Genomic DNA, 125,966 nt, shown 5'->3' with positions numbered 1-125,966 from the left:
TATTCTATATTTTGTTTCTTCTTCCCTTGGACAAAGAATGTCTGCAACAGAAGAAAATGGCTATTGTTTTGTTCTTTAGGATTTTGCATTTCTTTAATCTTTAGTGGTAGTAAGTAATGTATACAAGGCCTCAATATCTTTCCATCTTTACCAAATTTGGTACTGTGGAGCAATGAGTATGTCACTTGATCTGCATATCGATCATTGGAGGGATGGCATGGAATGTGGGGAATGTTCTAAAGCAACTTTGAAGTTTATTTTTTTATTTTTTGGGTTCATCTAAGCTGGTGGCTTTTGAAACAATGGTCGGTGTCTCAATTTCTAGACATTGGATGTTCTTTGGATTCAAGCAAGGAATTCAATCACCACTAATGTTAGATGAATTAGTTTGGGTTTTTTTGCATTAGGAGCTTTGACAGTACTTGACGTTTTTTTTTTGGCTCGAGGATAATACTTGGTCACACAAAGCATGCTGCCGCGCCTCCTGCCGCCCACGCTGGCTCCTTCTCCTCCTCCTACTCCTTGGCTCCCTAATAAACAACCATATTAAGACATGAAAAGCTTGTGGGTTAAGGTCCCCAAGCTTTGAAGGCTGAATTGACCAGTTTTTAAATACATAAATAGATGACCATGAATCCAAGTGGAGTGGACGTCTGTTTATATTTGGAGTCTTGCTAGTCCTCATGATTGTTGTGCCTTTCAAGCCATCGATTGGGGCAAACTTTTTATATGTTTAATGAAAGACAAGAAATATATATATATATTGAGCTGACGGCGGTGCAGTCCAAGTTGGGGTACCACAATCCACAAAACAAAACAAAAGGCGTTTAATCAAAATATTCACATTATAAATGGAAATCCTTCACACCTTCATTTATCAGACCCCACTAACCAAGTCTACATTCTAAGTGGGGCAGTGTTTAGAGAGAGAGAGAGAGATGGTCCCAGTTAGAGATGATTGAGGTTTTGCTTATAGCTCTTTTGATTTCTGCTAGTAATGATTATTTCAAAAAAAGAAAAAAGAGAAAATCCAAGTGTCCATTATAATATGGTGTCTGGTTTTCTTTTCCCTTTTGACTAAGAAGCCATATATGAGCTAAAATTCCCTAGAATTCAGCTCCTAGCTGGCTCTTGGAAAACGCCACCATGTGGACGTCCCATATACCACATATACATATACATTAGGTTAAGATTTGGAGAATAAGATGAAAAATTTTAGTTATATTATATTTTAAATTTTTAAAAAATTAAATTATTTATTATATTTTATATAAAAATTTAAAAAAATTATAATAACGAAATAAAATGAAAATTGTGTGTTTGAACTTAGTTACCAAACCTAACCAGACGAGTTTTAATAATAAGAGATCGTTTGGACACTTATAATATCTTGAACTATTTACAAATAATAGTAAAATAATTTGAATCTTAGATATGTTGTATATATATGCACCTGTATATTGGCATGTTCTCATGGGAATTGGGGGCTTGGTGAACGCTAGAGGATAAAGGCTAAGAATACCGGAGACCGATTCAAATGCTTTTACCCTTGTCATATTTTCTGTACATGCACAGTGAGTGGACTTCCCATCTTGTTCATATCAAGCCTATCAAATCAGCATCAAATGATTTGCTTCATGAAAATTTTAGGTGACAATATGCTTTAATTTCCTTTTGGATGAGTTTAATAACAACATGGTCACGTTTTTGCTTCATCTAATGTGGGTCTTTGGGATGAATAATTTCAAGCAATAAGGAGAAAAAAAGTGAAGGATTGTACCAAAAACTAAAGAGCATTAATGGGCCATTATCGGTATATTTGCACATCTAAAGAGCACAAACATTGGCCCTACAACTTGAAATATACTTTCTTTTCTTCCCCCTCCTTTCACAACCAGCTTGATGCATCATTTCATGGATGATATATTTGGGGGAACAAGTTTGTTTGGATTCAAATGATAAAATGATGAAAAAATAAGTTTGGATGCTCATTTTTCGATGAGTTATTCTATTATCAAACCATTATATATAACATATCATCTGTATCACTTAAATGATAAGATTTAATTTGTAAAATTCAAATTTTAAAAATTTATCTTCCAATCAAATCATATCATACATACAATTTATTGGGTGTGTTGTATACTCAGATTTAAAAATACAATTTTTCTTTCTCGAAACATGATTATAGATTCAAAAATTCGTAATGTAGTTATTTTTTTGTACTCTTTTGTACACTCTATTAATGTAATTGATTACACATCAGTAAAGTAAACAAAAAGTACATAAAAATAATTATATATAACAGAACTCATTAAAATCTAAGATATAATTAATTTTTTTAAATATATATTATTGAATTATAAAGGCAATTAAATTCTTGTGGAGAAGGGGAAGTTCTTGCAAAATCAAAGGATATTGATGGGTCCATAGAACAGTACTGCTAGTTGTCCAATCTCAAAGTGGGTATCAAAGGGAACACCGGAATCATGTATTCAACGAATACATAATTAAGTTTGGAATGACACTATTTTAACGTAAGAGAGATAAATAAATAGGCCATGTATCCAAATCTAGTACCGATCATCCTTGTCTTGCTAGTTGCCTATGAGGCTGCACTCAATTAATGAAAAATCAGGATCATATCTTTTTAGGATTTTCTTTAAAATCTTAATTCCGACGTCTTGGATTAGGAGATATAGGGCCAATAGCATTTATTAAGAGAAGCAGAATTAGATACAGTCTCGTGATGTCTAAGTAGCAGCCATCTAAAAAAAAATCTATTTTTTCGTTGCAGATAGGGTAGAATATATATATATATATATATATATATATATATATATATATAAAGATCCAAAACGGCTGTAACGTTCAAGGATTGAGAGGCAGCTTAAGGTAAAGGAGGATCTGGCAGAGAAGATAAGAAGATACATGACATTGATTGAGAGAAGGTGAAGAACATAAAAAGAACTCCCAGGAAGATTTGGTTGCTGCTTTTACTTTTTGTTCCCCAAAACAGCCTCCTTTGGCTGAATCTAACTGCGCGCATTGGCTAAGCTAAACCAGTTTTACGAGGCAGTCAAAGGGAACATCAAGCATTCTTTCTTTCTTTCTGGCTTTCAGAGAGACCCCATATTGTTTCTTTTTCTTTACCGAAGTTTGTTTTTCTTTTTGTTTTTTTTAAAACCCATTTCAAAGGCATGGTTTTTGGGGGGTCCTTTGGGTTTCAAAATGCGACAAAGCTTTCCTCACTTGTCACTGTCTTTAGCACCTACCTCATGAGTAAAGTAGATTATATATATCATATATCATATATATGTAATGTAAATCTTGTATTGATGTAGACCTATCTCCCTGCATCTACAAATACATCTGCTTATCATATCTTCCCATATTGAAGGGATTATGTCTTATTCTTTTGTATTTATTTATCCATTTTTCGTCTTTTGTTTTTGTTTTTCCTCTTCTTCTCTTGCCGTAAACCCTAAACTGAGACACCACATAATAATTTTTTTATGTGGATTTTAGATTTGTCTATTTTTTTCAAAATGAAGTGTACTGATCTTGCATACCTTGTGACTGTAAATATCATTTATCTATATAAATAAATATACATTATATCATTTTTCACCGTTTTATCATGGGTCCCAATGCAACCTACCAAAGAGCAAGTCACAGAAATTACAAAGGGTAGACATGCATGCTTGTGTGTGATGATGACAATATATGTAGGTAAATTTCCATGATGATGAATTTGTAATTGAGCCCACCTTAGGGATCTCCAAGCCCAAAGATGAAAAAGGTGGCTATAATTAGCAAAAATATATCGTAATAATTGATGTTGTTTTCATGCTTGCTCCTAAATGAAAAAAAAAAATACAAGGGAATTCTCATGATCATAGATGTCCCATTTTTATCTCCTCAGCATGAGCTATCATTGTAAATAATACCATGATCATGTTGGACCATTTGATGTCATTTTAAACCCATATTTTCTCTCAAAAGAGTTTAACAATATGACATTTATCATTAAAGTACTTATTGAGGAGTCGTAGCACTCACATTCTACAACATATATAATATTATTAAAAATTAATTTTTTATTGAAAGTTTATAATATGATAAGAGTATCACGCCATCTACACTGCAAAAATACCTCATAATTGTTCTTTTCATTGTCCATTATTTTTTTCCATGTGTGATCTAGCAACTAATTACAAGATTTAAGGTCAATCACATCATGGGAATCAGCATAATAACTTGAGAATTTGATTTGCAAGGACCACACTTTTTTATTTGGAATGGAAGAAAATAAGGTTTTGACCCTAATATGCCTTTTTTTTTTCTTTTTTAAATTTGAGAAATGAATTTCATGAAAAATGAATTTTCAAGACAAAAACAAAAAAAAAAAAGGGGGAAAATGTTAAATGTACTTAAGAAAAACTTACAAAAAAACTTACTTCTGCACGTGTCTATTATTGATATGTTAAAAATCATGAAATTTAAAAATTCAAAATTTGAGTTTCAAAAGAAAATTAACAAAATGAGTATTATAAATAAAACTGTAAGTATATATCGTACTACTAAAAAAAATAGTCTAAACAAAGCAGTATGACTTAGCGCCTAATTTTCAAGTTACGTTTGGATGTTAAGATGAATTCAGTTGAATTGTAAATATTAATATTTTATGAATCCTATTGAGATGCGTTTAATTTTTAAGATTGAGATGGATTTAATTTTTGAAATTGAGATTAATTTAACTTTTTAAATTAAAATATATGAAATAGATTGAAATAAGTTTAACTTTTTTATAAAAAAATTTAAAAAATAATGAATCTCATCTATTATTGATTTTAAATAAATTAAGATGAATTTAATTTAATTCGATAACCCAACACAACCTCAATCTCTCTGTCTGTACATAAATCAAGAGCACAACAAAAGCTTGTTATCCAACAATAATGGTTGACTTCCTGTTTGAATAGCTCATGAAAGTCGATGGAACTCTAATTATTAATCTAATAAAAAAAGAATTTTTTTTTTTTTTTAAATATCAAATATATGGTTTCTTTTATGCGGTGATTAAATGCTGGATGGCGATCAAACAAAGGCCACTACCCACCATTCATTTCCAAGAGATTTTAATGGAGGCATGATATCAGCTTCCATAATATTGCCCTTTTTTTTTTCAAATAATGAGGCGTATTATCTGTTTCAGTGTCTTGTCCTCCATGAAAGCTCCAGCTTTGCTTTGGCATTAAAGTATGAGTGGCCGGCATACGGTAAAGATAAACATGGAGGTTTTACTATTTGTGACGCTCCAATAAAAGAATAATGATATAATTAAAATTTTATTAAAATTTATTTCTAAAATAATGTGGGATCCTATATACTACTTACTCTTATTCTTATCATATCGGCTATTGCAATCCATTGTAATTTTTGAGGCTGAATTGGTGTCACAATCACACACTGCTGGCTCATAGAATTTGGCTTGTCCTAGCAGAAAATGTGCATTAATGTGCAGGAGACTTTGATAAAACACAAAACTGAAATGAGTTTACACTGAAATGATAAAATTAGAACCATTTATTTATTTAAAATTTTAATTAAATAATTTTAAATATAAATCCATTGTAAAGGTACCCAGGCCGCCTTCTATATTGGACCATGTTGTTACAGTGGTTTTCAATTTTAGTGGGCTGGGCTCGACTGGGGTTTCTCTCCTTTGCTTCCTAAACGACTTGTCGAACAGTTCTTCCCGGTTTCGACCAGACCACCCACCCTCCTTCGCCAAGGCCGGTGAACTCGAGTGAGTTGCCCGGTTTCGACTTTGGAGGACCACCGTATCTTTGAAAGAATTACGTTTTATTATGATAAAATGATAAAATTATATTTTTTTATGTTACAATATTTTAAATTGAGAATATTTTTATAAAATTGTTAATCTCTTGTTTAAGATAAGATTGTGAAAACGGTTGTATGTGTATCAATTTTATGAGAATATTAGTAGAATTCTAATAATTAAGAGTAATATGTTTTAGGATGTCTAAGTCACGTGTTTTTATTTTAAAAAAAAAAAAATGTTCATCTTTATTTTTCTAATTTTTTTATTTTTATGTGGATATTCACTTTTTCAACAGTCTTGCATACTTTAAAACTGTACAAGTCATTTTTCTATAATTATTTTTGCATATTTTTGTTCAAATTCAATACCTTATACTAAGTTATTAACAGACATTTCTGGCATTGAGTCCTTTAGAATTTCACTCAGGCAATTAACAAAAGTTCTGTAAAATTCTTATTTGAGAAAATTCAAGATTTTGTCAAAAAATTTATTAATTCAGTTAAATATCATAGTCAATGTTAATCAGAAAAAAATTCAAAGATATGTGTTTTTGTCACTTTATACTGGAAAAAATATTTTGGAGATGCACTGTTCATTTTTAAAATTAATAATTTTGTTTTTTCAAAATATTATACCTAACTACTCCATAACATTTTTTATATTTTTTTTTTATCTTTAAAAGTGATATATTCAAAAGTAATATTTATTCCAAAATATCATACCCCCGGTTCTCACAATAATTTAAGTAAAAATTAAATTATTAATTAATATATGTTTAGTGTAGTTGTAAAATCTGAAATAAAAATAAAAATAAAATTATTATTGTTAAAAAATAATATTATATTATTATTTTTACTAATATGAGATTATCGTTTGAATAATTTTAAATTCATGAAAAATATATATTTTAACTAAATTTTAGAGATGATTTTGATGAAATCAATGAAATGGTGTTAGGGACTTGACTGGCCAGTTGGGGGCAAACTGCACCAGTTCTATATATGGTCTAAGCTTCCATAACAGTCACAGCCATCTCTCCCCCAGTATCGTCATGTGCCTCCTACATCGTTAAATTGACAAAGTCTGCTAACGCAAAAACTTGAGAAAAAGTTCACCCATCCGAGAAAAATCAATTTCCTGTTCAAAGGCAAGTCTCTCTCTGTCTCAATTTTCCTTCTTTAATACTTTGCTTTCCGTTTGTTAAAGTTATAACCGGGTCTTCGTCGAATTGTCCATTTATTGTTCTCTTGTGCCTTCTTTTCTCGAAATTTAGATCAAGACCCAACAATGGAGAATGGGGGGTCGGGGTGGGGGTTAGCTTGTTGCATTATGGAGAAAGGTATAAATTTTTAGTGGGAACAATGGTTCTGTGGTAGCTTTGTTTTTCTCATTGATCAAATGGTTTTCTTTTGTGCATTATAGATAGTTTTATATAGTCATGCAAACTAGCAAGGCAAATGGGTCGTTGGATTTTCCAGTCACCTAGAGAGAAAGGGGGGAGAATACATTTAATTAAGTAAAAAAGCTGTTTATTTGCTCAGATTTGGAAGATAGACCTGCCTCGAAGATATGGTAGTAGTAGAGCCTATTGTCAACGGTATTTTTGGCAGTAGACATCAGTAAGATCCCAGCTTTATTGTCAACGGTATGCACAATAAAGTTTAATTTAGAGTACTTGGGTTTTGTCCATTTCCATTGGTTTGTTTGTGTGCAATTTTTTTTTTCTTATAAATAATTTTGTGTTCAGTTACTTGCCGTTACCCTTTCGTTTCGTTGTCCCGAGTCATTTTTTGAAGGTTATATAATGGCTTGTATAAGAGGTTTATCTTGGGCTTAGTTTTAGCCATCACAAGATAAAATCAACGATAAAAGTGTCTAAAACATCATTTTTAAGACGTGTATGGAAATAACTGCAGTAACGAAGCAAACAGAAAATTGTTCAGCATGGCAAAAACATGAAGTTTTTCATTTATAAAAAAACATTATTTGGATCTGAACACAAAGCATTGGCATGCACCTGAACTAATGGAACAGCTAATATATCTAAATCTACTTTTAGCGAAAGTAATACATGGTGGTGTGAATGCCTCTAAAAGCATTCACAGGCTTTGATTTCTTTCCCATTTTCTAATTTCATTGGGCCAAAGTTTCATGCATGCAGTTACTTATCTTCTTACTAAATTGCACATTTCTGTGTTTTTTTTCTTTTTTTCGCCTGCTCCTGAGTATACACATATTGCTCTAAATGAAGTTACTTTGATCCTTCTAGGAGCGTGGAACTCTTTTGCTTATTCTGTTTAAGCTTTCCGCAGTTTATGTTGATTTCGATGTAAAGTTGATCATTTTTCTTCTTCAGGATAAATTCTATCTACCATGAAGAGGGCAATGTCATGGAATGAGCAGATTGATGTTATATCGTCAGATGATTCTTCTTCCTCAGACTCAGAGATAGAAGTCAATGATGGGTGTGATCAAAAGCTTCCAGACAACCAGTGGTGCGATGGCAAGCAGCCAGACAATAATGAGAGTGATGGCAAGCAGCCGATGAATAATGTGGCATTAGATCAACTTGCCAAAGAAATAACACCTGAAGGTATTGACTCACTTGGGTTTAGGGCCTTGTCTTACTTTTTTTATTAAAAAAAAAAAAAGAAATAGAAAAAGAAGTCCATGTGGCACTGCTTTGCCTTTACTCTATAGGATTGTCCTTATCCATCTATGCTTAAATGTCAGCAGTTATGATCACACAATGCAGTGTGTTCCATAATGTGCTGGACGAGCAGTTTCAGCATGACTGCCTCAATTGATTAATATTAATTACTAACAAGTTTGATTGTCCATCAATGGCACAAGAGTATGAAAATCTAATCTAGCTCTCAACTCTGTAATATATGACGTCACTTGATTTGGGACATATATGTAGATTTTAACTTTGCCAACATTATCTCTAAATTTCCCACTCCCACAACATTCAGATGTTGCTTTCCTTGTGAAAAAGCTGATTCTCCTCCTTCCCTTCATCATGTTGGATGCATAAGGTGTTCACTTCTAGATCATTTTGATATTCTGCAAGTTGCATCAAGCAAAAGAAAAATATTTTATACTAGATTCTTCTATGTCGACTAAGATGAAAAGAATCGTGTTTGTTTGAGTTTTGCTTGCACTTTGCTGACAGTCATGCTAATATGGGTCTCAGCAGGTAGGAACCTCTCTGGCTCGTAAGTTAATGTGGATCCCATTTTTGACATTGTCATTTGAATTAATTCTTACAGCTTTCTATTTTATTCTACCTTTGGTAGCCTTATTAATTCTTAATGTTGATCTCATTTTCAAAAATGCCTTTTCTTTTATGGGCATACCTTTTATGCTGCAGATGCATTAGTCAGAAGGGCAGAAATGTATCAGGTATACATGAAGCAAATTCCAATTCCAACGCACCGTGGTTCTGTCATTCCATTTAACACATGGATGGGATTAGGCAAATCCATTAAGCAGTTATATGGTCAGCCCTTGCACTACCTCACCAATAGTCTCCTACGACAGTGGGACCAACTGAGGATTGGCAGTGAGGATGAAAATAAGCCTTTGGATACCATAATTCACCCTTGTAAAGCTGAGGCCACCATCTGGCTTATGGAAGAAGTCCATCGGCACACCTCTTCACATCTTCATCTAGCCAAAATCTGGCATTTTGACCCGATGCACCATACTTTTGTTGATAACATTTTCCCACAATTATGAACCACATTTTGGAAGGCCAGGGCCTTGAGTTTTTACCTGCCATGTGCTGGTTCTGTAAAATGTCATTTAGGTTCCTCAGATTTGTTCAGGATCTGTATCTCAGTAGTATGAAGAAAACATTCTCCCTTCCTTTCCAGTGCATGTAATCTTTTACTCTTGGCAAAACTGTCATTGGAAAGAATCAAGAATGAATTATATCGCTTTTGGTCTTGGGGCGTTTATCTTATATCAAATTATTTTCTCTTGGATTTGAAGCCTTAAATACAAGTGCTCATTCTTCGTGCAATATGGTAATCAAATTGACATATAGAGTTTGATGATAAAAATCTACATAAGCAGCGGGTTTCCGACTAAGGGGGAAGTGGACAATTTGGGGAAACATTGAACATATAGGACCAGTTTTTTACCCTAGCCTTTTTGGAGAATTTGAGGGTAAGAGAGAATCTCAAATGTAACGGATTGCCCAAGTTTTCTCATTATTTCTTCAGTAGCATAATACAAGGAAAGTAGCAAGTCAAAAAATCCCATTCCTAGCTTCTCATTCTTGATACAATCCCAACCTTCGAAGTTTGGGGTCATGTAAGTCTGATGCGCCAGCTCAGCGTTGAACTACTTTTGCCGGTCAAGGGGTGGAGCATTGGATTTCCTTCCAGTTTTCTAGTCAAGACATGGTTCCTTGCAGTCTACTTTATTGCAGGAGGAAACTGGAAGGAAGCCTGGTGGTATGATTTCAGACCATACTGCATTAGTTTTTATCAGAGAGAGCCTGGGATATGGCTCTAATGGTTTTCGGGGTGGTTCTGCAACACCCACCAAAGAGAGAAGCCCCGGCCTCCTGCCACTTAACTATGTATGCCACAAAATCTTCATCTATGTCCCCACCTGATTCCTGCGAAAAGAGAACATAAAAATCCAGATCTTTGAGGGAATACTAAACGTTGTCAGAACCTACCATCTACGGAACTCAAGGTGAGTTTTGGACGAATGTAGCAGGCAGAGAATGATGTCCATGAAGGACTGGCATGAACTAATTATTTCAAACTATATGAACTGGATCCTTGCAGCACAGAGCCTTATTGTAAAGCAGGAAACTCACCACCCATTGCTTGTTCTGAGCATCGTACATCTCACCACTGTTGGGATATACCAGTACTGGTTTACTTGTTATCTGCCAATTGAAAACATCAATTCAAAATTTTCTAATTTTAAGCAAGGTAAGTGCGAAATGCATCAGTAGCATCCTTCTACCTCATTTGACAGCTCATTTGAAGAGGAATTATATTAGCCGTGATGCATATGCTAAAGAATGATTGGTCCAACTATGTAATACATTTCATAAATTCACTGGACAACGAGGTGAGGATTTCCGGGATATACGATGTACTGCACCTATCCAATTATATTACAAGTCACAGGACATAATGGTTCCTTGCGGTCTAGGACAATGACAAAGAAATAAAACAATCTCAGGCGAGCACAGCACCTGAAGTTTTAAAGCACAGCACCTGAAGTTTTAAAGCCGCAGCTATAGAATCTTTCTTAAGAGATGTGTAACAGGGCGAATTACGAAAACTTGAAATCACATGAATTCAACATACGGAATGTTGATAGTGAATTGTTAGGGGCACCTAACCAAACTCCTCCACTAGTTCGTGAGAAAATATTCAGATTTAGAACCTATATTAGTATTTAATCTTATAAATAAGCATCACCCCAGAAAAATATACCTTCCGTACAGATGCAACTAGTCCATGGATGAATCTAGGAGGGGTACAGTTGACTCCAACAGCAACAACTTTCTTGCATGAATCTGCAATGGAGGCACACTCTGCAATAGGATCTCCGCTAACGACATTAATTCCATCCTTGGAATTAAAAGAGAACCATGCTGGAATTTCTATGCCTTCTTCCTCAAGAAGCGCAGCATATGCCTGCATTAAATAAGAGAAAATCAACGAATATGGCTCAGCCACAGCCAGAGGCCACACTGAAAGTGGTGTCATCAAATATCAGAAGGCATAGTACCAAACCAACAAGATAAATTTTTCCATATTAAATGAGCAAAAATATATTTAATGTACACTATGGTTCTGGCTTCTGACCATTGCCCAGATCTTTTTTTCTGGATTGACAAGTTTTGATACCAAATGAGATGACACTAGCTGAACCCCCGAAGGGAATTGAGACATAAGGTGGAAATTTATTTTTATTGGCACTAGGTGTCCAGGAATGTCCCGACTAATCCCGAGGGTGCACAGGCCCTCAGCAAGGAGTTTCTCGCAAGTGCACATCAAGTGGAACAATTCAAGATGCCTGTGGGCTGTGTACCATGTTTTACACTTAAAGGTCACTTAAAAACCCACTTTTCACGTTGTTTTTACAGAAAACTAGGTATGCCTTGCACATGATACAGTTCAATAATTAACCTGACATGTTTCTAATTATCACTCGAGTATGTAGGCACTTTGTTAAATAATTAGAGAAACAAAACTAAGCTGCATGAATTAAAGATGTAAAATAAATTTGGAATTAAAAATGGAAGAATGTAACCAGGTTACCTTTAGCGTCTCCTGATATTCACTTAAGAGCACAACTAAATACATATCTCCTTTTAGGTTAACATAATAACAACTAAATGACTTGATAAGGAGCTAGATAACTAATTAATGGATGTTGACGAGATGGCACTTGCATGAGAACCTCCTGTGGAACTACAAGATAAATAAGATAGTGCTAAGACGTGCCAGAAAGTATAGTTGTATATTGTCAGCATTGATACCTTCGCTTCTAGCTTATTTGGAATCGTTTCAAATGCAATTAAATCAGCCCCTGAGTTGGCTAGAATCTGAACCCTTCTCCTGTGAAAATCCTTTAACGTTTCTAAAGTAATTGTATCACCATAGATTCCACTGTGAAGAGGAAAAAAAAACATAAAAAGGCATGTTGATAAATCATAATAAAAAATCATAATATCTAAGCCAAACTGGCAAAAAAAAGGGAAAAAAAAAAAAAGACCACAATCCAATGCCAAAAAGCCTGGCCATGCTAGACATTATAGTTTCATTGAGAACAAACTCTCCCCAAAATTAAGACAGGCATAACCATGTCCAATTGACCACTTTGCCAAAGATAAATGTCCAATTTTCCATGGTGTCTCACATATGTAGGTTTCACAACGATCTTAAATTCAATCCTATACTTCAAGCCAAGCATTCAAATAACAAATGGCACACATGCAACAGTCAAGTACAAAGTATAATATGCATGCATCCATAAGCCGCATGCTTTGACAAGCAATGAAGAATTAGAGAGAAAAGTAAAAATATCAATACCAATGAAAACCAGGTTTAGAAATTATTCCGTGGACGCCATGTTCACACACCTGTACTCAGAACCATCAGCTAAATAAGCTCCATAGCTTCCCACGGAAGCTCCAACTAAAATTGGACGTCTTGAATTCTTTACATTTTCCATGAGGTCCCAAGATTCCTTTGCGCACTGATCATAGTACATTTCCCGTGCCTCACATGCAATCTCTACACTTTTCCTAAGCAAAGCTTCTGCTGCTTCTCTAGAAAAGCCTTTAGCCTCAAATCCCTGAATGGTGGCCTGTGTCAAATAGAAGCAAGTAAATTCAATTAACAGTTAAAAGTTCCAAAGGTGTAAACAGAGGAGGATAATAGGTGGGTATCAAAAACTACCTGATAAGATGCTGTTAATATAATGTTTGCACCAGCATCAAGGTAATCTAGGTGAACCTATCCAACGAAGCAAGAATATTCAAAAGAAATGTCATAGTCGGTTGTTTTTTTTTTTTCCTTTAGTTTAAATTGTAAAATAATAGAGACATTAAGGCTTGTGATGGTGGAAAAAGGCAATCTAAGAAGTAAGAACAAATATATGACAATAATAATGTTTTCCAATGGCCCAATTCTAGCACAAGAGCTTTTTTTTTTTAATTGATTAACAAAAAATTTCACAAGGAGCACAAGAGCATTTTAGATCAGTTATTTAACAATTAGTCCAATAATCGATCAGAACACACAGTTACTTTGGCACTTTAGCCTTTCTCGTTGAAGGGTTATTTTGCCAATAAGACAACAACCTTACAAGAGTCAGGTGAAAGAAGTTGCAAAAGAGGCAAGAATCTAAATTTCAACTATCTATCAAACCAATTCGAATGATTGCAATTAGATTTTCCAATGGCCTGATGCGTGATTAATTTAGAATAACTTGACATCGACATCTCTAAAACTATCCGTTTGTATGCAACAGACCACCTTGTGCCAAGCCCCGGTTTTTTATTTTAAAATGACATATATTGCATGCAAGAGACTTGTGAGAATCCAACAAGGGACCACGAATACCCACTCGTGGACAGAAAACCTTTATTACATATGTATGTATATGTATTTGTTTTCCACTGGGAATATGCTTGATTGTCCTATTAATATGAGATACGTCTGACACCGCTCTACATTCTTCACTGAAGAACAGTGTCTTCATAAGGCTTTAGCTGTGAAGATACTCTTCACTAGGGAGAGCTCACGCGGATGATTCTAGATTTGTGTGAATCCCATTAAAATTTGAGGGTCAAATACAGTTTCACTATTTAAATTATCAAGCTGTTTCTAAACTATCAAAATTGATATACTACACCCACGAATTTTAAAAACATGATAAATAGCATCATGTTCAAACATGACCGTTAAGATAGATTTACAATGGAGAAAGCTCATTGCAATCAAAACAACAACAAAAATACAGTGGAGGAAAATCTCACATATTAAAGGGATTTACTTTGAAATTTTGAATTTCGCAAAATGAGAAGCAAAACTTATAAATGCTATAAAACCATTTGCTCCAACCAAAAATAGAGTTATAAAAAAGCACTCTTTTTCTTCTGATAGGTGAAGGGATATTATGACTTTGCTCACGTTTTCTTAAAAAAATTTATATGGAGTTGTCATTTCTATATGTTTTTAGTATCTAATACAGGAAATCATTTCATGGTAGCTCCTGTCCCTTCATTTTTTATTCGTATTTTGTTGACTCAAAACGAAAAACAAAGACAGAGATATAAAGAGATTACCCTTCTGACAAGGTGAGGAGAATCGATAAGGCATTTGGCGCTCCAGAGAGGATCGTTAAGGTCGGCCCCGTGTCGTTCGAGTTCCGTAGCAAAGCCTCCATCAATGACAACGTATCCACCGCACTCGCGAATGAAACCGGGCATAAACGAAGATGTCTCCTCCGCACATCCTAAATCCATGTTTTCTAACCCAAAAAGGGTTCCGCTAGATCTCACGGGGGCAGAAGGCGGTGAGTTTCGAGGCGACTGGCGACGAGTTCACTTCCTACGATTCTTTAAAAGTTAAAAAAACAAATGGTAGTTCTACGCAACCTCCTACAGTCAATAGAGGGAAGGCAATATTTTTGTTTCTGTCTATTTTTCATAATTATATATATAAAAAAAAAAAAGATAAATAAACAGAAAATAATTCGAAAAGTAAAAAACTGTTGAAATTTCTCATGAACCTGACAATTATAGCGTCCACGTTCATCTTTTTTTCTTTTTTTTCTTTTTTTTCCACCAAAAGAGTTTTCTTTTCCATTTTTTTTTCTTTTTCTTTTTGACCTTTTGTTTAATTTGTTGTCTTATGTGCCGTTTGAATAATAAAATGAAATAAAAATTAAAAAATTAAATAAAATATTATCAAAATATTATTTTAAAATATTATTATTATTTTAAAATTAAAAAAATTAAATTATTTTTTATTTTTTATATAAAAATTTTAAAAAAATTTAATGAAGAGATGAAGTATTTCTTGTATGTAAACAGAGCTGCATCATTAAAATTTCCTTGATTTTTTTTTCTCGAGTTTTATGATCTAAATTTATTTACATTCTTTCAAATAAATCTTTACAAATAATAATAATAGATATTTTTTAATCTACTTTAGGTATAATTAATCATTCTAAAAATACATATGTTTTCACGAAGAAAACACATTATACCAAACATAAAAAATTTACTATTCATATAATTTCTTCTTTGGATATCTATCTCTAATTCATGTGCTCTCAAGTTCAGAGCTATAGATGAGGAAGTAGATATATATATATAGAGAGAGAGAGAGTAAATCAGGGATTTAGGTGAATTTGTTCAAGGTCAAGATAATAAAATGAGAAAATATGATTTGCTGCTGATGATGGTGACCATGGATAAGAAAAAATGGAAATACAATAAGGTTGGGTTGCCAGCTGGCTGTCACTACAATTATATCAACGATAAGATTGAAACAGACAAAAGTGCCATCACTTCATGCACCTCACCACTTATTTCATAGCAATTAATAAAAAAATAATAATAATTGATTTATGTTTAAAGAATGTTATCTAGGTTTGCAAGAAAGGGTAGGATTTATTTATAGAAAAACATATGGACAAGTTAACCCATATTTAAAATTTTGAGTAAATAAAAAATTTATATTTAAATTTTTAAAAAAATTTATTCATCATCTTTATTTTTTCATTCTCTCGTCAGTTTATAATATTTAAAACTCGGGATATTACAAATATGGTTAAAGATTGCATGGGGCATGACCCGATATCATGTACTGCACATTCCCGGCCACTACTGACAACAAAAATTGGGATGTCTCTCACTTTCTTCCTACTAAAATAAATGGTCCGACTAGAAATCCACTTTTTGGAGATATTTAGAGAAACTTATGTAGCAAAAGACAAGAGAAAGCAACATGCGATCTAATTAAAAGCTTATCTTGTTGAGGATTTGCGTGGAGACTGGAGAGTTTGGTGCCATTAGGGACAGATCGTGGCATCCACTTAGATTATCCTCCTACGTGAACTTTGAGTAGGAGCATCCCACTCAAATGCAATTCCATGTCACCGTTATTTTAATTTGCAGAGATCATGATGATACTTTTACTTGGTTTCATATACTAAAAAGATTTAGCTTCATGCCCTACTAAACCTGCATGATCATCCACCTATATGTATGAGTGACTCTATATAGTATGATTTCATTGCCAATAGCAAATATATGTCATATACACGATTCGAGTTGGGTTTCAATTTGATAAACCTAGCTCATGTGCACACATACATGTAGTACCAATTTACTATCTTTTCCTAGTACTATTAATGCAACAATGCATGCAAATGGAGGATTCCAATGACTAGCTTGTCGATCATTGGCAAATACACGAGTCAAGATGGGTTTCAATTTGAAATCCTAAGCCACCTGCCAATGTGGAAATAGTGAAGTCTGGAGCAGCTCAATGAAAATCAACGTTATTAATCATTGCAGCAATGCCAGTAGATTAAACATGACAAGTTGAAGAATGGGAATTTTTACTTTTGTAACGTAATTAGGATGATCAAGTACTTGTGCCAAACAGCAACTTCTTGCTGAAATGATGTCCTCGGGGCAGCAGTTTCAGCAGATGCAGCAACACCCTCCTCCCCCCATTAATCCAATAGCTTCACTATGATATCAAAGACAGCAGTGCCGTGAGAATTTGATATGAACATGAATCAAGTGTTCTGTGGCTAATGAAAACACGCATAGCCTTATTAATTAATTAGAAATCAATATTCTTAAGTGTTCCTCCAAATTAATCATGACGATGATATTTGCCCCATGCACCATATATGTCTATTGTTTTAATAATTGAAAACTGCATCCTGAATTACACACTAGCTAATTATTGTATTAACATCCTAATGTCATAACAAAGATTATTCGGCACCTGAAAAATGTCACAGATATTGCAATTGACTCAAGTTAAGAGATTTTGATGTAAAATGCAGAGAAAATCGTCTGAGAGTACAGTTTAATGTTCATGCAGTGCCAAAAAAGAATAATTCCCAAAAGGCTGTCATTGAAGTCTGATTTGGTAGACATTACATATGGTTTCTTCACTGAGAGTTTGACAAACTAAATTCTCCCCAATTATGTGTGATCATGAGAGCTAGGAAATTAAGCACTAGCATGCACACACATTATCTTACAAAGTGGAGAAAATCCAATTTTGAGAGAGGACCATACAAATTGATAGAAAGTTACTGGGCTAAAAACAGCTTTTAACAGAAATCAGATTAAAAAAATTGGGCCAAATTAGTCTGGGATGCAACCTTGTACTGGACAATTGAACCCAAGTAGGATGTCCTTTGCAAAAGCCATGTATCGCATCAGTTTATGGACATGGATTTTGATATTTGCCTGGAGGGTCCAATATTGGACTGGCCCAAATCGAGGCCCAAAGGCCGTAGTCTCTACCCTTGAAAGATAGACATTCGAAGAGGCGACTTGGCTATCTTGGTTATTAGGAGGGATAAGTCTTTCCTAATAAATATCCACAATATGGCAGTCGGATAACTCCGGTAATTTATGATAAGCCTCATAGCTAAGTATAATGTTAAGCTAATTTATTTACAGTATTGATCTAGTGGACCTTTACATCTATATATATATATATATATGAATAACAAGTAACTCTCGATCATCTGATTAAATTCTTGAATTATTATATATAATTTGTTATTGACTTAGATATCAGAGTTGTCATTGGCACCCTGTGCCACCCTCATAACGATTTGCTGATTAACGATCATGTTCGGTAGTGAGACACGTCATTTACATTTGCAAGTATACATCTGCCAAATAAATTAATTAGATATGGAATTTAGCCCCCTGCCCCCACTTGATCTTTTTCAATTCTCCAATTAAACTTACAAGACAATAATGCAACCTTTAATCAATTATACCACTCTCAAAAACAGAACCCAAACTTGTACAATTAACATCATTACTCCTATTTTCATCAACTTTAAACTGACCAATCCAGACGGTAAGACCATCTTTATCAACAAAATATTCCTGTACAAACAGTTTTTCAAAATAGATTGGGAAACATACCATGAATTATGTCAAACAACAAGCACTCTTAAGCTGACTAAGTTCAGTTGTTCATGTAATCGAGTTTTTCCCTACAGATTCGATCTTGAAATTTATAGTCTTCTCATTAGAGGAAAAACTTTTTAAAAATGGAGATGATTCAAATGCTTATAGATTTTCTTCTCACTTTTCTTTGTAAAAACTCATTTCAATACCAGAGGAAGCTGATAGAAACCCGAAGGTGAAGGGCTAACTCTCAGAGCAGAAATTATTATGTCACATCCATTAACTTTGCAATAACCTAAAGGATTACGAAGAGGATGTGACCTGAGAATTGGCCGGTACTCGTGTGTATAGCCAGAACATGATGACTGTGAAGTATATGCCAATAGGAAATCATAGCAAGATGTTGAACCTGCAAGACGATACAATGATTCTAATTGGTCAAGAGGTATAAACAAAAGAGAAGAAAAGAAAACAGATAGATCACCTGAGACATCTTGGCTATTGTAAGTACCCATGTATACAGTGCCACGGGCCCCTTGATCTCTAGTTTCTAAACGTGCTTCCAGTGAACATGATTATGTAAGATTGATGAACATATATTTCATGAAAGCTCTATTCTCATCGGATTATGATGGCAGTATTTATTGATTTTGTAGGTATCACGACTTGTTAGAAATAATGTCAGGTTTTCATTAATCATTCTTTTGAGACTACTCGTACGGTAGGTAAATTCAAACCAGCCTCCTTCGGAGGATGGGGCGATGGGAGTGGGATACCCTCTCCTCTTTTGAAAGTTGAGGGATAGTTGTTATCTCAGACAAATTGAGATGGATATATATGTTTTTACATAATCTCATATATCAGAAGATTTTGTCAGTAGAGAGTTTATAGAAGTTAAGATAATGTCCGTCATAAATAAATTTATATGCGGGAAAACCCCTCACAAATAAGTAGTTTGGCTTATAATCTAGATATTTTCCTGTATTTATCAGTCACATATGTAATTTCGGGTTTCATGAATGAAATGAAGTCTACTTCTTAAAAAAAAAAAAAAAATCAAACCAGCCTCATATGAAATAAAAAATAAATAGAGCTTTTTTGGGAAATAGATAAATATATGAAGTGTAACGCTCTAATGGAAGACCTAAACCAAAGGACCTATATTCCAAAAGAACTAGTCAATAATATAATTAGAGTTCCATTGAAACCTTATAAAAAACAAGAACTTCTTATTCTCAAACAATGTGAGATCCCATATATCATCTATCCTTATGTTTATCATATGGAATATCACATGAAGTATGTATAAAAAATATACACATACAGTAAAATATTTCATAACATACTTCATAAAATGTATATACAGATAATAATAAATATTGTATGATACATTTCATATTTTTATTTGAATATCACATAAGATTCTTAAATTCAAACAAAAATTTAAATGAATATTTATTAATTACTAAATTAAGCATACCTCAAATTACAACTACATGACCAGATTAATCATGGTGCAAAAGTTATCTGGCCCTGACTAGGGGTGTAATCGGTCTGGTCCGATCCCGTTTTGGATAAAATTTAGGACCGAATCGGTGTATACCGGTTTTGTATTTTCTAAAACCAATTACGCACCGGTTACCTTCCTAAACCGGTACTCTGGTTTTACCAGTTTTAATATAGTACTAAGTGGGAGTAACGTACAAAGCACGTTTGTCTAATTTTATGAAATGATTATTTGTAAAAAATAATATATATTTTATAAAAATTATTGATGTCACTTAATAATTTAAGGCATATTAGAGAAAATAAAAAAATTAGTTCAAAGTATCATATAATCCAATATATGTTTATAACATCTATAATTTTAGCAAAGATGTATACGAAAAATTTAATAAAAGTCTAACACAAACGGTAGTTCAAAATATGTGTCGTTTGATGTTTGTATTATAATTCATCAATTTATGTCATCCTGTAGACAATCAATAGAGATAACATTAAAATTCTTATTTTGCTGTTGTTTGAGTCGATCAGGGACAACATAAAGTTAAAACATTATCTTTTTATAAAATTTGTGGTATAATATTTTCTATATATAGCATATATATAAATCATAAAATATATTTTGAAATTGTTGGTCGAATTTACTCTTTCTTGATTAGCTCAAGGATCACGGCCTTTGTCACGAGCCTATCATAGCAAGCCCATTTATGAAATATGACTTAGCGGAAGCTACGTCCTACTACCATGGAGAAAAAAAAATACTTTGATCAAACATACTTGTATTATATATTATATGAGATTTTTAAATTTGGAATACTCAATAATCTGAGTTAATGAAACGTATAATACACGTATATTATACTTAGGGATTCACGTCTTATGCACCTAATTCACGTGTATATGTTAAGGAGAAAGAGAAAAATATAATAACTAATCTTTAATTATTTATTATTATATAAACTATTAAGTATTATAATTATTGAGATTAATAAATTATATAACAACATTGAATGCTATCTCTCTCAACATTTATGTCTTCATTTTATGTGCCAAACCGTTAAAACAAACGGTGTTAACTTTAACGGAAAAACAAGAAAAATCGTTAAAACAAGATTTTCCGTTTCATACACACTTTTTATATATAGAAGAAAGATATTATATACTATATAATATATATAATATAGTATATAATACTATAGTGATAATATATTGTAGTATATTATAATATATATTATAATTGTATTATAGAATATAAAGATATATTATAATATATAATATATTGATGTATTATAGTATATTATAATATATAGTGATATAGTTTTAGTATAAATGTTAATACAATAAACAAAATGATATAAAATTTTAAAATTTAGAATTATATTAATTAGTAATTTATCATATAATACAAAACTACTTAATATATAATTATATATTATATGTACAAATTATATACAATATAAAAAATTAAAAAATATATATATGAACTGATTCGGTTCGGTCCGATCTGGTTTTAGAAAAATAAAAATAAAAACTAAATCGATTTTAACCGATTTTAAGAAAAATAAAATCGGTATCCGACGGAAGCAAACTCGAAATCGGACCAATTCCATTGATTTGATTCGATCTGATCCGATTTATCGAATTTTTTTTACACCCGTAGCCCTGACCCCTCGTCGCAATAGGAGTTAAAAATGATAATAAATTTTGAAAATGTCATCGTTTCCTTTTAACAGAAATAGACTCCCAATTGATGCATATTTTGGGACTCGAATACCTACCCTTTGTGATTATAAAAAAAGAAGACAGACAGCAAAACATTTTTATTTCTTTCAATAAAGACCCATTGAGAAACATAACACACAGAAAAATAAAAGAATTTTGCTATATACAAACACAGTCGCGTACTAATCTGTGTACCAATACTGATTTATTCATATTTAAAATTTAAATTAACATTGTTTTCAATAAAATCTACTTTTTAACTAATCATATCACATTGGTACACAAATTAGTACACAATTGTACTTGTAACTATATTTTTCCAAAACAAAAACCTTAGCAAACCTCGTAAGAAAGAGCATTAATTACCAAGCCTGAACAAAAAAAAACCCGGAAGAAACGTTTCTAACACCGACTAGGGCTTGTTTGGAAATAAATATATGGCATTCCAAAATTCTCTTTTCATCTCATTTTCAAACATAATTCAAATACAAAATTTTCAAACTAATCATTATAAAGTTTCTATACTTTTAAATAAAAAATAAAAAAATAATTCAACTTTTTCAATTTTTAAAACAAAAATAATATTATAAAACTATATTCTAACAATATTTTTTAACTTTTATAATATTTTATATTCAACATTTTCTCTATCATTTTCTAAAAACCTAAAAAATACACAACTCAAACAATCTCATTATTATTAACAAAATATCATACTATTATTTATAAAATTCACATCTCATCTCATTTCCCAAACGAGCTCGCAAAAAAAATAAAGGTCGTCTATCAATTCAGTATCTACAGTCTACATGTCATATGGTTGGCCTTTTCTCTAGAGAGAGATTATCTTCCTTCTCTCTAGAAAACTCTATTTCACCCTCCTCTGATTCTCATTTCTATTTTCGCACTGTATTTACACTTTCAATGTAGTGTTTTTTCCCTTCTCCCTCAAACAATTTGGTTTTGGTCAGATCTGCTACTCTCCAGCCACCATCTGCATACACGCGCTATACCACCCATTCCTACAGCCGCCCAATCTATTAGGATGGTGCGGAGCCACGCCAAAATGCTTGTCGCTTTGTCCTTACATGCCTTGATTCTGCAAGTGGTCTTCACACGCCACCATGCTTTGATGGCCCACACGCGTTGTACCAGCAACTTCGTCTCACCAAGATCTTCCAGATCTGGGCCACACTGCCTCCTTCCCACCAACGTGTGGCTGCCTCACACTATCACAGGTGCCAGGATCACAAATTATCACTGGCCGCAGATCAGTCCACCCGATGCCATACTTTCTACTATATTTTTGCTTTTTCTAATCAGTGATCTCGAAGATAGGATTGCGAATCTCTCTAAAAATTACTTCAAGATAACAAACAACAGTGCACCCGCCACTCTCACTGCTTCTAGCGGAGCTGTTCACAACTTTTTACGAATGTCTTATTATTGTCTTTTAAGACAATGTCCTCTTGGTAGGACTTGGGTGAAGACCAAGAAGTTGGTTGCTAAAACCCTTTTCTTTTTTTTTTTCTTTTTTTTTTTTTAAATTTTTTTATCCACTTCTTTACACTATTGTTATTATTCTGGGACGTTTATTGGAGAACCCCACCCCCTTCTCATGTATCATATTTTTTTTTTATTTTTTTAATGAAGTTTACTCGCTTGCTTAGTACAATCTACATACTGCTCTCTCTTTCATTACTTTAGTTCTGGACTTTCTTTTGGTCACTTTCAAGTTGTAAGAGAATTCTAAATTAAGAACTACCTCTCAATTATTTTAAAAAAGTTGAATTATTTTTTAGATGTATTTTTTAAATTTGGAATAGTTGTAATAATTAAATAAAAAATTTATATTTAAATGATATTTGAAAAAAAAATTGAGATTAAAAGAGATATCTCCCAAACAACTAGCCCTAACCCTCAACTTCTCCTCGATGAATTATTTTCTTTTAAGATCTTTTCAACTCATTGCTCGAATTAGATGGTCCGATCCAATGTAGAAAAAAGAATATACAATATAAAATGTTCATATATTATTCATATTATCTAAATATCTTGTATAATTTATATTAAATATATTATAGAATATATATATCTTTGTTTTCCGTTTATCTTTGTATTTTCTTGTGTTTTTAGTTTTTTGTTAGCATCATTCATCTTTGTCAATCTATTGCTTTCCGGCGACCTAGGGTAGACATGCGCCCCTTTTTCAGCTTCTCCAAGTGCCGATCGTCGAACTAGCAGAAGAAATCTACCTATCCATGCAACGCGTTTGCCTCATGTGCTACTGCAGCACGCTTTGCCACCACTTGCAGCTATTTCAGGATCTATGGCTTCGGATCTTTTAAATCCGACTGTTCTCTTCACTCTAGTTGTGACACATGACCTGCACGCATTGTCATCGCCAGTAACCTCCTTCCCTGGCGATTAGTCACAGTTTTCGATTGCTATACTATGTTCCCATTTTCCTTAATTAAAGATCGAGTGAAAGTAGATGTGACAGTTCCTTTCAGCCAATCCAGACCAATACTTATAGTCTATTCATCAGACTACTTAAAAATTATCATCAAGAGGTCTCTGCTTGTGAGAATTGGGTGGGATCGTGATAGCTAATTTTTTAGCTCTGATCACCTCTTTTATTTTTTATTTTTTATTTTATTTTTGTGTTGTAATTTATGTTAGCTTTAGGAAGACTATAGAAAATTTTTACTCTACTTAACTTATATTTTATATCTATTAATTTATCTATAAATATCTTGTTTGTCTAGGAAAAAAAAAACAATAGCTGCAAGAGAGGTGTGAGGTCGGTGTGTCACGTGACACTTGCCTTTGCTCTCTATGGGACCACTACAGCCGATTGGCCGGCCCAGTCCATGGTACTATATACAAATCTGGAAGAGTGGGAAACTTCAATGGTACAGCATGCAGCGGTTGTTAGAGCCAACCCATTAACATCTTGATATTTCTGTACCAAACAAGCGAGGGGGGACATAAATACTCGTCCAAAAAATGATGTGCCTGCATCATAACACTACACGTGTCCTGATGACTCGTTAATGATGTTGATCCCTAGGTGCGTTCTAGCTGAGGAGATTGGTAACTTTTTTTTCTTGGCAGGGAATTGATAACTTTGATGTGAAGGGTACAATTAAATTAAAAGAAAACAAACAATCTTTGATGTGATTGGCCAACGAAACATGTCTACACCAATGATAGGTTGTGTCTGAGAAAATGGAAATAAAATCTGATCACGTGAGTTAAGAATTGAGTGATGTGGTTCACTGGTTTTAGCCAATCATAGGTGATAGCATGGTAGTACCCATTGCCATTGATGGACCTCAAACGTAGCTTATATAACCTTCTTTTCAAAAGCGTCGCGCGCCAAAACCACATGGTTTTTTTAAGGTACCGCACACCTAGTTAACTTTGTCATTATGTCACTCACATGAAAAATGTAACGTTAGGTGCTATTTAATACATTGGGATAAAATTCATTACTGCCTGTAAAGTATTGCACGAGATATTGTCCACATTGCCCTTGCAACACAAATTTGGGAGAGAGAATATTTATGCTACCTTAGGTTAAAAATGGCCAAAAAATTAAGTTAAAAAATAAAATCAAAGTAATCATTAGAGTATTTTAACGATTTATGATCGACGATCTTTCTTATATTCCGATGACATCTGTCTCTCCCTAGTTAAAGATGTTCAAAGATAAAGAGTTTTTATGGCCGTAATCATAGGCATGCTTTGCCTCATTAGTCATTGCCAAAATCTAGGATTCAACACTTTGGTAACGGTTTTGGATAATAGAAAGCTGCTATTTGATTGTATTTGTTGTTTCAAAACTTCACTTTGTAATATTTGGTTTCGTAATTATCATTTTTGGAAGTTGATTATTGGGTATCAAATTCATTACACGTTACTGGCCAGCTATGAAAGCTAAGAAATTTCCAATATTAGCAACTGGTTTAAGACGCAATCTTAGAAAATTAATAAAGATTCAATTTAATGGTCCAAGATCAGCTGCAAACGGTGGATTTAGCCAATGACATACCCATTAAAGCTCCAAGATATCAACTTTTCATGCAGTGTGAGAATTTCATTGTTGCCTAATTTAGATTTGGAAGTCTCAACACTACCGGATTATCTATACAGTTGGCTAGAGGCTGACGAACGGAAATAAAAATGAAGAAAAGATAGTTTTTTTATTTTTTAGTAGCCGAATGGGGATGTTTGGGAGAAGGAAGAAGTGTCGAGATTCAGACCAGACAGAGGGAAGACAGGGGGTCAACACTGTAGGTTACTTTCGTAAAAGACTATAAAACTAATATGAACTATAGGCTACACAAAAAGACATACCGAGCTGTGGGAGTGTGTTGTGTGTTTGTGTGGGGAGTGGGGAATTTCGCGGTGGTAGGGTCGGGGTTATCCCCACAAGAAAATGTACCCCCACTCCCGCCTTCCCGCTTCTTCTTGAATCTCGTCTGCTAAAAAGTCAGAGAGATAGAGAGAGAAAGAAAGAAGTGAAAGAAAGTAGAGAGAGAGAGAGGGGGGGAGAGAGAGAGAGAGGCATCCGAAAGAGCTTCTTCTCCGGACATGGACACCCCAGAGAAGAACCAGATCGGGACACCCATCTCTAAATTCGAGGTGAGATGCAGTGACCCATTTGGTTAATGTTTCTGGTTATTTGAATGGTTGGTGTAATTGGGTTTTATTTTTTTCATGGTGATGACAAGCTCGTGCATTTTCGAGAAGGTAGATTTGGTTCGTCTGATTTGGTTGGTCTTTGATTTTGCTGGTGGGGTTAGAAATTTTGTTTGTTGAATTGGGTGTTTTTCTTTTACTTTGCAGTTGATGAATTAGATGTTGTTGTTGTTTCGACAGATAATTATTTACCCTTTTTTTAGAATATGGTTTTTGGACAAATTTGTTTTAAATTTTGTTTCACGCTGCTTAGATCTCCAAGTTCAGTTCAGTTTCTGCAATTCCAGTGGTTATTTGCCTGATTTCTGGTTTCTGGGTTATTTTATGCTTTTGAAGTTATATATATATATATATATACACACACTAACCAAAAAAAAAAAGAGTTTTTTGCATATACAGTGACCTGCATTGTGCTATAATTGATGCAGTCTTCTTCTGCAAGTTTCTTGAAAGATGATTTACTTGTTATTAACAACCGCTGTTTGATATAGTTACCTATAACAATCTCATTCAAATTTCTACGCATCCACATGGAGAAGCATGTACTATCTTAACTATGCCAAGGGTCATCGAAGAACCAACCTTTCCCTTGCCCGGGTCAAAGAAAATAAAATATGTAACGTAACGGCAATGACAGCTAAAATAGCAACATGAGAGAGGAAAGAGCTGACCCGGAAACGGCATAGGAAAGATGTGATCCGGTAATTTGTGTAAAAGAAAGATGATCAGGCGGGTAGCCTAGCTAACACAGCTATGGAAGTTCGATTCTTCCTTGATTGATGTTTTTTTCTGGTTCTCTTTTTTAATTCTCTATCTCCCCAAAAAAATAAAAAATCTTTTGATGCTCTCTGCAGTTCTGGTTAAGCTATCGACAGAACTTCCACGTTTTTTCGTTGCAGAATTCATGGAAACTCCTGTAATTTGGATTAAATCTTGATCTTTATGACCCCGATTTATTGTTAGCATTAATTTTCCTTAATAGTTGACTAATCGCTGGTTTTGTACAATATTTTGATCCCCATTGGCTAGCTTTGTTTGATATAGAAAGTTGATGTATTCGTTTCTTTTTCTGATTCTTCTTTTACCTTCAGATGGGACAGTTTCTGATGTTTGAACGAAGTTTGACTTGCATAAAAAAAAAATTTTGTAGTAATAATAATGGACGGTTGAGGATGTTTGAATGTCTGTTTAAAAATGTAATTGATTGTCTTTCTATGCTGACCTCGTTTTCATGCTCTAAGAAGTTTTCTTTTTCACTGCATTAGGATTCCCCGGTCTTCAACTATATCAACAGTCTTTCTCCTATCAAGCCAGTGAAGTCCATTCATGTTACTCAAACGTTCAACCCACTTAATTTTGCATCTCTTCCATCTGTTTTCACTTCACCCCATGTCAATTCTCACAAGGAATCTAGGTTCCTGAAAAGGTAAGAGTTTTTCTTACATTTTTAGCATTCCATCTGAAGTTGCACTTTATTCAGCCATTTCTTTATTTTAATTTTTTTTTTCCTCAGGAAAACCTATTTAGATGGATCTAAACCTGAGTTTTCTTCTGGAATTGGGAATAAAATCTGTACAAATGAAGGAATCGGTATGGATGGTGCTCAGTTGTTTGTTAACTCGGCTGAGCTACAGGAAACCTTTGATCCAGAGGTTTCACTTGGAGAAGCTTCTGTTCAGGCATCTACTGAACATTCAAAGTTTGTGATTGAGCTTCCATGTACCTTAAAGTATGATTGTGGTAGTCCTGACTGTGACCCACCACCTCTTTGTGGCACTGAGACAGGTTATGTGTCGGATTTGGTTGGCAAGTCGGCATTACTAGTTCAAAATGATCAAGAGGCCTCCAAAAAGGGTTCATCTGAAGATGAAATGCATCTATCTGAGATGTGCCAAACTGGCCAAAAGATAGAAGGGATGGAAAGTGGTTGGGAGAGTTTGATTTCTGATGTCAGTGATCTATTGATCTTTACTTCTCCTACTAACTCGGAAGCTTTTAAGGAGCTGATTGAGAAATCAATGGATCCCATGACAAGATTTTCCACTTCTCTTATGTCACAACTCCAGCAAATTGACATCAATGATGTGCAGACAATGCAAATTGTTGATCCCACTGGTTCTAGTGAACAGCATGAAATCAACAATCCTTCTGCTGCAACTGGAGAAGCCAGTGAGCTTCAGGAAATAGAGCAGACTAAGGATAACACTGCTGATAATTTGAATAAGGGTATGTCTAGCAATACAAGTGAGCAAATGAATAGTGGGGTGGCAACATTCATTCCATATGCTTCTAAGGTAAATGACACGAGTAGTATCAATTGCCAACTTCTGCAGCATTAGTTGCATGGCTGCAAAACTTATTTGTAACCTAAATTTGGATGTAAATATGTGTATGCATTATTTCCTCAACTTTACCTTCCATGCCAAAAAAGTACAGTTTTTTTAGCATAAATGATATACACATCGTATTTAGTTTACAAAACAATAATTTATGTGGTTTACTTAACCATCTGCCCACACATAGTTCTCCAGAGTGGTAAATTCATGATTAGCTTGAAATTTTGAATTTTGTATGCTATAGCTTTCAAGATTTTGACTTTCTTATACTATAAGCTTACAAGAGGAGGTTTTTTCTTTGCTTTTATTTTCATTTTTATTTGGATATGTACAATTACATAACTTCCATGCATTAAATCTACAGTTTTTGCTGCACATGCAATTATTAAGTGCTGTGCTAAATTGGTAACCTGTTTACATAAATGTGAATTAGGTTTCTCCACATTTTGATCCCTTTGTAATTCTATACATTAATTTTCATAACATAAATATTTGTTGTCTTTGTATAGGCTGTCTCTAATTTGTACCGTGGTATGCGAAGGCGCTGCCTTGATTTTGAGATGGTGGGAGCTCGTAGGAAGAACTTAGGTGATGCTTCAGATCTTAGTTCTTCTACGCTAGATGAGAAGATTGCCTGTTATGATAAGCGGCTGGTCCCAATTAAACCCAGTGGAGATTCCTCTCGGTGCATTCTACCTGGAATTGGTTTGCACTTAAATGCTCTTGCAACAAATTCAAAGGATCACAAAAATGTAAAGCATGAAAGTTTGTCCTCTGGACAACAATTGTATCTGCCCAGCTCAACTGCTTCCGTTAACTCACCTACAAACAGTCAAGAACCTCTTCGTATATCCTTGACTTCAGTCTCTTCTTCTGAGAGAGACACAGAACTTGCTGAAAATGGGATTTCTCACGTAGAAGATGCGTCTCAGGGATCAGCATATTTAGTTAGTGATGAGTTTAATCAGAATAGCCCCAAAAAGAAGAGGTATGCCCAACTATTTACATATTATTCATTCTCTTTTCATATTTTCATAGATTTTTTTCTTACTTTTTTGGTTTCTTTGTCACCTCACAATTTTGAATTGGATTTGCAGGCGCAGGTTGGAACATGCTGGAGAAAGTGAGTCCTGCAAGCGTTGCAACTGTAAGAAATCAAAGTGTTTGAAACTGTAAGTTTTAACATTTCTTTCGTACATAAGTCAAATCTGGAGCCAGGATTTACTGTGCCTGATGATCAGTTTTTAACTGAAGTAGATTTTCATTTTTAAGCCCAGGTTTGTGTTAGGTTGACTAAGCTTGTTTGTTCTATGAGTGTCAAGGTGAGAGTTATTGTGTAAAATTATCTTCTTTTTTTGTTGTCTTAAATTACCATATTTCAACATAGACAAGCCCTTGATGTTGGCATGATTTACACTTAAAACCTAAAACGCGGTATACCTGGACCTTTGAGGGTCTTCAAGTAATGGCCTTAACATATTCTCATATGGCCAGCTTCAAAATTGGCCTACAAAGGCCACAGGTGATCAACAGAAGGGCATGCTATTGTTACAAGAGCTTGACAGAGGGTTTAGTGGGGGTAAAATCGATAGAAAAGAAGTATTGCTTCTATTTTTCTATTATCAATAAATTTCCATTTACCTAAAAAATAAAAGATAGAAAAGAAAGGGGTTGAGTATGAGGCCAACTGATGGAGACAAAGGATTATTTTTCAATTATGATGCGAGTATTTCCCAACTGACCAACATGTCATGGGAGTATTTACTTGTAACTGTGTCCATAAATTTTCCAAAAAAAAAAAAAAAAAAACAAGAAAGTGCCTCCATGAAAGTATCTGGGGGATCAAAGGAGCCAGTTAGTTTGTGGACCAAAAAGGTTTTTCTCATTCTTGCCTTTATTTGGGCGGGGAGGAGGGGGCAGTGGAAGAGGGCGAATTATGGGGAAGCTGATGGCCAACCCTCTTGCCCATGAAGCAAGCCTTCAAAAACTAGAGCTGTTCACCATTTGCATATTTTTTTTCTTCACCGTATTTCAAGATACTGTGCTATCGTTTCCTCTCGCTTTTTTGTTCCCGTTTCCAGCGCAATACGTATATATTGACTTAGTGGTAATGGATGTGTCATTAAGGTTTGGGTTGTAACTTAAAGTGGCCTTTTCATTTTAGTACTTTCAGGCTTATTATTTTGCTCTTCATACTTTTTCCATTCAGTTATTGTGAATGCTTTGCTGCTGGTGTTTACTGCATAGAGCCATGTTCATGTCAAGAATGCTTCAACAAGCCTATTCATGAAGACACTGTTCTTGCAACTCGTAAACAGATCGAGTCCCGCAACCCTCTTGCATTTGCTCCAAAAGTGATTAGGAGCTCTGAATCTGTAACTGAAATTGGGGTTAGATAATAAGACTGGCTTTACTATTTACTTGACAAGAAAGTTGGAGTGCAATTAAACCTGATTTGTTTATTTTCTTGCAGGATGAATCCAGCAAAACCCCTGCTTCGGCAAGACATAAAAGGGGATGCAACTGCAAGAAATCAAATTGCCTTAAGAAATACTGTGAATGCTATCAGGTTTTCCCCTCGGCAGAGTCTCTGTGCTTATACTTTCCTATATAGTCTAATTCAGAAATGTTGGTGTTCTTTTGAAGGGTGGAGTTGGATGCTCCATTGGCTGCAGATGTGAAGGGTGCAAGAATGCGTTTGGTAGAAAGGATGGTGAGTCTGTACCCTGAATCCTGGTGCATATTACTGCTGCAAGCATCAAGTTATCCCTTTTCCTTCAATTTTTTTTATTTTATTTTATCTTTTTCTATCAGTGTTCCATAAAAATGCTGTAATTGTCTTGCTGATGTTGTCTGAACTTTATATGTCAATGTTCTTGGTGCTTGTTTTTTATTTATTTATTTTTATGCAGAGGCTGCTCCAATGGGTATAGAAGCTGACCAAGAAGAAGAAACAGATGCATGTGAAAATAGCGTCATGGACAAGGATTTACAGAAATCAGACAATCAGAACAGTGAAGAGCAGAATCCAACTTCTACTCTTCCTACAACTCCATTACGGCTTAGCAGGTTCAATTTCCAAGCTGTTTTTTGTTGGCTAATGATGTTCCACATGCAATTTAATGGAATTTTAAATAATAATTTTATGTGCCAGACCCGCGCTTCCACTTCCGTTTTCTTCAAATTGCAAACCGCCAAGATCTTCATTTCTTACTGTGGGGTCTTCTTCTGGATTATATACCAGCCAAAAATTTGGAAAGCCAAATATTATCCGATCCCTACCCAAGATTGAGAGGCATTCCCAAACGGTCCCTGAGGATGAAATGCCAGAGATTCTGCGTGGCAACACCTCTCCTAATACTGGCATCAAGTCTGCTTCTCCCAATAGAAAGAGAGTCTCTCCTCCACACAGTGGTTTTGGGTCATCTCCTAGTCACCGGAGTGGCCGGAAGCTAATATTACAATCAATTCCTTCGTTTCCTTCTCTCACTCCCAAGCATTAAATTGTTTTAATTCCGTATAAAATTCAAATTATATTGTTCCAATCTTTTTTTCTGTTGAAATATATCTTGTCATGAAGTTCATGCCATCTTAGCCTGCCCCGCCTTGCGTACCTGTGTAATAATGTAATCTTGCCCTCATAACGCATACTATTGTAAAATATGTTATTGTAGTTCATTGCATTTCTTTATTGAAGTTTAGTCCCGTAGATTCTGTAAAAATTAATACTACACACTGCACTCTCATTCCATTATGCAAAATGTGACACTTCTATCATTCTTGGATCATATTTATTTTTCTAAAAGAAAGTTTCAAAAGTTGGGAGTATGCTATATAAAAATTTCCTTCTATAAATGCCTGCCTCTATCCCCATCTTTATGAGATCTTATGAGCATTGCTTGATTTGGAATTGGGTATGCCTGTTTAAAAATTTCCTTCTATAAAGTTGGGAGTTGCTCATACTGGAATTGCCCTTCAAGTCTTGTAGTGGATGGCGTGGATTAGTGGAGCATGTTGGAGGGCATCTTTACATATGATACGGGTTTGAAGGAATACGAACTGGACTTTAGCTGGTTTCCGTGAGGTCTCGGATCTACTGACTCTTGTAAGGACTTGAAAAAAAAGCCGACTAAGCTAATCCCCAAAACATAGTAAACTAAAACGAGACGAAGTGAGGTAAGAGCCAAAAAAACATAACAAGAGAGGGAAATCAAAACTCGGAAGTGTGAGCATAAAACCAAGAGAGGATAATGTTGTTGAAAATATGTTTAGTTTAGAGACTTTAGATATGTCTTGTTCGCTTGTTCTAAATGCCGTTCTTTAGCAAAGTCTATGACTTTGAAGCCTATGAAAGCTTAAAGTCGATCATAGATCCACCCATTGCTTAATACGTCTCATTAAACTAGGCATTCTCAAGTCTCAACCTCATTAATTTTCATGCAAATTTTTGAAAAATTCTCGCAAGTTATGTACTTTTGCCGAAACCTCGCACAATTAATCCCTGCTATGAATGTGAAATAAAGTTACTAAACAACCTGTACATGATGTGGGCGTGAGATATGGAGAGCCATGCCCTTTTCTTTTCAGCTTGGCAGTTTATGGGGCAAAACATATTACCATTTTAATTCTTCACTTTTTAACTTTGTGGCAGAAAACCCAGCAAAATCTATGATTGTGTTATTAACTTTTCAATACCTTTCACCGGAACAAGGTGGAGGCATAGCTGGCAAAGACATTAAAACCAAAATACAATGTGAATTCTGTCTCTTGGGTCGAATCCATGCTCTCTCTCTCTCTCTCTCTCTCTCTCTCTCTCTCTCTCTCTCTCTCTCTCTCTCTCTCTCTCTCTCCACTTTACTTTTTGTAATTTGAAGATAAATCATGGTTGTTGGGAGGTAGACATAATTAGTTTCCGAATAAGTGTGAATTAAGGGAGGTAGATATGGGGCTAGCTAAGGTCTTATACCACATTCACTCACATATGGCTCTCATCCATCAATCTCTTCCCATTCAATTACTTTATAAAGATGCCACCCAAAAAAAAAAAAAAAAAAAAACTTTATGAAGTGAGAGTGAGAGTGATCAGAGAGAGAGAGAGAGGGAGGGAGGGAGAGCGCACATCATATGGGTTCGTGATTTACAGCTCTAGTGTCTTCAAAGCAATAAGGTTTTGGTGGGTAGTATATATCATCAAATCATCCGAAGTGCTTGTAATAAAAGACAAAAAAAAGGTCGATAAAATTAACCACAAAGCTAGGGTTTTGCTTTGTCGGTTTAGTGAGTGAGTATTCTTTTGGTGCCAGCAGGCAGCATCTTAGCTAGCTAGTGAAGTTAGGTTCTCTGTCTTTGATATGGAGGGTTAAGGGAATTCAAACCATTAGCAATACTGTTTCTGTAATGCAAAACCAGCTTACATGAGGGTGATCAATAGGTGGATTGCCTTCTAGGAATCAAGTTTTCACAAGTTATTGTTCGAACTTAAGAGTATATATCAATCGAGACAGAGATAGATAAATACATGAAATAGATCTTACAATATTTATTATTCATTTAATATTACTTGAAATATTTATGTAGAAAACAATAAATGTTGTAGAGTCTATATATTTATCGCTTTCATTTGAGATCCTCAAATCTTAAGTTCGAATAAGAATTTGAAATAATCTTCATTTACATCTTAATCGAGTTCTTCCATAATTCCATTGAGTTAACATTTTTAATGATAATAAGCGTGTTGTGGATTTACATTAAATTTAGGATGAAAACTATTTGAAAGCAATGATTAATATACCTAAACAATTACTGAAGAAAAACACATAATTCCTTGTTACCCTAGCAACTGAGTAGGCCAGGAAGCAACTATAATACAACCCTGATCTTGGTCACCTTTCAGCCTTTGTTAATACAACCTAACCCACCAAATGATGCTATAGATGCTTCTCACACTGCTCATGATTAACAAAATAAAAAAAGGGGGCCGGGACTTCTCATCCCATTTCTTCTCAAGATAACAACATGATCTCTATGATTATTATCTACAGTTCTCTCGACTGATCGTCTCCACTTTTAGTTTCATACATTCCCCCTTGACAAAAGCTGCTTACCACACTAATAAGAAAAGAAAAGAAAAGAAAACGATACATACCCACAAAATCTGAATGTAGCTAGGAATGGGATATCGATGATACCTTTTTCAGGTGAGGAAAAAACAAATGATCAGTGCTAGATTTCCCTCTCACTCCCCACCAATCCACCATTTTATTTTTCTCCTACAAAATTTAAACGTGGGATACAATTTTCCTCCAGCAAATTCAATTGCATACTTAATCATGATTTTTAGACCATATAATTACAGGTCATGTATATAGCTCAAGCCTCAAAATCCAAAGTGTTAATCTTTTTCCAACATATTATAAAAAAAATTCAGAGTAAATCAAGGCTTTAATTCAGATCACCTATTCTAATACTGTAACTAATATATATATATATATATATATATATATTCCACAAGATTTAAAAAGCTACAAAATCTTAGGTTGAGCCATGGTGATCCATGACCGGCTGGCATATATGCAAGGACACCATTATTTATATATATATTTTTAAGAAGTGTTATGATGAATATTATTTAATGATTATAAAAAAATTGCAGATATATCATTATCGTATTAAGTGCATTGGGACCTGTAATGCTTTTACTTTCTAAAAAAGACTCGATGTGCGCACAGATCATAATTAAGCAGCGACCAGTACCACCAGGATGATGTGATGTTTTAAACAGAGCCTCAATATTGCTCACTTACTCATCTAAAGTCCTGAAAAATAAAAAGAGAGAAATCATATGATCATCGTTAAAAGATTTAATTTAAAAGTATTAATAGGACAATAATTATCATTAAATTGTTTTATGAATGAATTATCGCTAAAGGTACTTTACAATGATGATTTTTCTGTAGCCTCTAAATGGTGGTCACAAACCTAAAAGGCTGACTCATACAACATTATTCCACTCTTTCATGGACATAATATATATATATATATATAACATTATTCCACTCTTTCATAAACATAATATATATATATATATAAAATAAATTCTATTTATAATCTTTATCAATTTTTATTTTTTAAAGAAATTATGAGAGCTTGTCCACTCACGTAGTGACTACACAAATCATTTTTCATATCATATATATTTTAGACCACTTGTCCCTTTTAAGTCTCATTTATTTTCACAATTCTTTTCAATTCAACTCATTTCGTTTTATTTAATAATTATAATTTTTTTAAAATTTTTATATAAAATAAAATAAAAAATTTAATTTTTTTAAATATTAAAATAAAAATAATATTAAAAAAATATATTTTAATAATATTTTATTTAATTTTTAACTTTAATCTTAATTTTTCTTATCTCATATTTTCTACAAAAATAAAGGTAGAACCACTACGTCAAGACTTGAGAGATATAGTGCAGAAGTTACGTGACCGCAAAATAACAAACCATTATCGGAGGAGGAATATTGACAAAATTTGAAGAAAATACAGTAAATATATGATTTATGAGAGTTTGAATAGAAATTTTATTTATTGGTTAATCCAATTAGATGCTGTAATTATAAAAAGAGATAAACATTTTATATGAACAATTTCTAGTGACCAAATTTTACACTTTTTCTTTTTAAAATCACCAAAATCTACGCTCGAGTAACGACAAGAAGACAGCAAAGCACCTAAAGAATATGACAGTTTATTAAATAAATCCCATGTAGTTAGAAGGAATCACTCAACCTGATATCAACAGCAAAGGAAGTATTTTTCTTTAAGATTTAGATTAGCATACGCATTCTCAAAATACATATAATTGTGTCCTCTATTGTCTATTCTAAATTTCGAAAAAAGAGTAAATAAATATTTTGTCGTACTTTTTTGATCAGTCCCTGTCCTCCCTTACAGCTGATGAGGCGTTAAACAGTGAGTGCCAAATCTCTTAAATATAATGCGAAGGACCCGTTGGGGAGAGAGAGAGAGAGAGAGAGAGAGAGAGAGAGTGGGGTCAGAAGAATAATAGGCAGCAGGAGTTCTGGCATTTCAGCTGCTGGCCAAAAGCCCATCATCAGTTTCCATTCTTCTCGTGTGTACTGGATCGAAATGGGTTCATAAATAATCATTTTTTTCACAGAGTTGGTTGCTACCCTCTTTTTGAAGTTTGTGATATGGTGTTCCTTGGGATGGTAGCTATGCTTGCTGCAGCCGATACTCATAACCCATCACTGGATTTCATACATTTGGTAAGTTGTTGATGATACTATCACACTAAAGTTCATAAAGGTTCAGTTTGTGGTTAGTTTTTTTGTTTGCAGTTTTGAAACCCATCTGTTCATAATTACTACCCTTACGTTCTTTTGAATGGTAGTTTCGCTTGCTGGCCATGCATATATTATGACTAGAAAGCATTGGAAAGGCGTAATTACATCTTTATCGAAAACCGTTTGTATGTATGTGCTTCTTTTAAGTTCTGGATTCACTTGGTCACGAGTTTTCCCCCTCTCTCTCTCTCTCTCTGTACTTTTATATGAGTGTGCTTGCTGATTTTGGTGATGCTTTTAACTGAGTTGTGGCGGATAGTGTCATGCATTCCTGGTGTTCGTGTTTTTGGTCCCATCATTTCCGTGATAATTTACTTAATTACTTCATGATGTTCTAAAATTTATTTTATCTTTTTCCCTCGTGGTCCTGTCCTGTGGATCGGTTAATTTGGCAGTTTGAAGGCTATTGAAGCAAGGAGTAGCACGTACTTAAGTGAAGATGTATTTTTCTAAGGAGTTTTAATCGTTTATATTGAAGATGCTTATGTGAACTTTCTAGGATTTTGAAGATCAAACTCCAATTTACTTACATTGATATTTTCCATTGTTGATCTTGGTGTTTAGGTGCTACCAGTGAGAAATATAGAGCCGTAAACCGTCATCTGGAATATAATTGGGCGGTGCGATATATTAATTTGATATTCTAGCCTGGATCCGTTACCTGGTTTTTTAATACTGGTATAAGCGCCAGGCTTTTTCCAAGTCAAAATCAGTTGTGCTGTTGTTCCTTGTTGGTGTCATGGCAACCTTATTACATTCTGAGTCCAGACGCTTATACTCTTGGTGGTGGGACAGCCACATTAGCCCGAAGAATTCCAAATGGCTTCAAGAAAATCTTACAGGTGTTAATTTTTCTCGGAGAATTAATTTCCTATCACTGTGTTCTCACAATTTTGTTTCTTGCTCATGTATGCTCTTTTACATGTATCATTGATGGCTTTTGATTCCTATTAATTACTACTGGTTACTGCTCTAGGGCCTGAAATCAACTTAAAGAGGGCCTATTAGACTAGTAAATATAAGGACCTCACTTTAGTCTGGAGTCTTTCAACTGAGTGTGTCCCCAAACTGAAACCATATGATGAGGGATCCTTGTTGAACAATTCTTTATGAGAACATACTGCCTTCAATTTGTTGCAATTTTGACAAGAAATTTTACTTCTGTTGGTACGTTCTTATATATTGGTATTTCATTTTTGTTACTTTCCTTATAAACTCGTCACCAGTTGAAACCAACTCAGATGGCTGTGTGTCTATTTTCCTGAACTTTCCATTTACTTCACCTCTTGTATATTCATTTGATTAGTCTCGTATTGGTATTTTTGAGAGACTGTAATATACCACATCTTGCTATTCCATTGCCACATGATTGCACCTGTTATATTTGCAAAATAGATTTGAATAACCCAATAAATAATCACCTTTGTTGTAAACGATAGAAATAGTAGGCAGTAAATCCACTTTTATAGTTTAAAGATGTAGTTATGATGATTCTCCATGGGTCATGACCTAGGAAGGTTGGATGGCATTATTGACCACTACATTAAGACGGGATAACAACTGGATGTGCTGCTCTATACCTGTTTGTGAACATTCTTGTACCTGTTTGTAACGTGCACATGTCGTCTTCATGCTACTTCATATGACATTCTCAACTGACCCCGAATCTGTTGCTATAGAGATGGATGCCAAAGTCAAAGCAATGATCAAGCTCATTGAAGAAGATGCAGATTCGTTTGCAAGGAGGGCAGAAATGTACTACAAGAAACGCCCAGAGCTTATGAAACTGGTGGAGGAGTTCTACCGAGCTTACCGTGCATTAGCTGAGAGGTACAATAATGCAACAGTGGAGCTTTGCCAGGCCCATCAAACCATGGAAGAAGCATTTCCCAACCACATGCCTTATGTGCTGGCTGATGATTCAAGCTCAGGTTCTTCAGGTCCTGAGGCTGAACCTCATGCATCAGAAATGTTGCATCCAATTCGTGCGTTAGTAGACCCAGATGACTTGCTCAAGGATGCACTAGGGTTCTCTTCAACCATCTTACATAAAACAGGTGGAGTGAATTCAGAAGAATGTGATGCTATAATAAGCAAAAGGGATCTTAAACAGCTCAATGAGATGTTTGGGTCTAGAGAAGTGATGCCCCAAAACTCAAATGTTACAGAAGGAAGGATAAGAAAAAGCCTGAATGTCTATGAAGCAGAAGAGAGCGAACAAGATTTGCAAGACGGGTTCTCTCATATATCATGTGAAAACCAGAAACTCAAGTGCCAGGTCCTTTCCGATTCTCAGCATTCAGGGAAAGCTGAAACTGAAGTTCAGACATTAAAGAAAGCCCTAGCAGAGATACAAGTTGAAAAAAAAGTTGTTCTTCTTCGATACAGGCAGAGTTTGGAGAAGCTATCTTATCTGGAGAGGGAGCTTGATCTTGCACAAAAGGATGCTGTTCGCCTTGATGAACGAGCAAGCAAAGCCGAAATTGAAATTAACATACTGAAAGAAGCCCTAATTGAGTTAGAAGCTGAGAGGGATGCTGGTCTTCTTCAATACAATCAGTGTTTGGAAAGGATATCTTGCCTGGAGAAAATGTTATTTGTTGCCCAAGAGGATGCAAAAGGGCTTGATGAGCAAGCTATTAAAGCAGAAAATGAAAACCAAAATCTCAAGCAAGAAATTTCTAGATTAGAGGCTGAAAAGGAGGTGGGCCATCTCCAGTACAAGCAATATGTTGAGAAGATATCTGTTTTGGAGACTAAAATCTCACTTGCTGAGGAAAATGCTCGAATTTTGAATGAGCAAATTGAAGGAACAGAAACTGAAGTTAAAACACTGAAGCAAGCTCTTATGGAACTAAACGAAAAGAAAGAAGCTGCAGCACTTCAGTACAAGCAGTGCTTGGAGATAATAGCTAAGATGGAAATTGAACTGTTTAATGCCGAAGAAGATGCCAAACGTATGAGTAGCGAAATTCTGTTGGGAGCTGTAAAATTGAAGACTGCAGAAGAACAGTGTCTTCTACTGGAGAGATCAAATCAATCTCTGCAATTAGAAGCTAGCAATCTGGTACAGAAGATTGCGGTGAAGGATCAAGAACTTTCAGAAAAGCATTATGAGTTGGAAAAATTACAAAATCTAATGCAAGAGGAGCACTCACGGTTTGAGCAAGTTGAAGCCACTCTCCAGGCTTTGAAGAAGTCACACTCTCAATCTCAAGAGGAGCAGAGAGCTCTGACATTGGAGCTCAAAAATGGGCTTCAGATGTTGAAAGACTTGGAGATCTGCAAACATGGAATGGAAGAAAAACTTCTAAGGGTTAAGGAAGAAAACGGGAGCCTGGATGAACTGAAGTTTTCTTCAGCTATTTCAATAAACAATATACAAAATGAAGTCTTTAGCTTGAAGGTGATGAAAGAGAAACTTGAAGGTGAGGTTGCACTAAAATCAGACAAGAGCAATACCCTTCAGCAGGAGGTTTACCATTTGAAGGAGGAAATCAAGGGCTTGAAAGGAAGATACCAGGCCATTATGGAGCAAGTGGAGGCAGTAGGTCTGAATCCTGAATTCCTTGAGTCACAAGTGGAGGACTTGCGAAATGAGAACACAATGCTGAAAGAGGTATGCAAAAGGGAAAGAGATGAGAGAGAAGCTCTTCATGCGAAGTTGAAGCCTATGGATGAACTTTTGAAAGACAATGCTGTTCTGGAGAATTCCTTGACAGGATTAAATCATGAGTTGGAAGGACTGAGAGAGAAAGTCATGAGTTTGCAGCAGTCCTGTCAGTTTCTCCATGGAGATAAATCCACGCTTGTTGCTGAAAAAGCCACTCTGCTTTCACAGTTGCAAATTATCACCGAGAACATGCAGAAGCTCTGGGAGAAGAACACCATGCTAGAGAATTCTCTCTGTGGTGCAAATATGGAGCTTCAAGGTTTGAGGGAAAAATCTAAGAGCTTAGAAGAATTATGCCAGTTGCTCAGTGATGAAAAGTCAAGTCTTCTAAATGAGAGACTAGCCCTTGTATCTCAGTTGGAAAATGTTGAACAGAGACTTGGGAACCTGGAAAAGAGGTTTACAAAACTGGAAGAAAAATATTCAGATCTTGAGAAGGAGAAAGAATTGACCCTTTGCCAATTAGTAGAATTTCAGGGTTCGTTCTTTTTGGAAAAACAAGAGCGTGTTAGTTTTGTGCAGTCAAGTCAGGCTCAATTGGCAGGTTTGGAAAACCAAGTCCTTACCGTGCAAGAAGAAAGTAGGTTGGGGAAGAAGGGATTTGAAGAAGAGATAGATAGAGCAGTTGTTGCCCAGGTTGATATTTTCATCCTGCAGAAGTTTATAGAAGATTTAGAAGAAAAGAATGCAGCTCAATTGATTGAATGTCAAAAACATATTGAAGCATCCAAATTTTCTGATAAACTGATTACAGAGTTGGAGTGTGAGAATCTTGAGCAACAAGTAGAAGCAGAGTTCTTATTAGACCAAATCCAAAAGTTGAGGATGGTAATTCATCAGGTGTTCAGGGCTATTCAAATTGATCCACATCATAGGCATGTTGATAAGATTTCTCCGGAGCATATACCTGTGTCAGATGTTTTGGATAGTATTGAAGATTTAAAATGTTCTCTGTTGAGAATTGGGGATGAGAAGCAGGAGCTGCTGGTTGAGAATTCAGTGCTCTTAACTTTACTTGGGCAACTGAGACTAGAGAGTGGAGAGCTTGAGTCGGAGAAAAATTTCATTGAACATGAGTTTGAGGTCATGACCGAGCAGAGTGCTATGCTGCAAAATAACAAGCAGGAGCTTCTAGAGATGAACACGCAGTTGAGATTGGAAATTGGCAAGAGCAGACATCAGGAGGATGCTTTAAAGGTTGAATTGGAAACCCAACATGTGAAGCTGAAAATTTTGGACGGTGCTTACGCGGTATTGCAGGAAGAGAATTCCCTGTTGCTTGAAGAGAAGAAATCTTTGCTCTGGAAAATCTCAGACCTAAGTGAGGAAAAAAGCATCCTTGAAGAGGAAAACAGTTTTATTCTCCATGAAACAGTAGCTCTAAGCAACCTCTCTTTGGTTTTTGAGAGCTTTGCTACTGAGAATTTTGTGAAACTAAAAGCACTTACTGAAAATATCAGCAGTCTCCATGTGGTCAACAGTGATCTAAAGGAGGAGGTTGGAATGTTCGGGAAGAAGCTGGGAATGAAAGAAGCAGAAAATCAATATTTGAACGAGTCAGTAGAAAATCTGGCAAGGGAGCTGAATGAAGCCAAAGACTTGAATGACCAACTATGCAATCAAATTTTTATTGGTGAGGAATTTCTGAGACAGAAGTCAACAGAACTCTCAGAAGCAGAACAGAAGCTAAAGGCTACAGAGGAGTCAAACGTTGAATTGTGCAGGACTGTTGAGAAATTGAAGATGGAATGTGAGGAATCAAAACTAATCAAAGAAAATCTAGAGAAACAGATTATTGAAGTGTTTGAAGATAGCAAAATACAGGAAAAAGATATTAAACACCTCCGTGAAGTGAATGCAAATATGGATTCTGAATTAGAAATACTACGTGCAAAAATTGAAGAACACAGAATTAGAGAAGAGAATTTGAGTTTGGCGATGCAAGAGAAGAGAGATGAATTTGAACTTTGGGAGGCTGAGGCTACTTCGTTTTGTTTTGATCTCCAGATTTCTGCCATTTGTGAAGTCTTACTTGAAAATAAGGTTCAAGAGCTTGTTGGAGTTTGTGAGGTTCTTGAAGATGAAACTGCTGCAAAAAGTATGGAGATTGAAAGGATGAAGAAAAGAGTAAACTTCTTAGAACGTGAACTTGGGGGAGTGAAGGCTCAGTTGTCTGCATATGTTCCTGCCATAGCTTCATTGGGAAATGACATAGCCTCTCTTGAGCATAACGCCCTCATTCACTATAAGCCTTTCACAGCAGGAAATCAAGAAAAGGTAGTATTCATTCCTCTTTCTGAAAACATCTAGTATGAACTACATTCCGTCATAGTTAAAAACATATGGTTGCTGTGCATAACAATATTTGTTTTTTGAATTCTTCCCTCCCAAAATTAAAAAATAAAAACGGCCAGCAAAGTTTATGGCTTATATTACTCGGTTGTTTTTCATTGAAGCTATTGATTTTTGTCAAAGACCCAACCATTGATCTAGTATTGTTGGATACTGGTTTGGTTAAAACCTTTAACCCTCAAGATCATAACAATTTTAGACAGCATAAAAGTTGTTGTTTCATTTGATTAGATTTAAAATTTACATTTTATGTTAATAATTTTATTACTTTTAATTAACTCTGAGTTCATTGGTATTTGAAAACCCTTAGGGGTTGGCTCAAGTGGTAAAGGCCTTCATGGTATGCTCCCTCCAGGTCTAAGGTTCGAATCCTTCTGAGTGCAAACAATTGGTATTGATGAATTTTATCTATATCTATTCCATGTGTGTATTAATATAGGACATTCTCAAGTAAGTGTCTCAAGATATTTAAGATGCAAAAGTTTAAATTTATTACAAGTTAATTGTTTTAAATATAATAAAATTAGAATAAGTTTGTAATGTTCATGCCAGTGGACTGAAAGTACTGCAGTAGTGCAGAATCCCAATATACTCAAAAGTGTTTGTTGAGTTATCTCTTTATGATATTTTCAGACTGATTTGAGCATCACATTCTTTGCAGTAAGAATTTAATTTTGACTACAAGATGTTCAGGTTGAAAGATTGATATAAATTTAAAGTCATTTTAATCTTTTTTAATATAGGTGATAGATTTGTTGTTTCTTTCTATAATCTTGAGCCTTCAACATCTCTATCTTGATATTGTCTGTATAAATGACTTTAAATCCCATAGTTTTTTTTTTTCCAAAACCTAATCTTGTACTCTTATCTGACATGCATGCGTCTCAGGACAAAGAAGTGGCAATTCATCTTCATGAAAAGAGCTGTCAAGAGATTAAAGAAGATCAAAGTGTTGTGATACATGACGGAATCTCAGATTTGCAGGAGATGCAGGCTAAGATTAAAGCAGTAGAAAAGGCAGTGGTGGAAGAAATGGAAAAGCTTGCAACACAAGAAAGCATAAATTCCGTCATCAAAGTTGAAGATGTAGTGAAAGACACTAAAGAGTTGGAATCAAAAGACACATTACATCAAGAGAAAGACATAAGAAAGAAAGAGATGGAACTTGGGAATTATCTCACCAGTGACCTGGAATCACAGAAGACTAAACCTGAAAATGGGAGTTTGATGAAAGATATTCTGCTTGATCAAGTCTCAGATGGTTCATTATATGAGAGAAGCAGGAGAGATAATGGTGGAGCTGATGATCAGATGCTTGAGTTATGGGAAACTGCAGAGCAGGAGTGCGGCCATGTTCCAATGGTCTATGAGACACAAAATCAGGCATCTGCACCAGTGGAAGACGTTATTGCATGCCACAAGTTTGCAGATGAGGAAGGGAAGAATCAGGATCTCTCTTCAGAATTACAGATCGAAAAGGAGTTAAGCGTTGACAAGGTAGAGGTATCAACCAGTGCTAGAGAGCCAAATCAAGATGGCACCAAGAGGAAGATCCCAGAGAGTCTTGCTTCCGATGCCCAGAAATTGACGAGCTTTCAGATGACTTTGCAAAGTCTGAAAAAGAGGATGGAAATGAACAAGAGCACCAAGAAGGCCAATGACACTGAACGTGAAGCAGTCCAAAGACGTTTAGAAGAAGTTGAGAAGGCTGTTTTGCAGCTAGTGGATACCAATGATAAACTGACTAAGGAGGTTGAAGATGGCCCCTCATCTGTGGGTGGGAGAACTTCAGAAGAGTTGGAGGCTGGAAATGTCTCCAAAAAGGAAGAAACGGAACAGGCACAAAAAGGGTCCAAAAATATTGGACATTTGCAGTTGGAGTTACAGAACATCGAATATATTCTGCTGAAATTGGAGGATGAAAATAAAAGCAAAGGAAAATATAGATTTCAAAAAAACAGAACAGGCATTCTTCTTGGAGACTTCATATACAGCAATGGGAGTAGTAGTGCAAGCAAGAAGAAGGCTTGTTTTTGTTGCTGTACTAGACCTTCAACTAATGGAGACTGAAGCGATCATGTAGAGGAAAGCATGTTTTCGTTGGCCAAATGTTCCACTCCTTGAGATGTTCCTAATATTATGTTTTTGGGGGCATCGTTTCTTGGATTAATCAGTGAACATCTAGCACTTTCTGCTCACAGAAACTGTGGGAACTTGGGGCTGATCTAATTATCATAGGCTGCTTCTTCGAGCATTTTTCAGTGTTTTAATTTCGTAAGACTATCAATATTGTTAAGCATGCACTCTTATTCATACCTTGTTATTAGCCAACATCTTGATGAAAATATTTTAGCTCATAAAAGTAATCTTGACTTGATATAATATATTAGATTATAAAACTACTTTTATTTTAAAGGAAATCACAATATGAAATCTTATGAGTTTGTAGACTTACTTTTCTGAAATCTTTTTGTAGCCGTAGTGCTACTCAATTCTGATCGCTTGATCCTCTACATTTTCTTATCCATCTAGCATACATTTAAGGGATTGGAAAACATTGGCCTTCCATTACACCAAACTGAAAATAGTGTTTGTAAAAACATTGCCCGATGGCCTTATCGTCTTCCGAAACATCCCTGCATAATAATTTTAACAAGCTATGGACGGGAGTCTAACCAACAATTTTATTCGTAACTCGTCATTATCAAAACGGTGAATTATGGAAAACCCAAGAAAAATAGATACATATCGAGATATAGAGTACATATCATGTAGATCAATTCATACATTTTTAAATAACAAATCAAGGATTAATAAATATTGACAAATCATCGTATAAGAGTGAGATCAAAGGTGTAATATATAGCATCTTTCTTAAAACAAACATTTCGGATGAAAACAAGAAGTTGTCCACTTTGATTGAACAGACCAAAATTGTTTGTTAACGACAAATTCGCAAAACTGCGTTCATAATAAAAAGAATCGAGCAACACAATTCTCATGCCAAAAAAAAGAAATAGCATAAGCTAAAAGGCAACTTCATAATCCTACATTCAGGCTCCAACTGGTTCAGCAGGCACCTCCACCATAGTCTCATCAGCGGGCCTCTCCACCTTGACACCAACATCATCTGAATAGTCACCATGAACCTACACATACGATTATAACAGGCAAGTTAACAAGCTAGTTTCCATATGTAGGATTCGGAGCTCAAAAGTTTCGGAAAAACACGTTAACAAATAATTGTAACCTTTCTGAAGTTACCTTTATGAACTCTTTGATAATCTCTATTGTGCGCATACAACAACAAATAGCTAGATAGATAGACTCACCTCCATCAACTTTCCAAGATCAAATTTTGGAGCCTTCAAAATCTTGACTTTCCGAATAAACACATTTTGTAGAGGGTAGATGCCCGAGGTTGCCTTCTCGATCTCTTTGCCAATTGACTCGGGGATGAATTTGCGAACCAACTCCTTCAGATCGCAAGACGATGCCTGGTTGATCATGATCTCCCTCATCTTACGACGGATCTAACATGACCAAACAAAAACATTATATGTACCACTCGGATAGAATAAAGACCTAAATATCACATTCAGTAGACAAAACAATCAAAATAACCACCACAAGGATGGAGTTAACAACCAATCTTAATCAATAGAAATAGACATCAGGAAAAGGATTAGTTGGGATATAAGAAAGTGTATCTAGTACTGATGATAAATAGTTATACAGGTATCTAGTTAACCAGATAATCTAGTTAGTATCACCTGTCTAATTTGGCTGGACTGGGCATAACAGGTCCTCTTGACTTGGTTTTGCCGCCTCTTAGTAAATCCAATGCAGAACATCCTCAAACTGTAATTGTCAGTAGTCTTCACATCCACATGAGCCTCGATCATTGTCTGCCATTTCCTTACCAAAGACCTCAACTTGTCTGTGGTAAAATCCATTCCCTGAAATGTTTGAAAACAATTTAAAAGAACACGTAAGTTTGTTTTTTCATTAGAAAATAGCATTAACAATGTTGGACGCAGATGAAACTATATTACATAAGCATACCCAGAAATTGGTCAGGACATTCTTCCCTTGAACATCCTCAGCTCTCAATCTGATCTTTCTGTATGCATGATCCTCATCATCCTGAAGATCAGCCATTGATACCTCAAAGACTCTATGTTTGAGCCCTTCAGAGGCAATCTGTGAAAGAGACAATAGAGGCATAAGTAGGGACACAGATAACATATATTGGCAATTGGCAAATTCTAAGCAAGTTGAAAACTTAATGGTTGTGGAAGATAAAAAGAATGCTCATCATCAACAAACACAGTAAAGATAACAAAAGAATCACATAAAAGTCACATTAGGGAGGAAAAGCACATAAAGGCAAGGATACCACAACCAGAATCAGAGACATAAACTGAAAACTTTTATGTTCTACGGCGTAAAAAGAACAACAACATACAAGGTGATAAAAAACAAAGTGGAAAGGAAAACAATTTTCTTAAAAAAAAAAAAAAAAGCAGGACATCGATACTTCCATAATTTTACAAATATCATAATTTCTTACTTAATAAACAAAAAAAGAGGTATAATAATTTCTAAACGGACAGAGGATGGTGCATAAAAACTTGAAACCTTAATTCAGATTTAAATAGCTAAAGAAAAAATCTAGCTGTTAACCTACTTAAAATATAACTCAGTACAAGGACTCGCACGAGAAATGCACGTCCAAAACTACTTAATATAACAACTACGAGGACCCTAGGTTGTAAAAAAAACAGCTAAAGTTGTCTTATGAAGTTACTATAAAAGTCTCATTCTAGAAGCAAAGAAATCAAACGCCTCCGTTGAGAAAATATACAAATTTGGTAACGGGACAGCAAGTAGAATTAGAAACCTGGTTTTCTCCATAACCAAACAATATGTTCCAGAGACTTTGATAAGAAAGCGAATAACTGCCTTAAATAGAATATACCACCATTAAATCACATCAGGCCATATATCAATGAAAAAGGGTTGCTTAACCATCAACCCAATTCGCCAACTAGTAAAGCTAAAAAACGCATATAAATTGATTGGACAAGCCACAGCCAAAAAAATCAAAAGAAATATTGCATCTTTACAGCAGATGTAGCCTACGATATAAAGTGGAGAACTCAGAAATCCAAGCATTTTAACTCAACTTCTTATCCAATATTTTCTCGCCAACCAAACAGCACAAAACGAATGGAGAAATTAGATGGCTAAAAAAGATACCTTGGTACCCTGAGTGCGAGTAACAAGGGTTTTGCCCACATTTTTTACTGCGAACACTGAAGGTGCTTTGATATCGTACCAATCCTTCTTCGCAAACGGATCGGCCCTAATCATATATACAACTATATTTCACAACAATGCTCGAGAAAGAAAAGAAAAGCGAAAAAAAAAATAAAAGAGTTAACATCAAATAGGAAGATAACACTCACGCCTTCTTCTTGCCTCCCTTCTTCCCCTTGGAAATCCTCTTATTCTTTCTGTTCCATACAAACACCAAAACTATTAGTGCCTAACAAAACCAAGGATCTTATTTCACATGGAGAGAGAATGACAGAAACATTGAGAGCAAAGTACCCGACGGCCATATTAGGAGAGGGGATGAGCTTAGTGGGGAGGCAAGCAGCGACGACGGCTACGCAGCGAACACGGAGACACAAAACCCTAATCTTGTACGTGAGAATTATATAGGTCGAGTTTGCACTTAGAGGGTGGGTAAGTCATTTTGGTGGGAATGAAAGATAGGAGGATAATTTAGACATTTCGTCAACAAACAAAAGTATGCGACGTCGTTCTCTTCGTTTTGATTTTATTTTATTTTTTCTTTTAATTACCACAGAGCGCCTTGCATAGGAATTAATGAATTATTGGGTTATTGTATTCCCAAGTAAATATATTATTTACGTTAATTCAAATTTAAAATTTTAATCAATTTATCTTTTAAATTAAATTATATAACGTAAGCAATATATGATACAAACGTCTTAAAATAACAATACTCTTATAAAATCTCTAGAACTTAGAAGTAGAATGGTAATTTTGTATGTGGAATGGTAATTTTGGATTTGAATATTATAGTTTTTTTTTTCTGCTATTAGTTTTTTAAAATAGTACCATTTACAAATTGGTGAGTAAAACTTATTAATTGTGTATGAGGTATCAACAAACAAACTCATAAATAATTTTTATTTTTTAATAAATAATTAAATGAAAGATTTATTTTGAACTCGGCACTCTAAAATTTGTATGGAATACAAATCTTTTATTGAAAAGTTTAATTTCAATACAAGCCAAGTCTGTTTTATAGAGATTCTTATTTGAAGGATTAAGCATTTACGGCCTTCATTGGTTGTTGTATTTTTTTTTTTTTTTCTTGTTCTAAAATAATGGGTTCATATAATATAGACAAAAAGAGTTTATTTTATTTATTCTTCTCGTGGCATTAAGCTAAATAAGAAGAAAAATAACAATTTATAACTCTTTTACAATTATTTATAATTCTTAATAAAATTGTTTGGTCATGCAATTCAGTTGAAATCAGATGTGATATTTTATTGAAAATTGAATAAAATATTATTATGATATAATTTTTTAATATTAATTTTATTTTAAAATTTGAAAAAGTTAAATTGTTTATTATATTTTATGTAAAAATTTTAAAAAAATTATAATAATTACATATTATGAGAATCTTAAATTATAAGTAAGCATTAAAATTGAGTTTCTCTTTTGTTTTGAGCGACTCTGTTGTCAATATTTTTGAATGAGTGAAAACAAGTCTTCTATGAAAGTTGTATTTGGGATGTAATTATAATTGTTCTGTTCTAAGACTAAGTTAGATACTAACTATATTGGTGAAGCAACCTTACCGGCATGTAAACTTCGCCAATGGTGTATGTTGTAAAGCCACCAACCCACTTTGGTCATGGTCATTTCAAATAATCCCGTGGCATTTCATTAGTTCTTCCTTACACAGAAACCATCAATCAAAAAATGGAGAGCCAAGCAACTCTGTTATCTTCCTTGTCCCTCCAGGTCCTTTGGTTTCTCCATTTTACACCAGGTAAATTGTCATTCCATGTGTACCAACCTTAACTTCAAATAGAAGATATGTACCAAACTTTGTTGATCTCAACCGTGATTCGCCCTAAAAGAATATAAACCTTAAAACAAGCATTTCTCATTAAAACAAGATGTCCACTTTGATTGAACAGAACAAAATTGTTACTTATCGACATTACTGCGTTCATATAAACCTTAAAACAACCATTTCTGATGAAAACTGAGCATCACAATTCTCATGCCTAAAAAGGAAAAAATTGAAAGTTAAAAAGGAACTTCATAATCCTACATTCATGCTCCGACTGGTTCCGCAGGCACCTCCACCATAGCCTCATCAGCAGGCCTCTCCACCTTGACACCGACATCATCTGAATAGTCCCCGTGAACCTACACAGAAGATCATATCGGACAAGTTATCGCACAAGCTTCCATATGTAGGATTCCGAGCTCAAAAGTTTCAGAAAAACACATTAACAGACAAGGGTAACCTTTACAAAGTTATTGATTGGAAAGTGTGACCTTTATGAACTCTTAAATCAACTCTATTGTGCTCATGCTACAATAGATAGATAGATTGACAGATAGATAATTTGACTCACCTCCATCAATTTTCCAAGATCAAATTTTGGAGCCTTCAGGATCTTGACTTTTCGAATAAACACATTTTGTAGAGGATAGATGCCTGAGGTTGCCTTCTCGATCTCTTTGCCAATTGACTCGGGGATGAATTTGCGAACCAACTCCTTTAGATCACAAGACGATGCCTGGTTGATCATGATCTCCCTCATCTTACGACGGATCTAACATGACCAAAGCAAAAACATTATATGTACCGCTCGGATAAAATAAACACGTAAATATCGCATTCAGTAGACAAAACAATCAAAATAACCACCACACAGATGGAGTTAACAACCAATCTTAATCAATAGAAATAGACATCAGGAAAAGGATTAGCTGGGATATAAGATAGTGTACTTTATCTTTTATATTATCTGTTATTGCATTTATCAAGCACTTCACCAACGAATCAAATCATTTAAGCCAGTAAGTAAGAGAATCCTTTATAAGAGAATCCTTTATCAGAAAATTATGCAAAACACAAAAACAATACAGAATAAATCAGTATAAGTCTTCCAAGGTGCAATTTTTGCACTTTGTTTGATGATAAATAGTTATATAGGTATCTAATTAACTATCATGATAACCTAGTTAATATCACCTGTCTAATTTGGCTGGACTGGGCATAACATGTCCTCTTAACTTGGTTTTGCCGCCTCTTAGTAAATCCAATGCAGAACATCCTCAAACTGTAATTGTCAGTAGTTTTCACATCCACATGAGCCTCGATCATTGTCTGCCATTTCCTTACCAAAGACCTCAACTTGTCTGTGGTAAAATCCATTCCCTGAAATGTTTGAAAACAATTAAAAAAAAAAACGTGTTTGTTTTTTTATTATAAAATAGCATTAACAATGTTGCGTGCAGATGAAACTATATTACATAAACATACCCAGAAATTGGTCAGGACATTCTTCCCTTGAACATCCTCAGCTCTCAATCTGATCTTTCTGTATGCATGATCCTCATCATCCTGAAGATCAGCCATTGATACCTCAAAGACTCTATGTTTGAGCCCTTCAGAAGCAATCTGTAAAAGAGACAGCAGAGGCATAAGTAGGTGTACAGATGACATATAGTGGCAAATTCTAAGCACGTTAAAAACCATTAACTTAATGGTTGTGGAAGATAAAAAGTATGCTCATCATCAACAAACACAGTAAAGATAACAAAAGAATCACATCAAATTCACATTAGGGAGGAAAAGCAACAAATATCATAATTTCTTACTTAATAAACAAAAAAAGAGGTATTATAATTTCTAAAAGGACAGAGGAAGGTGCATAAAAACTTGAAACCTTAATTCAGATTTAAATAGCTAAAGAAAAAAATCTAGCTGTTACCTTGCTTAAAATATAACTCAGTACAAGGACTCGCACGACAATTGGACGTCCAAAACTACATAATATAAACTATGAGGACCCTAGGTTGTTAAAAAAACAGGTAAAGTTGTCTTATGAAGTTCATATAACAGTCTCATTCTAGAATCAAAGAAATGATTCGCCTCCATTGAGCAAATCTACGAAATTGACAACCGGACAGCAAGTAGAATTAGAAACCTGGTTTTCTCCATAACAAAACAATATGTTCCAGAGACTTTAATAAGAAAGCGAACAACTGACATAAATAGAATATAGCACCATTAAATCACATCAAATCATATATCAATGAGAAAGGGTTGCTTAACCATCAACCCAATTCGCCAACTAGTTAAGCTAAAAAACGCCTATAAAATGATTGGATAAGCCACAGCCAAACATTAAAGGAAATATTGCATCTTTACAGCAGATGTAGCCTACGATATAAAGTGGAGAACTCAGAAATCCAGGCCAAAATTTTAACTCAATTTCTTATCCAATATTTTCTCGCCAACCAGACAGCACAAAACGAATGGAGAAATTAAATAACTAAAAAAGATACCTTGGTACCCTGAGTGCGAGTAACAAGGGTTTTGCCCACATTTTTTACTGCGAACACTGAAGGTGCCTTGATATCGTACCAATCCTTCTTCGCAAATGGATCGGCCCTAATCATATATACAACTATATATCACAACAATGCTCGAGAAAGAAAAGAAAAGCAAAAAATAAAAAAGAGTTAACATCAAATAGGAAGATGACACTCACGCCTTCTTCTTGCCTCCCTTCTTCCCCTTGGAAATCCTCTTATTCTTTCTGTTCCATACAAACACCAAAACTATTAGTGTCTAAAAAATCCAAGGATCTTATTTCACACGGAGAGAGAATGACAGAAACATTGAGAAAGTACAGTACCCGACGGCCATATTAGGAGAGGGGATGAGCTTAGTGGGGAAGCGAGCAAGAGCAAGCGACGACGGCTTCGCAGCGAACACGGAGACACAAAACCCTAATCTTGTATGTGAGAATTATATAGGTCGAGTTTGCACTTAGAGGGTGGGTATGTCATTTTGGTGGGAATGAAAGATAGGAGGATAATTTAGACATTTCGTCACAGAACAAAAGTATGCGACGTCGTTCTCTTCGTTTTGATTTTGTTTTTTTCTTTTGCATAGGAGTAATTGTATTCTCAAGCAAATACACTATTTATGTTATTTAAATTATAAAAAGTTGGGTGCATATAGAAGTACAAATCGTTTTCGATAATGAATTAAGATGATTTAGTCTGTAAATAGTAATAAAATAATTTATAAATAATATTAAAATCATTTAAATTAAGTTGTTTAAGGAGTTTTAAAAAATGAGTGAGAAAAAATTAAATAAAAATATTATAAAATTAAAATAGTGTTATAATATTATTTTTTTTTGTGATTTGAAAAGATTGAATTGTTTTTTATGTTTTATTTAAAAATTGAAAAATTTTATAATGATTAGATGAAAAAGTTAAAAATTTGTAATTGAAAAGTGGTTAAATTTGTGGTGTTCGGATATTGAAATAGGATGAGATGAGAGATTCTTGCTATCCAAACCACTAGGCCTTAAAATTTAAGGACAAAGTGTAGATTAGTTTTTGACTATTATCATGAATAAGATCAGATAATAAGAATTCATTTAAAGGAACATATCATTTTCGACAAATACCTTTTGTTTCTAGTTAATGGCACTGGCCCTATTGACTGGAGGTTTGTAGGTAGAGATGAGGATTTTGAATTTGAGATAAAAGTTTAAAATATTATTTTTTAGTATTATTATTGTTTTGAGATTTGAAAAAATTATATTGAGATTTTAAAAAGTTGAATTGTTTATTATATTTTATGTGAAAATTTAGAAAAGTTGTAATGATGATATGGAAATTTTGATTTTGAGTTGTAATCCAGGTTGGGTCTCACCTGTTTTTAGTTCTTTAATTCCCTAGCTAGCTTGTATCTCAATGGCTATTTGTGCTTCTATATGCACCTACTGTAATGCCTTGATTGACATGTTAATGTAGTGCTACTTTTCTATCAAAAGCTGAATATATATATAACTCATATTATCAGTGTTGATATGCATCAGCACATACGACACATGTTTGCAGACGTGTGGCCAACAATTGAAACTTCGATTATATATATTTATATATGTATATATATTGTTGGCAGGAGAGGAGAGATTACATTTATATATATTGATGGAGAAACTGAGAAATCACAAATTGAGACCCCCAATCAGACCATGCATGCACTTGCCTGACCAGGAATTTTATTCACATTACATTTTGACTTAGAATACACACGAGATTTATAAGAACCCAAAAATAATCCTCTGTTGACTTAGGTAATATGCTTCCTCATTAGCGGATAACTTGGCCTATTAAATTATTAATTATTTTTTAGTAATGCCATACACAACATGACTCACATCCCAATTTTATTTTATTACGTAAAATATGGTACATTTATTATCATTCATTACTTATATATGGCTGCATCCACTAATTACGTATTAACATGATTTTTGATCAATTATAAGTTGATCATGATGATGGCCGGCCAGCCGGGGCTTGCTTAGACATTGTTCTCCGGCACGGCCTCGACATCGGCCGGATTTGGCTTGCACGTATGTAACATGAAATTACATGCCGCCACAGCCTCTCTCACTGTTAGATAAATCCGCTCTTGACCAATGTTTTCGATGAATTTGGACTTGTCTAGCTTCTTAATCACCTCGCTTCTTGGGTTGGCAAGCAAGAGCTAAATTGAAAACAACATAACGCAATAATAATTAATAACCAAATAATTAAATATTATTTTCGGACTATGATAGCAATTTAATATAAAGTATGAAATACAAAAAATATATATATATAATATAATAATGCCAAAAAAGTTTAGCATCTCTACCTCAAGTTCCTTTCTATCGGCAATCTTCTTGATCTCTTCTAGCATGCTGATCCCACTCGTATCAATGCTGCCCACAGCTGTGATATTATGAAGGCATATTATAATTTCTTGATCAGCAATCGGGATTTTAATCTTATCTTCATTAATTAGTTTAAGACTGACAATTTAATTTCGATTTAATTACTTACCGCTAAGGTCCAATATGACATAATGTAAGCTGGTTTCAACTGAAGATTTTATTCTGTCTTCCTCTTCGTAGATCCGCCTTGAAATCCTGATTATCAGAATCCAGTTTTGCAATCAAGATAAGTATCTTGTCATGCATGCATGCAGCATGTTCACCATTTACATCTGAATTGTGTGTGTGTGTATATATATATGGATGTGTCTACGTACCTTTCTCTCAAGTAATTTGCATTGGCAAAGTATATTGGCGCGTCAATTTGGAGAATGAGAACTCCAGGAACATTGTTAGCGATTGGGTATTGATCAGTACTTCTGTAAACCATGGAGTACTTGGGAATATTGCCTAAGACAGAAGTCCGTGGCCTTGCTACAAATAGTAGAACCCTTAGCAAAGATAGGGTAACCTGTAATTAATATTTGCACATTAAAAATTAAAACCAACAACTTTAGGCAAGAAAAACAAAAACTTCTTTGTATTCTAGGATACGTACGGATCGATATATATATATATATATATTCTAGCTCCTAAAGAATCCACGTACACATACCGCGATGACTAAGCCAATCTCAACACTGCCAAAGATCACGCCAAGATAAGCTCCCATGCACACCGTGAAATCAAATTTGTCGATCTTCCAGAGGTGGATGGCAGCTTCATAGTCAATAAGGCCAAGCATGGCAGAGATGATTATGGAGGAGAGAACAACAAGAGGTGTATAGTAGAACAACGGTGTCAGGAATAGCAACGTGATCATCACAGCTGTTGCCATGACTATGTTCGACACTGCTGTCTTGCATCCTGCATTGAAATTCACTGCAGTTCTCGAAAATGGTCCTGCGATCACATTGCATATGTGCATGTGTATATTAGCAGCTGATGAAAATACTGCGCGCTAGCCAAACTGGTGAGATGCAACGACCCAGGCTTAGGTTTGGACTTTGGGAATTAGATCAGGTACGTACCTGCTGTCAAGTAACATGAAGTGCAAGAGCCAGCAATATTCATCATCCCAAAAGCGATCATCTCTTTGTTTCCATCGATATGGTAGTTCTTGAAAATGGCGAAGCTTCTACCAACTGCTACTCCTTCCTGTTTCACAGTCACCAGTAAAGTATTAGCGTCGTTCTTCGGAAATATTCACAGATTAATATAACCTACATGCAGCAGGTTTTAGTAAGGCAGTCCTATAATACTACTTTTATTCGGATAGTACCGTTATTGAGATATAGTTACAGGTTTTTTTTAATGTTTTTTTGCCATTTTTTAGCGGTTTCAGTTGCACCGAAATTCCCTAATTGTAAATATGATATTCTTTTACCAAAACGATCGAGTGTTATTAATAAAAATATTACTGCTGTATTCTACTCTACTTTCCCTCGAATCATATTCATAGAATTAACAACTGATTTATTTCTTATAAACATAAGATGGTAGGAAAGGTACGTACTGTACTCATATTTGCACTAATTTTCAGATATATTAGAATATGATCAATCCCACCATCCTATGGAAAATCTGACGTCCGTGTTCACAATTAAAGAGCAATTCAAGCACCAGAAGTTGTACTAGCTGTATTTCGTTTGTCCTGTGTGATGGATGACGAGAGGAATGAGGTAGCTAGGGCGGAGGACTTACAGCAAGGCCTATGATGCCAGTGATTATCCCAGTTTTGATGGCTGTCGAGAGATAAGGCGACCCAAAAGCCAACTCAGATACGGAAAGTGGATTCAAGCCTTTCTCCAGATGCCCAATCTGGAAGAACAAACAATTTAAAGACGTCATGATCACAAATATCATATATATATATGGATATTGCTACTAGCTACGTACATCCAGTACTCAAATATATCCCTCTCAACAGTATTACTCAAAAACATGTATGTACTAATTAATATACAGCTGCATGGAATTAATCATGTTTTGATTTGTGTAGAGTGTCCAATAATATCTCTACGTATGCAGATTCTTACGTTTAGCTAGGCACGTAGAATTAATCATATTTTGCGACGAATTAGGAGATGCATGTCAGAATATTTTGTGCGTTATTCAGAGCTACTTTTATTATGCAGTATGAGGTTTACCGTTTACTTTGCCGGCCAGCGCATACTAGTGCGGGTAGCAGTGAAGAGAGAGAGGGAGAGAGAGAGAGAGCTTACCACTTGGATACCGTGGTTTTCAGCGTGGGTCAGAAAGGCGATGATGCTTCCCAAGATGACAGACGTCAGAGGTGCCATTGCATTTATCCAAAAGAAGATTGGCCTTTTCTTGCTCTAGTGCATGACGATCAATGACATAAAAGGAGAAAGATAAGTAAATCGATGTAGCAAACATAAATTTGATCTCAATAGAGGAAAGAGATGCATGAGACAACGTCATACAAAGAAGTCGACGAAAATGGGATTTTTGTTTTTATATAGTTATTCTTTTAGAGGTTTCTTACCATACATTTATACTCATCAAAACAAGCTAATCACTGCAAGAGAAATGAGCTTCTGTGACTAAATTTTTGTGACTAAAAGGACTATTTTCTATGAAAATTGTGGGAAATAATTATTTTGATCATTAAATTTTAGTCACAAAAGCCCACTTCTCTTGTAGTGAATTAATTATCAATTGCCTAATTTTCTTAGTCAAAATAATTCATTGATTGCAGTTTTGACAAATTGTATCGGCCCATAATTTTTGCACTTATAGAGAACAACCAGGCCTTCAGTGCTTGCTATTATTTTAAAAAAGTACTGTTACAGTCATTAATACAATCTTATTAAAATAAACACACAAAGATAGATGCATGATGGGTTCTGTTATATATTATTATTTTTATATATTTTTTATACATTTTATTGATGTGATTGATTGAAATAATTATTTTATATATAAAAAAAAATAATGCAGCCAATCATATTAATAAAATATATAAAAAATACATAAAATTAACTATAGATAAAATTTTTGATAAGTGACATATATATGGTGTACGCATTTAGTTTGGGTAGGTTCAGACAGTTCTAGTAAAGAAAATCCTTTTTCATCAGTTGCCTAATTATTGTTGTTGGCGGTGTTATATGTTGAGGTGGGTACGTAACTGACCACATGCATGAAAACAGAAAAAAGGCTTTCCTTACAAGTAATATGTTCAATTCTTCCTCACAACACTTCGAGTAATCACGGTATTAAAAGCTTCAAAAAGAACGTACATGAGCTTAAAGTGAGACTAGCTAGCTAGGAATACTCACAAAGTATCTTGTGAGCAGAAGGTAGAATAGAAAACAGCAACCCAGTGCACCACTTTCCCATCTCCACTGCAATTATAATCACCAGCATAAAGTTAATTTCAACAGAAGAAAACTGGAAATATATATTAGCTTGGTATATATATTGTGAAAAAGAAAGTTAATAATTATATACCTGGTGTGTTTGGGAAAATACAGAGCGCACGACCGATACAAGATCAGTTTCCCGAGTGAAGTGAATCAGCCCAAGAATCCCCTTAAGTTGCTGAAGACAAACAACCGTGGCTGCTCCACTCATGAACCCCACTATCGTTGAATGTGACAGAAAGTCCACGATAAATCCAAGTCTGCAGTTTAAATGAACATTTTAAAAAGAACAACAAAAAAAATCTAGTCTTTAGTTATGCCCTAAAACCGGAACGCAACAAACAGACCAGGAAATCCTAGTGATCAGATCAGCATGCAGCAGATCACCTTAAGAATCCGAGAGAAGCCTGAAAGACCCCAGCAAAGAACGTTGCAGTGAGAACCAGCTGAATATAAAGTTTTGGGTTATGCTGATGGTTAACTTCCTTATCCAGCATGGAAGCTATGAGAAGAGACCCAACAGCCACAGTGCCCACGGCCAAATCTCTTGAACTCCCCAACATGGCATACACCAATGGCGGGACAAAGCTGGAATCTGCAATTTTCAGTGGAGATTTTCTCATTTCTGTCGAAATATATTCGTAACATGCATATATATGCGTTTTTATATAAAAATCCTAGATACTTACATAACCCGTAAATCGGTGGTACGTTGGCCAAACTTGCATAGCTTATGCCTTGAGGCACCGCTAGACTGGCAATAGTGATTCCAGCAATAACATCGGATTTGAAGAAGTCAAACGTGTATTTAGGAGCCCATTCGAGGATTGGTATCAAGTATTGCAGGCCAAGTACAAGCTTCCGAGAAAGAGGCTGGTTCTTGAACTGCCGGAAGGGATCATCAGGAAAGAAAGTCTCTTTAATAGACGATTGTAAGGACTTGGATAGCGGTTTGGATGGAGGAATTGCAACAGGGTGTGGGTATTGATAGTCGCCGTTACCCATTGAAAATCCTATATCAGATTCGGAGACACTGCTGCAGAGTATGTAGAAATTTATAAGAATGTTTTAGCTAGCTAGCAAGGCTGGCCTTATATGATCTCTCGTACTATGCTCTATATATATAACCGGTGCAATGACGGTACGTGGCCTTGACTGCAGTAAACAACAATGAGGCTATGTTTCTTCGAGGGAAAGGCTGCTAGTTGGCTAGGCTTGGTGACATTTGAGAGAGAGAGAGAGAGAGAGAGAGAGAGAGAGATCAGGGAGAGATTGCTAAATCTTGGTTGGATGCAATTAAGAGGTAAGCTGCTAGGTGTGCAATGACAACAATGAGGAGAGGATGGGAGTTATTTAAAGTTGGCGATGAGAGCGTAGTGGATCTGGATCATCTTCGAGTAGTGCTCTAGGGCCCCCACAAATGGGATTAACACGAGGCAAGTCGTCAAACTTTGACCTCCGACCTTGCAGTAGTACTGTTTAATTTGCAACGCGACGGGCGGCCGACAAGTTGGGTGAGCAAAGTTAGGTTCGTGATAATATTATCTCCCCAATAATGATGATAGAGAGATATTTTTTTACATAGTTTTATAGAAATTTTAACTAATTTTTATATAATTATTAAAAAAATGTTAAAAGTACAAAGAAATTATATAAATTGATATAACATAAAGCCAGCTCCGTTTCACTTTTATAAAAATTTTTATCCCATCTCATTTAATTTAATTATTATAATTTTTTCAAATTTTCATATAAAATAAAATAAATAATTTAATTTTTTTAAAATTTTAATACAAAAATAATATTAAAACAATATACTCTAATAATATTTTATTAAACTTTTAATTTTAATCTAACTCATCTCGTTTCTTTTAAAACAAACAAGACCATGCATGATAAAGGGGTTACTCTTTTTCTCCCTTCCTTTCCCAAACCTCGACAACCCGAGCCCTCCAAACCCCCATCCGTGTAACCTAATGTTGCTGCTACTTCCTGTTGACACTGACGTCGCCATATGTACCGCTAACCATCTATCAAACCGCTAGGTATCTCTCCATCTATCTCCCTCCACTTTCAACCTACTTGTGCATTTATTCTTTTGAATTGTTCTGGGACTTAGGTTTATTTATTTATTTTTTGGATTGACTTAGTCGTGAGGTTGGCACTGAGAAATTAATGGGAATGGTAGTGATGATGGAGGGGACAAGAACAGCGGAGGTGACATCACCCACAAACTCACTGGCTTTGACAGGAATGCAGGGGAACACGGGTTGGGGATGAGGAGGCTTCTACAAGGGGAGTTTGTGGGTGAAGAGGGAGAGCGAGATATGGGGCTGGCAGTGAGGCATGGGAACGGCGGCAAGAATGTGGGAGCAAGCGGTGAGGGACAGGAATGCGCGACGGAGATGATAGGGGACGAAAACGGTGGCAGCATCTGTTGACAGTGATGCAGAAAGCGAAAAATAGAGCTGAGTACGTATGAAGACGACGAGAGTAACAGAAAGCTGGAAAAGGCACTAACTGAATTTGTATAAAAATGATTCTTGCACTGTACACAGTCTTTGTGTGTCTATTTATAGATTACAGTGATAAAAACAAATAAAAGAATATTGACAGCTCATAATGCATGCATAACAGAATTCTTCGTGTAACAGCTGCATCCTTATCAGGTGAAACCACTACAAGAAAATTGGCCTTTTACGGTTAATTTATAGCGGCAAAAAAATTATTAGCAACCAATTTGTGAACTGTGGCTATTGCAGATCCCATTGCATCTTTTAATTTCAACAACATCACCTACAAACTCACGATGGCTCCGAAGGAATGCAAGGGACGGGGAAGGAGACCACACCTTTATACAAGTGACGTATTAGGCCCGACCAATTAAGATGGGCAGGGATTGGCATTTGGATAATCGGAAGATATCCCCGGCCGGCCAGTTAATTTGCAATAATTGTTGTATTAATTATCACTTTATACATAGGCGTTATTGATTTTAATTTAAATATCACAACAAGCGGCAAACTCAAAAATGGTTCTTTAATACGTTTAATTCATTTTTTATACGCAAACTTTTTGCCAAACGACACACCTACCGATCGATGTTGATATTTCGTGTGACGATTGTGACAGTGCACGGGAATTCTTCACTATATATTAATACTCCTCCTAGGTCCTACCAATATCTATGGGTATTAATTATTAATTTAGTTAAATATATTTTATTTTTTGTGTGTTAGCTAGAGGGGAGCTCTAAGAAAGGAAGTTGGAGATCTTGTTTATTAACTTCATTGTAAATAGAATATAAAATAATAAGAAATCCATTAATTTAAACGAAAACGACACCCTTACAAACCATTTTTTATAATATAATTTATACAATCATGCGTTTTAGACGAGAGATATATTATTAGAAAATAACTTATAAAAGTAATATCATTTTATACAAATACCTTCATTTTAACACGTGATTGTATAAAAATTATAAAAGAAAATTATACTGTATCATTACTCTAATCTGAATGGAAAGGTGATCACGAATATTAAGTTAGATCAAAGGAAGTTGAAGATCATGTTTAAGCTTTGACCAATATTGTTGACACTGCATCATGTACTGGCCTACTATTTTTTTTTTCTGCTATTTATTAGAAGTTTACGTAATATTTTGAATTAAAAGGTTGTGAACGGAACGGAGATTGAACATGTCGAGGATAAAGAACGGGACGGACCTCGGCAACATAAGAAACACCCTTATAGTCATGGCCTCCACTTCTGATCTTCATTCAATCATTTGCAGGTTGTGCCTGTGAGCACAAACCACGGCTGCTTGAATTTGGGACTCATGCAAAGCAGTGAGAATGAGATAAGGTTTACGGGTTGTGGACGTGTTGAATCGGATGTTTCGGATGTAGGATTGCAGAACAGAAGAGTAGGAGCCGGCATTGCTGGGAGTATGGATAGCTGCGGAGATTGGATGAGAGGGCTGAGAAAGGTTCAAAAGGCAGTGAATAAATGAGACAGAGGTGGCTGAAACGGAAGAGATCTATGGGATGGAGAGTAGGAGAAGTGGGAGCCATGAAAGCATTGCTGCAGGCAGTAGTACTGAAGTTCTCATTTTGGTAATCTTTGGTTCTCCATTAGTAATTATAAGCTGAAGGGTTGGGTTTGTCCGTCGAATCCTTGGATTGGCAATATATGTACGTAGGATGATCATGTGCGGCAAAGAAACTCGTTAAAAAAAATAGATAAGAAGATCATGCGCAAGGAACATCGAAATATTTGACCTAGAAAATTCAAAGATGAGTAATGCTACATACAGTCACTTTTGCGTACTCCCTGCGCACTCCACTGATATGATTGGTTGTATTAATTTTTTTTAAATACACAACCAATCATATTATTGGAGTGCATAAAGGAGTCCACAAAAGTAACTGCACATAATATTTTTGTTGCAAATATAATATCAGAAATACTATTTCCCGAATGTGTGTCCCCAAAATTCTTTCTTTTTCCCTTTACTTATTGATTAAGAAAAAATTTTAAATAATGTTGTATTTTTTTAAAAAAATGTGTATGATGATTAAAAATATATATAAAAAAAGAAAAATTAAAATTAAAATGCGCACATGCTTCGGGATTTATTTTCAGGAGATGTTTTCGGTAACTGTAACACCGCTCATATAATATATTCAAAGAGTTTTGCTAAGTACAAGTAAAGTCGCGTACTAATCTACGTATTAATACTAATTTTTTCATATTCAAAATTTAAATTAACATTATTTTTAGTAAAATCAAATTTTTAATTAATCACATTAGCTAGGCGCACATATTAATGTGCCAATATACTTGCAACTAAATTTTTTCATATTCAAAACTATAATGTCATGTACACGTCATCATGTGAGCGAGAATGGTGCACGTAATGGGCAATATATATTATTTACTTAATTTTCATTTTATATTATTCACCAAAATCCACTTACAAGTTACAATTGGCTGCATTAATAATGCCGTAAATTTACAACTAACTAATACAACACTACTAGAAAATCTCTCATAATTAATTAAAAAAAAAGTACTGGCGGGTAATTAATTATTCATGAGATATTTACATGATCAATAACATGAAGATTCTAAATTGGTCATCATGAGGTCGAACACTTAATGATCAAGCCCCTCATGAGTACTTAAAAAAAAAAGAAAAAAAAAAGAAAAAAGAAAAAAAGCCCCTCATGAGTAGTATCAATTAATGATGGCCACTAAAATCGAAAGGAAAACACTATAATAACAAAGGGATCTCACATATTAACGTGGCATACTCGTTTTCTCATATTTTTTTTCCTCTTCCTTTTTCCCTCTCCTCTAATTTTTTTTTCTTCCCCTCCCCTTGTGCCCTATCTCCTGCGTCGACCATGAAGGTCACCATTGCCCGCCGTACACCATGTTCAGAAGCATTGCTCTAGGAACATAAAACACCATATACTGGGCCAAGGACTTAACAACCACTACTATGCCCATGCAGCATCCTGTGGCCAAGCGGCCAGGCAGTCGAGAACCATCTCCGCTATGGCCAGGCAATTTTGCTGTCACATGCTCACCGTCGCACACTCCACAGCTCCATCGTGCCCTACTTTACCACCTCTCTCCAATCTCTCTTTCTCTCTCATCAGTCTCTCTCACTCCCATGCTCAGTTGCTTAGATTGGTAGTAGTGTCGTCGCACCACTGCAATCCACTGTCGCACGCTCGCCATCGCTAATCTATAGCTTCATCGTGTCCTGCTCTGCTGTAGGGTCTCTGTTTTGAGTGGGGGCCAGTGGAGAGAGAGAGAGAGAGAGAGAGAGAGAGAGAGAGAGAGAGAGAGAGAGGGGGGGGGGAAACGTGGTAAATTGCTAGTTTGTCACATCAGTATATGGAATCCATTTGTATCTCTAGCAGCTCCAAAATCAAAATGTGAGCAAACAACACACATGCACATGATTGTACACGTTTATGGACATCAATATATGGATTTGTGAAACGGGAAGCAGCTTCCATATTCCATCGATGTGACAATATTCCATGGAATCTGAAAATGTTGCTTTATGTGTTTCACGCGGTGGCTAGGATTGAAGTATGATCCATTTGACTTCACGACTAATTCATGGAAGGAGGGTGGCCAGCCGGGGATCATCACATGCATTTCCTTTCTTTAATTTGCTAATTTCTTTCCCTCTATAATTATAAATACTAGTGTGCTACACCAAAGTATCATGATAGTGATAGCCATGATTTCCTCCTTCTAGAGCACTGCTGATCATGATCATCGCGTTTTCTACCTGCTAGAAATTCAACCCCACGATCAATATAGGTAACACACTGATTTTTATTAATTATTTAATTAAGTTTCTGGGACTCAACTTGCTCTAGATCATGGCACGATATTCTTAAATCATTTCTTTCCCATTATAAGAACGTACAAGAATATTGTAAAAAATAATATTAAAATAAAGAGATTTTTGAGATATTATTTCTAGTTCTGGCTAGCTAGCCACACGGTCTAGCTTGCTCTTAATAATCGGTTGAACCAGTATGTGATAATTAATTAAGAGAGATGATATTTATAGTTGTGGTTGTGCAAATGCCACGCAATTTCTTTGAAAAAATTGAATTAATACGAGACTCATATGAAAAAAAACTAACTTTTTAATTGTGGACCCTATTCTTTTTCAAAATGATTGCGTGACGTTCACATACTCTACGATTATATATAACATTACTCATTAATTAATTATAATCGACATGCTGCGTGTTGCATGTGGGAGTATTGGAGACCAAAAGTTCATGATAACCATTGTATAAGTTAATTATAAATAGTATCACTTTAATAATATTAATGTAAAAGTGGCTTGACCAAACTCATGTTACACCTCCAAATTGGGGGCGTGACGTACAGGAAATTATTGGAATGATCATACCATTTAGGGCTTAGGGGACGATATGGCCGTGTCATCTTAATTCTTTAAGCATATAATTAAGGAAGACTACTAAACTTAATATTTATTCATAATGATAGGATTTGTTAAGATCTACCTAATTTTTCTATCATTGACAATTGATGATTTTACATGGTATTAGAACAGATGTCCTGAGTTCGAATATTGACTCTACAGTACTTTACCCCACTAAAGTATATATTCCACATCATATTGGCCAGCCCACTTATTGAGGGTGAGTCTAGCCTATACTTGGGGGGAGTTTTAAGATATATATATAAATGATTATCTCTACCTCTTCCAATCAGTTTAAACTTTTGAAATAAGTGGTGATTTCATAAGATTTAGATTTCTTCAATTGTTATTTGAACTTAAGAGTCTTTAACAAATAGAAAAATAGTCACATTAAGTGAGCATTACAACAATATTATTGTTGATATAAATTAGGATCCATTCCATATATCTATCACTCTCCTTTTTAAAACTCTCAAGTCTTAATAGGATCTCTAAAAAAGATCTCGATATATGGTTGCGGCATTGATTCCGTTGATAGATAAAATTGTGATCATAAAATCGTTGAATTGGTCACATAAAAAACCAACGAGAAAAAGAATTATAACAGCAAAGACAATTACCAGGATGAAGTCGAGGGCTGCATCCTATCCTTAAGTACGGCATCCATATTCTGAAATATTCCTCTCTATCTCATGATTTGGATTCAAACAACAAAATAAGGGCTCTTTCATATTTCATAAGATAATCTGATCACATGATATGGACGACAATTCATGTTCATTAAGTCGATCAAACCTGCATGTGTCATGTTTTATGACAGTCTTTTCTAATGCCTGAAGTTGCAGCATCTAAATTTGTAATTAATGACACTACAACAAATGGTGACTTTTGCCACCAATTTTTTTTCCGCAGCATAATTTCGTGGGAAAAAATAACCTGCATGAAGTCAGTGAATTGCAGCGTTGTTGATCAAGACATGCTCATGACTTGCTTGAAATGTATGAGCTTTAAAGTAAGATGCTGGAATTGGAAAATTAGTAGATGGCAATGATGAAAGTTATCCAGAAAAATGTGGCTTCCTGCATGCTGAGCCCTAACAGTCAGACCGGCCAGTTAATAACCTCCTAATAATATTTCCGCTGATCTATGATATGATTGCTGTACTCTTTTCAAGGATTGAGAAGTTTCTCCATGCACAACCATTTTGACGTACTGGATCTGATTTATTTATTACCTGCTGCATGCATCTTCCGATACTTCAACTAGAAAACCGGCCGGAAAACTAAGTTATATAATTAGGAGTCCAATAGTGACCAGTCTTTAATTCTGAGGTACACCAAAATCCTTTGGATCAATTAGCAACACCTTGGTTTTCACTAAGAGAATCAAGGATGGAATCCTCCTCCTCATGTATAAAAAAATCTAAATTCTGAGGTACATATCGCAAATGTGGAGATCTATATATATATATATATATATACTTCCCAGTTAGTTAGTGGGTTGCATGTGATGGCTAGCGTGCATTTGCATTTGATTGGGAAGCACTGTTATGGGCATCGATCACCACGATATTATTCGATTATAAGATGATAACCAGGGACCTGGCCTGTAACATTATGAGCCTTTGAAACCTGTTGTCTAAAGGAATTCTCTATCTGTCCTAGTATTGATCATCGATCATGCGCGCCTTTGATCGATTTAGAACCCTGAATTAAAGAGAGCCATCCATGGGCATGATTGAGGTGGCCGTGATCGATTTATTGACTTGTTTGGTATATAACGACATATATATAGACTTAGAGAAAGACCGAAATATTAATGTCATGAGATGAGAGTACTCTACAGTATTTCTCACAAGTACTATAATTCACAATCTTTGATCCCAAATCTAGTTAGTAGAATTCGAACATGAAATTCAAGAAATTCCGATCGAATATGGTATGCTAAATGCTTCGACTTCGAAGAAAAGAGTAATAAACAGGTCTCCTTCAAAGGGACTCAAATAATAATTAAAAGGTTGAATTATGATCTGTAGGACTGAACTCATATATACGAGGCGTTTCGGCTTGATTTGCATCCTTGCATGTGTGATACCAAGAAAGAAATTAATTGGTTGCCCGTGGCCTCAGGTACGTAGTGTGTTAATTTATATGTATATATATAAATTGAGTATTAAATGATACTTGTAGCTGGTTGTAGCACTACAACAAAATTGAGATTTAGTGACGTTTTAGAATTAGTGACAGTCCTCAAACTGTCACAAAAAATCAGTTTTTGTGATGGTTTATACAAACTGTCACTAAATTTAGATGAGAATTCGTCTAACATTCGAATATAGGAAAATTTGCGTTCGAACGTTACATGAACATTCGAACATTAAAGATTTTTACGTGCAAACGTAATATTTTTTGGCGCCAACGTTCGAATGTTAATCAGTGACGTTCAAACGTTTATCATGACGTTCGAATGTTAATCAGTAATGTTCAAACGTTAATCAGTGACGTTCGAACGTTAGTCAGTGACGTTCAAATGTTAGTGGGTGAAGTTCGAACGTTAGATAGAGTATTTCGTAAATATGACTATAATTTAAATTTTATGTAGTTTTTAAATAAAATAATGCATCATTTGTGAACAATTATTACAAATTTAAAGAGATTGAAATTTTAAGTGCAATGATTTAATATTAAAATTGGATAAGTTAACTGTAGTATATTATAGACTATATATATAATATATAATATATATTATATATATAGTCATTACATATAATATATTATATAGTTAATATATTAATATTATATAGTTAATATATATAGTATATATTATAATATATAGTTAATATATTATATATATTATTTATAATAATAGAGTATATTTCTTTCATATAAGTTTGAACGTTAAATTTTAACGTTTAAAAGTTACTTTTTTCACGTTTAAACGTATATGCAGATATATTCGAATATTAAAAAATGCGAAAAATTTCTCACTCATTTTTAAATAACATTTGAACGTTAAATTTTAACGTTCGAACGTTACTTTTTAAACATTCGAACGTATATGCATATATGTTCGAACGTGAAAAAATACGAGAAATTTTCTACTCATTTTTAAATAATGTTTGAACATTAAAATTTAACATTCGAGCGTTACTTTTTAAATGTTCGAACGTACATGCATATACGTTCGAACGTGAAAAAATGCAAAAAATTTTCCACTCATTTTTAAATAACGAGGGAGATGAGAGTCCAGATAGGGCGTGTTATGTCACTACAGTAGAATCGCGATGGGCGAAGAAAGAAGAAGAAATAAAATCAATTCAGTTTTCTCATTGTATAGAACTTTTAATATCTAATTTTACAACTATATAAAATATTGTTAGTTGTTAATTTAACGATGTAATATGATGATAACATTTGTATATTTTTTAATTTTATGAAAATAGTATTTTTGATCTATACGTTCGAATGTATATAACAAACGTTCGAATGTTGGTTCACGTTAGAACTAACGTTCGAATGTAATTACACAAAATTACAAAATAACGTTCGAATGTACAACCCAACATTTGAACATATTCACTCTCAAAATGAACACAACGTTCGAATGTTTAAAGGATTTACGTTCGAATGTTTTGTTTGACGTTCCAACGTAAATATGATACGTTCAAACTATAACCAACGAATATCAAATTTTCTCATTCGAATGTCAATCAGTTGGGTTAACGTTCGAACGCTCTATTGGACGTTCGAACGTTACATTTTGTGACAGATTTCAACTGTCACAAAAAATTCCACGTTCGAATGTGACATCAAACGGAAGACCTCCAACCGTCACTAAAAATATTTTTTGTGACGGTTGAATAGTAAATTGTCACCAATTATTTTCTGTTACGCACATTAGGTGACGGTACTCGTGACGGTTTCGAACCGTCACCAAATGTCTTTAGTGACATTTTAGTCATTTTTTGTGACGTTTTCCTCTGTCACAAAAGACCAATTGTGTTGTAGTGTAGTCAACCTAGCTAGCTAGCTAGAGATCACTATAAATTTGAAACAACATTAACAGAAATAATGATCGTGTAAATTTGAGTAAAGCCTCCACACTCCAGACTCCGTAGCCTCATCAGCTAGCTGTAGTGACGTTAATTATAAACTTAATATTCCATGCATGCATGCAATCAATAAGTGCAAAATCTCCCATGCATGCATCAGTATTAGCAAGAAAAATAAGTATTTGTGATGAGTTAGTTGTATCAAGAATGAACTTATTCTAGTAGGAAATGATATTTTCGTAACAAATAATTGATCACAATTGATCATTATAAGCGCATTTTGATACGTTCTTGCTATATATTCTTGTTTCCATTTGATATATATGCTGGGACTTGGGGGAGCTGCTTTTTAATTAAACTCTACATATAATTTCTTTGTCGCGCTAGCTGATCCTATTATATATATGAGTAATGTTACATACAGTCACTTTTGTGTACTCCCTGCGTACTCCACTGATATGATTGGTTGGATTAATTTTTTTTAATACACAACCAATCATATAATTGGAGTGCATAAAGGAGTCCACAAAAGTGACTGCACATAAAATTTTTGTATATATATATATATATTTGAAAAGAATATCATGTGTAGGCAAACAAAGTCATAAAAGCGCAAAAGCATTGCTAAAGAAAAGGGAAGACAAAATAATTGAAGTGAAGGACAGCAATCGAGCAGGCCAATATAATCACATGCATGCATGCTACTGCAAATGCAATATATACCTTCCAGTTCCTGATCATCTCATCATTGTCAACGTACTGTGACTGCTGACCATGCATCCACTACTCAACTCTTCACTTGCCTAGCTAATTTACTGTCTTACACTTCGAAGTAAGCACTACTAGGATCGATGCTAACTTTACCTCGCAAGTCAGCACCCCCATGTGTAAGATTCCCTTCAATCGCCAGAAAGCAGTGATCTTGAAAAATTAAAGCTACTTCACTTTTTAAAATGGGGGTATAGATCAGATATCGATCGTAATCATGACCATCCTAGCTTGACCGCATGCTACTGCAATATTGGTGATATTTTCCTAGCTAGTTCCTTTTTTTTCTTCTTTTGAGAAAGAGATCTTCTATTGTTAGAAATTAAAAGAACACTAAAATCGGATATTAATCTTCGTCCTGCACCTTTTGTTTATGACCCTAACTTCTAACATTATATCTCTGCAAGTATGCATGCAGGATGCAGACCATTATTAATATTAAAAATGCAAGCAGTAGATCAACGTCATAGTCGCTATATATATATATATATCATGTATACCTCTTAATTAACTCTTTAGTATTCCGTTCCTGTCAAACCCTAATCGTGATCTACGTACGTATACTTTATCACTCTTCATAAATAATAGAATGCTGTTATCCTCATCCGTGGATATAGACAATATTCTGGCTGAAGTTTGTACACGCGCGTTCATGTCCTTATCTGATCTTGTGTTAATAATTTTTTTGTACGTATCGCTCTTTTGCATTGATTGTCATCATGTCCATGAGACGTTCATCGTCTTGATGAATCCATGACCATTGGTTTTGTCAACCTTTTCAGCCTCTATATCAATGAACTTGATATATAATAAAAATAACGCGCGTTACCCTTCAGCCCGATGTATGGAACCGTTCAGTACTGATCTACGTATACGTGTGTGTCTACACACAAGAAATGCATGGTATATACAAGAAGAATAAGGCTTGTTTGGATAGGGGTTGTTTGGGAATATAGATAGTTTCATTTCATTGTAAAACTTTTCATCTCATTTCTTTTCCAAATATAATTTAAATACAAAGAATACTTTCAATTTCAAATCTTTAACATTTTTATCTAATCATTACTTAATTATTACAACTTTTCCAAACTTCTAAACAAAATACAAAAAATAATTCAACATTTTCAAATCTAAAAACAAAAATTATATTCTAACAATATTTTTAACTTTATAATATTTTATTTAATTTTTTTCTCTCATTTTTTGAAACTTAATAAAATATCTTAACTCAAATAATTTCACTATTATTCATAAATTATGTCATTAGTATTTACATATGTATCGTCTCATCTCATTTCCCAATTAAGCATATTACAGAATATCAAAATATATATATGTGATGTTTGAGAATGAAATATTTGAGAATATCTGAAAATATATGTAAATACATTATGTGTTCCCAAACACACCCTAAATCTATTTGCAAGTTTTTTTTTTTATTGGCACACCAATCCACGACCACCGATACTCACGTGGAATTCTATCACATCAACTAATCTAATATACATTTTACACTCAAATTTATAGATATTACAAGAAAAATAGATTTTTGCGATCAAAATTCAACCTAAATAACTATTTCCACGAAAACGAGTACCTTTTCGTCCGAAATAATCATTTTGCTTGTAAAATTTTGATCGCAAAAACTCGTTTATCTTGTAGTGATATATATATAGTATAACTCAACGAGAATATAGTCATTAGTCACATTAATACCATTCGAGAATACGAGAATATAGTCATCACTAAAACCCAAAAGAAAATGAATTGTTGGAAGATATAGTTGATTGTATTACATGAATTAATTATAAGGACAATATTTGTAACAGCCCGCTAGAAATTTAATGATGAAATTTCTATTGGCTTTAGGAATCTTATGAAGTCTCCATAAATTTTCGCGAATCTATTAATCGTATAGGTTTTTGTCTACCTACATAGTTAGTGTTGTTACTCACTATGGTATCAGAAGTGTGTTTTTGATTATTGGAGATAGTTAGAAAAGTTTTAATTGGACACATGGAAAGATCTTAACCATCTCACTCTTCCAAGTCTACTCTCCACTTTTATAAAATAGCCTAAACTGATTTTCGTAGATACTATTGGGTAAGAGAGACCTACACTCTACTCTCACTCTGGGTAAGAGAGATCTACACTTAACTCTCACTTTGGATAAGAGAGACCTACACACTACTCTCATTCCAGGTAAAAGAGATCTACACTTAACTCTCACTCTGGGTAAGAGAGACCTACACTCCACTCTCACTCCGGGTAAGAGAGACCTACACTTAACTCTCACTCCGAGTAAGAGAGGTCTACACTTAACTCTTACTCTAGCCTCATCTTCTTCCATATTTTGTCCATAAATACCTCCAACTACTCCCCACAAAAATATCTTCCTTTAAACATTTCATTGAAAGAACACCAAACTCTATCGGACAGCTTTCAAGTATTCTTTTGCACGCCCATTTTAAAACTTTTGTAAGTGTTTTATCATAAAGTCTCATTCATACAAGTTGTTCCTTTTTTAGTCTAATTTACGTGGATATCTTATTTGTTCTATTTGAAGATCATTTGGTCAGTCAAATATTATTTAAACTCTACAAAGGTCATTCTGGGAGATAAACTGGAGAATATGTTATAATTTGAAGTTTTTGACCAAGCTAATGGATAGATATTGGTTCGATTTTATGGAATATTGTTAACATATGTATCTGATTATTGGTTGAGGATTGTTGCATGATTAAAGGTTTTGATGAAAGATTTTTTTAGATCTAGAAATGTAGAAATTGGAAGAGGAAAAACAGTTTCTGTTTTGAGAATGTTTAAATCTTTGGTGGTTTAAACCTATTCCAATAGCTTTGATAATTTTATTGGAGGATATTAAATCTCTTATATACATATTAGAATATTATTTTGAAGATATTTGAAATTAGTTTCAATGATATGAAATATTATGCAAAGAAATGTTTGGATAGGCCAAAGTGTGGATGTTCTTGGGTCAATTTATGTTTTGGTTAATGTCTAACCACGTGATCTTGAATTAAAAGCTTATATATATTTTAGGACATCTTTTTAAATCATGTGATGGTTTGGTTTGAAGATCACATCTTTATAAGCCATAGATCAAAAGGTTAATCAAAACAAGTTAGAAACAAAAATCAATGGAAATAGCATATGAGAATTTCAGTCCTATGGAGTTTTAATAGTTATGATTAGTTTTAAATTTTTCTAAATTGATATTTGAGTTTAAGATAAAATTTACATGAGGCATGTAAATTTTGGTGACTTTTAGAGTTAGCATGCAAAATCCTTAAGTTAGGGGTAAACCGGAAATTTTCCTACATGTACAGGGTAAAATGAAAATTTTACTCTTTAATTTAGTATTTTCCATATTTCAAATTATAACATATTCTCATGTTTATCTCTCAAAATGACCTTTTAGAGTTTAAATAATATTTTACTGACCAAATGATTTTCAAATAGAACAAATAAGATATCCACGTAAATTAGACTAAAAAAGGAACAACTTGTATGAAAGAGATTTTATGATAAAACACTTAGAAAAGTTTCGAAATCGGAGTGCAAAAGAATACTTTAAAGCTGTCCGAGAGAGTTTGGTGTTCATTCAATGAAAGGTGTAAAGGAAGATATTTTCGTGGGAAATGGCTGGAGGAATTTATGGACAAAATATGGAATAAGTTGAGACTGGAGTGAGAGTTGAGTGTGGGTCTCTCTTACCCGAAATGAGAGTTAAATATCGGTCTCTCTTACCTGAAGTGAGAGTGAAGTATAGGTCTCTCTTATCCAGAGTGAAAGTTAAGTGTATGTCTTTATTACTCGGAGTGAGAGTACAGTCACTACAAAAAAAAGCAAATTTGGTGGCGTTTACAGCCGCAGCATTTTTTTATGCGCCAGTAGTTATATAAATTTACCGACGCTTAATGTTTCTACCAGTAAATTTTTTAGATTCCCGGCGTTTACTTTATTACGCCATTAATAATATTTAGGTTTAGCAACATTTATATTAACGCCGCCAAAATAGCAATTATGCATCGGAAAATTAGTAGTTTCCTGGCATTTAGATTGTTACGCCGGTAGTAATATATGTTTTTGGTGGCGTTTAAACAAAAGCCAATATATTATTAATTTTATGCCGTTATATTAACCGTATTTGCCGGCATTTTTAATCCACCGCCAATAATAATATATAGCATCAACGGCGTTTCACAAAACGCCGACAATTGATAGAGTTTACGCAGATAAAATAATGAGTTTTTTGGCGTTTATATCGTTTGAACAAATGCCGGCCATTGATTAACTTTACGCTGGTAAATAAGTAGTTTTCCGGCGTTTATATTGTTACGCAGGTAATAATTATATAGCATTGGCGGCGTTTACCAAATGCTGAAAATTGATCAATGAAACACCGTTAATTGATAAATGAGCCAAAGTATTTATTCTGACGTCGGTAATAATATATAACGTCAGCGATGAAGGCTATTATAAATTTATTGATAGTAAAATAAATAATAATAAAAACTTATTTAAATGATACGAAAATACCCACAAAATCTTAGTTGAATTTCTAGGATGCCCTACCTGTAAATGCCATATATTGCATTCTGGTTCTAGAGGGAGGGAGGTTAAATAGAACTAAAGAAGAGAGTTCGCACTTCGAGATCTTAATGTGACGGCGATTAATTTCTTTCCTTTAATATTTAATAAGTAATATACAATATAGTAATGTAAGTATTGTGCATTCCTTTTAAAAATTGTGCAAGTGTTGTACAATATTCCTTTTGAAAAAAAATAGTCTATTATTAAAAATTTAATCTTTTAATATGGATCTCATATTTATTCTTTTTTAAAAAAGAATGTGGCGTTTGCAAATTTTATGACAAAATATGTTAAACATCATACTAAGATTCACAACTTCCAAAAAGAGTAGTAAAACATATGCATAATCCAGCACTTATCCATTTATAATCCGTCCTAATTCCAACTTAGCAAAACAGAGCAAACGTCGATATATGACATAACCATTAATTTAGTCTTAACTAAGGAAAGTTGCAAATACCATTAAACAGAGCAAACGTCGATATATGACAAATACCATAAATATAGTCTCAATTATAGTCTAACTTGTAATCCTGACCCTCAATCATTGTCCTCATCATTCTCTTCCGCCTCTTCATCTTCCTCTTGATCTTCCTCCTCTTCAGCATTTTCCTCTTCTTCATCTTTCTCTTCCTCTTCATTCTCATTTTGATTTTTTCCTGAAGCTTGAATATAAATTCAAATTAGGGTCCAAAAATTCCAAAATAGGGTTGACTGATATCAACTAAACATATGTGGGGTGCTCACCTGTGCATGCATGAATGTGTTTACTAAGTTCCGCAAGTCAATTAATTCGTTCCGCATTTTATCAAACTCTTCCTTTGATATACCATTTTCTTGGTTTGAAGTTGGTAGTGAATGTTGACAAGTTTGCCTTGTAGGGGTTGGCCCAAACCCCAAACCGCGCACACGTCCGGGCCGTTCTAGGCCCATAACTTTCGAATAAACATCATCTGATTTCCAAGTCATGGTTCCTCTAGACCCCATTTCTATAGGATTCGCATCCTGTGTTAAAAGTTCCTTCATCTCAACCTGTAATAGACAATAAAAAATACACATTATTCTCCATCTTATAAATCCATTAAAATTAAAAAGTAATAAATTTGAAAATAAACATACCACTTTCTTTCTCGTTTCATTATTGTAGTGTGTGCCATCCTTTTTCTTATGGGTCTTGACAAACAACTGGGCTCGACTTGGCAATGCTTCAATTGATTTTTTCTACTTCCAATATTTTAGATTAAATACATATATCGAAAACAAAGAACTAACAAATATTCAACAATAAATAAATATTAATTAAATAAATACCACATCATGGGCATATCTTGCTAAACTTTTCGATCCTCCACTGTGAACAATCACCTGCTTCTTACGACATTCCTTGTTTTTATTACATTTTGACTACAATATCATAAAGATTATGAGAATTATGAAAATAACTAGTTGGTTGACTTTATAAATCTATAACAAAAATGTGCGCAATGTTATCATATATTCTGGATCAAACCAAAGATTAGCCAACTCTGCCAGTTGCTCTAAGTCCACCATATCGGGACTTGCCCTTGCCACAACTTGTGCTGCAGAGGTGTCTTTTTCATTAAGTAACTTTTTCTTCAACTCATGCTTGTAGTCTTTCTATTTCTTCCCCAAGTCCTTTAGTATCCATTTTTTGAATACATCCAATTTGTCATCGGGAACTTTAAACTTGCCCTATAGTCAAAATAAATTTACACAAGTGTGTGAGTAGCTTTCTAAAAAAAAACTTCAAAATATACCTATTAATTATTAATAATGTTTTAATATGATTTTATAAAAAATCATACTTTTATAAGACCCCACGCTTCCTCCTTCACGGTATTAGGCACCGACGTCCAATCTTTGTAAATTATTGGAACCAACTTATTACTTCTCGCTATCAGACCACCAAACCTTACCACCTTTGAGTCTTGCTTTTTTATAGGTTGACCAAGAAGATTAAGCTCCATTTCAATGCGCTCCCCTTCTGGAAGATGCCAAATATCAGGAATCGAGTGCAATTGTCTCTTTACTCGATCGCCATTACTATCTGCAAAAATGGATTTAGTTACATTGTTAGTATTTTGTAAATCTTCATTCATAGTTAAACAAATAATAAGTAAGAAAAACATAAACATACCTACGACGACGACGAAGCGATCTCCAATGTCGAAACACAAGTCGACATTTTCTGCTTCTAAACTAGGTGCTACTGGTACAGATGTGCATGGCTCGGTCTCTCTTCTCATCTCCGTATGTGTGGATAGTTGTCCTCCCATTTGGCTAGATGGAGAAGGTTGGGTCTCTTGCTGTGAAGATAATGATGGCTGTGAAGGACAATCTATAGATAGTGATGACTCCACCATCCTATTAATGGAAAGGGGTGGCCCATTGACAGAGGGTAATGAATGGGCCGCTCTATCAGATTGTGTCTCGCTATGGACAACTTATAGTCTAGTAGATTGTCTTCTCAAGTGTGGTATGGTAGTCTTTGCCTTCTTTTTTGGACCCATTGTACCTATACAAAAAAAAATGATTATATGCAAATCAATAGATTTTATAATATTTTGAGCATGATATGAGATAGATTTATGTGATAAGAGATATCATATTTTTTTAAACAAAATTAAAGAGAGGGTAGTCACATGTCCATTAGTGACCCCCGCCCAAATTTATTAATAAACCCTCACTTGTGGCAGAGGAATACCGTAGTAGCAATCAAAGTACCTGGATTTTACAAAAATATATAACAAAATTAAAAAACCCAAGTACCAACAAAACGATATAGCAAAAACAGTACCACTAAACATGCCTATATAAAAGAAAATTGATGTAAACAAGCCTATAGAAATATAAACGAAACCTCAACACTATTAGCAAGTTTCGATTGTCATTCCATCTATGTCGTTTCGTGTCCACACAATATCGTCAATACCAAGTTCAATAGCTTCATCGTTGGAAGTGTTAATACAATATTCATTGACTAAATATTCATCCTCATCGTCGTCAGTCACTTCCTCTTCACCAGTGTCATACACGTCTCTTGGTTTTGTCTTAATGACGACAACCCAATTTGGGCATCTTTCATCTGCCACATAAAATACTTGAGATACTTGGGAAGATAAAGCAAATGGATCATCAGTTATCCGACTACCAGTGTGTACTAGATGAGAAAAATTTACAATAGTAAAGCCAAACTCGTCCTCCTTGAAACCTCTACCTCGAGCAACGTCTGCCCAATCACATTTGAATAACACATATTGGGACCCATCATAATACATAACCTCAATTATGTGTGTTAATTGGCTATACCAAGTAGGGCCATCTTGATCAGTACACACACTAACACCACAATTCTGAGTTTTCTTCCCATTTTCGTGATTCCTAGTGCGATATTTTGTGCCATTGATGACAATTCGTTTAAATTCTTTGGCAACTCGCATGGGTCCTTTAGAATGCATTACGACTTTATGGCCCAATTTGCTTCTTCCATTGTCATCCATTTTCATTACCTGAAAAGTTGGATTATTAGCATTGATTAAAATGACAAAAACTAGCTATAGAGGCATAATAAATTAATATTGTGATACAATATTGAATGGGGTGTAATCCATACATAGTCTTGGAACCAATTACAAAATTGGTTTTCGTGCCTCTTCTGTAGTTCATCATTTGATAAATGATTTCCATCAACTGTATTCCTCATTATTTCCAAGTGCATTCTATTATATGTTCACGACATCACAAATGTCTGTTACAATTTCACAAATATAAATTAAATATAATTTAATTCATAGGTATCAAGCATTGCAACTCACATGCGAAATGGAGTGAAATCGTCAGAGTTGAAGAGAATATAGCGATGTGCTTGGGTCCACGACATAAAATCGAGGCGAACATCAACAACTTTCCCTTTAGAATCATCTGGGTTTCTAGATGGTCTATTGAAAACTGTTTGAGCGGATTCTAAATAACGAGAACAAAACGTCAATAATTCCTCCAGCAAATATCCTTCAGCAATGGAACCTTCTGGCGCAGCTTTGTTACGCACATGAAACTTAAGTTGGTGTAGGTACCTACCACATAAATCATTAGATGAATTTTATTATTTTTTAGAAAATATGTTCTTACTTTAATAGATTTATGTGTTTTTAATTCAATAACTATAGCATACCTTTCAACGGGATACATCCATCGATAATGAACGGGTCCTCCAAGCTTACATTCTGCAACTAAATGTATAGTCAAGTGAACCATAACCGTGAAAAATGATGGCGGAAATATCATTTCTAATTGGCACAATATGTAAGGTATTCTAGATTCCAATCGGTCCAAATCTTCAAGCCGCAACGTTTTGGAACAAATTCCCCTGAAGAATCCAGATAGCTCAATTAATGGTTCTATTACCTTCTTAGGTAATGACCCACGTAATGCAATTGGTAGGAGCTGTTGCATCAATATATGGCAATCATGACTCTTCATGCCCACTATGGTACGTTGTTGAAGCTTGACACAACGTGAAACATTTGAAGAATAACCATCCGGTACTTTTACGTTTTGTATAACCTTCAACAAGTCTTCTTTTTCTTTGTTACTCATTGTGAAAATAGCAGGAGACAAATATGTCTTGTTTGCATCTGTTATAACCGAATGAAGTTGTGGTCTCAAACCCATATCTTGTAAGTCAAGGCGTGCCTTTATGCCATCTTTTGATTTTGTATCAATATTTAATAGTGTGCCAACAATATTATCCACCACATTTTTTTCAATGTACATCACATCAAGATGGTGACGCAATAAATTATCCTTCCAATAAGGTAAACTAAAGAAAATACTACATTTCTTCCATGAGTGTTCCTTAACACTAGTCGACCCCACAACTCTTTTTCTTTTACGATCTGTTCTATCATTGCAATTTAAATCATCTAATTGTTCCAAGATTTTATCAGGTGTTGGCATAGTAGGTGAAGGATCAATTTCTCGTGTACCATCAAATGTTTTTGCCATCATTCTCCACCTATGATTACTTGGTAAGAATCGTCTATGCCCCATATAGGAAAACTTTTTTCCATATTTCAGCCATCTAGATCGTGTGTTACCCATACAAATAGGACATGCTAAACGACCTTTCGTACTCCACCCAGACAAATCACCATACGTAGGAAAATCATTTATCGTCCACATTAAAGCTACGCGCATTGTAAAGATCTCTCTGGAGCAAATATCATAGGTTGGTGCTCCAACCTCCCATAATTCCTTTAATTCTGATATCAGAGGCTCTAAGTATACATCTATATTCATTGAAGGTGATGATGGTCCTGATATAATCAACGATAGCATGAAACTTGATCGTTTCATGCACATCCAAGGAGGTAAATTGTAAGGTACCAACATAACCGGCCAAGTACTATAAGAAATGCTCATGTTCCCAAAAGGATTAAAGACATCTGCAGATAAACCAAGCCTAACATTACGGGGGTCAGAGGCAAAATCATCATGTTGTGTATCAAACGTTTTCCAGGCCATTCTATCTGCTGGATGCCTTAATAACCCATCATTTGTGCGGCCCATAGCATGCCATTTCATTTGTGCAGAAGTCTTCGATGACATAAAAAGTCTTTGCAACCTTGTTTTCAACGGAAACCACCTTAATATTTTCGCTGGACTTCTTTTACCTTTTTTAGACATATCATCCATAGACTCTTTTTGCTTCCACTTTGACGCTCCGCATACCACGCATGTTTCCAGATTCTCATTGTCCTTCCAAAATAACATATAACCATTTGGACATACTAAGATCTTCTCGTATCCAAGTCCTAACTCATTCATATACTTCTTCGCCTCATACGCATTTTTAGGCAATGATGCTCCTAGTGTAAGCAACTCATTCACAAATTCAAGTAGTTCTATGAATATGCTATTACTCAATCCACCCAAACACTTCATATTCCAGAGACATACGATAACACTAAACTTAGTATGTTTTGTGCACCCTTCATATAATGGCTCATCAACATCTTTCAACATATTGTAAAATTTATTAACTCTTTCACTAGAACCTTGTCGATTTTCATTTTGCACTCCAGCCTCTCTAGCATCCACACCCATTTCAGGCCCACCCTCCACTATTTCAGGATCAAACATGGGGAAAACGTCATGTAACATAGTTGCCATCCCACTAGAGCCTTCATTTATTTGCTCATTATTATTTTGGGCATCATTAGCATGGTAAGATGCCCCCCCTATTCTCTCCCCATGAGCATGCCAAATGGTGTAACTTTGAGAAATTCCATAACTAATCAAATGATCATATACCATGTTGGGGATAAACATCTTACGTAATCCACATTTTTTACATGGGCAACAAATTCGACGAATTTGTATCACAATTCTCGCACGCAAACTTCAAAAACTCATTGACACCATCGAGATACTCTTTTGTATGTCGAGGTTTATTCATCCAACTTTTATCCATAGCTTAACTATATTTTAAAAATGAAAACAGAAACCTATGAGAATGCAAGATCATTAATAACTTAAAACATAGTATGGAAAATAATTTAATTGTATGAGTAAAGCAAAATAAAGCTTAAATTTGCATATAATCAGAGCATAAAGAATATTGGTAGTCTCCCCAAAGAATTTCCCCATGGTTAAGACTAGTACTCTAGTAGCTATGGATCGATAACTGGGAGTGCTTGAAGATTGATACATATGCGGCTCATGCTAATTATAAGTATCCTGCCCCATAGTGTAAAAGAAAACTATGCATTGAAGAGTGTGTGTGTGTGTATATGTGTGTGTGTGTGCGCGCGTGTGCGCACTGATAGAGTGCCAATCATACTATTTTTTATTTTGTTGCTTTTTTATTTTTTTCTCTCTGAGCATATATTAGTTTTCTTTATTATGTATTAAATAACAAATGGAGATAACACAGCATCATATATCAAGTAATTATTTAAAAAAAAAAAAGGAACCATTATTATCCTTTGATTTTTTTTATTATTTAAAAAAAAAGAATCAACCATTATTATTTTTATTAGAACCATTATAATTTTTGTTGATCATTTCGCCCCCATAGTAATTTTTTATTGATCATTCCTTGATTTTTTTTCCCATAGTTTTCCTTTGTTTCTAGGTTATCCCTTACAAGTAATTAGACTACTAAAAATTCAAACACCCAAAAATGTTCACAAAAATCCATACTAATGCATAGATGGGGTATTGCACATCTTGAATATTAGCTTCCACCCAATCAAAAACATTCTGAATATTGCATTTTCTCCAAATTGAGTATTGCACATCCTGAATGTCAGGGAGACCATTACCTACATATTATCTCGGTGTATTGGTTCAAAATTTCTAATATATATTTATATACACACACAGAATTAATATTTACTAAACTAAAAGAACTAGTAATATATATGCATAGTTTTCTTTTACGTACAGCATACTTTACGGAGAAACGGCCTAAAGAAACGGCCTCTATGTTGAAGCATACTTTACCTACATATTATCTCGGTATATATACACACATAGAGAGAGTTAATATTTACTAAACTAAAAAAACTAGTAATATATATATGCATAGTTTTCTTTTACGTACAGCATACTTTACGGAGAAATGGCCTCTACGTTGAAGCACCATTACCTACATATTATCTCGGTGTATTGGTTCAAAATTTCTAATATATATATATATATATATACACACACACAGAGAGTTAATATTTACTAAACTAAAAGAACTAATAATATATAGATATATGCATAGTTTGGGTTTTACGTACGTACAAACATACTTTACGGAGAAACATCCTAAAGAAACGACCTCTACGTTGAAGCATACACCACAACCATACTTTACGTACAACATTGGCCAACGGGCTCTACGTTGAATGTCCATTACCAAACGGAGAGAGAGAGGGTGAGAATTGCTATTAAACCAATTTGTCACAAGAAAGAAATCTGCTTTTACAAGAACGTCAAGAGCACTCAATTGATAGAAAAAGTAAGCCCAATCTTTAAGAAATTACTCTTTTTACCAATATTTTATAGGGAAAATATGTGCGTACTAATATATTACATGGTTCAATGCATATTCAGTTATCATGTATTATGCACAAAAATCTTCAGCATGAACCCAAAAACACTTGGATCTTTTTTTTTTTTTTTTTTCAGATAAAAATATATAAAAGGTAAAAGTAACACGATAACTAAAAATATAAGGTAAAAGATAAAAATATATAAAAGGTAAAGGATAAAAATATATAAAAATTGTCATCACATGAACATGATAACTAACACGATTCACTACAACAAAAATAGGTTTTAGTGACAGATGAAACTGTCACAAGAAATGGAAAAAACGTCACGAAATATATTTGGTGACGGTTTTAGACCGTCACCACCACTGTCACGTAATGTGCGTCACGGATTACATTTGGTGACAGTTTACTGTACAAGCGTCACTAAAAATATTTTTAGTGACGGTTGGGGATGTGCCGTTTGAAGTAACGTTCGAACGTATTATTTTCTGTGACGGTTAGAATCTGTCACAGAATATAACGTTCGAACTTAAAATTACACGTTCGAACGTAAAAAAGACGAGCTGACATCCGAACGAGAAAAGGTAACGTTTGTTGATTATAGTTCGGACGTATAATGTAAACGTTCGAACGTTTATACGTGCGAACGTTACGTTCGAATCTCGATTCCAACGAAAATGAAATAATGTCCGAACGTTTGTATCATGACGTTCGGACGTTAATTCGAATGTTAAGAGAGTAGTGTTCGAACGTAAAATGTACGTTCGGATGTTTGGAACGTTAAACTTTTTTTACATTCGAACGTTTTTTTTAAACGTTCGAACGTTTTGTTACTATTTTGTATGGTTACGTTCGAACGTATTTTCGAACGTTTAATACTGTTGAAACGTATTTTATTTACATTCGAACGTACATATCAGAAATGCTAAACTCATCCACTTAATAAACAAACCAATTGTTTCATATTACAGTACATATTTCACAACCAATATTGTTTGAAACTGTTTTCAAATTAGATGTTAAAAACGTAATACAGAAATAAAATTCATTTCTTTTTCTTTCCTCGCCCAGCACGATTCTGTTGCAATGACATAACACGCTCCATTTGCAGCATCATCTCCCGCTGCACTTGCTGTTGGACCTCACTACGGATTCTTTCCTCCTGGTCTCTTTGTTGGTCCTGCAAACGCGTCTCTAAATGAGACTGTCGCTCTAAGAGGGACTCCAACTCTTGCTGTCTAGACCTCATATACTCATTCTCGCGTCGTGCAGCTTCTAAATCTTTGGTAAGATTATTAATTTGTGATGTCGATGAGGTTGAGGAAGATGAACCGGAATGCTTGAAAGATCGTCCCAAACCTCTTGCCATACTAGAGTTGGGCCCAAGCACCTGTGAAAAAATGTCCAAATCACTAGGAGAGGAATCCCCAGAAACTGACTGCATCTCCATCATTTTCCCCTGCAGTTTGAAAGATCAAAACACACAATAAGTAACATATTAAAAGAAATACAAATAAAAAATAATTTAATCACATGTTACATAATATAATTCAACAAAAGGAATACCGCTTACATAATTAATTGCAGCTGCAGGATCCATCCACTCACTATGCTCATTAGTGTGAGCAGCAGCATAGACATGAATGAGGGAAAAGTTTTCAGGATCATCACGTTTCTAAGAAAACGACATCATTAGCAATTTGAAAAAGACAGTATTAGTACTTATATAAAAGAATAATAAGAAAAAATATGAATTATTGTGTTTATTAATTACCATTTTTTCAGCAAGACGATGGAATGATCTTGAACCAGCACGATGGTGAATAGTCAGAGCAGATCTATTATTTGCATTTGTAGAACTTAAGTGCTACAAAAATAATTCTCACCGTTAATTGTAATATATGTACATACATATAATATAAACAACAAATATAAATGTAAATAATTATAGAAAATAAATCTAGAATACCTGATATTCTGGAGAGGCAAAAAGATCACAACACTTTATCCAGTCGTCTAATTTCATCTGCTGGAAAGGGGACTGTGCAGCCTCTTCAAACGTCTCAAATTTCTTGAAATGGTCGTGACATCGTCCCTTGTGACGTCGGAATAGTGTAGCCATTAACTCATTCACAGTTCTCAAATCCTCGCTACGACCAAAGTCGAGGTCAAATTCATCCTAATTATAAATTAATTACGTTAAAAATAAAATAAACTAATGTAGGTGAAAAAAATGATATAATAAGTAAACTCACCAGCACACGACTTCGAATGTGTTCCTTAATCTCATTCGGCACATCTCTCCAGGAGCGCACATAAAATGGAGCGTAAGCTCGAATTACTGTGCCAATATAGGAGGAAAGCGCTGCTGCACTATCATTCACTCCTCCAGTGGAATTATCAGGAATTGTGATTTTCAGTTTACCATGCCTTCGATTTTTCTCAAGTGAGATGCCGTGTGTATAGCCACGACCACGACGAGCCAATTGTTCATCAACTAATAGATAATAGTATAATTTTGAAGGTTATATATATTATTTATTGAAACAAACATCTTGATTATATATAGTATTAACGTAAACATTCCTTACCGGTAGGTGTCGATTGTGCATCGTTCTCTGTAATGTTAACTTCATCTTCGGGAACGGACTCCTCAGGTGGGGAGTCCTCAATGGGTTCAGGACTTGGACTCGGTGGAGGAGGCACATTTCTCCTTTGTCTTTTTGGCGGCATACTTGGAAATGATTATATATAACAAAAAAATATTATTAGAATAAATTTATATTTATTATAAAATTCTATAATGGCTGTATATGAATAAACTTTTTAGTACTTTTAGTCTTCATCTTCGGATGTATTTTCCATGTTTGTTTCAGAATCTCTTTGTATAACATCTTCGTCATCATCATCAAGCTCTTGTTCGTCATCCTTATCCACTTCCCCCCCGGATTCTTGTTCGTCTTCTTCTTCTGACTCTTCTTCTGTACTTTTCTCACTTTCTTCAATTGAGTGATAATTTAATGAAGACGGGTCGAGATGGATGAGTGGGACGTCATCTCTACATAAGGGGAGCAACTCGAGTGCACCGAGGTCAACAAATAAGTTAATACCCCCTCCTCCATCTTCTTGGTAGGCCTCTACATTTAGAGTGTCATCTTCATCTCCACTATTATCGTAATCTGCACTCGTTCCTACTTCATATATATTTCGAGGGACAAATTTTTGTACAACTCGCCAAGTTATCTCTCCACTATCTTCATCAGCACTTTTCATTGGATCAATCAAGTAATAGATTTGAGTAGCTTGACAAGCCAGTACGAATGGATCATCTTCGTACCATTTAGATGCAGTATTGACACTCGTAAAATGATTATCCCTATATATCGAATCCCGACCACCGCCTAGATCCCACCAATCACATTTAAAGACATATGTTATAGACCCACCCAGATATTTCAATCCGATAATATCACGAACGACACCATAATAATCAATATCATCTGTTCCATGACTCCCCTCGACCAAGACACCACAGTTTTGAGTTTTTCTATTACGTTCACGGTCCAGAGTATGGAATCTATAACCTCGAACTGTGCATGCAGTGTATCGAAGTGCTCTGTTTGATGGACCACGGGCCAATGCATACAATTCAAAAGAGACTGATCCGGGATCACGAGCACGTTGTTCCAATATCTAACAATTTAAATAATGTCATTTATTAAATATTAGCTAGAGTTAAAACTTTCATCATGTAACATATAGTATAGAGTTTAGTTCATACACGTTGTTCAAACCATCCAGAAAATTCTGACTCGTGTCTTGCCACTATATCCTCGACGCCTTCCATCTTAAGTTTGTCCATGTGCTCACTGTATAGTATAAGTTATCATATTATTTTACATAACAATAGTTAAAGTTGTATATAATCTTTAAAATTATTTAAACCTTGTACAACGACATACCTGAGATAGTGATCAATCTCCTGACAATTATTTAGTACGTACCACCGAACTTTACCCAACTCTGTATCAAGTAAATCGTAACCCGTTTGTGCACCCAAAGGTCGTACATTCTGAGAAAACACTGATAGCTCACGAGAAGGCGGAGCAGCAAGATCAGCATTTCGTTCTTGACGAATAAATCGTGTCTCAACACCACGAAGATATAAAGAGCAAAATGTTAACCATTCATCGTGTATATAGGCCTCTGCTATTGAACCCTCAGCTCTGGCTTTATTCCCAACAGTGCGCTTCAGTCGACCTAAATATCTTTCGACTGGATACATCCAACGGAACTGTACTGGTCCACCCAACATGATCTCCCGGGGTAAATGTATTGCTAAATGGACCATGACATCAAAAAATGACGGTGGAAAGATTTGCTCAAATTTACATAGTATAGTAGCAATGTCTTCTTCCAGTTTCTGCAGCATATCTCGCTTCACTACCCGAGCACACAAATCCTTAAAAAACATACACAGTTCAGTTATGGCAACACGTACAGCAGATGTTAGCTTCCCACGAATTCCCACCGGTAATAACTTCTGCAAAAATACGTGACAGTCATGACTTTTCAATCCACCAATTTTCCAGTCATCATGGCTTACGCATCTACTGATATTTGAAGCATAACCATCTGGCAACTTCACACCTTGCAACCATTTGCAGAAGTCCATCCTCTCCTCCCTTGTCATTGTAAAACATGCATGCGGCATGACCACCCTCTCACCATCCACTCGTAAATGCAAATTATGTTTAATTCCCATTCTCTCAAGATCTTTCCTTGTCTTAATCGTATCTTTCGTCTTTTTATTGATGCTCATTAATGTACCCAGTATATTATCACAAATATTCTTCTCAATATGCATTACATCCAAACTATGTCGCAACATGCAGGACGACCAATACGGCAAGTCAAAAAAAATACTACGCTTTGTCCAATTCAATTCTGCTATGCCTCGTTTTCTCTTGTTCTTTCCCCGACCTTTGCCAAAATTGTTCGCTGCCACATGTACCAATTGTTCCAGGATCTCTTCCCCAGACAACTCATTTGGCGCAATTCTATCTTCTACACGTCCATCAAACTTAGCGGATTCTGTTCTCCATGCATGATTTGTTGGTAGATAACGTCGATGACCCATGAAACACAACTTTTGAGAATATTTTAACCACTCACTAGTAGTTTCTTTATTACACGTCGGACAAGCTAACTTTCCTTTAGTACTCCAGCCGGAAAGATTCCCATATGCCGGAAAGTCATTTATCGTCCACATTACCGCAGCATGCATCTGAAAAGTTGTTGATGTGGATGCATCATAAGTTCTGACGCCTGCTTCCCATAACTCTTTCAACTCTTCAATCAACGGCTGCAAATATACGTCAATGTCATTCCCAGGTGATCTCGGGCCGGGGATAAGCAAAGTTAACAAAAAGTTGGGCGCCTTCATGCACCTCCATGGTGGAAGATTGTACGGAATCAACACTACAGGCCAAGTGCTATAACTTGTACTCATATTTCCAAAAGGGTTGAATCCATCAGTTGTGAGTCCGAGACGCACGTTCCTTGCTTCTATCCCAAACTCTGGATACTGATTATCGAAAGATTGCCACGCAAGTGAGTCAGCCGGGTGCCTCATAAATCCATCATTTTGAACTCTTTTCTCTTTGTGCCACTTCATATCGTGAGCTATTTTCTTACACATGTATAATCTTTGCAATCGGGGTTTCAATGGGAAATATCGCAATACTTTAACCGGAACGCTTTTCTTATCCTTCCACCTCGACTCTCCGCATACAGGACATGCTTGTTTCTCCTCGTTCTCATTCCAAAATAAAACACAATCATTCTTGCACGCATGTATGGACTTATACTCAAATCCTAATCCCTTTCTCAACTGTTTCGCTTCATAAAAGTTCTTCGGCAATGCAGATCCTTCGGGAAGCACTTCGTTAAATAAGTCTAATACCATGTTAATTGCTTTGGTTGACATTCCACACAATGATTTTATGTGAAGCAACCGCACAATAAACGACATTTTAGAATGTTTTGTACAACCTGGATAAAGCTCACGCTTTGCATCTTCCCACATTGCTGGAAAATTATCTGACTCATTCCGTCCCCCACTTGAGCCATTGTCATCAACCTCATCCATAAACATCCCAGCTCCAATGTCACTCAACATCTCCTCCATCTCATCTCGCTCATAATCATCATCCACGTTGTGCAAATTTTCCCGCTGACTGAATAAGTCATCCGCTGATTCAGCATACGGCTCACCATGCAGTACCCATCGAGTATAGCCCAAATCCATACCGTTCACAAATATATGACTTTCAGCTTCATCCAATCTTATCGCACACAAATTTTTACAACCTCGACATGGACACTTAATGTAACCACGACTATCAGCAGAGGCCTTTGCAAAATCAATGAAGACCCTTACTCCACGCGCATAGGGTATGTAATCTTTTCCAAGTCTATCGCGTAGACGCATCCAACTTTTATCCATTTCTAAAAACATCTAATTTTTTAGTAATTAAGGTAAAGTTAAATACACATGCATGTCATGATACATAATGTTCAAAGTACTCTTTCTCAAGGTAGTTGGTCCTATCCCATTCGAGATTATATTCTCCATATTGCACAAGTCTCGTCACTCTACTACTTTGAACGTTAGTAAAAATTTCGGCAGCACTTCCCCATAGTTCTCCAAGTATACATGTTCACATATAGGGATTATGACCCTAAGAACAGTATACCCGAAGAACAAATGAGGAAGACACCGAAACTTCATACTAAACGTTCAAAGTAGGAAAAACGTTTATGTGCAATACGGATAATATAATCTCAAACTGTCCACACTGGACAATTCAGGAATTAATGTACACCTAAATGTACACTAATTCCCAAACGGGTCTAAGGTTATTTATGCAATGTTATACAATATCTAACAAAAAAGTCTACAAATAAATTAGCGCACATTGTTTGAATTATCCCGATGTACTAATAATATTTATATTATTAATGATTGATAACACTTAGAAATTATTTATAAACTTATGTAATTCCTAAGTTATTATATTATATGTCATTTATCAGCTATATAATATATAACACTACTATAAAATATCTTATAATTACTATTATAAGTTACTGATAACACTTATATTTTATTTGTTATTATATAGCATAAAATAACAAATTTTACTTATTTATTTCATATTTAATATAATATATAGCAAATTAGATTATAATTACTAGTTATACTATATATTGATAACACTTAATTGTTATAAGTTATTATATAATATGTACCAATTATTGCCAAAATTATTATAATTTTTATAATAATTTTTATAATTAAATAAGTAATTATTATTATAATTACTTATCTATTTCTTAGTAATCATTTTTTAATACTATACATTACATGATAATTATTATTATGGATTAATACTAATATACCCTATACTATATATTATTAGATAAAATATTTAGGATCATCAAGCTATTAGATTTTTAGGAATTATTATTTTATAATACTTATTTATATTATAATTTTAGTAATTCGATTTTTCTGCTATATACTATATAGTTATGCCTTATAATTGACACTTAGTAATATATGATAATTTATTATATTAGTTATTTAACTAATTATATATATAATAGTTTTAATTGTAATATTATAATTTATAATTATGGTTATTAATAATTCATCTCCATAATTTTTATTCTTACACAAATAATCACACTATTTATCTAACAAATAAATTGTTATATATATTCTTTTATCACAACAAATTACTAAAATAGACACATAAACTAACAAATAATTATTATTCAAAAACATACACTATACTAAAACATTATCACATTAAGAATAAACATATTCAATAACAATAATTTTTCTTTTTAATTCATCCAAACAACACAATCTATATCACAAATTAAATCCACAATAAAATGTAACAATATAGTTTAGTATATATACCTTGTGCTTTAAATAAATTCTTCTTCAAAAATCACAACTTCTCAACAATTCACAACAAATGATCCTTCAAAAAATACACAATACTAGTTAGTTAAATATATATGAAATAAAACATTGAAATTATCATGTATATTACAAATAAAAAATGAGAAATATTATTTACCTTAATGCTTAAAACAATATTTCTAGAAAACTCTCTCTCACTATAACCCTCCACTTCTTCTTCACTTCTTCTCTTCTCTTCCCAGCTCCCTCTCTCTAAAACTCTCTCAGTCTCTCACTCTAACACGCACGGAGGAAAGCAGAAATGAATCTGCTTTCCCGTGCGTGAAAGTTTTATTTTCTGCTTGTTATGCAATTAACGTTCGGACGTTCATTAAAGTACGTTCGAACGTTTCATTTTACGTGCGAACGTTTAAGCATAAACGTCCGAACGTACAATAGTCCCGCCCACAAAATATATAATACGTTCGCACGTATTATTGTCATTCCTACGTATTCGTCAGTAACATTCGAACGTTTATATAGTACGTTCGAACGTACTGTGGAAATTTGGTTTAAGCGGGAAATTTCCCTCCGAATTTATTATAACGTCCGAACGTTTCACATGAACGTTCGAACGTAAAAATTATTATTTACATATTAAAATTTAGTATATTCCTCATAATATATTTATATATTAAATTATAAATTATAAAATATTAATTAATAAATAATTTGTACCAATTATAATATATATAACATAAGTATAATATAAGAACGTACTACATATATATTATAACCTTATATTAACTAATAATATAAAATATATATTATATTATAACTATAATATAATAAGTATATTATATATTATAGTTATAACAAGTATATTATAATATATTATATAGTACAAAAATTGTATATTATCCTAGTAATTAGTATAGTATACTTTAATATAGTATATCTAATAACTATATTAAAGTAATATAGTTATTAGATAATATAGTATAAATATTATATAATATATTATCTATATTATAGTCTATAATATAGTATTATTATTTATATAATATATTATCTATATTGTAGTCTATAATATAGTATAAGTAGTATATAGTATGTTAAACATACGTAATAACTATATAATATCGTATAATATTATATATAGTAAATATATAATAGATATAATATAGTACTAGTACTATGTTATATATACTACTTGTATATAATATAGTATATATACTACAAATATCGTAATATATAGTATACTATACATTACTATACATATATATATACTATATATATTATATACTATATATTACTATAGTTAATATATTACTATATATTATATAGTAGTATATAATGTTAATATATATAGTACATACTATAGTTATTATATAGATACTATAGTATATTAACTATAGTATTGGATAAATAAATAACTATATAATACTACTATATAATATATACTATATAATATTAACATTATATACTACTATATAATATATACTATATATATAAACATATTAAATAGTATTAAATATATATATATTAATATTATTACAATAATATATACAATAATATTATATAAGTATACACTAGATATAATATAATATATTAGTATATATAATATAATATATTAGTATATATAATATAATATATCATAACATACGTATATATACTATATCTATATACGTATATAATATAGTATACTATATTACTATATACTATATAATATAGGTTTCAATAATACGTATATAACACTATATACGTATTAAAACTACATACTATATAACAGTATATAGTATACACTATATAGTATATAGTGTAATATACTATATACTATATAGTATACACTATATACACGTACAACAGTATATAGTATACGCTATATACACTATTAACACTATATACTATATAATATACGTATATTATACGTATATAATATTATACATTATATGATATATAATATTACCTATCATATTATATAGTAATATATAGGTAATATAATATATATTATAATAATATATTATATAATATATATAATATAATATATAGTATAAAAACGTTCGAATGTTATAACTAAAACGTTCGGACGTTTTGATTGACGTCCGAACATATACGTTATACGTTCGCATGTTAACACAACGTCCGAACGTAAAAGTTATACGTTCGCACGTTTGATTCAACGTCCGAACGTAATCTACATAACGTTCGCATGTACATTTAACGTTCGAACGTTAATTAATTAACGTTCGAACGTTAACTGTATATAAGGCCAGGCACGACGGTTTCCAGGCCGTAACTTGTACGAAACCGGCCACCGAACTCAAACTCTCTCTTCCTCTCCGCCACGCAAGCCGCCGCAACCGTCGCCATCCTCCACCGCAACCGTCACTAAAAGGTAATGTGCCCTCTCCCTCTTCTATTTCCTTGCTTTTAATCGGTGGGTTTCAAAAATTCGAAACCCACCGTACCCGGTTATAAAACTTGCATTTTCGGCCACCATTCGCAGTAAATTGATAAAATAGGACCGTAGAAACATTCCCCACTGTATATAAATGCTTATTTTGGTTGTTTGTGGCTTCGAAACATGCGTTTCGAAGCTTTCGGTAATGGCTGAGTCGACTCAGCGATTACGTGTCGTAACGTTCGGACGTCACGACACAACGTCCGAACGTGCGACCTTTGGTATTCTTTACGTTCGCACGTTATATTGTAACGTGCGAACGTATTAGTTTCACGTGCGAACGTTTTTATCCAACGCTTTAACAGAACGTTGGATAAAAACGTTCGAACGTAAACCGTTGGTATTCTTCGGCTAGTAAGAATGTCCGAACGTATGACGGTTCAAATTCATTACGTCCGAACGTTTAGATAATACGTCCGAACGTAATGAACTCATTCGCACGTTTTTATCGAACGTTTGAATGAAACGTTCGATAAAAACGTCCTGTACGTATCATCTTTTTGTCGAACGTATCCTGACTAACGTGCGAACGTTCCTTCAATAACGTTCGAACGTTTCCTGTTAAAATATTTTTATATTGTTCCTTTTAAGTATTATTATTTTATATATTGAAAAAGTGAAATTATTTCAAAGTTTTACTGGCGAAATTATGTAAATTTATAATAGATGATATTTTAATTTTCTGTATAATCCATATATGTCATAATACGTATGTATCTGTGATTATAATCATTTTTTTTAAATGTTACAATTTATATATTTTTTTTAATTTTCAGGATATGGCTCAGTATATGACGACAAGGAAGCGAGGGAGGGATGGAGGCAATCCGGACATTGCTCGACTGGGGGCACGAACTGTTATGGGGGAACGAGAAATTCTCATTAATGAGTTTGATGAGCTCAGCTGGGAGCAGAAGACGCTGAGAGACGTCTTCGTCACCAGAGGCTGGGGCCCCATATGCACATTGAGGGGAAAGATTTACCCCACAATGGTTCGAGAGTTTTACATTGGGATGGCCACCATGCCTAACGATGCATCATCCCATACTCTCAGTGTACGCGGTGTACAGTTTCAGTTCTCGGCAGATGTTCTCGCTGACTTACTCCAGATTCCGCGTATACTACCTGAGTCGACAGCTGCTCAGGCTGATGACATAGCAGCTGCATTTTCCCCGGGCATATTCGAGGCAGATCCAGCCGCTTCTGCTTCATCTTCGGGCCCTGTTGAGTTTATGCCCAGTCATGAAGAAGATCGACCCGAGGGCGATCCTATTGCTGCTGAGGTTGGTGACGATGAGCGGGACAAGGATTTCTACATCCTCACTGGCACGGACCGCACAAAGCTCGATAGGCCGAACTCCTTCAGCCAGAATCAGCTGCTGCCTTTCTTTCGCATGTTGCACATTTTTGTTGCAACAAATGTAGACCCGGTGGCACATAAGAGCACATTCAGTCGGGCTCGTGCACAGTTCCTGATTGGCTTGGCACGTGGTGAGCCCATTGACTTGCCCCTTGTTATATTTGAGCGGATCCGTTACGAGGCCAGCATCGTTACCACGGATAATCTCCCGTACGGAGTCATCATCAGCCGCTTATTACTAGCCCGGGGAGTGCCACTCCAGGCGGAGGAGATGGTGATAAACCAGATGAGCCCTATCGACATAACCACACACGGCCGGAGCATTGCACAGGGGAGAGGCTCAGCTCGGCGTCAGTCTGGTCCTACGCCAGATCTTGTTCCCCCGACTGAGTCTGGGGCCGATGTTGCTCGCCCGTCGGCGAGTACTAGTCAGCAGCCGGGAGTTACATCTGCTGGGGATGTGCGACCTGCTTGGGTTGATACAATGATGACAGATATGAAGGCGCATATAGACCGACAGATCGATAGACAGATTGCACATATAGATCAGGCTGTCGCACATCTTGCACATCATGTAGATGTGCTAAACAATAAGGTTGAGACATTGACTGAGGAGTTTCGATCTTTTGTAAACCAGCAGTTCTGAAAGTGATTTGTAAAAATTTATCATTCGAACGTTTTTTATTTTCGACATATGTAATGGACACAAATATTTAATGTATGTATTGTGTAGCTTAATTTCTACTCTTAATTTTTTTTAATATAACGTTACTCAACCTTACTATTAAAAAAATATATATTATGGTTAATTTATGTAATTTAACATATAACGTTCGAACTTTATCACATTAACGTTCGAACATTAGCGCTAATATATTCACGTTCGCACGTAATAAGTTAAAACGTTCGAACGTTCGCGCTAAATTTTTTTACGTTCGCACGTAAATATACATAACATTCGAACGTTACTGTGACGTGCGAACGTATTATGTAAAACGTCCGAACGTTTTGAAATTCTTGCCCAACATTTAGTGACAGTTCTCACAAACCGTCACAATAAATACCTTTTAGTCACAGTTTAGAAACCGTCACTATTTATAATCTGTCACTAAAAGCCATATTTGTTGTAGTGATTCTTGTTCATTCAAGCAAATCTATTAGAACTACAGCAAAGTAGAGATGGAGAGAAACAGCCTAAAGAAATGGCCTCTACGTTGAAGCATACACCACAACCATACTTTACGTATAGCATTGGCCAACGGCCTCTACATTGAATGTCCATTACCAAACGGAGAGAGAGAGAGAGAGAGAGAGAGAGAGAGAGAGAGAGAGATAAACCGATAAAGAGAAACAAATGGCAAGATATGATGAAGCTTACCGTGCTTGGCAAAAAGGAGATCGGTGGATGCTCTGTTTCGAGTATGGAAAAACAGGAGACAAACGGTGGATGCTCTTTTCCGTTCGGACTGATGCTGCGCGACGGAGGAAGGGTTGTGCTATGGTTTTGCGTGGCTGTGGAAGGAGAAAGGGTTGTTCTGCAACTCAAACTTGTGCAACCGTGGGGACTTGTGTGTAGAGGTATATTGCGCCGGCTAGAGGTTTCTTCCGTAGTATATGTAGGAACTAAAACATTAAAACCCTAGGGACGAAAGAGATATAAGCGTGCAAGGAGTCTATGGGGTTGTGTGTGAACTTGTGCAACCGTGAAAATAAAGTGATGAAAACAAACATAGATATATAGATATATAAATTTTAATTATATTATAATTAACAACTTTTAATTACATTATAATTAACATTTTAATTTATAATTTTAATTATATTATAATTTGGGTCTAAAAAGGATTTTACATTGGGTTGAGCGGGGGGCACGTAGGGCGGGGTTGAATATAGATATATAACATTTGTTAAAAACTTTTTCGTTAAATTCAAGTTAATCCAAAATACAACTCTAATAAGTTTATATTTTTTTAAATGTATAAATTTTAATTATATTATATTTTGGGTCTAAAAAGATTTTAGACATTGGGTTGAGCGGGGGGCGTGCGGGGCAGGATTGAATATAGATATATAAAATTTGTTAAAAACTTTTCCGTTGAATTCAAGCTAATTCAAAATACAACTATAATAAGTTTATATTTTTTTAAATGTATAAATTTTAATTATATTATAATTTGGGTCTAAAAAGATTTTTAAATTGGCTTGAGTGGGGGGCCGCGCGCGGGGCGAGGTTGAATCATGATATATAAAATTTGTTAAAAAATTTTTCGTTGAATTCAAGTTAATCCAAAATACAACTCTAATAAGTTTAGATTTTTTTAAATGTATAAATTTTAATTATATTATAATTTGGGTCTAAAAAGATTTTTATATTGGGTTGAGTGGGGGGCCGCGCGCGGGGCGAGGTTGAATATAGATATATAAAATTTGTTAAAAACTTTTTCGTTGAATTCAAGTTAATCCAAAATACAACTCTAATAAGTTTATATTTTTTTAAATGTATAAATTTTAATTATATTATAATTTGGGTCTAAAAAGATTTTAGACATTGGGTTGAGCGGGGGGAGCATGGGGCGGGATTGAATATAAATATATAAAATTTGTTAAAACCTTTTCCGTTAAATTCAAGTTAATCTAAAATACAACTCTAATAAGTTTATATTTTTTTAAATGTATAAATTTTAATTATATTATAATTTAGGTCTAAAAAAATTTTAGACATTGGGTTGAGCGGGGGGAGCATGGGGCGGGATTGAATATAGATATATAAAATTTGTTAAAACCTTTTCTGTTGAATTCAAGTTAATTCAAAATACAACACTAATAAGTTAATATTTTTTTAAATGTATAAATTTTAATTATATTATAATTTTGGTCAAAAAAGATTTTTACATTGGGTTGAGAGGGGGGCTGCGCGCAGGGCGGATTTGAATATAGATATATAAATTTTGTTAAAAACTTTTCCGTTGAATTCAAGTTAATCCAAAATACAACTCTAATAAGTTTATATTTTTTTAAATGTATAAATTTTAATTATATTATAATTTGGGTCTAAAAAGATTTTTACATTGGGTTGAGTGGGGGGCGGGCGGGGTGGGGTTGAATATAGATATATAAAATTTGTTAAAACCTTTTCCGTTGAATTCAAGTTAATTCAAAATACAACTCTAATAAGCTAATATTTTTTTAAATGTATAAATTTTAATTATATTATAATTGGGTCAAAAAAGATTTTTACATTGGGTTGAGAGGGGGGCTGCGCGCGGGGCGAGTTTGAATATAGATATATAAATTTTGTTAAAAACTTTTCCGTTGAATTCAAGTTAATCCAAAATACAACTCTAATAAGTTTATATTTTTTTAAATGTATAAATTTTAATTATATTATAATTTGAGTCTAAAAAGATTTTTACATTGGGTTGAGTAGGGGGCAGGCGGGGCGGGATTGAATATAGATATATAAAATTTGTTAAAAACTTTTCCGTTGAATTCAAGTTAATCCAAAATACAACTCTAATAAGTTTATATTTTTTTAAATGTATAAATTTTAATTATATTATAATTTGGGTCTAAAAAGATTTTAGACATTAGGTTGAGCGGGGGGAGCGTGGGGCGGGATTGAATATAAATATATAAAATTTGTTAAAACATTTTCCGTTAAATTCAAGTTAATCTAAAATACAACTCTAATAAGTTTATATTTTTTTAAATGTATAAATTTTAATTATATTATAATTTGGGTCTAAAAAGATTTTAGACATTGGGTTGAGCTGGGGGAGCGTGGGGCGGGATTGAATATAGATATATAAAATTTGTTAAAACCTTTTCCGTTGAATTCAAGTTAATTCAAAATACAACTCTAATAAGTTAATATTTTTTTAAATGTATAGATTTTAATTATATTATAATTTGGGTCAAAAAAGATTTTTACATTGGGTTGAGAGGGGGGCTGCGCGCGGGGCGGGTTTGAATATAGATATATAAATTTTGTTAAAAACTTTTCCGTTGAATTCAAGTTAATCCAAAATACAACTCTAATAAGTTTATATTTTTTTAAATGTATAAATTTTAATTATATTATAATTTGGGTCTAAAAAGATTTTTACATTGGGTTGAGGGGGCTGAGCGCGGGGCGGGTTTGAATATAGATGTATAAATTTTGTTAAAAACTTTTCTGTTGAATTCAAGTTAATCCAAAATACAACTCTAATAAGTTTATATTTTTTTAAATGTATAAATTTTAATTATATTATAATTTGGGTCTAAAAAGATTTTTACATTGGGTTGAGTGGGGGGCGGGCAGGGCGGGGTTGAATATAGATATATAAAATTTGTTAAAAACTTTTCCGTTGAATTCAAGTTAATTTAAAATACAACTCTAATAAGTTTATATTTTTTTAAATGTATAAATTTTAATTTGGGTCTAAATAGATTTTTACATTTTGTTGAGCGGGGGGCGGGCGGGGCGAGGTTGAATATAGATATATAAATTTGTTAAAAACTTGAATTCAAATTCAAGTTAATCCAAAATACAACTCTAATAAGTTTATATTTTTTTAAATTTATAAATTTTAATTATATTATAAAGGTAGACGTTAGACCCCCTTTATTAACAGGCTCAACACATGACATATTTAATTGAATATGGTAAAGTATAGAGTCACTTTATACTAATCCCCTCACGAGTGCACCAAACTCCTCCTCAATAAGCCAGCTCCACACGGAAAATATTCCATTGATCAATTACCGATAAAGTGTAGAGTCAAAATTCAAATTTAGAATCACAGTTATATAAACATGTGCAATTTCCATTTATCATAAAAACTTAATTAAACATATGCACAATAGAACCAAGCTAGCTAATTCCAAACATTTTATTTAGTCATATCAACCTAAGTTGCCCACTATAATATATAAGAGTATTTGATGAATTTTGATATTTAGCCCAGGGTTGAATTTTGGGCACAAATAGCACTAATTACAAAACATCCTATGATTTTTTATCGATTTGATGTATCGCTTGAAATACCGACCTATTCCGGCGGTTGTTAATTGCTGCGACAATTGTGATATATATATATAGTATAGTATAACTAATACTATAGTGATTTCTATAATAATTTATATATAAACTGAAAGTATATTACTAATAGTATTAGAGTGTTATTATAAGACCATAAAGTATAAATTATAATTAATATACATTAATACTAATATAAATTAGTATTACTAATTTTCTAATATAATTATCAAAAGGAATATTTTGAGAATTTATTGAGTTTTAAAATGTTATTAATGTATATATTATATTTAAAGCATATGATAACATTATTATCATGTTTGGGGTGTAATACCATTATTTTATATATTTTATATAGATATAAAATTATAATAACATTATCTTATATGTAATATATATAATAAAATAATATTATATATATTATATATTATAATTATATGTAATATAAAAAATATTGTATTATATATTTTAATTATAAAAAGAATTGAAATATTTGGATGAAATATTTATTAGAAGGAAAGAGGCCAACTTTTACATTACGGTGAATGATTTTAGGATCACAATGATCATGCAAATAAGCAAGCCCCCTTGCATATCCTAATGCAATGCGTTTTCATTTTTGGATGGAGAGTTTGAAGCAGTTGTTGGAGAATTTGGGTTGGCTAAACTGATGGATTACAAAGATACTCATGTCACTACTGCTATACATGGCACAATTGGGCATATAGGCTATAGCACTGGAGTACCTTTCAAGTGGAAAGTATTCAGAGAAGGAAAGAGGCCAAATGAGGAACGAAAAGTCTAATAAACGTGGGGCGTGCGTCATGTGTACGTGTATATAGCTGAGTTCCCTCAAAATTTTTCCACAACAAAAACGGGTCCTGAGCGGCAACTTCAAAATTTTGTCAAATTTTCAATCAAAACTTGAATCTCCCTCTCATTTCTAATTAACCCTAACTCGCTGCAACTCATCTATCCCTCCCATAAACTTAAGCGTTCTATCAAGCCAGAGCTTAATTCCTCACATTAGGCCGGAGCTTAATTCCTCACGTTCTCTCTTCGTTCTCATTTTAATAAGTTTCTGTCAAGCCGGAGCTTAATTCCTCAAGTCAGAAAAACCATGGAAATAGCCCAACCAACGTAAAACCATGGAAACAGCCCAACCAATGTAAAGCCAGCAACGTAACTCTGTTTTTCTATGCAAAAAACAGAGCAATCCAGTCAAATGTAAATCTGTTTTGCTATGCTTACCATTGCCTCTGCTTTGCAGTTATTTTTCTATAGTCTATCAGGATCTGTAAGCTTTTTTACTGGTTTGGTATTCATCTATGTCTTCTATTTATTTTTACTGGTTTGGTATTCATCTGTGTTGTTGATCTATTTATAATTACAAGAAATAGATATGTTTATTTTGTTAAATTTAACTTAGTTGTGATTTATGCCAATGATCTTTTTTTTCAGACCAAAACGCAACCGGACCATCTCTTGCAAGCTACAGGCCGGGTAACATCTATATATATATATACACATGACCCCTTGCAATTGTTATATACCTTTCTATCTGCTGTGCATGATGTTTTTGCTGCATAAATTGTTGGAATATATATACAAAACATCCGTGCATGTAAAATCTTAAGTTTGCCTCGGATATTAACAAATAATCAGAGTGAATGATATTTTATCATAAAAAATTCAATTATTTAATGTCTAATTGCATTTTGTAATGATTATTCTTGTTTATATATGCCTCATTTCAATATTGAATATAACTTTCATCATGACCATATTCTTGATAGGGAACCTGTTGAGCTTCCCTCAGTGGACATGTTTGTGACAACTGCGGACCCTGTGCTAGAACCTCCTATCATCACTGTAAATACAATGCTCTCTTTGTTGGCAGTAGATTACCTAGCTCACAAGCTTGCTTGCTATGTCTCGGATGATGGCTGTTCTCCTCTTACCTACTATTCCCTTGTCGAGGCCTCAAAGTTTGCCCAACTTTGGGTACCATTTTGTAAAATGTATGATATTCAAGTTAGAGCTCCTTTTAGATACTTTTCTAATGATCAGGTTATAACGCTCAGTAATAGCACAAAGGAGTTCCAACATGAAAGGAAAAGGATGAAGGTAATAATAATTAATATTCATACCTGCCAGAGTTAGATTAATATTTCTAAGTATTTACTAATTAATTAGGTATCACTTAAAGAGCCAAGCTACCTGCTTTTTGTCTTTATCTCACGTAGGACGAGTATGAGCATCTTTGCCACAAAATTGAGGTTGCGGTCCAAAAATCTGTGCCAACTTGTGATTTTACCGGGGATTTTGCAGAATTCTCTAGTGTACAATGCAACAACCATCCAACTATTATCAAGGTAATTAACTGACTTTCCATTCGACTTGGACATATACTTATTTATATTAAGAGCAGTGCAGCACAGGTTCGGTCCCCATCGAGAAGAACAAAAGAAAAATTTTATTTTTATTTTCTTAAATATTTAAAAAAATCCCAGCATAACTAAAAATTAAAACACTTCCTTAATTACTAAATAAAAAAATTAATCAGGACTTGTTTATTGGTGAGTGTAGCATTTTTGTTATATTAATGTAATCCCACGAACTAATTACTGTACTTGTTGGTTATTATATTTAGAAAAATGCTTAGTCCCTTGATTTTGTTCTCTCAATTTGACTGTAAGTGTGTTTTAATTTATTTATTTTTTAATGGTTGAAAAAATACAACTATTCTATTTATTTTATAGTGGTAAGGCTATCATTATTCTATTTATTATTAGATTGCATTGATTATATATGTTTTTGCATTTGCATTAGAGGTCCCTTGTAATTAACTAGATTTTCAATCTCTATGTTTTTGCATTTGCATTAGAGGTCTTTTGCATTTACCAAATAGTTTACATTTTTAATCTCTATGTTTCTGAAATATATGAAAAGTTGATCTAATTCTATGTACTTACAAGATTTACATTTTTCAGATGCCGTGTAGATCATTTTTTAGATGTCGTGCCCAAGCTATACTCTGTTTTTTGGTATTTTGAATAGGATATATAAACGAGTAGATCATTTTAATCTTATCCATTATTTGAATCTGGACCATTATACTTTCAGCTACTAGATTAGAAGCTCTCTAGCTTGAGGATTGTATGATATTGAATATGACCCAAAGAAACATTTTGCAAGCTCAACAATTGCATAACTTTTTTGGTTATCGATTAGAAGTTTCAGCTATTGATTTATGGTTACTCTCTATTAATTTAGTATAATTTTTTTTTATCTTTTCCAGGCTCAACGATTGCATAACATTTTCCAAAAAATTATTAGATAAATGTGAAGAAGAAGTACCCATGAAAGAAATGGTCTTAAAGCTAATGACAAACACAATGTGAAGACGAAGAATTATTCATGAAGAACTTTTATGTGCTTTGATTTGTAATTTTTTTTATTATATGAATAATGACCCATTATATCATATTTATTATTAATTGATATATTATATTATTTTATTGTGAGATATCATATTATTGGTGCGTTAGTAAATACCGTTAATTAATGCAATGCGCCAATAATATATTTATTGCGGTGTTTATATTAATGTTGCTAATTTAAAAAAATATGCTAGCAACAAATTAGTAGTAGTGTTTAAATTAGCTGCAATGCAGAAAAAAACAAACTCATGGTGACGTTTAGATAAACGCCATTAATAAATTCAAGGTGTTGCTAATGTACTATTAGTAACATTTAAATAAAAGCCGCTAATTTGTATGATGTGCTGGCAACATAATGTGGCAGCGTTTATATTAACGCCGCTATTTTAAAAAAGTACCATCGTTTAAATAAATGTCATTAATAACTTCGCCAAAATACTATTAGTGGCATTTAAATAAATGCCGCCAAATTGTATGATGAGTCGGCATTGTACTAGTGGCGGCGTTTATCTAATCGCCATTAAATTAGGTCATTGGCGACGTTTAGATAAACGACATTAAATTATTTAAGGTGCCGTCGCTAATGTACTATTAGTGGCATTCAAATAAATGCCACCAATTTATATGATGCGTCGGCACATTATTAGTAGCGGCAGTTATCGTGACACCGCTATTTTAAAAAGTGGCGACGGTTAGAAAAATACCGTTAAAAAATTCAATGTGCCGCCACCAATGTACAATTAGTGGCATTTAAATAAATGCCACCAATTTATATTATGCGTCGGCAATGTAGTAGCAGTGGCGTTTATGGTAACGCCACTATTATATGCAAGGTAAGGCAACGATAAAGTAGTGGCGTTTCGAGAAACGTTGTTAATGTAGATAAGGTGGCGGCGTTTTACGAAATGCCACTAAATTGTATACAAACGCCGCTAATGAGATTTACGAGTACCAGCGTTTGCGCAACCGCCGGAACATGGGAAATAGCGACCCTCTAGTAACGGCGGACGGTTACGCCGATAGAAAAATGCCGCAAATTAATTAGCGGCGTTTTTTGGGATAGTTACCAGCGCATATCCAACGCCGGCAATTCTATCTTTTTTTGTAGTGAGTGTAGGTCTCTCTTACCCGGAGTGAGAGTGGAATGTAGGTCTCTCTTACCATAGTATTGTTACTCACTATAATATCAGAAATGTGTTTTTTATTATTGGAGATAGTTAGAAAAGTTTTAATTGGACACATGGAAAGATCTTAGCCACCCCACTCTTCCAAATCTACTCTCCACTTTTAAAAAATAGCCTAAACTGATTTTCGTAGATATTATTGGATAAGAAAGACCTACACTTAACTCTCACTCCGGGTAAGAGAGACCTACACTCCACTCTCACTCCGGGTAAGATAGATCTACACTTAACTCTCACTCTGGGTAAGAGAAATCTACACTCCACTCTCACTACGAGTAAGAGAGACCTACACTTAACTCTCACTCTGGGTAAGAGAGACCTATACTCCACTCTCACTCCTGATAAGAGAGACCTACTGTAACAGCCCGCTAGAAATTCAATTGTGAAATTTCTATTAACTTTAGGAACCTCGTGAAGACCCCATAAGTTTTCACGAATCCATTAATTGTATAGGTTTTTGTCTAACTACATAGTTAGTGTTATTATTTACTATGGTATCAGAAGTGTGTTTTTGATTATTGGAGATAGTTAGAAGTGTCAAAATGTATTATGGTTTGTGCCATTAGACTCGGAGGGTTATTTAAGGTGTTATGGCGCAATAACATTTTTTTCATATTTTCGGACAAAACGTCTGTTCAAAACTGTGGATATTATTAGATAAAAATATTTTAAACTAATTTTGTGGATATTATTATATAAAAATATTTTAAGATAATTTCGTGGATATTATTGGGTAAAAAGATCTTGAATTGATTTTTGAAGATATTATTAGGTAAGAGAGTTCTACACTCCACTCTCACTCCGGGTAAGAAAGTCCTACACTTAACTCTCACTTTAGGTAAGAGAGTCCTACACTTAACTCTCACTCCAGCTTCATCTCTTCCATATCTCATCCATAAGTATCTCCAGCCACCTCTCCCCACGAAATTATTTTCATTTATATTTTCAATTAAAAGAATATCAAACACTCTCTCTCGGACAGCTTTTAGGAGTTCTTTTGCACGCCCATTTTGAAGCTTTTGTAAGTGTTTTATCATAAAGTCTCCTTCATATAAGTTGTTCCTTTTTTAGTCTAGTTTACATGGATATCTTATTTTCCCTATTTGAAGATCATTTGGTCAGTAAAATATTATATAAACTATAGAAAGGTCATTCTGGGAGATAAACTGGAGAATATGTTATAGTTTGGAATTTTTGACCAAGCTAATGGATAGATATTGATCCGAAATTTTTATGGAGTATTGTTAACATGTATATATGACTATTGGTTGAGGATTTTTGCATGATTAAAGGTTTTGATGAAATATTTTCTTAGATTTAGAAACTTAGAAACTGGAAGAGGAAAAACAGTTTCTGTTTTGAGAAAGTTTAACTCTTTAGTGGTCTAAACCTATTCCAACGACTTTGATAATTTTATTGGAGGATCCTAAGCATCTTATATACATGTTATATTATTATTTTGAAGATATTTGATGTTAGTTTCAAAGATATGAAAATTTATGCAAAGAGATATTCAGATAAGCCAAAGTATGGATATTCTTGACTAAATTTATGTTTTGGTTAATTTCTAACCATGTGATCTTGAATTAGAAGCTTAAATATGTTTTATGACATCTTTTTAAACCATGTGATGGTTTGGTTTGAAGATCATATATTTATAAGTCATAGATCAAGAGATTTATCAAAACTAGTTGAGGAAAAAGTTTCTGTTTTTGGACTAAGTGTAAAACCAAAAACTCCAAATGTTATTTTGTGATTTTGGTGACTTTAGTTTGATGATTTAAAGCATGGTTGATGTTAGGATGATATTATGAATATGTTAGAAGTAAGATTTGATTTTTGAAATTCTTGGAGATGTTTTGATTTAAAGTCAAAACTTGTGATTCAAGTGCTTGAATCTTTTTACAAAAAAGTTTGGTGTTGATTATTAGCTTTTTCTAAATGGATGTTTTAAGTATGGTTTTGAACTTAGGATTGGAAGATGTTTGTTGCAAAATTTTAGTTTAAGTATGAGTTTTGAATTTGGAATAAATTGCAACAAAAATCAATGGAAATGGCCTATGGATGTTTCGGCCATAGTGTGTTTTCCATAGTTGTGTTTTGTTTTAAATTTTTCTAAGTTGATATTTAAGTTTATGACAAAATTTACATGTATAGATATTGTCCATAAATACCTCCAGTCACTCCCTATGAAAATATCTTCCTTTATACATTTAATTGAAAGAACACCAAACTCTCTCGAACAGCTTTCAAGTATTTTTTTGCACGCCCATTTCGAAACTTGTGTAAGTGTTTTATCATAAAGTCTCCTGCATACAAGTTGTTCCTTTTTTAGTCTAATTTACGTGGATATCTTATTTATTCCATTTGAAAATCATTTGGTCACTCAAATATTATTTAAACTCTAAAAGGTCATTCTTAGAGATAAACTAGAAAATATGTTATAATTTGAAATTTTTGATCAAGCCAATGTATAGATATTGGTCTAAAATTTTTTATGGAGTATTGTTAACATGTGTATATGATTATTGGTTGAGGATTGTTGCATGATTAAAGGTTTTGATGAAATATTTTCTTAGATCTAGAAACTTAGAAACTGGAAGAGGAAAAACCGTTTCTGTTTCGAGAAAATTTAAATTTTTGGTGATTTAAACCTATTCCAATGACTTTGATAATTTTATTGGAGGATATTAAACCTCTTATATACATATCAGAATACTATTTTGAAAATATTTGAAGTTAATTTCAAAGATATGAAATATTATGCAAAGAAATGTTTGGATAGGCCAAAGTGTGGATGTTCTTGGCTCAATTTATGTTTTGGTTAATGTTTAACCATGTGATCTTGAATTAGAAGCCTATATATGTTTTAGAACATCTTTTTAAATCATGTGATGGTTTGGTTTGAAGCACATCTTTATAAGTCATAGAACAAAAGATTAATCAAAACAAGTTAGAAACAAAAATCAATAGAAATAGAATATGGAAATTTCGGTCCTATGGATTTTTAATAGTTGTGATTAGTTTTAAATTTTTCTAAATTGATATTTAAGTTTAGGATAAAATTTACATGAGACATGTAAATTTTGGTGATTTTTAGAGTAAGCTTGCAAAATTCTTAAGTTAGGGGTAAACCAGTGCTTTTTCTACACGTAGAGGGTAAAATGAAAATTTTACTATTTAAGTTTGTATTTTCCATATTTCAAATTATAACATATTCTCTAGTTAATCTCCCAGAATGACCTTTCTAGAGTTTAAATAATATTTGACGGATTAAATGATTTTCAAATGGAATAAATAAGATATCCACGTAAACTAGACTAAAAAAGAAACAACTTGTATGAGGAGACTTTATGATAAAATGCTTACAAAAACTTCAAAATGGGCGTGTAAAAGAATACTTGAAAGCTGTCCGAGAGAGTTTGGTGTTCTTTCAATGAAATGTGTAAAGGAAGATATTTTTGTGGGGAGTGACTGGAGGTATTTATAGACAAAATATGGAAGCAGATGAGACTGGAGTAAGAGTTGAGTGTAGGTCTCTCTAACCCGGAGTGAGAGTTAAGTGTAGGTCTCTCTTACCCGGAGTGAGAGTGGAGTGTAGGTCTCTCTTACCTAGAGTGAGAGTTAAGTGTAGATCACTCTCACTCAGAGTGAAAGTTGAGTGTAGGTCTCTCTTACCCAAAGTGAGAGTTAAATGTAGGTCTCTCTTACCCGGAATGAAAGTGGAGTGTAAGTCTCTCTTACCATAGTATTGTTACTCATTATGGTATCAGAAGTGTGCTTTTTATTATTGAAGATAGTTAGAAAAGTTTTAATTGGACACATGGAAAGATCTTAGCCACCTCACTCTTCCAAGTCTACTCTCCACTTTTAGAAAATAACCTAAGCTGATTTTCGTAGATATTATTGGGTAAGAGAGACCTATACTTAACTCTCACTCCGGGTAAGAGAGACATACACTTAACTCTCACTCCGAGTAAGAGAGACTTACACTCCACTCTCACTCCGGATAAGAGAAATCTACACTTAACTCTTATTCTGGGTAAGAGATACCTACACTCCACTCTCACTACGGGTAAGAGAGATCTACACTCCACTCTCACTCCGGGTAAAAGAGACCTACACTTAACTCTCACTCCGGGTAAGAGAGACCTACACTCAACTCTCACTCCAGTCTCATCTTCTTTCATATTTTTTCGATAAATATCTCCAGCCACTCCCTACGAAAATATCTTCTTTTACACATTTCATTGAAAGAACACCAAACTCTCTCATACAGCTTTCAAGTATTCTTTTACACGCCCATTTCGAAACTTCTGTAAGTGTTTTATCATAGAGTCTCCTTCATACAAGTTGTTCCTATTTTAGTCTAGTTTACGTGGATATATTATTTGTTCCATTTGAAAACTATTTGGTCAGTCAAATATTATTTAAACTTTATAAAGGTCATTCTGGGAGATAAACTGGAGAATATGTTATAATTTGAAGTTTTTGACCAAGCTAATGGATAGATATTGGTCCAAAATTTCTTATGGAGTATTTTTAATATGTATATATGATTATTGGTTGAGGATTTTTACATGATTAAAGGTTTTGATGAAAGATTTTCTTAAATCTAGAAATGTAGAAACTGGAAGAGGAAAAACAGTTTCTGTTTTGAGGAAGTTTAAATCTTTGGTGGTTTAAACCTATTCCAATGGCTTTGATAATTTTATTGGAGGATATTTATCCTCTTATATACATATTAGAATATTATTTTGAAGATATTTGAAATTAGTTTCAAATATATGAAATATTATGTAAAGAAATGTTCGGATAGGCCAAAGTGTGGATGTTCTTGGCTCAATTTATGTTTTGGTTAATGTTTAACCATGTGATCTTGAATTAGAAGCTTATATATGTTTTAGGACATCTTTTTAAATCATATGATGGTTTGGTTTAAACATCACATTTTTATAAGTCATAGATCAAATGGTTAATCAAAATAAGTTAGAAACAAAAATTAATAGAAATAGCATATGGGAATTTCGTTCCTATGGAGTTTTAATAGTTCTGATTAGTTTTAAATTTTTCTAAATTGATATTTGAGTTTAGGATAAAATTTAAATGAGGAATGTAAATTTTGGTAACTTTTGGAGTTAGCATGCAAAATCCTTAATTTAGGGGTAAACCAGTGATTTTCCTACATATAGAGGGTAAAATGGAAATTTTACTGTTTAAGTTAATATTCTCCATATTTCAAATTATAACATATTCTCCAGTTTATCTCCCATAATGACCTTTCTAGAGTTTAAATAATATTTGACTGACCAAATAATTTTCAAATGGAACAAATAAGATATCCACGTAAACTAGACTAGAAAAGAAACAACTTGTATGAAAGAAACTTTATGATAAAACACTTACAAAAGTTTCAAAATGGGCGTGTAAAAGAATACTTGAAAGCTGTCCGAGAGAGTTTGGTGTTCTTTTAATGAAAGGTGTAAAGAAAGATATTTTCGTATGGAATGGGTGGAAGTATTTATGGATAAAATATGGAAGAAGATGAGGTATGAGTGAGAGTTGAGTGTAGGTCTCTCTTACCCGGAGTAAGAGTTAAGTGTTGGTTTCTCTTACCCGGAGTGAGAGTGGAGTGTAGGTATCTCTTACTCAGAGTGAGAGTTAAGTGTAGGTCTCTCTTACCCGGATTGAGAGTGGAGTGTACGTCTCTCTTACTATAGTGTTGTTACTCACTATGGTATCAGAAATGTGTTTTTTATTATTGGAGATAGTTAAAAAAGTTTTAATTAGACACATGGAAAGATCTTAACCACCTCGCTATTCCGAGTCTACTCTCTACTTTTAGAAAATAGCCTAAGCTGATTTTCTTAGATATTATTGGATAAGAGAGACATACACTTAACTCTCACTCCAGGTAAGAGAGACCTACACTCCACTCTCACTCTGGGTAAGAGAAACCTACACTCCACTCTCACTCCGGGTGAGAGAGACCTACACTCCACTCTCACTCCGGGTAAGAGAGGCTTACACTCCACTCTCACTCCGGGTAAGAGAGACCTACGCTTAACTCTCACTCCGGGTAAGAGAGACCTACACTCAACTCTCACTCCAACATCATCTTTTTCCATATTTTGTCCATAAATGCCTCTAGCTATTCCCCACGAAAATATCTTCCTTTATACCTTTCATTGAAAGAACACCAAACTCTCTCGAACAGTTTTCAAGTATTATTTTGCACACCGTTTTCGAAGTTTTTGTTAATGTTTTATCTTAAAGTCGTCTTCATACAAGTTATTTCTTTTTTACTCTAGATTACGTGAATATCTTTTTTGTTCCATTTGAAAATCATTTGGTCAGTCAAATATTATTTAAATTCTAGAAAGGTCATTCTGGGAGATAAACTGGAGAATATGTTATAATTTGAAATATGGAAAATACTAACTTAAAGAGTAAAATTTTCATTTTACCCTCTACATGTAGGAAAATTACCGGTTTACCCCTAAATTAAGGATTTTGCATGCTAACTCCAAAAGTCACCAAAATTTACATGCCTCATGTAAATTTTATCATAAACTCAAAAATCAATTTAGAAAAATTTAAAACTAATCACAACTATTAAAACTGAAATTCTCATATGCTATTTTTATTGATTTTTATTTCTGACTTGTTTTAATTAACCTTTTGATCTATGACTTATAAAGATGTGATTTTCAAACCAAACCATCATATGATTTAAAAAGATGTCCTAAAACATATATAAGCTTCTAATTCAAGATCACATGGTTAAACATTAATCAAAACATAAATTGAGCCAAGAACATCCACACTTTGGCCTATCCGAATATTTCTTTGCATAATATTTCATATTTTTGAAACTAACTTCAAATATCTTCAAAATAATATTCTAATATGTATATAAGAGACTTAATATCCTCCAATAAAATTATCAAAGCCATTGGAATAGATTTAAACCACCAAAGATTTAAACTTTCTTAAAACATAAACTTTTTTTCCTCTTCCAGTTTCTAAGTTTCTAGATCTAAGAAAATCTTTCATCAAAACCTTTAATCATGCAATAATCCTCAACCAATAATCATATACACATATTAACAATACTCCATAAAAAATTTCGGACCAATATCTATCCATTAGCTTGGTCAAAAACTTCAAATTATAACATATTCTCTAGTTTATCTCCCGGAATGACCTTTCTAGAGTTTAAATAATATTTGACTGATCAAATGATTTTCAAATGGAACAAACAAGATATTCACGTAAATTAGACTAAAAAAAAAAAACTTGTATGAATGAGACTTTATAATAAAATACTTACAAAAGTTTAGAAATGGGCGTGCAAAAGAATACTTGAAAACTGTCCAAGAGAGTTTGGTGTTCTTTCAATGAAATGTGTAAAGGAAGATATTTTCGTGGCGAGTAGCTGAATGTATTTATAGACAAAATATGGACGAAAATGAAGCTGGAGTGAGAGTTGAGTGTAGGTCTCTCTTACCCGGAATGAGAGTTAAGTGTGAGTCTCTCTTACCCGGAGTGAGAGTGGAGTGTAGGTCTCTCTTACCCAGAGTGAGAGTTAAGTGTAGGTCTCTCTTACCCGGAATGAGAGTGGAGTGTAGGTATCTTTTACCCAGAATGAGAGTGGAGTGTAGGTCTCTCTTATCCAGAGTGAGAGTGGAGTGTAGGTCTCTCTTACCCAATAATATCTACGAAAATCAGTTTATGCTATTTTCTAAAAGTGGAGAGTAGACTTGGAAGAGTGAGGTTGCTAAGATCCTTCCATGTGTCCAATTAAAACTTTTCTAACTATCTCCAATAATAAAAAACACGCTTCTAATACCTTAGTGAGTAACAACGCTATGGTAAGAGAGATCTACACTCCACTTTCACTCCGGGTAAGAAAGACCTACACTTAACTCTCACTCTAGGTAAGAGAGATCTACACTCCACTCTCACTCCAACCTCATCTTCTTCCATATTTTGTCCATAAATACTTCCAGCCACTCCCCATGAAAATATCTTCTTTTACACATTTCATTGAAAGAACATCAAACTCTCTCAAATAGCTTTCAAGTATTCTTCTGCTCGCCAATTTCGAAACTTTTGTAAGTATTTTATCATAAAATCTCCTTCAGACAAGTTGTTCCTTTTTTAGTTTATTTTACGTGGATATCTTATTTGTTCCATTTGAAGATTATTAATCAGTCAAATATTATTTAAACTCTAGAAAGGTCATTCTAGAAGATAAACTGTTGAATATGTTATAATTTGAAATATGGAAAATACTATCTTAAAGAGTAAAATTTTCATTTTACCCTCTACATGTAGGAAAATCACCGGTTTACCTTTAACTTAAGGATTTTGCATGCTAACTCCAAAAGTCACCAAAATTTACATGCCCCATGTAAATTTTAGCCTAAACTTAAAAATCAATTTAGAAAAATTTAAAACTAATCAGAACTATTAAAACTCCATAGGACCGAAATTCTCATATGCTATTTCCATTGATTTTTGTTTCTAACTTGTTTTGACTAACCCTTTGATCTATGACTTATAAAGATGTGATCTTCAAACCAAACCATCACATGGTTTAAAAAGATGTCTTAAAACATATATAAGCTTCTAATTCAAGATCACATGGTTAAACATTAACCAAAACATAAATTGAGCCAAGAACATCCACACTTTGGCCTATCCGAACATTTCTTTACATAATATTTCATATCATTGAAACTAACTTCAAATATTTTCAAACTAATATTCTAATATGTATATAAGAGGCTTAATATCCTCTAATAAAATTATCAAAGCCATTGGAATAATTTAAAGATTTAAACTTTCTCAAAACAGAAGCTATTTTTCCTCTTCTAGTTGCTAAATTTCTAGATCTAAGAAAATATTTCATCAAAACATTTAATCATGCAACAATCCTCAACCAATAATCATATACACATGTTAACAATACTCCATAAAAACTTTGGGACCAATATCTATCAATTAGCTTGGTCAAAAATTTCAAATTATAACATATTCTCCAGTTTATCTCCCAGAATGACTTTTCTAGAGTTTGAATAATATTTGATTGATCAAATAATTTTCAAATGGAATAAATAAGATATGCACATAAACTAGACTAAAAAGGGAACAACTTATATGAAGGAAACTTTATGATAAAACACTTACAAAAGCTTCAAAATAGGCGTGCAAAAGAATACTTGAAAGCTGTCTGAGAGAGCTTGGTGTTCTTTTAATGAAATGTGTAAAGAAAGATATTTTCGTGGGGAATGGCTGGAGGTATTTGTGGATAAAATATAACAAAAGATGAGGCTGGAGTGAGAGTTGAGTGTAGGTCTCTCTTACCCGGAGTGTATGTCTCTTTTACCCAGAGTGAGAGTTAAGTGTAGGTCTCTCTTACCCGGAGTGAGAGTTGAGTGTAGGTATCTCTTACCTGGAGTGAGAGTTCAGTGTAGGTCTCTCTTACCCGAAGTGAGAGTGGAGCGTACGTCTCTTTTACCCGGAGTAAGAGTTAAGTGTAGATCTCTCTTACCCAATAATATCTATGAAAATCAGTTTAGGTTATTTTCTAAAAGTGGAGAGTAGACTTGGAAGAATGAGGTGGCTAAGATCTTCTCATGTCTCCAATTAAAACTTTTCTAACTATCTCTAATAATGAAAAACACACTTCTCATACTATAGTGAGTAACAACACTATGGTAAGAGAGACCTACACTCCACTCTCACTCCGGGTAGGAGAAACCTACATTTAACTCTCACTCTGGGTAAGAGAGATCTACACTCCACTCTCACTCTAGGTGAGAGAGACCTACACTTAACTCTCACTCTGGGTAAGAGAGACTTATACTCCACTCTCACTCCGGGTAAGAGAGACCTACACTTAACTCTCACTCCGGGTGAGAGAGACCTACACTCAACTCTCACTCCAGCCTCATCTTCTTCCATATTTTATCCATAAATACATCCAGCCACTCCCCACGAAAATATCTTCCTTTACACCTTTCATTGAAAGAACACCAAACTTTCTCGGATAATTTTCAAGTATTCTTTTGTACGCCAATTTCGAAACTTTTGTAAGTATTTTATCATAAAATCTCCTTCATATAAGTTGTTCCTTTTTTAATCTAGTTTACGTGGACATATTATTTGTTCCATTTGAAAATTGTTTGGTCAGTCAAATATTATTTAAACTCTATAAAGGTCATTCTGCAAGATAAACTGGAGAATATATTATAATTTGAAATATGGAAAATACTAACTTAAAGAGTAAAATTTTCATTTTACCCTCTACATGTAGGAAAATCACCGGTTTACCCCTAACTTAAAGATTTTGCATGCTAACTCCAAAAGTCACCAAAATTTACATCCATCATATAAATTTTATCTTAAACTCAAATATCAATTTAGAAAAATTTAAAACTAATCACAACTATTAAAACTCCATAGGACCGAAATTCTCACATGCTATTTCCAGTAATTTTTGTTTCTAACTTGTTTTGATTAACCTTTTGATTTATGACTTATAAAGATATGATCTTCAAACCAAACTATCACATGATTTAAAAAGATATCCTAAAATATATATAAGCTTCTAATTCATGATCACATGGTTAAACATTAACCAAAACAAAAATTGAGCCAAGAACGTCCACACTTTGGCCTATCCGAACATTTCTTTGCATAATATTTCATATCTTTGAAACTAACTTCAAATATCTTCAACATAATATTTTAATATGTATATAAGAAGTTTAATATCCTCCAATAAAATTATCAAAACCATTGGAATAGGTTTAAACCACCAAATATTTAAATTTTCTCAAAACAGAAACTGTTTTTCCTCTTCCAGTTTCTAAGTTTCTAGATCCAAGAAAATCTTTTATCAAAACCTTTAATTATGCAACAATCCTCAACCAATAATCATATACACATGTTAACAATACTCCATAAAAAATTTCGGACCAATATCTATCCATTAGCTTGGTCAAAAACTTCAAATTATAACATATTCTCCAGTTTATCTCCCGGAATGACCTTTATAGAGTTTAAATAATATTTGACTGAACAAATGATTTTCAAATTGAACAAATAAGATATTCATGTAAACTAGACTAAAAAAGAAACAACTTGTATAAAGAAGATTTTATGATAAAATACTTACACAAACTTCGAAATGGGCGTGCAAAAGAATACTTGAAAGCTGTCCAAGAGAGTTTGGTGTTCTTTCAATGAAAGGTGTAAAGGAAGATATTTTCGTGGGGAATTGGTGGAGGTATTTATGGACAAAATATGGAAGAAGATGAGGCTGGAGTGAGAGTTGAGTGTAGGTCTCTCTTACCCAGAGTGAGAGTTAAGTGTAAGTCTCTTTTACCCAGAGTGAGAGTGGAGTGTAGGTCTCTCTTACCCAGAGTGAGAGTTAAGTGTAGGTCTCTCTTACCCGGAGTGAGAGTGGAGTGTAGGTATCTCTTACCCTGAGTGAGAGTGGAATGTAGGTCTCTTTTACTATAGTGTTGTTACTTACTATGGTATCAGAAGTGTGTTTTTTATTATTGGAGATAGTTAGAAAAGTTTTAATTGGACACATGGAAAGATATTAGCCACCTCACTCTTCCAAGTCTACTCTCCACTTTTAGAAAATAGCCTAAGCTGATTTTCATAGATATTATTGGATAAGAGTGACCTACACTTAACTTTCACTCCGGGTAAGAGATACCTACACTCCACTCTCATTCCGGGTAAGAGAGACCTACACTTAACTCTTACTCTGGGTAAGAGAGACCTACCTACACTTAACTCTCACTCCGGGTAAGAGAGACCTACACTCAACTCTCACTCCAGCCTCATCTTCTTCCATATTTTTTCCATAAATACCTACAGCCACTCCCCACGAAAATATCTTCCTTTACACCTTTCATTGAAAAAACACTAAACTCTCTCGGACAGATTTCAAGTATTCTTTTGCACGCGGATTCTGAAACTTTTGTGAGTGTTTTATTATAAAGTTTCATTCATACAAATTGTTCCTTTTTTAGTCTAGTTTATGTGAATATCTTATTTGTTCCATTTGAAGATTATTTGGTCAATCAAATATTATTTAAACTCTAAAAAGGTTATTTTGGGAGATAAACTGGAGAATATGTTATAATTTGAAGTTTTTGACCACGCTAATGGATAGATATTGGTCCAAAATTTTTTATGGAGTATTGTTAACATGTGTATATGATTATTGGTTGAGGATTGTTGCATGATTAAATATTTTGATGAAATATTTTCTTAAATCTAGAAACTTAGAAACTGGAAGAAGAAAAACAGTTTCTGTTTTGAAAAAGTTTAAATGTTTGGTGGTTTAAATCTATTCCAATGGCTTTGATAATTTTATTGGAGGATATTAAGCCTCTTATATACATATTAAAATATCATTTTGAAGATATTTGAAATTAGTTTCAAAGATATGAAATATTATGCAAAGAAATGTTCGAATAGGCCAAAGTGTAGATGTTCTTGGCTCAATTTATGTTTTGGTTAATGTTTAACCATATGATCTTGAATTAGAAGCTTATATATGTTTTAGGACATCTTTTTAAATCATGTGATAGTTTGGTTTGAAGATCACATCTTTATAAGTCATAGATCAAAAGGTTAATCAAAACAATTTAGAAACAAAAATCAATAGAAATAGCATATGAGAATTTCGGTCCTATGGAGTTTTAATAGTTGTGATTAGTTTTAAATTTTTCTAAATTGCTATTTAAGTTTAGGATAAAATTTACATGAGGCATGTAAATTTTGGTGACTTTTGGAGTTAGCATGCAAAATCCTTAAGTTAGGAGTAAACCGGTGATTTTTCTACATGTAGAGGGTAAAATAGAAATTTTACTCTTTAAGTTAGTATTTTTCATATTTCAAATTATTAGTAATTTAGTTCTAACTTTTAGAATCACTAATTACAGTTTCTCGTGATCGCGCTTGAGATTTTATAAGAAACGCAGAGATCAAGATAATTTAGCTTTTAACTTACTAGCAGTCTACTGTGTATGTGTACTAAGTAAAGGAATTACAGTGTATGTATGTGTGTTATCATATATGCCATGCCATGTTAAGTTATCACATATTTGTCTGTTACATAGAATTTATTCTGTCGTGAGTTTTATCTGTTGCACAAGATATTTTGTCATATATTGCAAGTACATAATGTTAAATATGCCATCTATTACATGCATGTCATATCATGTTCACTGTTGCAAGTATGTCAGGTTAATTATGTTTCCGTTACATGTGATATCATGTTATGAAATATTGTATGTTACATGTTTAAGTCATGTTAGGATAAAATCCTATCTCAAGTTGGTCATGTCTTTCAAGTTATGTTCAAGTCACGTTATGTTACGTCAAAACTTCTGTCATTTCTTATTCTAGTCACGTTTCATTTTGAGTTACATTCAGTTTTGTGGGATCCACAACAACTGTGGCACACGAAATATGGGGTCACAGCAGTTGTGACGCATACACTACGTGAGATACAACAATTGTAACACGTAGAATACATGGGGCCACAACAACTGTGGAATATGTATTTAACTGCATTGTGACACATAGAATACATAGGGTCACAACAACTGTGGAGTATGTATTTAAACAGTAAAAGTCAAGTTTCAAATCCAGTTCATGTCAAGTAAAGTTCAATTCACGTTTCAATTTAAGTTATGTCAGTTATACTATGTTGAACGTCAAGTTATGCTTTAATTAATTATGAAATTGATTATGCATTTATACTTTTACTGTCATCTATGCATCATTAGCCTGTGTAGAAGTTTTCTGAGATTTATAATTAATTAAATCTCACTGTGGTAGTCCCAACTACCATTCCTCCCGAATGGTAGATCTTGTTACAGGACCTGAAGGAGAATCAGGAGCTGACCAACTAGACACAGTTGACTGAGCGACGGTGCGACGTCAATGTTAATATAATAGTTAACGTAAATTACTACTTGTACGATGGAGTTGCATCTCCAGTACTTTTTAGATCATGACCATTTTGGACTAGTATTGTGATCTTAATTATTCAGTAGGTCTTTATATATTAAATATGTTTTAAACATTTGGGATATTTTCAATTTGGTGCATAGTATTGCTAAAGAAAAATTTTATCCGCTGTGAATATTGCATAATGTTATATGTATGTTAAGAACATTGCATCTTATATGTCATGAACGGAGGCAAGTAACTTTGTATTGCATGTTTTGACGCTTCAAATATCTGTCCGATCCCAAACGAAATTTAGGAGCGTCACAATATTCATATTGAAAAAAAGGCAGAGAGCAATCATCAAAAAGAGCAATAATGAAAGAAAATGGAAATCATGCAAAAGGAAAGTTGGCAATATTGCAGGATGACCATATAATTAATTATGTTGGACTTTGTTTAATTATTGAAGGGAAAGTGGGAATTCCTAATGGGATCGTGAATCTCATTTTATCTCAAAGGCGACCTAATTGCCCCGGCCTATTCCTTTTGATAAGGGTCACTTTTTATGTACTCTCAGACCCGTGAATAGCTACCTCCTCTCTCATTATAATATCGAGAAAGCAGTGCTGATCTCTTTTTCATTTTCATCGATCCATTCATGATTCCATTGCCTCAGGTCCGTGCAGGAATTAATATGCCTACATGTAGTAGTTGCTTCAAATGAGAGGTTCAATTATCATAATAGTTGTCGAGAAATACTCAGACATTTTACGTTTTTTCCTTCTTCTTTTTTTTTTAGATGTCCAATATTTATATATAATGGAGCTAGAAATTAAAACCTCATTAACATAAGCAACTCGCAGTTGTTTACTAGCAAACATCGATCCTGTCATGCATGTCGATGGAAATATGAGTAGATCATCAGTTTTGAATGGAGGGGGGCCGGTGAACGGATTAGGAATTGAAAAACAAAATATTCCTTAGTTTCGGAAGGATAAAACCAAATTTTAAAAAATAAAAATAAAACAAATGTCTCGTGTGTGGTATCATGTGGAGATTATAATGAGTAGCAAAGCTCTTTTATATAATTCATTTATATATATATATATATATATATATATGTAAAGGAAGACAATAATCCAAAGACAAAAACAAACCCCACGTCCAAAAGAGTTTTACTACATACAAGCACAGTTGTGCACTAATCTGTGTATCAATACTGATTTATTCATACTTAACATTTAAATTAATACTATTTTCAATAAAATCTACTTTTTGACCAATCACATCATATTAATATATAGATTAGTGTACAATTATGCTTGCAACTATACTTTTTCCTTTCAAAAATAAGAATGGGACAAAGCTAGCATAGAAAAGCAAGCAGTGGATACAGCAAATGCATTAAGATGTGTGCATCTTGGGGCTAAAGGCGTTTCTCCCAGCAGCTGCATGCCCCCACTGGCCTAGATTGACACGAGAATCGTGCTGAACCTAATGATCATGACGTACGTTAACATTGTGACCGAAGTTTGCAGTTTGCAATTTGCAACATCTGGGGCATGTTTAGTTAGATCCTGATCAATATGGGAGTATCTTTGCCCTTTTAGGTACACCGATTAATGGCGCATTTTTTATTGAGTTTTGTTACATACAAACACAGTCGTACACTAATTTGTATATTAATACCGATTTATTCATACTTAAAATTTAAATTAACACTGTTTTTAATAAAATTTATTTTTTGACCAATCACATCATATTAGTGTACAAATTAGTGCATAATTATGCTTGCAACTATATTTTTCGATGCATTCCTGCATCATTCAGTGTACCTACCATTTTTCATCTTAAAATTTTACGAATAGTTATAAAATAATTTAAATAAAAATGTTTTATTGAATTTTAAAACATGAGAGAGAAAATGTTGAATAATAAGAATTTTTAAAATAAGTATTAAAATATTGGAGTTTATGAAAGTGAATAAATAAAGCTAAAAATTAGTTATTTTAATATAATTTTTATTTTGAAATTTGTAATAGTTGTGTTGATTATTTTGTTTAAGTAATGATTCGATAATGATCAAATAAAAAAGTTAAAAAATTGAAATTGAAAAATATTTTATATTTAAGTGATGTTTGAGAATGAAGTTATGATAAATTTTGAACGAACATGCCCTTAGACGATAGTTTTTAGACACTATGATCTTTTCATTGTATTTGTATTTAAATGTTTAAAAAGTAAAACGTGTATTAATATCTCTAAGGTACTATTTGGCCATAAAAAATTTTTATCTCAAACATAAAATTTCCATCTCATTATTATAACTTTCTCAAATCTCTATACAAAATATAATAAATAATTTAAGTTTTTTAAAATTTCAATACAATAATAATATTAAAATATAATATTTTAATATTTAATCTTAAAACTTAAGATTTTTATCTAAAAAATTTCAGTGATTAAGAAGAACCTTTAATATTTAATCTAAATTCAGATGAAGTATATTATATCAACGACTTATTCACACGGTAATTATTTTAGGATTTAGGATTTGGATTGCGTGTAAAAGCTTAAGTATCAATTCATGGGCCTACATGTTACTATTTCAATTATTATCTAGATATTCGTTGTTTTCCATGTGGTCGTAACTGGGCTAGGACGTTATGGGCCGTCCCTCAAAAGACCCATAACAGAAAGCCTGAGCCTTTCTTAATGGGCTGATTGAAAAGAAAAAGGTAGGACTAGTTTCTTAAACAACGTTGAAACATGCTAGAAATGGTCATTAAAATTAAAACGATAGACTTTAATATTAGCACACTTCCTAATATGGGCCAATTGAATTTTAAGAAATTTGAGAATGTTTGAATTGACTTGAGTTTTATTTAGAGGGGATAAAAATATAAAATTATCAGTTATTAGATTGTGGATATCTGGGTGACTCATTATCTTATGGGTTAAGACTTCTCTAAATTTTTACTTGAATTTAAAGGCCTCAAGTAGGATAGAGATAAATATATAAAGTGAGTCTATAGAGATAAATATATAAAGTGAGTCCAACAATATTCATTGATGTCCCTATAAATATTTTCAATGAGCATTAAATGAGCAATTAAGACTATGATCAATTTTATGTATTTACCTCTCTCCTACTTAAAACCTTTAAGTTTGGGCAAGAAATTGAGGGATATTTTTCCGCCTTTAATGGCCTCATCTTCGTGAATTAAATCATGTTTGCGTCTAGACCCCAAAATTCTCCTTGCCAAATCTACTTTTCCAAAAGTTATCCTTCTCAATGTCATGCAAGCAATATACATTAAAGCATATTCAGCAAATAAGATATGTTCAGGTTCTTATATAGTGTTTTGACTAATACAATGGCTGAGGGACATGCTTTACTTGATGGTTTACATATGACTCATCAACTCGGCATTAAAAATGTGTTAGTGGAATCGAACTCTACAGTTGCGGTGAATTGGATTAAGTCTGGTGTTTGCAATTTTTGGTATATGTGAGATTTTTTGGAAGACATTCAATCATTGTTTCATACTCTTAACTGCCAAATTTGTCATATTTATAGGGAAACTAACATGGTAGCAGATTTTTTAGCTAAAGAATGTGCAACAGGGAAAAAAAACTTAGATTTTGATGGAAATAACATTGGTCCGGGACGGTGCAAGGTCTCTTGCGCATGGACTTTTTGGAATTGCCTTATATTCGTAAATAATGTCCTCAGTGTCGGTGATGTTACATGGGATGGGGCTTTCTTGTACATATGTTAATTCCTTGTTACTTGATTGTTACTACGGTATTCCTCCACCATAAGTGAAGGTTATTAATAAATTTGGAGAGAAGTCATGTTTGGACATGTGACCACCGACTCTTTACTTTAAAGAAAAAAGAGTTAGAAGTTGGTTGATGAAAGTAAATGTTTCATCCCATCGCATCATACAATACCCACAACAAGCAATTAACCAACAATAGACCATTCAACACACACTACAACAAAGCTAGGGTATAGACAGTGGGATGCACAGAAAAACCTGCAATAGTTTCACCAACCATGCTGCAAGAAAAAAAGCACACAGCAATTCCACAAGATCACAGCCAAGATAGCCAAAGCCCAAAAGACAGAGGAGAAGAGCAGCACCATGTAACCTGCACAAAACTAACCGCAAGTGTCTACAAATAAAATTGTTAGCTAGCATCTATAAACTTCAGCTAGATGCCAGTTTCCAGCTGCGGTTGAGAGCCGTGGAATATGGATTAACCGACTGAAGTATTCCTTATGAGGTTGTTTCTACACTTCTCCCGCAGCAACATTCAGCCAAAGTACAAATAAAAGCACTACTAAAAGATGACTTACACTCTTGCAACAACTCTTGAATTCAAAAACAAGGAGGGGAGTCAGAAATCTATATCAAACAGTTTCACCATTTTTCACCATTCCCACTTGGAGATTCCAATGTCTATTTGACATCTGCATGTTTCTTTAGGTCAGGACGTATATGGGTTTCATGCCTGCATTATGGTGGGAGATACACTCCTAGTACCTATTTCCCTGAGCCTGCAGTCACAGAAGAGATGAAATCATGAAACAATTGGGTCAGATGTTGATTAAGATTAGCTAACAATGTTGATCTTCTTTTAGTGAATTAATAAGTTTTCATCCTCCAAGTGGCATTTACTTCAATTTTTGTGGTTCATAAACAAGTTTTGCGACTTCTGGGTTGTTAGTACTCACAGTCACATCATATGCTACAAGAGATCTGCAGTAGTTTGGATTTGTGAGTACTGTACTGGTGGATCCGCCCTCACTGTCTTTGAGTGAAACTACAGATCTGTCAAGCTTGATTGGCCATGGGTATTGGTAGTTGTGAGCAGTTAAACCCAAGTGTGAAGATGATCTCTGCATCCGCACGACCCTTGGGACATTCCTTCCTTCCGTTGATGCCCTACGCCAGCTTGATTGCCTCTCAAATGAGTCTGGCCTTTGCTTTGGTGCACTATGGGATCGGACTTTGGCTCTTGAAGATTCCGTGTTGGCCATATAATTTGGGAATAATGGATAGTCATTGGGCATAGGTTCTCCATAATTAGGCCTGGGGAAAGAGAAAGGGACTCTTGAAGGATCGGGTTTGGACACAGCAGAGTAGTATTGGGGGCTGCTTTGCCCAGTGTCAAAGGAATAGTCCTCATAATGCCCACTGCATACTCTTGGACTCATGTCAGTCAGAACTGATGGAGCTGGTGAGGCCTGGCAGTTGGCTTGCTTAGAGCATAGAAAATGTGCTGCATAATGCATGGAAAATCTAGGTTCTGCTCCTTCAAATTGTGGGTGGCTAGAGTAGCTATTCCTGCTCTTTAAACTTCCTTTTGATGCACCAAGATCCATCTTCACAATCTTAATGCCCTCCTCCAAGCCTTCATCCATTTCCTAGATACACAATAACCAGATTGCCGATCATTGTTCTAGAAAGTACTATTTTCATCAGTATTTGACTTCTTTGCCAGACTTGGTAATTCGAAAATTTCTACATCTTCCCATTTTTATAATGTTGAAGAAGAGTGAAAGAGAAAAATAGTAATCTTCTCAGTACTAATAAAGTTGTTTCATTTCTCAGAAACAAGGCCAACTTTGTATAAATGACACTTCAAACCATCCTGGAAAATGTGAACCATAGTTCTTGTTCAACATATCTAAAGTGCTACAACAAAAGAAAACATATATTCCCAATGGTGGAAACAAATAGTAGAATTTCCGTTTCTAAAATACTTTGGCTGCAATACACAAAATTTTGTTTTTATAGACAATAAGATCATGAAGGCCAAAAGTATTGCCAGAAAACAAAGAAACTAACGTGATAGGTGTGTCTGAACCGATTGTCTTGTGTTGATTTTCTGTGGGTAGAATGCCAATAATTAGCAGGCTTTACTTCTTCTGCTATCTGGATCTTCTCTACAAGAGCTCTAGCTTGTGCCGTCACCAATGCCTGCATGCACCGAAGTGTGGCCGTGGCCTGTTTCCTCACCAGGTGTCCTCTTACTAATGCCTGCAACTTCACTAGTCCTTTTAAAGCAGACAGTGCTTTCCTTGCCTGTCACAACACCAATGAAATTGTTACAATTCTCACTTTCATTTCTGCAATATTATCACCCTATATTACCCCTGTAATTTGTATTTGAGATAGATATATCGGCTACCCAAGTAAAGATATGGAGTTCCAGAGTTTCTTACCAAATACGAACGGAAAATGGATTGAATCTTTATGGCAGCAGCCTCTTCAACTGAGCAGATTTTGCCATTGGCAGCTGCTGTAGTAGCTATGGCCATTGCTATGGCATGATTTTTCAGCTCATTCTCAATGTCCAGAGTGGCCTTTACCCCCGGCGGCGATGTTGCAACGGTTTCAGTAGAATTCAAGTCCTTTGGAGCTGCTGCTGTAGCTGACAATCTTCGAAAACTCCATCTTCTTTTCTCTTTAGATGTTGTCTGTGGGATGGAAATTGGAGTTGTCGGATTGTTCTCAATGGTAATGGAAGAATTCTGATTACTTGGAAACTTTCCCTTCTCTTTTTCCTGGTCCTTCTCCTTGTCTTTCTTCCCTGTCAAGAAGCTTCTAAACCATTTGCCCGTCTTCCCCATACCCGTCAAATCTTTCTAAGCTGTTCTTATGTCTTTTTTTTTTTTTTTTTTTTGAAGACTAGCTATTCTTATATCACAACAATAGCATAAGTAGAAGAGTTAATGCAACTACTGATACTCTAAGATCCCTCAGTCTATATTTGATATGTACCTTTCAACACTATATAATGCCCCTCATTCGAACTGAACATAAATGATCTCCTTATGATAGTCTAATTTTATTGTTCTATTATCTCGTCTCATTTATTGATATAATATCACTTCATCTATTACAGCTACCACCTACAGTTGGCGATCAGGTGTTTGTGTCACTTCCATAAGGAGAAGAAAAAGAGAGGAAGCTCCCCAATAAGCCACTTGCCACCCTCCTAAAAGTTAAAAGGTACGAAATCCTTACCTTTTTTAAGCTTTCTCCTCTACCCATTTTGTCCTTGCAGGTGTTCCTTATTGTGATATGTTTAGCTAGGATGTTTTGGTCACCATGTGATTTTGGTTTATGTGGGATGGAGAGGATCAGAAACCATGTGAAAATGGTTCATGAACATCCAGAATCAGAGTAAAATACTCATATCTGGGCAGGGAAGCTGTTCGCTTGGGGTCCATTTCGGGTCATGGATATAAGAAATTGGAAGATCTTGTAGGTTTGTGGGGTTCATGCAGAATTGTATTAAGAGGAC

At 34.1% G+C, this 125,966-nt stretch overlaps 11 protein-coding genes across 18 annotated transcripts in view; 4 read left to right on the top strand and 7 right to left on the bottom strand.

Moving 5' to 3' along the window:
- Nucleotides 1-6,806: 6,806 nt before the first annotated feature.
- On the top strand, nucleotides 6,807-9,794 carry LOC122300781 (protein RDM1). 3 transcript variants are annotated; one of them, XM_043111664.1, is made up of 4 exons: nucleotides 6,807-6,995; nucleotides 7,390-7,493; nucleotides 8,205-8,441; nucleotides 9,222-9,794. In XM_043111664.1, the coding sequence occupies exons 3-4, from the start codon at nucleotides 8,222-8,224 to the stop codon at nucleotides 9,587-9,589; spliced, it is 588 nt and encodes a 195-aa protein (XP_042967598.1). In that variant the 5' UTR covers nucleotides 6,807-6,995; nucleotides 7,390-7,493; nucleotides 8,205-8,221; the 3' UTR covers nucleotides 9,590-9,794. The 3 variants fall into 3 exon arrangements, with proteins under 3 accessions (XP_042967598.1, XP_042967597.1, XP_042967599.1); XM_043111665.1 differs by lacking the exon at nucleotides 6,807-6,995 and adding an exon at nucleotides 7,157-7,187; XM_043111663.1 differs by lacking the exon at nucleotides 7,390-7,493 and having other exon boundaries at nucleotides 6,808-6,995.
- A 240-nt stretch (nucleotides 9,795-10,034) lies between these two features.
- Nucleotides 10,035-15,019, bottom strand: LOC122300779 (homocysteine S-methyltransferase 3-like). 3 transcript variants are annotated; one of them, XM_043111661.1, is made up of 7 exons: nucleotides 14,682-15,017; nucleotides 13,291-13,347; nucleotides 12,972-13,198; nucleotides 12,369-12,498; nucleotides 11,317-11,520; nucleotides 10,686-10,757; nucleotides 10,035-10,478 (listed from the first exon to the last, which is right to left on the bottom strand). In XM_043111661.1, exons 1-7 carry the CDS (start codon nucleotides 14,859-14,861, stop codon nucleotides 10,335-10,337), a joined length of 1,014 nt encoding a protein of 337 aa, XP_042967595.1. In that variant the 5' UTR covers nucleotides 14,862-15,017; the 3' UTR covers nucleotides 10,035-10,334. The 3 variants fall into 3 exon arrangements, 2 of the variants coding, with proteins under 2 accessions (XP_042967595.1, XP_042967596.1); XR_006240081.1 differs by having other exon boundaries at nucleotides 10,334-10,478; nucleotides 10,542-10,757; nucleotides 14,682-15,018; XM_043111662.1 differs by lacking the exon at nucleotides 13,291-13,347 and having other exon boundaries at nucleotides 14,682-15,019.
- An 11,087-nt stretch (nucleotides 15,020-26,106) lies between these two features.
- On the top strand, nucleotides 26,107-32,563 carry LOC122300778 (protein tesmin/TSO1-like CXC 2). 2 transcript variants are annotated; one of them, XM_043111659.1, is made up of 10 exons: nucleotides 26,107-26,393; nucleotides 27,716-27,876; nucleotides 27,964-28,744; nucleotides 29,296-29,774; nucleotides 29,884-29,958; nucleotides 30,996-31,176; nucleotides 31,260-31,355; nucleotides 31,433-31,499; nucleotides 31,699-31,855; nucleotides 31,941-32,563. In XM_043111659.1, the coding sequence occupies exons 1-10, from the start codon at nucleotides 26,343-26,345 to the stop codon at nucleotides 32,287-32,289; spliced, it is 2,397 nt and encodes a 798-aa protein (XP_042967593.1). In that variant the 5' UTR covers nucleotides 26,107-26,342; the 3' UTR covers nucleotides 32,290-32,563. The 2 variants fall into 2 exon arrangements, with proteins under 2 accessions (XP_042967593.1, XP_042967594.1); XM_043111660.1 differs by having other exon boundaries at nucleotides 26,363-26,501.
- A 4,233-nt stretch (nucleotides 32,564-36,796) lies between these two features.
- LOC122300775 (protein NETWORKED 1A-like) lies at nucleotides 36,797-45,511 on the top strand. The gene is made up of 4 exons (XM_043111656.1): nucleotides 36,797-37,077; nucleotides 37,720-37,997; nucleotides 38,835-43,105; nucleotides 44,069-45,511. Exons 2-4 carry the CDS (start codon nucleotides 37,895-37,897, stop codon nucleotides 45,248-45,250), a joined length of 5,556 nt encoding a protein of 1,851 aa, XP_042967590.1. The 5' UTR covers nucleotides 36,797-37,077; nucleotides 37,720-37,894; the 3' UTR covers nucleotides 45,251-45,511.
- A 505-nt stretch (nucleotides 45,512-46,016) lies between these two features.
- On the bottom strand, nucleotides 46,017-48,912 carry LOC122300776 (40S ribosomal protein S3a-like). Of its 2 annotated transcripts, none has more exons than XR_006240080.1 (7): nucleotides 48,797-48,912; nucleotides 48,652-48,699; nucleotides 48,443-48,548; nucleotides 47,246-47,383; nucleotides 46,954-47,139; nucleotides 46,445-46,713; nucleotides 46,017-46,329 (listed from the first exon to the last, which is right to left on the bottom strand). XR_006240080.1 is itself a non-coding variant. In XM_043111657.1 (7 exons), the coding sequence occupies exons 1-7, from the start codon at nucleotides 48,805-48,807 to the stop codon at nucleotides 46,234-46,236; spliced, it is 786 nt and encodes a 261-aa protein (XP_042967591.1). In that variant the 5' UTR covers nucleotides 48,808-48,912; the 3' UTR covers nucleotides 46,017-46,233. The 2 variants fall into 2 exon arrangements, 1 of the variants encoding a protein (XP_042967591.1); XM_043111657.1 differs by having other exon boundaries at nucleotides 46,513-46,713.
- A 1,465-nt stretch (nucleotides 48,913-50,377) lies between these two features.
- Nucleotides 50,378-53,295, bottom strand: LOC122300777 (40S ribosomal protein S3a-like). The gene is made up of 7 exons (XM_043111658.1): nucleotides 53,176-53,295; nucleotides 53,029-53,076; nucleotides 52,823-52,928; nucleotides 51,795-51,932; nucleotides 51,504-51,689; nucleotides 50,881-51,081; nucleotides 50,378-50,668 (listed from the first exon to the last, which is right to left on the bottom strand). The coding sequence occupies exons 1-7, from the start codon at nucleotides 53,184-53,186 to the stop codon at nucleotides 50,573-50,575; spliced, it is 786 nt and encodes a 261-aa protein (XP_042967592.1). The 5' UTR covers nucleotides 53,187-53,295; the 3' UTR covers nucleotides 50,378-50,572.
- A 1,421-nt stretch (nucleotides 53,296-54,716) lies between these two features.
- Nucleotides 54,717-60,019, bottom strand: LOC122300774 (sulfate transporter 3.1-like). Its single transcript, XM_043111655.1, has 12 exons — nucleotides 59,399-60,019; nucleotides 59,097-59,304; nucleotides 58,798-58,969; nucleotides 58,626-58,691; nucleotides 57,546-57,659; nucleotides 57,025-57,141; nucleotides 56,352-56,478; nucleotides 55,937-56,223; nucleotides 55,599-55,792; nucleotides 55,391-55,476; nucleotides 55,203-55,279; nucleotides 54,717-55,052 (listed from the first exon to the last, which is right to left on the bottom strand). Exons 1-12 carry the CDS (start codon nucleotides 59,712-59,714, stop codon nucleotides 54,867-54,869), a joined length of 1,950 nt encoding a protein of 649 aa, XP_042967589.1. The 5' UTR covers nucleotides 59,715-60,019; the 3' UTR covers nucleotides 54,717-54,866.
- A 16,628-nt stretch (nucleotides 60,020-76,647) lies between these two features.
- LOC122295631 lies at nucleotides 76,648-77,654 on the bottom strand. Its single transcript, XM_043104709.1, has 3 exons — nucleotides 77,292-77,654; nucleotides 76,960-77,201; nucleotides 76,648-76,846 (listed from the first exon to the last, which is right to left on the bottom strand). The coding sequence occupies exons 1-3, from the start codon at nucleotides 77,515-77,517 to the stop codon at nucleotides 76,772-76,774; spliced, it is 543 nt and encodes a 180-aa protein (XP_042960643.1). The 5' UTR covers nucleotides 77,518-77,654; the 3' UTR covers nucleotides 76,648-76,771.
- A 1,119-nt stretch (nucleotides 77,655-78,773) lies between these two features.
- LOC122295151 lies at nucleotides 78,774-82,090 on the bottom strand. Its single transcript, XM_043104221.1, has 2 exons — nucleotides 79,326-82,090; nucleotides 78,774-79,227 (listed from the first exon to the last, which is right to left on the bottom strand). Exons 1-2 carry the CDS (start codon nucleotides 81,482-81,484, stop codon nucleotides 78,966-78,968), a joined length of 2,421 nt encoding a protein of 806 aa, XP_042960155.1. The 5' UTR covers nucleotides 81,485-82,090; the 3' UTR covers nucleotides 78,774-78,965.
- Nucleotides 82,091-101,680: 19,590 nt separating this feature from the next.
- On the top strand, nucleotides 101,681-102,935 carry LOC122301879 (cellulose synthase-like protein B3). The gene is made up of 3 exons (XM_043113241.1): nucleotides 101,681-102,151; nucleotides 102,271-102,399; nucleotides 102,912-102,935. Exons 1-3 carry the CDS (start codon nucleotides 101,768-101,770, stop codon nucleotides 102,933-102,935), a joined length of 537 nt encoding a protein of 178 aa, XP_042969175.1. The 5' UTR covers nucleotides 101,681-101,767.
- Nucleotides 102,936-122,462: 19,527 nt separating this feature from the next.
- LOC122300773 (protein IQ-DOMAIN 19-like) overlaps nucleotides 122,463-125,966 on the bottom strand; it is a 5,655-nt gene continuing 2,151 nt past the window's right edge. The window contains exons 2-5 of one of the 2 annotated variants that reach the window (XM_043111653.1): nucleotides 124,882-125,966; nucleotides 124,505-124,741; nucleotides 123,388-124,080; nucleotides 122,463-123,210 (exon numbers count right to left, since the gene is read on the bottom strand). The exon at nucleotides 124,882-125,966 is cut by the window's right edge and continues 319 nt beyond it. In XM_043111653.1, coding sequence (XP_042967587.1) covers nucleotides 123,190-123,210; nucleotides 123,388-124,080; nucleotides 124,505-124,741; nucleotides 124,882-125,289 — 1,359 coding nt within the window. In that variant the 5' untranslated portion in view covers nucleotides 125,290-125,966 and the 3' untranslated portion in view covers nucleotides 122,463-123,189. Of the gene's footprint in view, nucleotides 123,211-123,263; nucleotides 124,081-124,504; nucleotides 124,742-124,881 lie in introns of those variants that run through there. The other variant, XM_043111652.1, reaches the window with a different exon arrangement.

Source organism: Carya illinoinensis, chromosome 2 (assembly GCF_018687715.1).
Source record: "Carya illinoinensis cultivar Pawnee chromosome 2, C.illinoinensisPawnee_v1, whole genome shotgun sequence".
In the NCBI taxonomy this organism is placed as follows: Eukaryota; Viridiplantae; Streptophyta; class Magnoliopsida; order Fagales; family Juglandaceae; genus Carya; species Carya illinoinensis.
Note: the sequence above shows the minus strand (reverse complement) of the source record. Positions and strands in the feature narration are given on the sequence as shown.

What these genes read in the sequence shown, in the direction of transcription:
- LOC122300781 (XM_043111664.1), top strand. Translation starts at nt 8,222, where the DNA reads ATGAAGAGGGCAATGTCATGGAATGAGCAGATTGATGTTATATCGTCA. An exon ending in CAAAGAAATAACACCTGAAG is followed by an intron (nt 8,442 to 9,221) that starts GTATTGACTCAC and finishes TTTATGCTGCAG; the next exon opens with ATGCATTAGTCAGAAGGGCA.
- LOC122300779 (XM_043111661.1), bottom strand. Translation starts at nt 14,861, where the DNA reads ATGGATTTAGGATGTGCGGAGGAGACATCTTCGTTTATGCCCGGTTTC. An exon ending in CTCCTCACCTTGTCAGAAGG is followed by an intron (nt 13,348 to 14,681) that starts GTAATCTCTTTA and finishes TTCGTTGGATAG; the next exon opens with GTTCACCTAGATTACCTTGA. An exon ending in CTCAGAACAAGCAATGGGTG is followed by an intron (nt 10,479 to 10,685) that starts GTGAGTTTCCTG and finishes CTCTTTTCGCAG; the next exon opens with GAATCAGGTGGGGACATAGA.
- LOC122300778 (XM_043111659.1), top strand. Translation starts at nt 26,343, where the DNA reads ATGGACACCCCAGAGAAGAACCAGATCGGGACACCCATCTCTAAATTC. An exon ending in CACCCATCTCTAAATTCGAG is followed by an intron (nt 26,394 to 27,715) that starts GTGAGATGCAGT and finishes TCACTGCATTAG; the next exon opens with GATTCCCCGGTCTTCAACTA. An exon ending in GAATCTAGGTTCCTGAAAAG is followed by an intron (nt 27,877 to 27,963) that starts GTAAGAGTTTTT and finishes TTTTTTCCTCAG; the next exon opens with GAAAACCTATTTAGATGGAT.
- LOC122300775 (XM_043111656.1), top strand. Translation starts at nt 37,895, where the DNA reads ATGGCAACCTTATTACATTCTGAGTCCAGACGCTTATACTCTTGGTGG. An exon ending in GCTTCAAGAAAATCTTACAG is followed by an intron (nt 37,998 to 38,834) that starts GTGTTAATTTTT and finishes CTGTTGCTATAG; the next exon opens with AGATGGATGCCAAAGTCAAA. An exon ending in CAGCAGGAAATCAAGAAAAG is followed by an intron (nt 43,106 to 44,068) that starts GTAGTATTCATT and finishes CATGCGTCTCAG; the next exon opens with GACAAAGAAGTGGCAATTCA.
- LOC122300776 (XM_043111657.1), bottom strand. An exon ending in AAGGGAGGCAAGAAGAAGGC is followed by an intron (nt 48,549 to 48,651) that starts GTGAGTGTTATC and finishes ATATATGATTAG; the next exon opens with GGCCGATCCGTTTGCGAAGA. An exon ending in CTCGCACTCAGGGTACCAAG is followed by an intron (nt 47,384 to 48,442) that starts GTATCTTTTTTA and finishes TCTCTTTCACAG; the next exon opens with ATTGCCTCTGAAGGGCTCAA.
- LOC122300777 (XM_043111658.1), bottom strand. An exon ending in AAGGGAGGCAAGAAGAAGGC is followed by an intron (nt 52,929 to 53,028) that starts GTGAGTGTCATC and finishes ATATATGATTAG; the next exon opens with GGCCGATCCATTTGCGAAGA. An exon ending in CTCGCACTCAGGGTACCAAG is followed by an intron (nt 51,933 to 52,822) that starts GTATCTTTTTTA and finishes TCTCTTTTACAG; the next exon opens with ATTGCTTCTGAAGGGCTCAA.
- LOC122300774 (XM_043111655.1), bottom strand. Translation starts at nt 59,714, where the DNA reads ATGGGTAACGGCGACTATCAATACCCACACCCTGTTGCAATTCCTCCA. An exon ending in ACCACCGATTTACGGGTTAT is followed by an intron (nt 59,305 to 59,398) that starts GTAAGTATCTAG and finishes TGAAAATTGCAG; the next exon opens with ATTCCAGCTTTGTCCCGCCA. An exon ending in CCGATAGAAAGGAACTTGAG is followed by an intron (nt 55,053 to 55,202) that starts GTAGAGATGCTA and finishes TTTTCAATTTAG; the next exon opens with CTCTTGCTTGCCAACCCAAG.
- LOC122295631 (XM_043104709.1), bottom strand. Translation starts at nt 77,517, where the DNA reads ATGGTGGAGTCATCACTATCTATAGATTGTCCTTCACAGCCATCATTA. An exon ending in TCGCTTCGTCGTCGTCGTAG is followed by an intron (nt 77,202 to 77,291) that starts GTATGTTTATGT and finishes CCATTTTTGCAG; the next exon opens with ATAGTAATGGCGATCGAGTA. An exon ending in AAGCGTGGGGTCTTATAAAA is followed by an intron (nt 76,847 to 76,959) that starts GTATGATTTTTT and finishes TTTTGACTATAG; the next exon opens with GGCAAGTTTAAAGTTCCCGA.
- LOC122295151 (XM_043104221.1), bottom strand. Translation starts at nt 81,484, where the DNA reads ATGTTTATCCCCAACATGGTATATGATCATTTGATTAGTTATGGAATT. An exon ending in TGGATGTATCCCGTTGAAAG is followed by an intron (nt 79,228 to 79,325) that starts GTATGCTATAGT and finishes TTTATGTGGTAG; the next exon opens with GTACCTACACCAACTTAAGT.
- LOC122301879 (XM_043113241.1), top strand. Translation starts at nt 101,768, where the DNA reads ATGCCTCATTTCAATATTGAATATAACTTTCATCATGACCATATTCTT. An exon ending in ATGAAAGGAAAAGGATGAAG is followed by an intron (nt 102,152 to 102,270) that starts GTAATAATAATT and finishes TATCTCACGTAG; the next exon opens with GACGAGTATGAGCATCTTTG. An exon ending in ACCATCCAACTATTATCAAG is followed by an intron (nt 102,400 to 102,911) that starts GTAATTAACTGA and finishes CATTTGCATTAG; the next exon opens with AGGTCTTTTGCATTTACCAA.